We start from the raw sequence: 144,179 nt of genomic DNA on the forward strand, positions 1-144,179 counted from the left end.
TAATTTAAATTGCATATCCCAATGCACAGACTTCTAAAATTTGGATATAGGTGTACTTGGAGATGGTCAGCATAAAGATGATATTTAGAATGATAATCACTGAAGGGCAATCATCAATGTAGAGGGAAAATAGCAGAGGTCCTAGTATAGAGCCTTGAGGTGCACCTCTTGCTGTATCGATCCATCAATCGATTGAGCGTAAATCATTTGTAACTACTCGCTGATGCTGGCCTGATAAGTATGATGTTATCCAATGGACTGCTGTCGAGGGAAAACCCATCAGAGGATTAATTATCCATTAAAGGAGGAAATATGAGTTGCTGATCTGAAGCTCTGAGGCATAGTTAGGACTGCTGCCAGCTTTGGGTTGGGGTAGGCGCCGTGCTTTTCCTTCTTGATACTCTGCTGATCAACTTAAGTACATGCAGTCATCCCCAATGATTCACAGAACTACTGCGGATATTAAAATTCATTTTCTGCCGTACTTATTCATTTCTATTCGGATTCAAATTTGATATTGGTCAATTATTTATTATCTGGAGTGAACAAAATATTCTATAAATATAATTTTTGAAATGGTCGGATATATTGTGAACGTAGCCTGGGAGCCGGGAATTTCATCTTGACTGTGACAGCTAACTAGGGCTGCAGTCATTCACGAACAATTACGTCAGGCGTAATTATTACCGCAGTTATGCTGTTAAATTTCAGTGGGATGTACAATTATATTATTTTGTTTTAATGTTCGTATTTTTAAACTTTTATAAGATGGTACCTTTCTTGTATTTAAACCAACCGGGCGAAATCACAGCAGCCGCAGAAATAAACAATTGAAAGTGTCGAGGCGAATACGAAGAGCGCGAATGTCAGTAAGTACGTGCTACAACTAAGTAAAAATCGTCCCAAATTTGCCCCACGTATTTAGTGGGTATCATCACCTGCTGTATCTTCGTCGTGAAACGGTCCAGCGACACTATAATCCGATCCTGCAAGATTGTCAACGAAGTGGGCACAATTATATTGTCCCTTAGTTGGACTCATTTAAGGCTTGACCATTTGGTGGTAAGAGTGAATGTTGAAAATGTTTATACTTGTATATGTTTTCCCTTATGAATCAACTAATTCGTTGTCATTATACCGTATTATTTTTTTATTATTTTCAATGCATGTTAAGCCGTTGTTGTCACAGTACGTAAGGGCTGCTGGAAGTAACTTAGGGTGGCCGGTCTGGATTGAAAAAATAAGCATTCACGTTGTTGTAACTGTGTTTAGTTAACTGTTGTATGTGGCAGACGTTTGCATAACTCATGTATTATCAAAGTGGCTGTTCCGAGCGAATACACACCTGAGGGTGTTTTTAATGCCATATCCGTAGGTCATTGTTTGAAAACGACCCGAAGTTGATGCACGGTGTGAAGCGCAGTATAAAGGAACTAGGAGAACTACAGTTAGTATTTTTCAGTTGTCTACCTTTTAGTTTTTCCCTCTGTTCCCTCATGGAACGGAATTTTATGATGTCAGTTCGATGTTCGAGGAATTAAACCTTAAGTGTGAAATGTAGTCACCCGAATCAATATTTTCATCGATAATATATTCACTGTTCAAAAGCTACACATAAAAAATGCAACAATCTAGTCTTGAGAAGTATGCATATATTTACGGTTTCTTACATTAAAAAACACTTATTTGGTGGTACGAGTACTGGCTTATTCCACTATTTTAATCCTTGTTTAAAGTCAGGCATGCCAAGTGTGCACGAATTTTTAAAAGCTGTTTTGTTACCCGATTGGTTTAATGATTTATTGGTTTGATAATTTAATTTCGAAATATTGTCACTAGGAGGAATGAATGTGTTTTTTATGTACGTGCATTTTTTAAAGAGAGCAAAAGATGATAACCTGTTCTGTATTTGTGCGTGAAAACTTCAGTGAAATTTGAGACTTGTTTCTGAGGTATGAATTTTCATTTATTGAAGGTTCTTTATGTCTTATGTCGGTGATGTGTGGAATTAAAATGAGCTAATGATGATGTGTTTTTGTTAACCAAATAGAAATGTGCATGGATAATTATGATGAGTGTAATTTGAGCTCATTGTTTGTTGTTCACATCCAAACTTGAGGGGGCATAGTTAATGTGCCAGGAGTTGGATTCTGGAAGTATTGAACTTGTGATGGCAAAAACGTAGCTTAATATTTTTTAGGCATCCAGTGATTAACCGCTGGTAAGAGTTCTCTAGAATTTTCTTTCTAATGATAACTGTCATGCAAATATTTTCGGCAAGCATGAAGATGTTGAATGTAGGAGCTACTTTGCTTCATTCAAAGGCTAGGAACGTTTACCAACAGTGTTACGTATTATTGAGAATACATTAGCAGTAGAAGAGTTTCTAAGTTAGTAAACCATATAATGTTATTAGCAAGAGAGACAAGCCAGTTTGATAGTAATTACATGTTTCAAAATTATACAAATGCCACATTAGAGCCAACAAGTGGCCCTTGTAAGAATCTTTTCCTGAAATATTTCAGGGAAGTATCTGAGGCGTGTTTATTGGAAAAGTGAAAGGTGCTTTAGAAGAGTATTGGAAATGCAAATGGTGTTTAATTTAGCCAGTTCATATATGATTTGCAGGATGTGGCAGGGGAGGGGAAGGTGATGATGGGAAATATGGAAGGAGGAGAGGACAGGAATTGGGTAAATGACCATTTTTTGTGGAGGTGAGGGGAAGGATAGGTGATGCGAGGGAAAATAAATGCAAAGGGAGTGAGATAGAGAGGTGAAATGGTGAACAGGGAAATAGTAGGTTTCTTCAGTCTTAAGAAACTTCAGTAAAATACAAACAGTCCTCTTCCTTGCTTTTATCTGTGACAAAATATTCAAAAGTGTACCTTCCAAAGGCCATCGGTGAATGGTAGTGGAATTTGTCTTGAACAGGCTGCTGCCTCATGAATTAATGTGCATGGGTCATTCAAAGATGGGTTCTCCTGAATAATAGCAGTTTGGGAGAGGTCCCCCAGAGCTCAGACAATTTTTTAAGTTTAATCTATTTTATGTATTTGGATTAATATTACTTATAGAATAGTGTAAGGATTAATAATATATCTCTCCGAAGGCCATAAAACTCACCATTTTTAACCATTTATCTTAATTTTTTTCTGGCGGAGGGCCCTCGCACCTCCCGCTTAACCTGGCAGGTATGCCATACGCCCAGACACCCCAGTATTAGTTGCACCTGAAGCCCCCCTAGCCTTAATTCCTAGCTGTGCCCCTGAATGAAGCAACAACAATTGAGGATCCCAGGGGACCCTTACAAGAATACAACACACCGGGGCCGGGAATCGGTACCAAAAACTGATTAGCCATGTGATGCTTAAGTTTCCATCTGAACTGATCCCAGACACCCCAGTATTAGTTGCACCTGAAACCCCCCCCTAGCCTTAATTCCTGGCTGCGCCCCTGGTAGACACATCATGTAACCCCCAACCAGTGTGTGTTCAGTAAGTGGCATGCAATGTGGTTTACATTGTTCTTGTTGGACTTTTGAAGACAATCAATCTGGTAACATACATGAAGATGAGGAGATATATTCTTCTGAACTCCAGTAAATTTACTCCCTTATTGAACCCTTTTCTCAGCTTGGGATCATAACCAAAGCCACTTTTTTGTGTGTGTCAAAATTCTCAAGAACAGTTTGGTTTCACGTTTGTTATGAACCATTATTGATCCAAGAAGTTTTCTTCCTTGAGGGTTTGATTTTTTTAGGCATTTCCTTGGACTGAACACATGCGGAAGCAGCTCCTGCAAGAAATTCACTATGATTCACATGCCTGGGATTGGTGTATTTTAGATTCCACTCAGTATTATTGTTTGATTTACTGGTTTTAGCTTTTGATGATAGGCTGTTACAATATCAATAATTTGTCTGTTTGGTCATGTATTTAATTATCAGTATATAAAAATAGTAAAACTCTTGCCTTTAATGAAAGAGTGGAAAATTAGGAAATAGGAGATGGATATATATATTGTGACGGAACACGATGTCACATACGTGTTATGAAGGGAAGCAATCAACCGTCCCGAGCAAAGGAATGATCGAGTCAAACACCACATTAATCACTCTTTAAATTGCATGATATATTTAAACCTTTCTGCATATTACATTTTTCACAACAAAAAAATATACCATGATGAGGATGAAAAGAATGAATTGATTACACTTAACAAAAAAAATCGATGATTTGAATGTGATGTTTTTGCCTCCCTCCTAAATAGTACAAGTTTCAAGAAAATGTAACATTAAATCTTTGGGTCACTGTTAATAAGTGCCTTCCGATAAAGTTTCTGAAGCTCGCTAGCAAGTTCATTGACCTTTACTTTCTTAGCACTTCTTAAAATAAGTTACGAGGACAATTTGCTCTGTGGACTGGGAGAATAGAGCTTTTAGCTTCTAACTGAGGGAAGTGATTGGTCGTCTGACCTCAACAGATGATGGAAGGGTCGCTAACTGCGATGTTCTTACAGTTTATGGTTGAAGCTGGAACAGTAGAAAACCATCTGTTGCAAAACGGTTAGGACCAGATGATCCAAGGTGCTGGGGGTGAACTCCTCCCGCACGTGGCGTGGGACACTGTCATTACTCGTCCGGTCTCCTTTCAGCGTATGCCACCAGCAACACTCTGATTCCACTTATGATGGCAATCATGCACATCAGCACTTCCCCTAATCTCGCTCCCTTGGTCATCGTGTCAATCATGCCTCGCGAAGCACACCACACTTATGTTTGATTCATTCTTTTGATTGGCACATAACAACTTGAATGGAAAAGCTGTCAACCTCAGCAGGAAATTGTCTTTGTTCGCATTTGTCGTTGTGTTTGAATTCTTTTGTGGTTCCATGATCATTCTTCCTGTTGATGTATGGTGTGCGAGCAGTGGCAGATCCAGGATCGGGACAAGGGGGAGCTAATTGGGCAGGAACCTCCCAGCAGTAGTGGTGGGCCAAACAAAATTACCATTCTATCCAGTGTAAATTGGATACCCAAGAGATGGGCTATCGCCCCCCTAGCCCATCTCTGGATTGTAACATTCCAAAAGTGTGTAAAATAGGCCTTAAGTCTAGAGCTAATTTGTACTTCAAATCATTAAAGTAGGTTAATATATCGGAAATATAACTACTTACATAAATAATTTGTACTAAATAGCAACTCCAAAAAATTCCTATTTTATCAAGTGTGTTTTTCTACCCTATATATAGCTATAGCCCCCTTTGTGAAAGATCCACCACTGTGTACGAACATAAGGGAAGAAAAGTAATTGTGAGGGCCACTGACAATGAGAGCCAGGCTGGATCCTGGAGATAAGCAATGACTGTACTTGAATGGTAGCCATTGTATTGTCAATGCCTCCTTGCAATGGTGGGCCTGATGAAAGTTTTTTTTGGTGGCATCAACAGATTGGGAATAAAATGGATGAACTAAAGATGCTAGCAGGCAGGCCTCTGCCTGGGAGGTGTTAGGGTATGCCGTACATGTGAATTGGTGATGAGGCTATTGCCTTAGAGGTGGATAGTGCGGGGAGTAATTTATCATTTTGGAAGAGACACATGGTTGGAAATGCCTTAATTGCTCATGCTACCAAAACACTGAGGGATTTCTCAGAAGCCATAAGAAGTTCAAAGTTAACCATAGAGGGTAATCATGAAAGCATCCTATGTATGCCTTAGGGTCATTCCATGTCAGTTCATCCAGGCATGACACCCTCCGACTCGGATTTTGTTGAAACTTGGCAATTTTCATCCTTCCATGTAGGGATGAAACAGTGTAAAATATTTCTTGGCTATCTCTAATAGCTTTTTTTAACGACCATTTGAAGCTGGGGTGAAACTGTAGCTTTTCAATGAATGCAGTCTCCAGAGGCACTTGTACCTCCAGAGGGAAATAATTTGTCTCAGCCATAGTTTTCGTCCGATTCTTTGCAATTTGAAAATTTGCAGGTTTACTATAGAAGTCACGAGGTAAACAAAAAGTGATTGAAAAATATCCTAAGGGATATTGGAAATTCTCTAAACTCGTATGTTTCATAAGATTTTAGAAAATTTTGCGTCAAAAACATGGTTCTATAAAACATCAAATTTTAACCTGAGGCAATATCTGAATCAAGCTAAATTATTTTTTCTAATATTCCTTAAGGTATGACCCACCACCTGTAAAAATAAAATTCATGGCTTTTTGCTTGTTTTGTTGTTAAAAAAAAATTTATTTAAAAAAATCCCTTTTCACGACTCTGGTAGTCAGTGTTGGGTCCTTCAAGTGTGATGAAATGCTTGTGTTAACTGTTTTCTGTATCTAAGCAAATATTTACAACATGCATCTAGTACATAATACATTCAAAAATTAAAACATTTTGTATGTGCAGGTTGTTTTTCTCGCGATTAGAAAAATATATTTTTGAAATAGAATGTTTTAAGGAATTCACAGCACTTACCCATCATTGCTTGGGATAACTTGATTTTTGCTTTATAAAACACATCAAAATACAGGATGCATGTCAATGCAAGTTAACTTAATTGTAACTCCATTTTGTATTGACAATAAACTTCACGAATGTGTTTGAACAAAAAGGTTTGCTAAGTACTGGATAAAGATTTCCTTCCAGAGCCTGATTCAGAAGTTCTTGATTAAGCGAGTTATATGGATGTGCTAGTTGGGTTACTAAAAGAAAAACTGGTGACAGCAGGCAGTCAGGGAGAGATAATTCAGCTACTAACACTAGCTCCGACTTCATGGATTAGGAAAAAAGGTAGCCACCGAATTTAATGTTAGTGAATATACAATTGGGCAAGCTAGGGAACTTCTATGAATGAAAGGCATCATAGCCATACCAGATCCAAGGAGGGGCAAAAACATACAACAAACTGCAGTGGACTTAGTTCAGTCATTTTACCAAAATGACGAGTATTCACGCCTTATGCCAGGAATGAAAGATAAGGTGAGTGTGTCCAAAAATGTCCACAAGCAAAAGAGGTTACTTCTAAGTAACCTTATTGAGCTGTATGCAGCTTTTAAATTTGAATTCCCACGTGTAAAAATAGGGTTTTCAAAATTCTGTATGTTGCCACCTAAATGGTGCATGTTAGCAGGCTCCTCTGGAACCCATTCTGTATGTGCCTGTGCTATCCATCAGAATGCATCACTTCTTCTCCACGCATGCTCTATAGAGGAGACCTACAACGACCTATTTGATTACTTTGTATGTTCCAAAGATAACAGGGATTGCATGTTGCGGCACTGTTCAGAATGTATGCCTGACAAACGACTGAAGAAACATCTAAAAAATTCAATTTGAGGAATGGGACCCTGCAGATGAAGATACATACAGTGCATGGGTGATCACAGATCGAACCCAACAAATTAGGTTAACAGTGACTCTGGATGAATACATCAATAGTCTGGTGAACAATCTGGAAAAACTTCTCCCACATTCCTTCATAGCCAAAGGCGAGATACCTAAAAGAACTAAAAAATAACCTACAGCCTGATGAAGCCATTGTTTTGCTGGATTTCAGTGAAAACTACCATTATGTGACAAGATGAGGTTCAGGGTCATCACTGGAATCAGGATGGTTGTTCCCTACATCCAGCGGTAATTTATACTCGTGGACAGCTGCAGAAAGATCTCTGTGTGTCAAGTTTGTCTGTATTTTATGACGATCTAGAACATGATGTAGCTTTTGCATTTGAAGCGCAAAACATAGTCACCCAGTTTTTAAAGGAAAAGTTCCCTGAAGTAAAGAAAGTGCAAAATTTCAGTGATGGTTGTGCTGGCCAATATAAGAACTAAAAACTCCATAAACCTGTGCCATCATCACCTGGACTTTGACTTGCATGCTTCTTGGTCATTTTTTGCAACTACTCATGAGAAATCTCAATGTGATGGGATAGGCGGAACAGTTAAGCGCATTCTTACAAGAGAAAGCCTTCAGCGGGATCTGAGTAACACAATGACTTTCCTTGAAAAGGTGTTTGAGTTGTGCAAGTACAAAGTGGATAAAATTTCATTTTATGTTTTGAAAAAAGAACAGTTATCAACAATTAGAAACTTGCTGGTGCCATGCAAAAACAATCCCCGGTACTCATAGATACCATTCTTTTATACCAATTTCTAGTAAGATTATTGCGACAAAAAAAATTAGCTTTGATACCACGTACAGTTCTGTCCACAATTTCTTGATAAAGTCAAGTTTGGAAGGAATTATGACAAAAATTTGTACTAATTCTTTTTTGGCCTGCTTGTATGACAAGCACTGGTTTTTTAAGCTAGTTATGTCAAAGGATGTTATCAATGTGATATAAAAGTGAAATTCTTGCATCCTTATGGGCCATTCACGATCATTTTACTGGCCAAAAGAGAAAGAAGATATTTGCCATGTTCCTGTAAATAATATCATTTTTAATGTGGAAACTCCTACCACAATTGGCTCAAGACGAATGTATTACTTCTCGGAGTAAGACATTGAACGTGTGAACCAGCGGCTGTTGGATTTAAAAGGAAAACTTGGAATTACCATGACTGGAAAGAAAATGTAACTAGTGTCAACTGAAATATTAAGTTTCTCGTAGATAGGCCTCAGTGAAGACCTTGGATACTATGCTATTTAACCACAAACTGATGCACAGACAAAAGTGACTATATATTGTGATTGTTGATTTATAAGTTGTGCAACATTAATGAAGTAAAACACATTTGTGAAGTTTTTTGTCAATACAAAATAGAGAAATTTAACTTATATTGACATGTATCCTGTATTTTGATGTGTTTTATAAAGTAACAATAAAGTTTTTCCCAGCAATGATGGGTAAGTGCTATGAATTCCTTAAAATATTCTATTTCAAAAATATATTTTTCTAATTGGGAGAAAAACAACCTGCACATAAAAAATGTTTTAATTTTTGAATGTATTATGTACTAGATGCATGTTGTAAATATTTGCTTAGATACAGAAAACAGTTAACACAAGCATTTCATCACACTTGAAGGACCCAACACTGACTACCAGAGTCGTGAAAAGGGATTTTTTTAAATAAATTTTTTTTTAACAACAAAGCAAGCAAAAAGCCATGAATTTTATTTTTACAGGTGGTGGGTCATACCTTAAGGAATATTAGAAAAAATAATTTAGCTTGATTCAGATATTGCCTCAGGTTAAAATTTGATGTTTTATAGAACCATGTTTTTGACGCAAAATTTTCTAAAATCTTATGAAACATACGAGTTTAGAGAATTTCCAATATCCCTTAGGATATTTTTCAATCACTTTTTGTTTACCTCGTGACTTCTATAGTAAACCTGCAAATTTTCAAATTGCAAAGAATCGGACGAAAACTATGGCTGAGACAAATTATTTCCCTCTGGAGGTACAAGTGCCTCTGGAGACTGCATTCATTGAAAAGCTACAGTTTCACCCCAGCTTCAAATGGTCGTGAAAAAAAGCTATTAGAGATAGCCAAGAAATATTTTACACTGTTTCATCCCTACATGGAAGGATGAAAATTGCCAAGTTTCAACAAAATCCGAGTCGGAGGGTGTCACGCCTGGATGAACTGACATGGAATGACCCCTTACTTAAATGTTAGTGGTGAAATACTTTGAAAGTTATTTTCTTTGCTCAATATTTAAGGTTTTGCAGGTCTCTGCGTTGCTCAAAATGACCCCATAGGAGGACTCAGTTTTTTTCTTTAATTTAGGGTCAAGTTTTGAAAGATAGTTTCTTAATGCTAAAAACCTGAAAATTTATACCCTTTTTCTGAACTGAGCTGAGCGGCTGACCTTGAGCATTCTCGAGACCCACCCACTCTTCTAGCCAATCACAGAAGTGCGACAGGAGAAAGTCCACCACCTAGCCACCATCAGTTCGGAAAACGGGTATAGTTAAACTGGATTTTGAATGTGAATAGAAGTTGATTTATCAAGAATCCTTGCCTCCCCTCACCTTTTTGTTTGTTGAAAGATACCTCTTGATGGTGAATTTATCCACTTACCAGTTAATGTATTCTAGATGTTTAAGTGGTTTATGAAATCTCCCTGTTTGTTACTGTATAGTATAAGATTAAGGCATCTCCTAGCAAGAATGCTTGTATCCTGACAATATGATTTCTATGTGATTGATCCAAGAAAAGACACTTGAAATCTCTTATGAGTACAGTAGTGTGGTAATGGGTGTATTAATGTAAAGCCATCTGATAAATCTTAGCAGGTAGAAAAGGATTTTTATTTTTTTCCAACTGCCCCGTAAACAGCACATAAAGGCCATTACAATGGAGGACGACAACAAAGCACAAGACAAACATCCATGCGCTGGATAGGGACCACCTACCCAGGCGGGATACGAACCCACAACCTACAGTTTGGCAGGCAAGGACTTTACGCCACCACCATCGAGGCTGCTGAATTGAAATTAATGATTTTCATTTTGAATTTTTTTAACAATTTACATATATGATCAAGAAGTAATTTTCATAGCACAAGCCTGTTCAACAGTTATTTTGTGGTGTTTGCCAGTTATGGAACTGTCCCATCGAATAGTTGAGCAAATTGGCTGCAGAGCTAATTTTTCCGTAATGTGTCCTAGTTTTGATCATGGAGTTTGCCACACCCTTTTACTTACAGTCGTTTCATTAGAAAAATACTTCACATCAAGAGCTTCAATAGGTGGTTGTGGTAATCACATGTTAATTTTACATTTTAATATCTCAAATTCTTAATTGTGGATATGTACATAGTTGCTAGCTGACAATGGAGATTTTTAAAATTTATAGTGGCATATTTAGTGTGGAAAGTGTCATGTGGATTTGATTGTCAACAAAAGTATCAACTTTACATGTGATGTATGTACATAACACCAGTTACAGTAAAAGTGACTGAGCATGTCAAATTGATGGACCCTGCCCCTGGCAAAAGGTTGAGACTGCACTAATAGACATGCATGTTAAAATATGGTCAAGCGGTAACTGACATGTTCTTTACTGTGACTTCTGTTTTGCAGGTTTAAGAAGTTGATACAAGTTATTTACTATGGCAGGTCTTATGAGGCTCCCCGCCGAAGATATTTTGTACGCTGAGATCTTTACTTACTTATCAGTTATGGACCTACAGAACATGAAATTAGCTATGCCAGAAAGCGATTATTTAATTAATGTGTACTTGGGGCAATTAAAGGATGTGGAATGGGAAGATGTACCTGAAGAACAAAGAATGGTATGTTTTATATATTTACCATATAAACTTGTGTAAGAAGTTCATTTTTTCCCCGAGAGGCAGGCGAAAATGAGAGTACTCATCAAAAACAAATTCCTTGTCTCCCTGCCCTATTCAAAGAGTCCCCAGAATATAAATTGGGGCTAAATGTAAGTGATCGGGGTAAAGGATCATTTTCTTGCTTATATGTAGTTGGGGGGCAGTGGGGTAAAAAGCAAGGGGAGTGACATTCATTACAAGTACATAGATTTTATGATAAAATGTGTTCCTGGGCCTGCAAAAATCCTCTGCTCTTCTCAATAGGTTTAAGAAATAAGCCCCGAACTTTTTCTCATATCTGAACTCTTAAAAGAAAGGTGCATCACATACGGTGTTGTGTTGACAGGAATTTCTTTATTGGTACACTCATTATAGATACAGCAATACATATGTGCTTTCAATTACCACCTTGAATTGAAAGTGGAAAAATATTGCTCCTGCAGCTCTTGGCAGTTGTCTGTGGGAGTGTGAAGTTTGGCCTTCCCAAGATGACTAGAACATTTTTTACTCTATCTGGAGTGGATTGATGATTATCCATACTTGGTGCTGATGTAGAGGTCCTTGTATCAAATCCATCCTTGGTGGGTTTTTTAATCACCAAGGCATGTACGTGTATGATAGTCAAGCTGAGTTATTGCTAGCAAAGACTAATTAGCTCTAATTTCATTAGTGAAATGAAGTTATAAAAAGAATACTGTCTTGTCCCTTTCAGATTATCTTTCTACAAACATAAGGCATGTCAAAATATTATCATCACTTGTACTTAGTGAAAATTAAATACCCAATGGCTTATATAGAAAGTTCACTTGGTGTATCTGAAACAATAATTATATTTATTTAATCCATTGGGATGAGCATTTTCCTCCAAGTTGAATGAGTGCTTAAAAGAGTTTCCGGTTGAGAGACTAGGGTTGGTCACTGCTGTGAGTTCTCTCATTCCACCAAACCAATCCAGTACAGCATACTCCGGGCTAATAATGGGGAGAGGCGACACGAATAATTGGAAAACACAAATTGCTTTCCGGAATCATTAACAGCTTTCTTTTCCCGACTGCAATTTTTTTTGTCGTGATAATGGATTGCACTCGTATTATTACTGCTCTGTGAATTACCTAGTTTCCGAAAACTGTGCATTCGTGGCTGTGAGATCACCTGTTCAGAAATGTGGTCTGCACAAATGCTTCAAAAGCACTGTACGACGTCGGAAACTACACTGTCAGGCACCACACCACTTATTCGCTTCTGGCACAAGTTGCCCGGGATGCAAATCCATGATCACCAAGCGTAATTGACCACCGTGATACTTGGAAAATAGGAACACGGCACTCCTGTGATGACAACTGGCACTCAATCACCCTATCGCCCTGCAGTGGTTATAGGAAACCAGGGCTTAAGGCAAACAGTCTATGCAAGCAAGTGCTTGGCTATAACTCATAACCTTGGAACATTCCTTGCTAGCGAATAAGTAAGTAAAGCAATTCCATGGGAGTTCTAATGCAAATAATAGGCCCGCTGTCTCCTTGCATTAAAATGAAAATACCCTGCTGTAAATCTCTCGGGTCTGCTGGAGAACGCAGAGGGAATACGAGGAAAGGAATGAAGGAATTACCGTGTAAGCACGTGTAAGAGGCGCACCTTTTTTCCCAGAAATTGCGGCCGAAAATGGGGGTGCGCCTCTTACACAAACCTCGTATCTTCCCCTCCCCCCATTGTTGGTCACAAGTCCAAGGGGAACTGAGTGGCCTTGGTTTTCAGTGTGAGTCAGTCATCTGAAACCCTGGGTCAAAATCAAGCGGCAGGCAGGGGAGTTTCTCCCTTAGTGACATATTTTTAAAATGCGCCTGTTTGCATTTATTGTAAGTAGAGATGGGCCATTCGAATCCTTCGAATCTTAGAAAATATTCGAGATTCGAAAACTCGAATCTTTCATGCTTTGTTCGTGATTCGAATCTTTCGAATCTTCGTCAAACTAGCAGCCAATAATTGCAACTCAAAAACGAAACGCGAAGGAGAAGAACTGTGAATGTTGAATTTATTTGCCGGAATATGTTGTAATTGCACTGTAGTTCAGTCACGTCACATCAATTAATCATATTTATATGTCATATAAATTAATAATGAAACACTCTTTAATCTAAAATTTTGAATACGAGAATCAGCTGAGTCACTGCTGCAGAAGCTTCTCCGAATGTAGCAGTTCTATTTGTGACTGAGGTTCTATAATGAAAAATTACTATTATTTCAGAATGGTTTTTGTCTCTCGAATTTTCAAATTACGATCATCTGCGTTTTTATGAATATATTTGTCTTAATTAATGATTCACAAAGAACTATTTACGAGTTTACGAGAGAAACAATTGACTGCACCAACCAGCGCCAACCGCTTCTCTGCTACAGTTCGTAGAAGTTGTATCGTGAATATTAGAACTTCTCTTGGGAGTAAACTCCGCCAAAGTATTTTAGTTCGCTAAAAACCTCTAATAAAACTTTTAAAACACTGAAGCAACAGCTGGACCCTAGAATCAAAACGACTGCTCGCTCATCGGGCCAATTACCTACGCACCAGTGTCAAAACCTGTGGTGATCGTTCATTCCTCAAGCAGAAGGTAAGTCGTTTTCACAAGAAATTTGCAAACAAAGGAACTGATTTTTTATTTATTCAAACTAGTGATGGATGAAATAATCGAGTACTAACGCATATTATTGATCTAGTATTTATACCCATTACCCATGGAAGAGATAGTAGGAATAGTCCTGATAACACGAAATTAGCAGTATGTGGGGAGTACATTGACATGACTGCTTATGTGTTTCCTTCTGTAAGAGCCAGTAGCATACACTATAGTGAGATAATGCATGCTCCAATATTTTTTAATCATGAGTATAAGCTTATCTCTCCTCTAAATTGTGTAATTTCCATGTGCCTTGAAAAAAATGCCATTTTTTCCCGTGACCATGAATGAGAATTTTTTTTTACTAAAAGGAACGCCGGACTCATGATTTTTTTTCATCAGGATCTTGGTCATACATTAATGATTATTTTAAACTGAACCATGAGTCTGTATTCGCATGGCCTTTCCCTGTGGATGCTCACAATCAAAAATGGTACAAGCGAGATTTTTTTGTAAACTTTATTTTTTTGCAGCTGACTTACTTCATGCAGTGAATATTTAATGACAATCGTGGGATCATTATGGACTCCTTAGCTTTAGGAAAAAAAATCATGTCTTTTCATCTCACAGGAATGGAGTTATGGATGAAAATAAAAATCACCATGTGTTGCACGTTGCAATTTAGGGGTCATGCTCAAATTTCAATTACTCATATTTCATTAACAATTGACAATTGGAGGCTAAAATTGCACACAATCTCTAACCATACCATGATGTTTGACCATGGCAAGTTTCATGAAAATCCGAGTCGGTGGGTGTCATTTGGTCAAAATATTGGTTGATTTGACATGGAATGACCCATAATAGACTTACGGTCATATGGATGCTTAGTCATGAAAAATAAGGAAGACATCGATTCTTTAATTTCAGCCCAAGGTTGGAGTTCACCGAATGCGCACAGCATTCTCATCTTTGACCAGCACCTCTTCATATAATCCCATTACATGGCATCGCCTCGAGCATCGAATATTTGGAACTATTACCAAATTTCAACCAGTGAAAATTATGCTATATGTAATCTGTGATCAGTAAAAATATCTAGAGGAAAAGAATCGCACACTACTTCTGCCATGTGGAAACATCTGAAAGCTAAACATTCATCCAGGTTTCAAGAACTGAAAGGGTCAAGTGCATTAACACCAGTGCTGACTCCAGCTTCTCCTACATTTGGTCCTTTAGTTGTCAGAATTGATTCCCCAACCAAAGGTATTGGTGAACCCACTGCTGATGGTAGTCCTACATCGATTAGCTCAATTCCTAGTCCAGATTCTGCTGCTTCCTCCTGTGGAGAACTCAGACCTTTCAGACAACCTCCAGGGAAACGCAAGTTATTGTCTACCAACCAACCAACTCTGAGATCATTTGTTGATAAAATGCAAAGTTTTAAGCCTGGAGACAAAAGAACTAAAACAATTACCAAATTAGTAGCTGAAATGATCTGCAAAGATAACCAACCACTGTCCATAGTGGAACATGAAGGTTTTAAAAAGCTGATTAACCACCTTGAGCCGAGATATATAATGCCAAGCAGGAAATTTATTTCCCAGGAGGTAATTCCAGATATGTATGTGGAAGAAAAAGTAAAAGTTGAAGAGAGTTTAAAAAAAATTGACTCTCTTGCAGTCACAACAGATATGTGGACTTCAACGTCTTCTGATGATTACCTTAGTTTGACTTCATTTTTTAGATGAAAACTTTGAGTACCATCATTTGTGCTTGGAATGTATTCCTTTTGCAGAAGTTTCACTCACAGCCATAGCAATAGAAACTTTCATCACAAGTACTATGAAGGAATGGAATATTATGAGGAAAGTTGTGTGCTTCATAAGAGACAATGCTCCTAATATGGTTGCAGGTTTAGAGCGCAGTACCTTTGATCACTTACCGTGCTTGGCTCATACGTTTCAACTAGTCGTTAAGGATGGTTTACTGAAATTGAGTGAAATTAAGACAATTTTTACATCCTGCCGAAGTGTAGTGGGACATTTTAAGCATTCTTCTAAAGCCATGAAAGTGTTACGAGTTTCTCAAGCCACACTAAATCTCAAACCTCATCGTTTGCTACAAGATGAACCTACAAGGTGGAACTCACAGCTTCACATGCTCCGTCGTCTTGTGGAACAAAAGCAAGCTGTTTTATTATCTGGTTCAGATTTAAACATTCAAATTGATCTTTGTGCTCGACAGTGGACGACAATAGAGGAAGTGATACAAATACTGGATGTATTTGAAAGAGCTACTTTAGTTGCCAGTTCAAGCCAAGTGACAATTTCAGAAGTAATTCCTTTAGTGAATAGCACCATTCATGCACTGCAAAACTTCAAATCAACTTTAGGTTCTGTTCAAGGCTTTAGAAATGATTTACTTTCATCTCTAAAAAGGCGTTATCAATATGTTGAGACAGAAAAATTGTATACTCTTGGTACAGTACTTGATCCTAGATTCAAGGGCAGTGTATTTTTGAGAAAAGAAAACCTTGAGCAAGCTCAATCAGCACTGATTGCTGAAATTTCAGATATTAACAGCCAATTAAATTGTAATGACATGCCATCATTGGACCATAGTGAAGGAAACACCACTGAACTAGCACATGAACAGAAAGGAGGCCATAGTATGTGGAGTTACTATTCTCAATTAATGTTACCGTCTAATAGCAGAGAGATGAATCACGCTATGTCCCCTGAAGAAGAAATAAATGCCTACATGGCAGAAGCATTACTTTCGCCATCTGCAAACATCTTTAAATATTGGAAGGTCAATGATAAGTACAAAAATTTGAGGAAACTCGCAAGGAAGTTTTTAATTTCACCAATGTCAACAGCATTCTCCGAAAGACTATTCAGCACATCAGGAATCATAGTCAATAAAAAACGGAGTAGGCTGGACCCAGAGAGAGTCCGCATGCTAGTTTTCCTGAATAAAAATCTCCATTGAAGTTTTTAAATTTTTTGTGGCCCAAAACGATTGTTTTAATTATTCTTAACCTTTGATTGTATCTTCTAAAAAAATACCGTATAAGCGCGTGTAAGAGGCGCACCTTTTTTCCCAGAAATTGAAGCCAAAAAGGGTGGTGCGCCTCTTACACAAACTTATTATCTTCCCCTCCCCCTTCGCCGGCCGCAAGTCCAAGGGGAACTGAGTCGCCTTGGTTTTCAAGGTGAGTCAGTCATTTGAAACCCTGGGCCAAAATCAAGCAGCAGGTAGGGGAGTTTCTCCCTTAGTGAAGTTTTTGTAAAATGCTCCTGTTTGCATTTATTGTAAGCATCGCGCCGTCACGTCGGTACCCCAGAGGTGAACTTGGAAAAGATCGCGCTGGGTGATTCGCTCCGGAGCGCGCAATAAATTTACTGCCACGAGTGGGCATCCCGCGGTATTTATACTGCGTATAGTAATCGCTTATCAAACGTAGAGAAACGCATAGTTTTGAAGGACATGCCTGGTTAATAGTCAACATCTGTCTTGCCGAGCAATTTCCATTACGCTGAGCACATGATTTTTTCAAAAATTACCTTCAGACGCTTATATGAGGATTTTTGCAACTGAAAATTATATTGGTGTCAAAAGCTGCAGTTTAAAAAATTTGAACGAGTGTGTTCATTGTTGGACTAAATGGTGGATAGAAGCAATCGGAAATACTTATAAGTGAAGAGCGCTGAAGGAGAGGTCGAGGGGAAGGAGTGTATCCGTATTTCAAGCTACGAGGAGCGTATCACCTCCGTATTTCAAGCTACGAGGCTATGAGCGAAGGAGCAAGGGAAACCACATCCGATCTTGCATTTGACGTCGTTGCCTTGAAAGCAAAGCGGCGAGGGCGCAGCAATGTGATATACGTAGTTTGCGCGTCCTGAAGTTTCCAGTCCGTCTCGTCTTGTTTAAGTGCGCTTATGCTACGCTTGTTTCTTCCGAAATTGTGCTGTTAGGACTAATCTGAATATTAGTAGCCTTGTTTTAACTTTAAATCTTTGTGTCAATCAATTAGAGTTCAAAAAGCTTAAATGCCGTCAGATATACGTCGCGTTAGGTCTCATTCGTTTTAGAACCTCGTGCGCGTCATACAATTGCTGAAAGATATTGAGATATCTTCGAGCTCAGTAGGTGACTCACCTAGTATTTGGCCTCCAAAAACTAGGAGAATTGAACCTGGTAGGCCGAAATAGGTCAGTTGGTGAGATGGGGTAGGGATGAAACACATTTCCATTGTTCCCTGAAATTTTTTTGATACTTTATATTTTCCTATTTTCCTGTGGGGTCTCGGAAAGGAAAACAAACGGCAGAGGCATCAGCTGATGGAGGGCCGAGTGGAGCTCCGTTAAATCTACGACGTGGTTATTATCCCATGGCGCTGAGATTGCCCTGATTGTTGTCCAATCTCTTGGGAAGGTTCATGCTATGTGATTGTCGTGTTTTGACTTAAAAATTTCCACGGCTGCAATTCTTTTGCAATACTCGTGCGAGAGCTTCTAAACAAAATTGTTCGTGAGTAGGACGAGCATGGTAGAGCAACGGCGTATGCGAAGAGAGGATCGGAACTCTTTCTACTCCCTCTTATGCCGCTATTACCGCCGCAGTTATCAAAATTTTCTCTTTCAATTAGCGTTGAAAGAGGAAATTTCGAAAACTGTCGAAATTCCAGGCATACGTCTGCAACACCGCACGATAGGATAAAAAAATGCCGCAAATTTAATTTCTTTATAGCTTCGATGCTGAAAATAGGGGTGCGCCTCTTACACGTGTGCGCCTGTTACACACGCTTATACGGTACATATTTCATGTAAAAGTGTGTGTTCACAAATTCATTTCTTGCCACATGAAGGTATGAAATTCAGCAACAGTTTAAAGCTCCCTCTTTTTAAGCATTGCTTCTCTTTTCTTTGAATTAATAATCAATTTATTTGGTGGATTCGAAATATTCGAGAACCTTCTGAGATTCGGATTCGAGAAAATATAGGATTCGTCCCATCTCTAATTGTAAGCATCGCACCGTCATGGCGGTACCCCAGAGGTGAACATGGAAAAGATCGCACAGGGTGATTCGCTCCGGAGCGCGAGATAAATTTACTGCCACGAGAGGGCATCCCGCGGCATTTATACTGCATATAGTAATCGCTTATCAAACATAGAGAAACGCGTAGTTTTGAAGGACATACCTGGTTAATAGTCAACATCTGTCTTGCCATTACGCTGAGCACATGATTTTGTGTGTCATACAATTGCTGAAAGATATCGAGATATCTTCGAGCTCAGTAGGTGACTCACCTAGTATTTGGCCTCCAGAAACTAGGAGAATTGAACCTGGTAGACCGAAAAAGGTCAGTTGGTGAGATGGGGTAGGGATGAAACATGTTTCCATTGTTCCCCTGTAACTTGGTATTTTCCTGTGGGGTCTCGGAAAGGAAAAAAAACGGCAGAGGCATTAGCTGATGGAGGGCCGAGTGTAGCTCTGTTAAATCTACGATGTGGTTATTATCCTATGGCGCTGAGATTGCCCCGATGGTTGTCCAATCTCTTGGGAAGGTTCATGCTATGTGCCTGTCGTGTTTTGCCTTAAAATTTTCCACGGCTGCAATTCTATTGCAATACTCGTGCGAGAGCTTTTAAACAAAATTGTTCGTGAGTAGGACTAGCATCGTAGAGCAACGGCGTATGCGAAGAGAGGATCGGAACTCTTTCTACTCCCTCTTATGCCGCTATTACCGCCACAGTTATCAAAATTTTCTCTTTAAATTAGCGTTGAAAGAGGAAATTTCGATAACTGTCGAAATTCCAGGCATATGTCTGCAACACCGCACGATAGGATAAAAAAATGCCGCAAAATTTTTTTTTTAAAGCTTCGATGCTCAAAATAGGGGTGCGCCTCTTACACATGCTTATACAGTAGTAACAAATTCCTGGTCTTTTCATAACTCCACTTAATAAGCGTTTAGGTGCAACCACCCCACTCATCATCTCCAAGCCAACTCCACACGACGTGCGTTCTTTCCCACCTATGCAACCGCTAGGTTGCAGTTCCCAGCTTGTCCTCACTGGATGCTGGAGGTGAGAGGAAGGCGTTAGGTATCTGCTTGCTCTACAGCTACCAAGTGTGGGAATGCAAGTCAGCGTGACACATACGCTGCTGCTATTGTGTCCGATTTTATATTTTTTACAAAGATCATGGAAAACATCGAAGGAGTATGAACTCATGCACGGATAATCTGCAACATAGATAAGCCACACCCAGATAATTGGAAGTCCGCTGCATATGTTTTGTACCTGTGATGTGATCCCTACGTTACGGCCGTTGGAGACTATTTTGTTTATCATGATCGAGGCCCTATAGCTCACCTTACTTGTTCTACTTGTCAAACTAGATTATTGTTGGACCTCCAAAATTTTACTTTCCTGAGCTTGCAGAACCTAAACATGGGCCATCCTCAACGTATGTGATGACCTCTTTAGACTTTGAACATCACAGTCCCTAACTGAAGGTGGCACCAGCACTGGCAAAACTGTCATCCAAGGAATCGTGAACTATCAAGGAGTAAAACCTAGAAAAACTGCTTCCTCAAACAAGCAGCTGTTTTTGTTCTTAGCTTGCTATTCCCGCCTCATTGTCAGGGGTATCATTGCCATTACACGGTAGCATACCTAATTATGTAGTTTGTCAGTCTTTTAATCTTTGTTTTAAATTATTGTACTAGCTGTTTTTCAATGAAGTCCAATATTAGTGTTTTGTTTTTTGCTGTCTGATATATTATGCCAGTATCATGCTAATTCAGCATTCTCAACAGTCAAATAATAGATGTATACATGAATGTTGATAATGACTGAGTTTTTCCTTAAGAAATAATGATTTTTATCTGCTTCCTTTTCAGAATATAGCATATTATACAAGGTCTCTTAAAACTGTGGATCTGTCAAGAGCGCCCCTTGTGCGTGGTGCATTTGTGACCTTGGTTTTACAGATGAATGAAACTATAACGCATCTGAACCTCAGGGAGTGCCCAGCGTTGACAATCGAGGCTGTGAAACCAATTACTCAGCTCAAGGTTGGTTTTGACCTACGGTTTGATGTTCAACTGCTGGATTGTTGTGGTTGACCAGAAAAAACTAACTATTGGTAACTGAAGGTCTGATCCACCATCATCTTTGATGGCTGCCCAAAGGTACTGTGATAGGGAGGGAAGTACAAACCTTTTAGCATTTTGGGCTAAATTTTGCTCACCATGAAAAAGAATAACTTCAAAATAACATTTGCAATTAATGGTCGAATAGACTGGTGGTTAATTGAAACAGGAAGCTTTGACAAGGGCAGGGATCACAAACCCTGGTCCCCTAGAAAATTTCCTTCAACTCTCGTAACTGTTCCCTATCAGTTATTTTAATACTTCAAAAAATGATAAGTGGCGCTCATGTGCATTGCTTAAAATTAGTATATTAATACCAATTAATAATAATAATATTTATTAGCATATATGAACGTAACTGAGATAAACATCCATGTGTTTCGCCATGATACAATATAAAATAATGTTCGAACTGTTACTAAATACACACATGCTATGAAAAGATACATACAAGCCATTCAGTGGAATTAAAGTGCAGGGTTATTCTAGACGATAGACCCATTTTCATTACCTATTTATTCATGTACAAATCCATAATGAACAACATATACATATAGCAAGTAAAAGGGGAATTTCAAAGAATTTTCATATTAGTCAAAAGTGAATATAGCCCATCTGAAAGTGAATCTGACCTAGAGTGTTGCAGAAGCGATGATTATGAATCATGTGAGGAACTATCTGACTCGGAGAGTCAAGACATTTTGCCACAAAATGTTTCCCCAGATACACAAGAACATCATTTCCAGTGGACTCAATATGACATTGACCAAGTAGAGGATGGTATGGGAAACCAATATTTACTGGTGTTTGTGTTCCACTTAGTTCAGATGTTTCTCCTGTGCAATGCTTTGAACTTTTTTCACTGATGATTTTGTGCACCATGTTGTAGTCGAGACAAATAGATATGCCAATAAGTGCCGCGAGGATGCTTTTAATTCAGGCGTTGGTTCCAATGCTATTCAAAGGAAGGTTACTAATGAAACAATATACAGTAAACTCTCGATTATACAAAGCAGGATTTTACGAAGCTTTCGATTATACGAAGTGATAGTGCGGTCCCGGTGAAAAGCCTATGGTAAGTACATATGGTGCTATTCGATTATACGAAGTTTCGATTTTACGAAATGTTTTGAATTTACGAACCCCGGATCGGTCCCCAGCATTGAAAGGCATTCGTTTATACGAACTATGGCAAAATATTTGTCAACAAAACTAGTTACGCCTGCGTATGTAGCTAAAAAAAATCAGCACTTCCAACTGTGGTTCATCAAAAGTGTGAAATCGTAAATGATAGTGCAACTTTGGAGAGAAAGGGTTCGCCTAAAACCTCACAGTGGGAAATTAGGGGAAGTAGGAGTTAAGTAAAATATCGCGACTGACATAATGCCCCTATTTATGTTCCTATTCATAAACATCACATCGACAATACTTCGTAGTTTAACATGTCAGGAAGGTCGCGCGGGGTATTTCGTACACTCCTACTTAACCCTTTGGACTGCTGTGAACGTACCTGGTAGGCAGGCTGCTGTGAACGTACTTCGAAGACTACTTTTCACCGAAGCACTTCGAAGGGTCCCTAATCCGGGGTCCTTTCCTCGAAGAGCTCACCCTCGCTGGCCCCTCTCTTCAACCCTCCGAGCGGGGGGCCTCCCCCCCAAAAGTGACCGCTCTTACTGCATTTTGAAAATCTATCAATCAATGCCATCATCAAAAAATGATTGTTTGCATCGCACTCCTGCCAATCAGGCATTCAAGTACGTCTCTGAACCGTGTTTCTGCGATGAGAAATAACGATTTTGCTAACTTAGCTAAAATGGCCAAGTTAATAAAATTGTCATTTTTCATTGCAGGAACACGGTTCAATGAGGTACTTTATTTCCTCCACTACAATCGCAAATTGCCGGAAATCGGCCGGATTCCCTTTGATAGCGCATCATGAGGTTGTTCTCGAGGTTGGTAATTGATGCAACTAGCCTACTAGTAATTCTACTGCTGTAATATCACGGCTATAGTTGATTCGTTACGTTATACCTTCAGAAAGCTGCAGCGGATAAAATCGCGGAGGAGATTAGAGGCTTAAAAGATGATTCTGAAAAATTCTTGGAAAAAAGCAGGAAGAGCACAGCACGCAACATCGATTATATTGCCCTTGACGATGATCTCCGGGCTTGCGACAATGCGACGCCGGTACATACGTTGGAAGAAGCAGCGGCCGGAACTTGTCAGAATAGCAGTGACAACGAGGATGAAAGTGAGGAAGTAATTTCACCATATAAAAAAGAAGTACAGGCTGCCCTCCAAAAATTAAGATATTTTGATCTGGCTATCGAGTTAGGTCCCCAATTTCATTCCCATTTATGCAAGTGAGAAACCATGGTGGAAGCGGCGATGGAGAACGGCATAAAAAAAAAAATAGCAGATTTTTTTAGTTGTATCTTTTCGTGTATATAACAGCCTTCCTGAGTAAACAACTTAAATATCTTAATTATTGGGCTCTATCAACCACAAACTTATTTTTCAGGCTACTCGTAATGAAGACGCACTTCTAACTCTAACCATGAACTTTCTTCACGCGTGTCTCCCCGTTTTCCCATGCCGAGAGATCTTTCTTTCCAAAGTCTTTGTTTACTTCCTCCCGCGGCCTTCTGCTGATCTTGCTGACACCCACCTTACGCATCCCAAACCCCTCCTTCCCCAGCATTTCCCATTCACTCCCCCCCTAAGGTTACGGAGCTTGAGTGCGTCGTAGAAAAATACGCCCCCCAAACGTAAACTGAGGCAGAGCTGAAGGCCCTTTCCCCACCCTTCTTTCTCCTGCCCCCTTCACCCCACCATATGCTGACTGCTTCTTTCCTCAGGCAATCCCCATCCCACTCTTATTCACCCCACCCACTGGGAACGTTCCCCGATTGTGGAGAAGGGCATGGTTCATCTTTACCTGCAACGGGGGTAAGTTATTAACCGGAGAGAGGCTGAAGAAGTATCTTCCACTGTTGGGGAAATGGTGCCATGCTTATAATTGTCTCTCTTCTTCTCTGCTGGCGTTTCAATTGAAATTATTTTCTTTGCTCTTTCCTCACTATATTTATTTACGATTATGGCGCGACTATTTTTTAGTGCTAAAGCTAAGAAAATCTTTTCTCTACGTCAATGATTCTTTGCATAACTTTCAATACGGCGGAGAAAGGGACACGAAAACTAAATGAGGTGAATGTACAGGTTTTTGCGTGTCATTTTTGGGAATTCACGTAAGTGAACCAATACTTCACACACGTTGAGAAATGATGAAACATCTCTTGTAGGAAAACAATCAATGCGGATAATAACGTTTCTCTCTTTATTTCTCCGATAATGGAAGATGTTTCTCCTGTTGTTTTCCGGTTGGAACCTTGCTTCAGTCGGCATAAAAGAAGAGAGAAATACTATATGAACATAGCACTTCACACCCGGTATGAAGAATATGGTCCTGATGAAGAATAAAGTCTTTCGTAGCAATGTCTGCTAAGATGACGGAGCACAGTATCCGGACGGAGAACTCAAACAGAATTTACTTCAAATATTTGCCAGAAGATAATCATATCCTACGTAATTTATAATCGTAACTGAATCTCAATGAAAATAACTAATCGAAAAGATAGCACATTCAACTGAAAATTCGGAGTAACTCGAAATATTAACTTACGAAGGTTATTTTGGAAACGGGTGGAGGCCCTCGTTTTTCTCTTTTTTCTCGTCACTGAGCGATAGAGGGCGACATAAATGGCGGTTAGGCCGGCTGCCGCTAAAATTCCGTGGGTGCTGGAAACAAATATATATTTTACGCGAACTTAATAGTTGTTATTCGCTCCTAACCACAAATTAATAACATTAAATTCTTATAATAAACTTTGCAATTCATTATTTAATTACGTTTACTAAACTGGTCGGGAATTTCTTAAGCGATCGTTGATGTTGAAGTATGAACGAGAAATGGGAATTTTATGGTGGTATAATTATTTAACGATCTTTCACAGCATAAATCGATAACAAAAAGCCTTTTCTATTAATCATACCGAGAATAACCACCAAAAACATTTAAATAAGACCACTAAAGACAAAAAAAGGCGAAAGAAACAAAAGCGAATATTTTTTTCGTGACTTATGAAAAAGGTTTGAAATTACGAAACTCGATTTTACGAAGTGCCAATTTTCCGGTCCCACTGACTTCGTAAAATCAAGAGTTTATTGTAATCCTCTAAAGAGATTAAGGTTCGGTATAAAAATATTTTTTACTTGTGAATCTCAATCAGGTTATCCCTAGGACTTTTTCAATTATGCTGGTCAAGGGAAAGAAAGGTGGGGTGATGAAAGTGCTTCGCAGAAACTAATAAGCCATGTTTCCGGGCAGCAATATTGAAGAAAGATGACATACTTTGCTACACATCAGGAGTTTATTCTGCAATAAAATGGCATGACATAAAAGTTGTGACAATGTTATCCATGTATCACAGGGGAAAAATATGCGAGACAGGAAAACCACCAAAGCAGTGAAGAAACCAGAGGCCGTGATAAGAGTATAATGCTGGGAGGAGTGGATCGATAGGACCAAAAAATAAAACCGTAATAGTGCCTCAGAAAAAGTGTCCGATGGTATAGGAAGCTGTTCTTCCATTTGATGGACATTAGTATTCTGAATGCTCATATTGTGTATGGAAAAAGTGGTAGAGAAAAATGCCTTCTTCTACAGTTTAGACATTAAGTCATTCATGGACTTTTAGAGAAGTATACCATAAAAAGAAAAGTGGTCAAAGGAGGAAGATCCCCAAAAACTGACCCACCTGTTTGTCTTACTGAAAGATATTTCCCAACGCATATCCCAGCCACAGAAAAGAAGAAATTTCCCCGTAGAGTGTGCCGAGTTTGTCCTGGAAGGAAAGAAACTAGGTGGGAATGCAAACAGTGTGGAAATATTCCATTACATCCTGTAAACTGCTTTGAAATTTATCACACAAAGAGAAAGTTGTAGATTTAGTTTATAATAGCAATAATATTCTTTGTTTAAATTAGGTACGCTTATATTAATTTATATCATGGGTAAGGACATGCAAAAGGTGGGGTTATTTATAGCCAAAAGTGGTGATATATTTTTACAAAAGCGATGTTATTTTGCCCTGAAATCAGTGTTATTTTAACATCAAAATATGTATTTGATGTTGATTGAGAGCTATGCTTTCAGTGGCCCACCCATTGCCTTAAATTTAGGATATTGTTGACGAGGGATAATTTAAGCAACAATATACATGGAGTATTGACTGAATTCACCTATTTTATATATTTTATCCTTCGCGTATCCATATATCCAGCTTACATAGAGAGAAAAATTACTTTTAAATGTCTGTAATTTCAAATGAAATATTGCTATTGCGACCAAAATGTCTTCTTTTAGATTTGTTCTCTTATCAGTAGAGGTCCGTGAAATTCCCGAGACGGGATATTGTGAAATAACACAACATGACGCAAAATCGGTAAATAAAATCAAAATTTCACGTTTTTGCGATTTTTGGTAAATTAGCAAAAAAATCACATCTAATGAGTCTGAATCTATTAAAGCCTAAGCCTTCATTGTTGAACGCTGCTGACGTTCATTATTTGCTCTATCTCATTACGATTCCAAGGTCAATTGGCTAGTATAGTCATCTGCGTAATGCATCCGCGTAATATCATGCACTGTAGTGCTTTCTCCGCCAGAATTTGCCATTAAAGTTATCAAAACCTCTCTCTGCGATTCCCATGTATTATTCCTGAAATATTTAGAAAGAGGCGCTTTCTCACATGAATAATTTGATGTTATAATTTAAAAATGTGCTGAAAGATATTTAGCGCAGCTGCGGAAGAGCGGAAATACTAGCTGACATGCCCGGACGTGTCAATGCCGAGCAGTAATTCTGGTGACTCACCGCGACGCATTAGACAACGTTATCGGATAACTTGTTGCAGGAAAACCTTGAGTGTGGGTCCAATGTAACAATTTTGTTGACTTAAACTCAGCTGTTGGCTGGGAACGGGCCACCGTTCACAGCGTGGCAGAAAGTCCTCTTGTCTGAAAGCGGCCTGTATTTCACAGTGTCGTGACGTGAATGGCGGCCGGCAAAAAGTCGTTTCGTCAGAAAGCGGCCCCAATGTAGCATTGCCTGTATTTCACCCCGTAGACGGCGCAACGCCGGGCCGGATTGAAATGGGCGCCGTGGTGACCACGGCGGCTGTCAACCTTGCCTTGCCGTCAAATGCGTGATTTGATTCGTTTAAAGACATCCATGGACATGTTTTGTTATTTGAAAGAACAAAGCGCAAGCAGTTGGGGGACGGGAAGGAAGGAACAGAAAGGATAGGAGGAGAGGGGGTTCTCCTTATTAGTGGACCGATCGTCGAATATTCAGCTCTCCACTGAGCTTCAATGCAAAAAAAATCATTTCGACTTTGGCCAAATCTAATACAGTGAGTCCTCGTTCTACATCACCCCGTTTAACGTCATTTCGCGATAACGTCACGAAAATTTTGAGATCGTCATTCGTTTATCGCACCTTCGCTTTGTGATAACGTCAAGCCTTTTCAATTTTACGCGAGAAGAAAGGCGAAGTGGCAGGCATAGCAGGTTGTTCGTTTCGTGGTTGGTAATACAGTCAGTCTATACAAAGTGTAAAACGGTGTGTATATTGTTAATTGCGATTACGGTTTTAGCAAATTTTAGCATCAGAGACATTTCCACGAAAATGTCCAAGAGAACAATGTTCACAATAATTTTGGTTCCCGTTACTGCGACGATGTTTCAGCGATGATATTGCCCAGGCGACGCCTGCCCGCCTCAATTCGCAAATAAAACCATCTCTTCGATTTCATAATCCCAGTTTGCCCACCCTCATTCATTTTGATTTCGCTCCTGACCGGTCCGAAAAGAAATTCTCGTAGCATAGCAGATGGTGCTCTGGAGCACCGTCTGTAGCGTCTGGTATCGGAAATAGCATTCATTGGACCGCACCCCATAGTGAAGCTGAAAAGCAAATGCGAGAAGATACAAAAATGGAGAAGGATTTACGTCACTGCTGCTATTGTCGTCAATGAAGACAGGAACTCCCATTCCCATTGTAAAAAATGCCCCAGATATGATACGCTAAAATTTTTTTGCAGAGGAATTGTGAAGTCTAGGAGCCATTATTCACTTTTTACATTGTTTTTTATGGGATATTATGCTTCGATTAATGTCATTTCATTTATCGTCACATTTTTCAGGAAAGGTAAGTTTGGTTGATGCCTTTTAAGTAGAGATGTGCGAATAGTATCCGCAAATACTCGAATACTAGAAAGTATTCGATATTCGAGGTCTCGAATAGTTATGCGAAAAGTACCGCCTCAAATACTTTGAATTTCGCGTCGTACACTGTCGCACGCATGTCGTTGGTAGTTGACTCGGAAAAATGTACAGAACTCTAGCCTTTTAGTGCATGCAGCGCCGTTATAGGCAAGTTGACGAACTACATCAAATTCGCGGGTCAGAGCGGTGAAAAGAGTTCGACGTGGGGAACCTAAATTGATCCGGGTGAAAAAATCCGAAAATCCCCGGTTTCCCCCACCAGGAAACTCCAGTGCCGTGGGATAGTAACATCGGCGCATTTCCCACGATCTGCTATCCCCCTCCATTCAGCATTCGCCTCACCCACTCTGACGCTTTCATCTTCTCCGAAATCCAACAAAAGGTCCTCGCTCGGGCAGGGGTCGTATTACGAAGACCTTAGCTTCGAAAAAAATATCAAGTTACACGAGAACAATAAAGACGTGTCTCACTCCCCCCTTTTCTAACCCACTGACCTTTTTCTGCCTACCTGCTTCGAAGTTCCCCATTTCTGGAGGTCAACTGCTGCATGAGTACCGTGGGATAGTGACATTAGCGCATTTCCCAAGATCAGCTATCCCCCTCTGAGGCTTTCCTCTTCTCCGAAATAAAAAAAGGCCCCAGCTCGCGCAGGGATCATATTACGAAGACCTTAGCTTCGAAAAAAATATCAAGTTACACGAGAACAAAAGAAATGTGTTTCGTGCCCCCCCCCCCCCCTTTTCTCACCCACTGACCTTTTTCAGCCAACCTGCTTCTAAGTTTCCAGTTTCTGGAGGTCAACTGCTGCATGAATCACCTATTAGCCCAAAAGGTGTCTAACTATGACTTTCGGCAATTGATATTATACCTTTGTTGGATTGAAATATTAGTAATGCACGCGTAATTTAAAAAAGAACAAGACCAACTGCGACACATTTCTGACTTTATTTAAGCATTTTACGCGAGGAAATAAATGTCAAAATAGGACAGAGGCTTGGCATTCTGGCGAGACTCGATATGAGCAGCAGAGCTTCTCGGAAGTTGATGTGGTATTTTTTTCCGAAAACATATATGTATCAAGATACAATTTATGAGTGGTGCTATAAATCTTTATTGTTACAGTCCCAGACGAAGGGATATTTTCTCAGGATATTTGGTTTCTCCCTGATAGCAATTCCAATTCATCTTCATTTCTCGTGAGAACTCCCAAAGATGGACTGAAAATAATTGAAGAAAATCCGGTGGAGAAGAGCTTGTATTTTACAAAATGCCTCAAGATTGTCAGCTAGCACTTGGCAGCAGGAGTGGGGGTAAAGCGATGTTAGTTGAATTAATTATATGCCCAATTGTTTCCATAAAATTAAAATATTCCATTAATCAGCTAAACCTGTTCAAATCCTTTAAAGGAAATCAAAATTACTCCCCAAAATCTTGTGTTTCCTGCTGCATAGGCAACCGAGTCAAACATTCCAGCATTCATCATTTAGTATACGAGGTATTCGAAATTCGAGGCATTCGAATATTCGAGCAATGATTTAATATTCGAATTCGATACTCGAGTTCGAGAAATCTGCTATTCGACCCATCTCTACTTTTAAGCCATCTGCATTAGTATTGACTTCATAGCAGTTGCTTAAGAGGTTGTCATGTTTTGCAAATGTAATAAGTGGTTTTATCGAAAAAGTACTCTTATGATTAATCTCAAGGCTCATTTTTAACTTTCTTAACTCTTTCAAGAAGGTGGAGTTCTCTTCTTAGCATGAATGCAGGACTCCAAGAGACTCTTCGGTCCCCTCTGTATGGAGCATTTATGTTGGACATTTGTTAAGAAGGGTCTCGCAGATAATCACACACTCTCAACACCAACCTTTTTCGATCCTTCCTAGTGCCGACTCCGCATTATCTCGGACTACTAGGGTAGTTGTGCTCCCTCCTTTCATGGTTTATAACCCTACCAGTGGCATTGGTTTGCTGTCAACTCATGCTTTGTTTATATGAATTAGCTATATGGATTATTGTTGCTTGAATGTAAATTGCAGGTTTCTAATTGACTTTAACTTTGGGGCCCAGGCGGCGGTGATTTAGATTTTGAGATAATTCGATATAGAGAAGGCATTTGATAACATGAATTTGAAATCAATGCTTAGGATTCTGAAAGAAATCACATGGTCTACAGTGACCATTGGATTTTCCACAGTTTGTATTAAAACCAACTAGTTGTGATAAAATGTGGACCCAACTGTGCAGAAGCAAGAATAGGAAAAGGGACGAGACAAGGGTGTGCACTTGCACATAAATCTTAATGTTTACAACGAGAAAGCCATCAGTGAAATCGAGGGGAAGGCTTTAGGGGTCAATATCCATGGTGAAAAAATTAGTATGCTGCGATTTGCTGACGACATAGCACTCATAGCCGAGACAGAGAAGGATTTGAAGAAGACTTTGACAAATATGGAAAGGACAATGGCCAGATATGACCAGAAAAATCAACAAAAAGAAGACTAAGATATTAGTATGAAGCAAGCAAGGGGAGGCTAAGACAAACATTAACCTAGGGAAGCATAAGCTTGAAGAGATGAAAGAGTTTTCTCACCTAGGAAGCCGAATTACCAACAATGGACAAAGGAAGAAAGAAATAGTAGAATAATGTAGGCGAAGGGGGCTCTATACAGAAAGGAGAATCTTCTTACAGCGGAGGCCATAAGCATAGAAGTAAGGAAACAATTCATCAGATGCTAAATATGGAGCATGATTTTCTCTGGAAGCAGGCTTGGACGTTGAAAACAACAGAGAAGTCAAGAGTGGAAATGTGGTGCTACCGAAGAATGATGAAGATAAAATGGATCGACCGTGTAAGTGATAAGGAAGTGCTAAGAAGAGTGGCAGAAAAGAGAAGTCTTCTATTCTAAAAACTAGGGATGGGTCGAATAGTAGATTTCTCGAATTCCAATATCGAATTCGAATATCAAATCATTGCTCAAATATTCAAATACCTCGAATTTCGAATACCTTGAATACTAAACGATGAATGTGAAAATGTTTGACTAGGTCGCCTATGCAGCAGGAAACCCAAGATTTTGGCGAGTAATTGTGATTGCCTTTAAAGGATTCAAACAGGAATTTAGCTGATTAATGGAATATTTTAATTTTATGTATGATAGGGTAGTTTCCTTCATTAAAGAAAACGAAAGGCATTGATTGTGATTCGTTACCCACCATTGGTGTATTCATATTATACAAATTATATGGTTCTAGAAATACCGGTTTAGACCTATGGCAATGGTCAATTTTATCCTCATTTGAAAAAGGCCAGATTGGCGCCCATGCGATGCCACTCCACGTGACATCACAGGGACCTAGTTTCTACACGAGAGGATAGGAGTTTTACATCGCCTGAGGTTACCAATGCATGCATGAGGCACAGAGCTCAGGGAAACATGTCTTAATAATCACTTATTAAAACTGGCTAAGGTCGGAAAGTTTTCTTCGTTTGATAAGGTATTAATAATCCATATTTAAGCCAAGCGCTACCAGCTAGCATGGTACTCGGCTACCTGCTAGCATCATGCGTTGTATTAGCGCTCAAAGCCTCGCCCCAAGGTCACCTCACTCGCGGCAGCGGGAAGCAGAACGACGTCACGCGGAGTTTTTCCCAGCATTCATACTTACCCATCACGTTTTCGCGCGCTTGAAAATTTTCACTTTTAATTTAAACGCGAAAAATAGATATGGTCTTATAAAAATCTAAAAGTGTTAAATACGTACTCCAGGAGTATTAATATTTCGATTTTGGCAATAAAAAAATAATAGGAAAGCACCCTATTTGAGCATTACGCCAAAATGCTAAGCCTCCGTCGTATTTCTTCGTCTTTCCGGCATTTATTTTCCTGCGTAAAATGCTTAAATAAAGTCAGAAATATGTCGTGTTTGGTCTTATTCTTTTTTAAATTACGCGCTTATTACTAATATTTCAATCCAATAAAAGCGTAATATCAATAGTCGAAAGTCATTGTTAGTCAACTTTTGGGCTAGTAGATGACTCATGCAGCAGTTGACCTCCAGAAATGGGGAACTTCGAAGCAGGCAAGCAGAAAAAGGCCCGTGAGTGAGTAGAGGGGGGGCGTGAGACACGTTTTTATTTTTCTCGTGTAACTTGATATTTTTGTCGAAGCTAAGGTCTTCGTAATATGATCACTGCGCAAGCTGGGATCTTTTGTATGATTTCGGAGAAGAGGAAATCGTTAGAGTGGGTGAGGCGAATGCTGAATGGAGAGGGATAGCAGATCGTGGGAAATGCGCCAATGTCACTATCCCACTGCACTGAGTTTCTCCCTTTGGTGGTGTCATCTCCTGGGGAAGATTCAAAGGTGCTTGTAGTTATTAGCCACAAAGTGCACATGGTAAACACCACATCTTATTTTTATCAAAAGATGGATTCGGGAAAATGGTCAGTGGGGGGAGAAAGAGTGAAGGGTGCAACGCGATTCTATTGTTTTCCAGTAACTTGATATTTTTTCGAAGCTAAGGTCTTCATAATACGATCCCTGCAGGAGCTGGGACCTTTGTTTGATTTCGGAGAAGAGGAAATCGTCAGATTGGGTGGGGTGAATGCTGAATGGAGGGGATAGCGGATCGTGGGAAATGGGCCAATGTTGCTATCCCACGGCACTGAGGTTCTCCTGATGTGGGACACGTAGGATTTTCAGCTTTTTTTTCACTCGATCAATTTCGGTTCCCCACGTCGAACTCTTTTCACCGCTCTAACCCGCGAATTTGATGTAGTCCGTCAGCTTGCCTAAAACGGCGCTGCATGCACTAAACGACTACAGTTCTCCTCATTTTTCCGAGTCAACTACCAACGACGTGCGAGCGACAGTGTATGACGCGAAATTAAAAGTATTCGAGGTATTCGAGACGGTACCTTAGGCATAAGTATTCGAGATCTCGAATATCGAATACTTTCTAGTATTCGAGGTATTCGAGTATTCGTGGATACTATTTGCAGATCTCTACTAAAAACCTTAACGGAGGAGACTTAGTTGGCCACATTCTGAGACATGACGGCTGGATGAAAAAAATGGTAGGACAGGCGGAAGAGAAGGGCAAGGGATGGCCCCGAATGAGTTACATAGGAGAGGTCTTAAATGATACAAAAGAGAATAAATACCTCACTATGAAAAGGCTAGCGGATAGAAGAGAGGAATGGAAAGCAGCATCATACCATCTTAGGATCTTGACTAATGATGATGATGATGAGAAATTTTGGATCTGAACCTCTGATGTAAGTTGGCAACTTTCCCACAAAATCCAGATGTAATCCTTAAAACAGACATTTTTCGGCCCACCCCAGGCTATAAGGGTCTGCGAAGGGCAGATACTATTTTTCCCACGGATGGACTGCTTGGCGGTCACGCGGCTGGCCACATTAGTTGGTGGGCATTTGGTCAATGAAGCCAGTGGTGCAGCAAGGGGGGGATTTTGTGGGATGAAACCCCCCCCAGAGCTCATAGAAATTTTTAAGTTAAATCTATTTTACTTTATTGGATTAATATTAGAATAGTGTGAGGATGAATAAAATATCCCTCAGAAGGCGGTAAAAATCACCATTTTGAACCATTCATCTTAAATTTTTTTCCGGCGGAGGGCCTCTGCACCTCCCGCTTACCCTGGTGGGTATGCAATACCCCAAGCCCGCCAGTATTAGTTGCACCTGAAGCCCCCCCTAGCCTTAATTCCTAGCTGCACCCCTGAATGAAGCAACAGCAATTGAGGATCCAAGGGGACCCTTACAAGGATACAACACACCGGGGCCAGGAATCGGTACCAAAAACTGATTAGCCATGTGATGCTGAAGTTTCCATCTGAACTGATTCTCTTTGCTCCTATGGAATTACTGGAGAGAGGCGTGAAATGGTGAAATCCACGCGTGCTAGGAGTGGATTTTACTTTGTGGAACCTGGATTCTTGCTGTTGTTGGGTTCTTGAAATAGTTTCCTTTTTAATGAAACAGAACTTGATATTTTCAACTCTAGACTTGCAGAAGTTACCGTATAATCGCATGTAAATTCTGCACACGTGTAAGAGATGCACCCTTACTTTTAGCATTGAAGCAAAAGAAAAAAAATTGCGGCATTTTTTATCCTAATGTGCGGTGTTGCAGACGTATGCCTGGACTTTCGACAGTTATCAAAATTTCCTCTTTCAATAATAAGAATGTTCGAGGCATTTTTTTCTACTGAATTTACACGATATGTATGGCGCTTGGAGAATTATATTCACTTGTAGCCTTAACCTTCTGATGCTTGCTAGGGATGGTCGGATTGGATACCTTGGATCTAAATATCCACAAATGCCCTTCACCTCGTACTCCGAATCCAAATTCGTCGAAAAAATTGAATTGGAATCCGAAATTTTAAATCAATGTTTTCGTGAATGCAACGTCCCATAAGAGTAAGTAGAAAGAGTGCTGATCCTCTCTTCGCATATCTCTCCATGCCGTTGCCCTATGATGATTGTCCTTCTCACGAACAATTTTGTTTAAAAGCTCTCGTAGGAGTATTGCGATAGAAATCCAGCCGTGGAAAATTTTAAGGCAAAACAAGATAGGCACCTTCATGACATGAACCTTCCCAAGAGATTGAACAACAATCTGGGGAATCCAGCGCCGTAGAATAATTACCACGTGGTAGATTTCTCAGAACCACACTAGGCCCTCTATCAGCCAATGCCTCTGCCATTTTTTTTTTCTTTCCAAGACCCCACAGACCATTAAACGCTTGACTCAAAGGAAATTATCAAGTATATGGGAACAATGAAAATGTGTTTCATCCCTACCCCATCTCACCAGCTGACCTTTTTGGTCTACGAGGTTCAATTCTCCCAGCTTCTGGAGGCCAAATGCCGGGTGAGTCACCTACTAAGCTTGAAGATATCTCGATAGCTTTCAGCAATTGTATGACACGCACAAAGCTCACAAAAGAATTAGACATAACGCAACGCATACCTGACACCACTTAGTTTTTTAAGCTCTAATTTATTGACCCAAAGATTTATAGTCACAGTAAGGCTACTGATATTAAAATAGTCCAAAAGAAACAAGTGTAGGATGAGCGCATTCATACAAGAAGAGATGGACTGGAAACTTCAGGCAATGTAAACTGAAGAACGACTCGAATTTTTCCAACCGCAGGTTTTGACTCCAATATAATTTTCAGTTGCAATAATCCTCAAAATAGCATCTGAAGATGATTTTTGAAAACTCAGGTCCTTAGCGTAATGGAAATTACTCGGCCAGACAGATGCCGACTATTAACCAGGCATTGTCCTTCACAACTATGCGTTTCTCTACGTTTGATATGCGATTACCATTTGCAGTATACATGCCGCGAAATGCCCACTCCTGGCAGTAAATTTAGCGTGCCCTCTGGAGCGAAAAACCCCGTGCAATCTTTTCAATGTTCACCACTGAGGTACCGACGTGACGGCCTGATGCTTGCAAGTAAGTGAAGCAAACAGGAGCATTTTAAAAATACCTCAACAAGGGAGAAACTCCCGTGCCTGCTGCTTGTTTTTGACCTAGGGTTTCAGATGACTGCGTCATGCTGAAAGCCAAGGCCACTCAGTTCCCCTTGGACTTGCGATCGGTGAAGGGGAGAGGGGAAGATAAGTTTGTGCAAGAGACGCACCCCCATTATCAGCTGCAATTTCTGGGAATAAGGTGCACCTCTTACACGCACTTGTACGGTAGTTATTTTTACCATAGAGGTTAAGGCATCTCCTTAACATCTGTGGAGGCTCTCTCGGGCAACCAAATGCATTACTTTACCACCAATGCCATCTATCCAATATATGAATAGAGACATCAAATTATGCCTCTACTCTATAATTCAGGGAATTTTGCTCACCCAGAGAATATTCTGCTTGCAATGTTAGCCGATGAAAGCTGACAAATTTGTGCAATGATCATCACAAAGACATTGAAATCGAGGGAAACTCAGCGGGAGGAATTGAGGAAATTCGAAATTCCAAAACTAAACTTCGATGCTCAAAATTATATCGACTTGGTTGACTGGGAAGAGTTGAGGTAAATCAACCACCATTAGTAGCTGGGATGACAAACAAAGACTTGGAAGACCTTGTTACGGAAAGATCTGCATTAGAAGTACATTTTCTCTTCCACAGAAGCAGTTGAAAGGATGGTACAAATGATAATCTTAGCATCAAAATCCGTGTGCAGTAAGCCGATGTCCCACGGTCAAATTTACGTCAAAATATTTGCATCAAAATTTGATGCAACTGACGCGCACCCTGTCCCACGGTCAAAATTTTGTCCAACTGGCTTTTGGTCCTATCGTTTGTACAAATCACCGATTTGTACAAATGGATAGGACAGGTTCTAAATTTTCATCCAATTGGATGAAACCAACCAATCACAGGGCCTTTGACAAAAAAGCATCGCCAAGCGCTGACACACAGGCCAAATAGGTTAAACTTATTTATCGTCTGCATGAGTATTTTAATTAATAATTATGTATATTATGGACACAAAAATAAACTTTGTTGTATTCCACACAGTATACATTAAAAACCCAACCGGTTTCCACCTTTTCAGGTCGTTATCTTAATCGTAAACCTCTAGATAAGGACCTGAAAATATCGAAACCGATTGAGTTTTTTCATTAGTATTGTATGGAATACTAAAAGGTTTAGTTTTCAATTTATAATATCACCATACCACGAAGTGAATTCACAAAACATTATTTCAAATATATATATACGTTCGTGATCGTCTATTTCATCGCCTGGTGTGGCCCTAAAGGTAAATATGGGCAAAAATTTGTCTTAGTGATAGGCGATGGAAGCTCTCAACTAGGAAATCCGTAATAATTAGTTGATCTTAAATAGAAAGGAAGCGATCTTTAGAATCGCAATACCAGGAGGGATGTTTTGGAAATAATAAAAGATTTACTTAAGGTATCGAGGCCGAATTTTACGCTTTGTGGAAGGCATACAATGCGAGCGAGCAGCTGGAGAAATGACTAATATGAACTGACGATTGTACCTGTGAAACACTACAGCTGCCCGTTTCTATTATGTACTATGATTATAGGATAAGGACCTTATTTTAGAAACTGCTAGATTAGGAGAGAAAAATGTGATTTAAATACACGCTTACAGCACTATTCATAACATCTCCTCAACCACAATGTCCATCATTTATCAATAACATTTTCCTAGCGGGAATAAACTGCCTCACGTTTGTATCCTGGCGTTTTATTCTGCCTTCAACCTTGCTGATAAGGGACATGAAAATATCCTGACTTGTCGTCAATTATTATCGATAATAAACGGGAACATCGGCGACCAACTCCTTCTCCAACGTGTTTAGCATGCTTATTCCAATGCTTTCATACCCCCTTTCCAGCCAAGGCCAAGTTCAGCATTCCTTCTGTTTTCTTTTTTTCGCATCTTTAATGTTCAAGAGGCCTGTTCAGACAATTTCGTCTGCTTAAAAAGAAAGAATCCTCCACCTCCACAAGTTTCCTAGTTGTTTACATAAATATCGTCTTTCGTTTGTTTTTGATCAAGAGATGCATCGTGGGACACCCCCAGTCCAGTTGTATCAAAGTATTTGCATCAAAATATTTGGACAAACATTTTGATGCAAATTTGACCGTGGGACATCGGCTGTAAAGAACGCAGGCATGGATGGACATTATCGTGCATAAGAGACAGAGAAATTCAGCCCGAAATTTGAAAAAAAAAAATCACAATATGATTTTGTCAGAGTAATTGATGTGATTACACAATCGTGTCCTTTTGAAAGGTTGGTCGGGGGGACACAGGTGAAACACGATGGTAGCCACTTCCTCATGGTGAGTTCTGGTTAGTTTCTTCACGAAACTAGCAGAGAGCTAGAGTGAAATGCTTGGTGTTCAGGTTCTGTTCTTTCTCAGCTTTGGCTGAATATCTTGTTGAAAATAGCTCCACAGGTACGTTATTCGTCATTAAGATTGATGCTAATTTAAAATAATTTTCCTTATTATTACTTTTTGTGGGATCATTTATTACCATATGATGACTTATTTGCTAAAAAATTAAATTCAATCAAAGTAAATAGTATTTTATCTGTGACCTAGCCCCCAAAATGGAATTTTAGAAACGTAGGCAAAAATGAGTTGTGTTGTGCGGGTGGTCTATACTATAATTTTGTTGTTAATTCATAGTCATTGTTTGAACCATTGATTTTGTCAAAAAAAATTCAAATTTCATTTTTATAAACTATAAACATGTATCCACTCAATATTATCCATTATCCCATATTTTCATAAAATTCGTCTTCATAACCGTTTGATTCTGAAATCAGCCTGATTTTTTGCAAAATTTTAAACGTTAGAACTTTGGCGGCGGTGGTTAATATCATCTGGTTAGAAAAAAATTTGTGTGCAAGATCCTTATATCATTTCACAACTTTCCCGCTTAGGGCAAATTTTATCAGGAAAAAAAATCTTTTTTCGGCCCACCTTAGTGTACAGTACAATTATAACTTGTCCAGCGATACCCTTGTGCACACTCTAGAAACAAAAAATTTAACTAAGTGTTGTAGTAACTGATGTAAAATACAGATGTACTTGTGTGTGCTGAGCAGCTGTTATTCTCTCATTTTAAGAAGATTTCAACAGATACACTTACTATATTATGTACAGTATGTGTCCAAAATCCCCCTCATGGAGACAGAAAGGAGTAAAACCTGAAATGCTCATAGTGGTAGTCAAAACACCACCATTTTTATTTCACAGTATATTAGAGTGGATGTTTACTTCCAATAAAAAAAATTGCTTGAGTTGACTACTCTGCCTTCTGGTGATGCCCTCAATTCTGAAAATATGAAGTAATGTTTTTGAGCTCAAAAATTGGTTAATTAACAATTGTTGTCATTATGTCGGCAAACATAGCAATGCAGGGGGAATTAAAGACATTACTATGGAAGTTATGTACTTGGATAGTCAGGTGGTCAAAATTTCATTCAAATATTTTATGCTGTTTCTGGGCTAAGAATTTTTCTCTTGTGATTCCCACTTTGAATCCCACTACCCAAGCAAACATCTCAAACTTCGACCCCTCATAACTTGTAAACCATGATAGAGAGAGAGGAAATATTTTAAATGGGTAATTAAATAGGTGGTGGTAGTTAGTGATAACAAATTCATCAAAATCCGAGTCAGTGGGTGTCATTGCGTAAATTTTCTGGGTGATTTGATATGGAATGACCCTCCATCCTGATGGAAAATGAACTTGCCAACAACTTTGAAACTTCCTCTGTTTATTGGTAGAAAGCTTGTTCATTTTGCAGTTGTACTTTAATACTCACAGATTCTTGAAAGTGGGTCCATTACTTAGAATGACATAGTGAATATTCATAGGTTTATGAAAACTTCAGTTAGAAACTCATAATTGCTATGGTAACCCTTTTTGGGTTACTATGTTCATTAATTTATCCTTCATTTGAATCAAGGAGGAAATGGAGTAGATGGTGATAAGAGTCTTACAGTAAACAGTGCAATGGAATAGTATGGACATATTAAGCACACTCTAGGAGTATTGGAGGGTATGTTTTTTGTTTATGGAGGGATGTACAAAGATACATCATCCCATGCTTCAAGAGGTAGTTAGTGGGTCAGCTGGTTGATATCATCAATGGGAATGCATTTGTTAAAAATTTGAATGGTTAATCATCATAATGATTGAGGAATATATTTGTCATACTTTTTAGTCAAAGTTTCTTAGCATGTACCGTATATCTCCGAATATAGTCCCCCTCTGAATATAGTCCCCCCCCCCCCAATTTTGAGACCTCAGTTTTGGGAAAAATTTTAAAATGCAAAGGAAGGCAATTTTTCTGTGGTTAGCAAGTTAAGATTCTAGAGTCGATAAAAACTATTATTTTCTGTGAAGATGAAGAACAAATCTGTTCACATATTTTCCATCAAAACAAAATAACTATACCTAAAACATGTTGTGATACATTGCATGTATCAGTAATTTATAGTTCCTTAACCAGATGTAATGAAGAAATGAGAAAACTTTTTTAGCATCCAAGGCTATTGTATTTTTTAAACATTCGCAAATTATTAATATTTTTGATTTCCAAATGACTACAGACAATGTCAATATATAAGCTTTAACTTAAAGCCCATAAACAGTATTGCATTTGGCCCTGAAACTTCCTTAGATCCAGTGTAACACACCCATCAAGTCATCACAAATCCAAGTGACCTGAACAATTTAGGAAATCTAAATAAAATTGTGTTAAATAAATTATAAATATTATAAAATATTGCCATCAAATGCCTGCTAAGCAAAATAATTAAACTACAGGACTTACAAATGTCAAAGTAATAAAATTAAGAAATAAACTTTTTCTAACAAACATTAAAACTGAAAAAAATATGATATCAATTTTCAATGCCTCGTCGCGAATCATTGCATAAGTTACACAAAGAGCTTCTGCTCTGCATTTGCGCACAAATTCGACGATATTTTCCTCTAATTCTTTGAATCTGCCGCATCGAGACCCCCGAAATGACTTCCGCGATGTATTAGCGCTTTGCAAGAAAATTATTTTTAATAAAGAAAATATCGCGGAAATAATTGCGAAACGTTATGTGACGTAATTAATCGATCCTACTTACCCTGGCGAATTGAATAGATTCCTCAATAAATTGATAACACTTTAGATGCTGAGTCGCTGGATTTCGATCAAATGCAGTAATGCCGGCGCTTCTGGTTTAAAGTCGTCGATTATTGCGCCTTTTCAGAAACAAATGAACATCACCTATTGCGCATTCTTGTTCTGTGAAGGCGGTAAAGGCAGTGGTTGTAAACACGAACCGCACGGGCACATAGCTACGGACGCAATGAAATGCTAAATCGTCACGAAAGGTTCACTTTATCTGTTTATTTTTCGCAATTATTTAAATCGTGTAACTATTAAATGAGCGACGGGTACATATATTATTGATTTAATTCTAGTGCTCGATTAATGTAATGATAGTGTGTGTTTAGTTTTCATTTTAATTATTTACTGTTTTGCGTCGTTAAGTGATCAGTGTCGATTGAATTATTCTAACAATACTTTTCCAAGAAAAATTAACGGCTACGCGATGGATTCCGTGAAAACGCATATTCGATATGCTATTTGAATCGTATCTTTACAACATTTGTGGTAAAAATTGTCTCAATTTCCGGTAAAACGTGGCAGTATTTACTAATATTTCCGATTATAATCCTCATAAATATACTCAAATAGAAAGACTACGAGAACATTAGCCATTATGCCGTTATTTATAACTTTATGGTCACCTTTAGTATGCTAAACTGGATTACACTCGATTATAGTCCACCCCCTTACTTTTCCGCGGCCATTTTTGGAAAAAAAGGGGGGACTATATTCGGAGATATACGGTAATATGACTCATTTAATTGCCTAAAGCCCAAAGAAACCAATGTATTCAGGCTTTTTCTTGATGCAAAAGGAACTCATTGTATAAGGCATTTGTGTTGTTCCGGTCCTCAGGACAGGGGTGGAGAGAGAAAAATTTATATTTTTCTCTGTCCACCCCTGGCTGATGGGAGGTTCTAGGTCCTGCCTGGTGGTGCATAGGTCCCAAGTAACAGCACTGGGATGCAATGGTATTGGGATTTGTCAATTTGGCTCTTCGATTGTCCATTCTATTAGTTCTTGAGCTAAGAACCAGAATCTGAGCTGAAGGCTAAAGGAATTGGTTCTGAAATAATTCATGCAGAAAACAGTTTTTAAAATGTTAACAATAATAATAATATAATGCCCTCTTGGTTATGCAAGTATAACGTAGGATTTTGTCATAAAGAAAAAAAAAATAAATATAAAAATTACATAAAAATAAGAGATAAGCTTCTTTTTTTCGCGATGTTCCACTACCCAAAATGAATTTTCCGATACACTAGCTGAAGGGTATTCAAAAATGCCCCTGGAAAACATTTTTTCTTCGTGGTCCTATTTTATGAAAACATGTGTTAGAAATTTTCAAATTGACACCATTTCTCCTTTTCCCACTGAAAATTCTGAAAAAATTGGACATTTGCTCCATTGATTAAGCTTTCAAATGCCTCAAGCAGCATTAAAAGATATGCTTTCTTGACCGATAGAGTGAAAATCATATTTTTGAGCTAAGCGGGCTGCAGGCGTGGGGAGGTTAGTCACATTTAATCCAAAAACAGATACCCTAAGTGTGGAAAAAATTCCGGAGGGGGGACTTTTCACTCTCTTATTCCCTTTAAATGACAACACACAATTTTCCTGAGGTAAATCCAATAAATAGGAAAAAATTTATATTTTTCTAGCCAGTATTCAAAACAAAAAAAAACTTTATTTTCTCCAATTTGATAAATCACTTTCTTATCAGTTGTTTTGAAAACCAGTTTTGTGAAATTAAGAATTATAAATTGTTTAAGAGCACAGCACAGCCCTTCAATGTATATCAGCATCAACATCTGTACACATAGGGCTCCCTACTCTTATCTGATTTTCTAATGCCTCAGCAACTTGTGGCAATCCTCCCAGTAGTACCTACATGGTACTTCTATTCATCTTTCGATATTTCCGCTGCTGTTAAGCATGCCTCAATCTAGCCGAATATGTTTCTTCTCTCTCCTGGTGACAACGGCATGTCAAATTAAGGTAGGAGGATATCCTTCTCGATCCAAAGAAGAATGTGTTCTGGCAATGTGCTGGTCAGTACATCTACCAAAGCTGAAACTTCTTCAAAATTGACTGCATTAAAATATGTATGTGTTCTATCAAATCTACTCGTTGGCCGTCTTGTTTACCTTAAGAGAAAGCTTGCCATGGCCCATAGTGATTTATTTCATTTCGTTGAGACATGTGAGGGAAAATTCAGAGGAACGTTTCAAATGTGCGCACATGAATGCGAGTCATGCTCTGGGTTGTGGGGGACTCAGTGATAGGTTACGTATTTGGACGACAAAGACAGGAGATGGTTAGCTTTGTTTGAATTTCCCTTGCCGACCAATGAATAGCTACCCACTGGAAAGGAAACACATTTTGCCGTGGAGTGATGGTGAAGGCACAGCCTTTGTTGGGATACTTTTTTCCCCCCATAGTAGTACGTATTACAAAAGTTTATCATTCAGAAACTCTTCAATACTGTAGTAACATTTATGAAACAGTATTTCTTTTAACTTATTTTTAAAGATAATAGCTGACTAAGCTTTTAATTGAAATGGTGACCTTATTTTATATCAATGAGGTTGAACGGTGAGGACCTATTTTGCTTATATTTAGTGGCGGATTAGCCAGATGAACATTGTATCTACCACGTGTCTCATGTAAAGGCTACGTATACATAGCAGAATTGGGCATGAACAGGTGTTGATTACTTCTGACAAACATGCAACAATTCAGGATATAAATACATACATGGCAGAGTAAGTATTATGAGTTTCCTGAACTGTGGTCTTTCTGGCATCCTTATTGAAACTCTTAGCATTGATTTAATAGTCTCTTTTGCATAGAAAATGCCTTTGTAGCTACATGACCATTTCCCCTGAAGACAATTCCAATGACTAAATATGTAGCTTTAATTTTTTAATAGATCTGCTCCTCTTCGATTTACATCTTTTGGATTACTAAGCAAAAAATTTTGAAGTACATATTTTTGCTAGAACAAACTGTAATTTTTCAGAGCTTACTAAATGAGGTGTGATGATGTGTTTTGATCTCTCCCTATGCCTGACTCTAATATTAAGATAGGTAGGCTGTGGAAAACAATACAATTGATGGTCCAGATGATAGCGATTTCCAATATGGAAGTAATGAAGATGATCTCAGCTGTGAATTGGAGTAGTAAGGAAGTATTGCATGAAATGAAGCTTATAATTACAAATGTATGGAGATGTATGAATTGAAATTTTTTATCAGAGGTAAGGTAATCATAGTTGAACCAGCAATCCATACCATCTCCACCATAAACTTCTAGAACTTACAGAACGTAATAAAAATTCCCTTTGAATCCAAGAGTACTGTTGGAACTGCAAAGTTAATCTAAAACATTCTCTAACATTTAATTCATGTGAAAATAGGGTGAAACTGTTAGATTTGGTAATATTTTAACAGAGAAGACATATGTTGAGGCTATTAGAGATATGAAACACTTTACTATAATAATAAGATACTCAAACATTACACATCACTTCAAAATTGGAAATGATAGATCCATATATAGACACACTGATATCTAACAAATAAATGAATGTGCTTCCTTCTTCAATATTTTGTTTAAACTGTGTGGTACAATGTTATTTCTTTTAAAGGGAAAATTCTGGTACACATTAGCTCCTATTGTAGAGAAACTAATTTTAGGCAGGTAGTAAGCATGATGAATTACAAAGTAAAGCAAATTCTTTGGCTCGAAATCACTTTCAATTAATTATTTGCAGTGTCAACGGTTTGAGTGAGCCCCTTGAAAGTCTTTACAATAGATTCTTCTAATAATTGTTTCTGTGCTTGGGTCTCTAGCCAGGGTCCAGCTATAAGAGACTGAATAGTTGAGTGTCCCTAAGGCCACTTATTTTCTCTTGTGGCACATTTATTTTTATTCAGTTCAAATTAGCTTTGCTATCCTTAGTTTTTTTTGCATTTTCATGCCTTCTTGTGCTGTGTTTTTTTACTTTTGGTTTTTTATAAATTGTTTTTTGTCCAATAATCCTCTGTTATTTCCAGCAAATGTGCTAGTTTTCTTTGTAATGTACTTTTCATGTTCGAATTCTGTGTTAGATCTTATTTTTTATGCATATTTCATTTGATTTATTTGCTAAATTATTTATGCAAGTTATATTTTTTTGCGCCACCTTTGAATTCTATTTCTGAAAGAATGTTTTATGTATGTATGCATGTACAAGTTATTCTATGCCCCTTCAGACTGAAGTGGCCCTTTACCTTACTGATTTTGATAAAAATTGGTTGAAATATTTTATTCGTCAAGAAAGAATTACTATTTGAAGTATTTTGCATATATGTATGTATCATAAATGAGCTTAGGGAAAGGTATTTTCAAAATGGTGGATTTTCCTTACATGAAACATTTGCTGCCCCATTTCCAAAGAAGGAACCAATGGGCAAATACGTTTGAAGGCTTACTTTTATTCTATGCACATCAAAAAGTATGACAATTTGATCATTGTATTGGCATAATTCCTAATTATTCAGCAGTAAAATTTTTTTTTTCCTTCGCTGAAAGCATAAGCTATGATGATTTTGTGCTGAAGCCCTCTTCTCTTTCTGTTTCATAGTTCACTGCACAAAAATCATGCATTGTCATAATTTCACATGGTATCATTTTATTTTTTACCAAAATCTGTAGCCTTTTTTCACTTGCTAACAAGCCCTTGTTAAATTCAAAAGTAAAAAATTAACCTCAACAATTCCTATTGTCATCCTTGATTTCCATTTTAGTTTCACTCCATGCTATTTGAAAGAGGCGATGAGCTATTTTTCTTATAATGGTAATCTATGACTTTGCAATTTTATCTAATGAAATGGAACTCATAAAATTTACTTGGAACTGAATGGAAAAATGAATATCATTTTTTACATGTACAATTTCTAAGAACCCGATTTTATGGAGTCATATTCTAATTAGGAATTTAGGGATTCTGTATGAAATATTTGCAGCAAGCCCTCACCCCACCAAAAAATAAACTTGGGCATCGTGGCCTCTGACAAATACTATGGCAGATAAACAAGCATTTGTCACAGAAATAACATTTCTTCTTAGCATAGTAGGTATAGACAGGTGTAAACCTCTTTGAACATGGATAGAACATGTTCATTGTGAACTATTTTTTATATTGTTACAGTTTTGTTTTTGTAATTTACAAGGTAATAAGATTAATTAGTTCAGCATTGATGAATTATGATGCACTTGTTAAAACTTAAATTTCAATCCACTGCATCTTTGAAAATTTGGTGTAAAATTTTATCCTTGCAATCATGAATTTCTTGATAATGAATTTGGTCCTTTTTGGCCTACCTGAATTTTGTTATATCAAGGTACTGCTGTATTTTTCTGCTGGTTTACTGGTCTAAAAATATAAAATTTCCTGGACCCAATATTACCACAGTTCCATTAATACTTGAATGCGGGAGTGGTCATATTAACTGCAGTTGATATTTCAAATGGCTACCTCTACTATATTTTTAGTAGAAAAGAATTACCTTTCTTGACTTTTCCTAACTTCATACCTCATTTTAGTGCAGTGCTTTTGGATTATTTTCTTTAACAAAATTAATTCTGCCTAGAAAGCCCGGGCAGTCATTTTTACCGTAGCACAGTGGTCCGAAATCGGAAAAAGCCGGACAAAATTCCGAAATAGCGTTTTTTGAGGTAGAGACGTGAAACTTGAAGTATATGCTCAAAAATAATTGCTTATCATGAAACAATGACTCATTTTTCATAGATCTCATCCGTTGCTAAGATACAGAAGACCAAACACGCCCGATCTCATTTTTCTTCGAAAAACTTAGAAGTCAAGCTGCTCGTAGAGTTTTGGAAGGATTTTAATGAAGTAAAAAACATTATATTCCAGTAATATGGTACTTTATCTATATTTTCCATCATTTTTAAATATTTTGGTTTATATCGATGTGGTATAATGTCACAAAATGGCGCCTCCATTTTTATGGCAAAACCTGATATAAAGTAGACATTATCTTTAGTTTAAGAAATAATAGTCCTCCAATTTTTACTGAGAGTATTAATTGAAGTTAGCTTAAGAGTATAAAGCAAAAGTCTTGGAAAAAAGTTTGCAGCTGCAAAAATGAACGCAATTTTTTGATCACACTTCACGTCCCGACTCAGCGACGATTAAGGCTTAAGAGACTCGGTGATACCGATGGATATTTCATGTTTTTTGGAACTTAATTATTTAAAACCTTTATTTTATGCATACTATACAGTATCTATTGACCTGAAATACTAAATTGAAGATATTACTAGGATATTGGATCGTGCAAAAATAGACATTTTATGACACCGCACAGCCTTTTTTGTTATATAATGGATATTTCCGAAGACGTTTTTCCATTTCTTATTCTTTTTACTATACCATATGATCTACCGCGAGTAAATTATACTAATTAAGGGATATTGAAATGATTTAATAGCTTTTGTATAAGTAATATTTTTCGTATTTAATAATAAAATGTGAATTAATGCACTTAATACAATTGTTCAATTGAAAGTTTTAGCATTAAAAATCGTGTAAGATTACAAATTATTTAGAGTATATGTCTTATTCAATGCTAAAAAATACAGAATGATAAAAAAAGTGACAACAATATGAAGGAAATGTTGGATTGAGTCTCCACAAAGGAATAATTTGAAATCATAATTCTAATGAAAAAATTAGCAAATTAACCAAAATATATCCCCAACGAATGAAATACAATGAAATAGAAGGCCAGACGACTTAACAAAATGTACTAAATACATTGACCTGAAATACTACCTATGTACTTTTCTTCTTTTTTATCTATCTGAGGAAGTGCTAAAATCTTTTTCTGGTTGCCCCAATGAACCTAATGAAAATATAATATAAAGATAGTAAAACTTTTGTCCGTATTATAGCATAAAAAATAAAATCAGAAAATACATACAGGTCGTTGTAGAAGTACATGGTAGATACTGACGGATAGCATCCGGGAAATAAGTTGCTCTGTGTGCCATGTTTTATTTCGAGCTAAAAATCGCAAAGAATACTGCAATTTACTTTAATTACAATATAATCTTTAATGAATCTTTACCGTAATTTAAGTTACTGTAATTTTGGGCAGCAATACACACCGCTGACCAAAAACGGAAGTACGAGGGGATTTGAAAAGGAAGCACTGCAATCCCAACGGGTCGCCATATCCAGTTAGCAAAATTTGACTACTTAGTCATGTTTGCTGTTCCTTTCTCCTTCCCATCGCTTAAATAATACCAATTAGCAAGCTAATTATTGGCACAGCACCCATTCTGGATGGACGTCCCTATTCTTGCTCCGACTTAGTGCGAACTGCGGTATGTCATGAAGTTTTGCTTCTGGTCTGTAAATTAGGCGAAGAATGTTCCTCCGATTGATATTCATCGTTAATTGGAAGAAGTGTATGGTTCGAAGTGCGTAGGCAGTGCAATAATAAAAAAAACTGGAAGATCTGTGTAGCAGAGACTGTAATTAGGCGTGAAACCAAAGCGTGTTTACTAGATTTAAGAGTTCAGTAACCTAGTATAACGATCCAATATCCTAGTAATATCTCCAATTTAGTATTTCAGGTCAATGTATTTAGTACATTTTGTTAAGTCGTCTGGCCTTCTATTTCATTGTATTTCATTCGTTGGGGATATATTTTGGTTAATTTGCTAATTTTTTCATTAGAATTATGATTTCAAATTATTCCTTTGTGGAGACTCAATCCAACATTTCCTTCATATTGTTGTCACTTTTTTTATCATTCTGTATTTTTTAGCATTGAATAAGACATATACTCTAAATAATTTGTAATCTTACACGATTTTTAATGCTAAAACTTTCAATTGAACAATTGTATTAAGTGCATTAATTCACATTTTATTATTAAATACGAAAAATATTACTTATACAAAAGCTATTAAATCATTTCAATATCCCTTAATTAGTATAATTTACTCGCGGTAGATCATATGGTATAGTAAAAAGAATAAGAAATGGAAAAACGTCTTCGGAAATATCCATTATATAACAAAAAAGGCTGTGCGGTGTCATAAAATGTCTATTTTTGCACGATCCAATATCCTAGTAATATCTTCAATTTAGTATTTCAGGTCAATAGATACTGTATAGTATGCATAAAATAAAGGTTTTAAATAATTAAGTTCCAAAAAACATGAAATATCCATCGGTATCACCGAGTCTCTTAAGCCTTAATCGTCGCTGAGTCGGGACGTGAAGTGTGATCAAAAAATTGCGTTCATTTTTGCAGCTGCAAACTTTTTTCCAAGACTTTTGCTTTATACTCTTAAGCTAACTTCAATTAATACTCTCAGTAAAAATTGGAGGACTATTATTTCTTAAACTAAAGATAATGTCTACTTTATATCAGGTTTTGCCATAAAAATGGAGGCGCCATTTTGTGACATTATACCACATCGATATAAACCAAAATATTTAAAAATGATGGAAAATATAGATAAAGTACCATATTACTGGAATATAATGTTTTTTACTTCATTAAAATCCTTCCAAAACTCTACGAGCAGCTTGACTTCTAAGTTTTTCGAAGAAAAATGAGATCGGGCGTGTTTGGTCTTCTGTATCTTAGCAACGGATGAGATCTATGAAAAATGAGTCATTGTTTCATGATAAGCAATTATTTTTGAGCATATACTTCAAGTTTCACGTCTCTACCTCAAAAAACGCTATTTCGGAATTTTGTCCGGCTTTTTCCGATTTCGGACCACTGTGCACAGGTGCAATATGTGAAGGTTTATTACTTAATATTTTGTTATAATTTATCTTTTTTGTGTTTAAAAATAATAGTTGATTGGCAGTTATGTTATTTTATTGTTTTTTTTCATAATAGCTTAATATTCTAATGGCATGATTTATACTCAGGGGTGGGATTGGTGGATTCCTCCAATTTTTTAATTTGAGCAAAGTATGACTTTCTTTGTATGTTTCATTATGATTTTGGTAAAATTTTACTATGTTGCATATAAAAAAGAGTCGAGGGCTCTAACTTATTTCTAAAACATAATCCACTGTGCAGTACAGAATTTTGGTGTCATAAGTGCAAACCTTAAGGGACAACAAGGACATCATGATACTCCAGGCAGATAAAGGCAATGCTACGGTCCTCGTGAAGAAAGAAGGTTACCACCAAAAGATTCTGGACATACTTGCAGACAATGCATACAGAGCTATGTCTCGTGATCCTACAGATGCCATCTCCAGGTAGACCACTGAACTGATCAAAAGGTCTGGCATTCACGAGGAAGAGCTACGGAATCTGCGACTGAAGGCACCAGCCCCGCCCAGGATATATGGGTTGCCCAAGATCCACAAAACTGGAGCACTGCTAAGGCCAATTGTTTCAGCTTTGGGGGCCCCAACCTGCAACCTGGCAAAATACTTAAATGGAGAACTCACAGCATTTGTGGGACGGTGTGAACACCACGTGAAGAACTCCATGCAATTTGTCAAAACCCTACAAGACATTCACGTACAGTCGACGGATATCATGGTGAGCCTTGACGTGGTGTCATTATTCACAAGAGTGCCACTTTTTGACACCCTGGCTTTGCTGGGAAGAATATTGGACCCGAGAACAGTGGAACTCTTCCACCACGTGCTAACCTCCACCTTAGGGAGTTGCTTATTTTTTATTTTTTCTCGGATTTTTGATTTCTACCTCTTAAAATATGCTATAGGGTGCAGAATGGATATCCTAAAAATTTCAGCGCAACTGTTTAACAATTAGAGGTCGCTCCAAGAGCATAAATGCAATAACATTAAATTTTTCCGATTTTTTGAAGTAGCATCATTTTCAGGGGTAACGCACGATTTTGCGGGCCTTAAGGACCAAAATTCACTCCATATTCACGTCCGCTCTACAGTTTTCCAGGAATACATTACTTTTCCCCGAGCTACAGCAGCGCGTCACACCCCTGACGGCGAGCTGGTCGCTCGCAGGCCGCATCACGGTCAACTGATAAGTCCTGCACCCCTCACTGCCTTACGCCCCCATCGTGCCTTCCCTAGTGACAGTCGGTGGAAGAAGGGAGGAGTTACCTGTATTGTTTTACATTGTTATAAATTCATGAGACTTTCGTTGAGATAAAGTGGAATAGATGGAACCATGGAGAATGATGTTTAAGAGACAACTATGTGTGTGTTTTCTTACCCGAGTTTGCGTGTTTCACACCCCCATTAACCTCATCGCAGTTGGATTTTGAATGGCGTAGAGTAAATTTTCGGAGTCGAGACGCTATTGATAAAAACAATGTCGTTTATCGCGCGCAAGTCTATTGAAGTATTCCTAATCGGCGTCCCAGCAGCTATAGCTGCTTGTTTCACGAAAAAAAAGTTCCCTTTGATTCGCGAAGTGCTGCAGGTGTTCTACCACCACCACTTAACCCTGTAACAGGGAGTGTGTGCAAATATGAGACTAACGATGAGGTTCGTGGCTCCATTGCAGACTATTATGTCGATAATTCAAACTATTCAAGAAATACGTGGAATATATAAAATAGAGGCACTGTGCAGTGAGCTGTAATTATTCAAGATTTATTTTTGACGGCGACCTATGCAACAGCTAAAGAACGACATGGAATTGAATGAAAAATTGGATTGATTGTTTGATATTGCCGCGGTAAATGCTCTGGAAGTTATTCAAAATGATGTGGATAAAGAGCTATTGAAAATACAGAGGCGACCAGTATACCTGCTTCAAAATATAAGTTAGCACGAGAGTTTTCAAAATATTTTTCTTTCTGAAAGACTTCCTTACAATTATTAGTTTCAAGTTTCTGCTAGCACCAAAAAATCAATCTCCCACATCATAGACAAATGCACATTATATGAAATGCATTGTAAATTGGCTGATTGGGGTGGACTTGATTTACCGGGACAGCTATAACGCGCCTTTGGCTTGCCAAATAATGAGATCCTTATCTAGCACTTAATAGAGAGTGAGGAGTCAGAGAAGTCGGCGCGTCGAGTGGAGAGGAAGAGAAGATATGACGAGTAGATAGAAGAGAAGATAGATGGGTAGGAAAATCCTAATTACACCCCAAATTGCACTGATCTTTGATGCCTTGGGCATTGGCGCGAGAGGAGCAGCAATGGTTCTTGTTGCTACTATGTTACAGACAGGGGTTACTGTCTACTAAAGGAAATATTTACTAATTCGTTGAATCAAGTAAGTAGATATTATTTTGCATATTACGTCATTAAATGGCTCTTTAAATCTCATGGCCGATTGATGAAATAAAAACAACATTAAAGATTCCATAACTCAGCAGAACTGCCAGTGGCCACTGCTGAGATTGTTCACGACTGCGTACAAGGGTGGAGATTAGCGAGCATAATAAAGCATTTTCAATTGATTTTACAAGCTTAAATAGAGTTAACTACCTACTTTCATATCTGAGGTTCTCAATCTATCATATTTTTTTTGGATTCTTAACATGAAAATTTCTTTTTTTATCATTAATTAGGTTCGAATAACTGTGATGTAGTTATTTTAAAGGATAAACCACAGAAAACACTCGGTATGAAAAACGCCAACAGAGTATTCGACTCCTCCTTTCTTAAGCCGACTTTCGCTTGTAAAGGCGTGAGGGGCGTAAGGCAATGACGGTCGCTGACCGTGGATGCGGCCTCCGAGCGACCAGCTCGCCGTCAGGGGTGTGACGCGCTGCTGTAGCTCGGGGAAAAGTAATGTATTCCTGGAAAACTGTTGAGCGGACGTTAAAGTGGAGCGAATTTTGGTCCTTAAGGCCCGCAAAATCGTGCCTTACCCCTGAAAATGATGCTACTTCAAAAAATCAGGAAAATTTAATGTTATTGCATTTATGCTCTTTGAGCGACCTCTAAATGTTAAACAGTTGAGCTGAAATTTTTAGGATATCCCTTCTGCACCCTATAGCATATTTTAAGAGGTAGAAATCAAAAATCTGAGAAAAAATAAAAAATAAGCAACACCCTACTCCACCTACTTCCTATACAGCGGGGACTTCTATGAGCAAACAGATGGAGTGGCTATGGGTTCACCTCTATCGCCATTCATTGCTAACTTCTTTATGGAAGACTTTGAAGAACACGCCCTCAACTCGGCTCCACTGCACCCCAAGTGCTTCTTCAGGTATGTTGATGATACATTCATCATTTGGCCCCACGGAATGGATTCTCAGCCCTCATTCGTCGACCACATGAATAGCCGTCACCCCAACATACGTTTCACCATGGAGACTGAAACGAACGGAGAGCTGCCCTTCCTGGACATCCTCATCTGGTGCAGGGGAGATGGAACCCTGGGGCACAAAGTATATTGGAAGCCTACTCATACCGATCTATACCTAAATGGGAAAAGTCATCATCATCCATCGCAGAAGAACACGGTCCTCTCCTCATTAATTCCCAGGGTCAAAAAGATCTCTGACAAGGATAATTTACAAGAACGTAATACTCACCCGCCCAACCCATTAACACGAAGGCTGCTTGTAATTTCTTGGTTGATTGTGAAGTAGCCCTTCGTAGTGAACCTCCCGGCAAAAAGCACCAAATCGCTATATTTCTAAAAACCTCACTAGAATCCCAAACTCCTCACCTGTCTCTTCCTCCCACTTGTTAAAATCTATTAAGTCGGCCGCCACAAACCACAATCTCATCTTCACCAAAGCTGACAAAGGTTCTAGTATCGTCATCCTCAACAAAAGTGATCACCTAACGAAGTGCTATGACTTTATCTCGGCAAACGACTTCGAACTGCTGAACAAAGACCCCACCCCTATTTTTCAAGATAAACTTAAATCCAATGTGAACACTTACTCTCACCTCAGGAAAGGAGACATCTTATTTAAATGAATCCATTTCCACCAAAAATGTACGGCTTACCAAAAACCCACAAGTCTAACGTGCCCATATGCCCAGTGGTTTCCCATTTTTCTGCTCCCTCCCTCCTCCTTTCCTCAAAGTTAAATACACTCTTACGGAACCTCTCGGGGTTCAAGCCTACGCACAGCATTGAAAATTCCTCTGAGCTAGCAAAAAGTCTTTCAACAATAACCCCCCCCACCAAATGGAAAACTGGTATCATTTGATGTTTCCAACCTTTTTACCTCTGTACCTGCCAAAGAGGCTATAGGTCTAACTCTAGATTGGCTCAGAAAATCATCCGTGAATGATGACCTAGTGAGTGACTTCAAAAAACTATTATCAGTGTGCATGGACCAAAATTATTTTCAATTCAATCACCAGTTTTACAGACAAAACCACGGCCTTTCTATGGGCTCTCCTCTCTCGCCTATCCTGGCTGATATCTTTATGGATAACCTGGAAAGTGAACTGTTCAACTTTCATAAAGCGTGTGCTACTACTTTAGATATGTGGATGACATTATTTGCCTGCGGACTGGTAGCAAGAGACAACTGGCCTCCTTTCTTGGGCTACTCAATTCCCTCCACCCATCCATCAATTTTACTTCTGAACGTGGAGGTGACACATTCCACTTCCTAGATCTCACCATTTCCCTCAAAGAAGGCAAACATGACTTCGCAATCTACCAGAAGAGTACCTTTACGGATGTACTTATCCCCGCAGACTCAAACCATCCTTACTCCCACAAGATTGCAGGCATTAACTCTATGTTAAACAGACTACTCTGTATCCCAATGTCTGCTTCAAGTTTCAACCAGGAACTTGATATAATTAAATCAATATGTTCAAATAACGGCTATAATGATGACCTCATCCACAAATTACTGGCCAAGAAAAAACCCGAATAAGAGTATCGCCCACCCTAATCAGTGTTCTGCCGGTCCCCAAAACAGAACCCAAACGGTGGTGCAAATTACCTTTCCTTGGCCCCCTGTCTTACAGTGTTCACAGCCTCATACCCAATGACAAATACCGAGCGTGCTTTTACTCCCCGACTTCCCTAGGTATAGTGATTTTTAATGCTAAGGACAAAGTGCATCCTGAAGAAAAAAGTGGTGTCTATGCCCTGACATCTGGTGAGTGCAATGGTGTGTACATCGGTCAAATGGGCCGCAAATTTAAAACTCGTGTTGATGAACACAAAAGAAGTGCTCGTTTGAAAGACTCCAAATCCCATTTTTCTAAGCACCTGTCCGAATCCAGCCACAACAGTGATTTCAATATTTAAATTTTACATGTACATGACAAAAGTGTAAAACTGGATATTTTAGAAATCACCAAATGCACTCTTGCACGTAACACTAAAATTTTAAATGATATGACTGTATTCAAATGTTCTAATTTTTTATCTACTCTTTTAAAATCTGACTTCTTCCTTGACAATCCTCTTCCTCCCATTCCAATTAACCTCGTTACCACCTGACCTTCTATCTGTCCCCCCCCCCCCCAGCTTTTATACTTTGTGTTTTGACCATCAAATTCAACCAACAATGCCCAATCACCCCCTCCTCCTCTTTTAGTTCCCCCCCCTCCTTCCCTCACACTATTGTTGGGTAAATAAGGATGGACGTTGTACGCTATTGCTGTTAGTGTTGATAATGACAGTATAAACGTAGAAACTAGTAGACTGTTAAAATAAAAGTTTGTGGAATAGTACTGAGTTTTGTTTCGCCATGAAGATAAAGAAGACGGACTAGATGAAGAACGGCCTCCAGCATCAAAAGCCATCCTGCCATACGTTTCCACTGTCTCGGGAAAGATGGCAAGGATTCTTTCCAAACACCATATTTGTACCACTCACCTTCCTCCTGGTAAACTCCGAGATCAGTTAGTCCGAGCCAAGGACCCTCTTGGTCTCAAAACAGCCGACATTTACGGCATTCCATGCGAATGTTGTAAAGTGTGTATTGGAGAGAGGGAGAGGACGATTGAGAGGAGGGCAAAGGAGCATCGATGCCATCTCCGACACGGTCAATTGGAACAATCGGTCATTGCAGAACACTGTGCCCAGGAAAAGCACAACATCCACTGGGAAGAAACTACCCAACTCGGAAAGACTAAAGGTTATTGGGACCATATCACTAAAGAAGCCGTAGAGATCAGTCTTCACCCAAACAGCATCAATAGAGATCGAGGACTGCAGCTAAGTAGTGCCTGGAACCTGGTAATAAATAGGATGAGAAAGGAGGAAAAGTTACCGACCAATCAGAGAGCACCTAGGTGAAGGAGGAGGGGATGAATATTGAAACGCAGCTACGTGGGCATCATCACCCCTGAGGGAAATTCTCCGAACGTAACGTCGGCCTACAACGGGCAGACCCAGTTGGAAATCCGAGAAGCTTTCATCCTTCATCCATGCTATTCTCCGGGAAAAGCTCAGATTCATCATTGAAGGAATTGTTTTCTTCCAAAACTCTGGAAAGTGAAAATGTGCATGAATAGGAAAAAATATTTTTTTCATTAATTGGCTTTGTGAAGATTTTATTGAGAATCTGATACATTCAATAAGAAGTTTGAACAAAATACATATTTGACCCCAATGTTCATCTTTTGTAGCATTGTCATAGAATAGCCTATTACGTAATTTATAAAAAAAATTTCTAACTATAGAAAATATTCTGAATTTGTATAAGTCGACCCCTGAGAAAATCAAGCCTTCCTGAGATCGTTTATCATCTAGTAAGTCCCTTTTTCAACTGATTTATCAACTTCGGTAAAAATGACTGCATTAGGTGTTCTAGGTAGCCAGACAAGTTGAGGCATTGTAGTGTCAATGACAAACTGAGTTCACATGGGAGCAGAATTGGAGGGAGATGGACCATGCAGATGCTTGGCAGAGAGTGGACTAATTCTGGCTGAATGCTTCTGCATTTGTCTGTCTTCCACCCACTCTGCTCTCTGTGACCCAAGCATGGAACCCTATTAACACTGCTGACTAACTCATGAAGCATACACCATGGAGATATTAAAGCAACTGAATTTCCCTGAGGTTATTCTACCCTGTTGAATTTTGGTTGGTTTTCAGGGAGTCGTTCGCAGTCGCAAAGATGTTTGAAATGAACTATGGTAGATTTGGCCCAATAAGGCCTCAAACATCATCGTTTTATTTATGTACTCATATTTCGCTCTTCTTTGACTGTTGGTGAAATCTTGAGGCTTCTAACGAGTGAAATCATAGCAAGAATTGTGAGACCACTAATATACCAGTGGACTAATGTATACTGCATGTTTGTGTGTGCTGTAAGGTATGGATCCTCAATTAGCCCTCTCGTCGTCAACTATGATCCTTATCAAATATCTATGCAACTGGCCCAGTCATGCAAGCTGAGAATGTTTCGAGCGGCATTGCACCAGAAGGTGGGACTTGTCACACTAGGGATGTGGATTGAAAGAGGCGGGCATCGCCTTGTTTTCTCAAAAGATTTTGTCAGTGAATAGTGATGAAAGAGTGTCTCAAAAAGCAACAGCCACCATTACGTAGGCGCTCTTAAGGGGGGAAGCGCTCTTGGCTGCTTGGTAGAAGGGATTAATCCCATCCCTTTCACTTCCACCTCCGAGTCTATATATCCAGGGGCCATTTTGAAGGGCTATTCAAGTAAGAGCAATCACTATGGCACAATCAAGGGCTAATTACATTTAAGTTGTCAAATTTGGGCCGCATATCTGTTCAGCTAAGTTGTTTTCAGAGAAAACCATTATTTTGAAAATGCCAATTACTATTCAGATTTTTCATTATTCAGAGTAGCCACCTTAAGGGCAACCAGGAAATTCATAGATTACCTTGGAAAATTATAAATTAAGTCTGGAAAATTCATATTTACTGTGAAAGTCATGGAGTGATTTTTCTTCATTCTCTTAAGCAGAGGATCTTGGTAATCCAACCATAGTAATCTTAAGATATCATTGAGGCGGTACTTCATGTCTGTTAAAATTCATTTTTATAACATGAGTTTAATTAATGTGCTTTAAAGTATCATTTTTCTACCGTTTATCAAATTTTTATCTGCTATAAAGGTAATTATAGATTCAAATACTTCTCATCGAATACATGGTTTACAAAATTCTGAAATGCCAGAAAAAATCAGGGGATTTTGGGTTGGCTTTTCAGTGGCCTCATTTTCATTGTAAAATGCTTCAAATGGTATTACTTATTTGCATAGGGAAGCTTTTTCACGAAATTTCTTCAAAATCTGAGACGTCATGGGTTAATTCCAGTACAAAGTGACGTGTAAATATGGACTTGAATTGGGTTAGGTGGCTTGGGTGCAATGTTTTTTCAGTCTTATTAGCCCTATTAAGTACAAGTTATTTTCATTATTTTCTCCTGTTGCTTATGTTTAATCTTTCAGAGTTTGAGTGCCTTATCAGTTCGCGGAAATAAGTGGGTGACCAATCGCTTTATATTTTTACTAACTGGATCTCTGGATAGTAAGCAATTAAAAAAAGTAGATTTCTCGCTTTGCTTAGTAACGGATATAGCCATGGAGGAGTTCCTGCTGAAGTTTGTTGGGTGAGTAAAGTGAGCACTTGTTTATTTCATTCATATTAGCTTGAAGATGGGAATCAATAACGTAGAGAGATATGCGAGTAGTTCCTTTTGTTCTTGAGTCAAGTTCTAACTACTCGCAAATATTGAGTCAAGTTGATTTGAATGAAGTATGGTAATTTTAAATGAGGCAATATGATAATGCATGCACCAACATCTTCTCATCCTTCCAATCGTCTACTCTCAAGCCAGTGACGTAGCCAGGAATTTTGTTGGTGAGGGGTCCAAAAGCAGGGGGGAAAATTTTGAAAAACAGGATATTATTTGATATTTTAATATTTTGGGGGGTCCGAACCCCACCTCGCTACGCCACTGTCCCAAGCAGCAATCAATATCCCTACAACATTGTCGGACATAAGACATCTGTGCAATATCCATGTTTATCCAGTTAACGTTGAATGGATATGTGTCAAATATACATAGGACCCACCAAACAACCCCACAGCGATGTCCATATTACAGCATATCTTAGATATCTTCACAAATTCTAATTAGTACATAATGGATGAAATTATTATGGTTTTTGATAATCCCGAGACACAAGCAAAACATTTGTGCTCCTCAATTCTATGCAGAACATCAACTACCAATGGATTCTGTTTGGAATTCAATTTTTCACCTTTTATAATTAAAATCACAAATATTATGACTTGAACATCGATGCAATGTTATGTTTACCACTCATCATGGATGTTACAAATAGGATATCTGTGTCACGTTGTCAGAATAATCCATCATGTAATGGCAACCTGTTTTGGATATATCAACCTCATTTACATATCCAATGAATATTATCTGCTGCTTGGGGTGCATTCTCTCTTCAGAATGCTCGGCCTAATGCAAAAGGGATAATGAAGAACATTGATGGTATGTGTGTCAGAATTGGGAGATGAATAATAATATTTTTATTGGTTCCTGACGACAAGTTTTGTACTAGTGTGGAAAATGTCATTATGCCTATTTACAGGCAGAAATATAGGGGATGCTATGTTCATCATATACTTCACACAATATATTTTATTTTATATTTATTTTTTCGCACCTCCGAAAAAAGCACTTTTCGGCCTTTACATCAGGGTGTCTGTTAACAATTAACAATCAAATGTGCACGAACATCCATGCCCTGGAGAATGATAACTTACCCAGGTGGGACTCGAACCCACGACCTTGGGTTTGGCAGGCGAACCCCACCGCCACCGAGGCTGGCAAATATAAAATAATAATAACATAATATTTTATGTAACACAGATCAGATAATATAAACATGCACAAGTAAACACACACAGTATAAAATATGTCACAATATTTGAAGGGGCATAAAATTGGACGAAAGAAATTTTTTTTAACTTGGCAGTGAGATGAATTCATCTACGGTGTAACATTGCTGGTTACGTAGATAAAATTTTACTCCAGCATAACCAGGCCTGTTTGAAAAATGAGTAGGTTATGTGAGGTTAGTCTTAAATTGTTATACTCTCCAGTGCTATGTTGATGGGGTAGTGGTTATGAAACCAAAGGTAGTTGTCAACTACAATGAGACAATGGGGTGTGCTGACGGGGTGGATCAGCATTTGGCTGACTATCCTATCCCACGAAAAAGAGGGAAAAAATATTATAAGAAATTATTTTTTCATTTTATGGAAATTCAAAAAGGTTGAACTATACATGAAATTAGGCATTAAAGACTTTCCCTGCACTTTTTAGGATGCTGTTAAGAACTGTTGCTCGATAGTTGAATGATAAGCTACAGATAACTGCCACAAATTAGCAAGCGGCTGAAATTATGACGAGGTAAAAATATTTGAGAAAATCAAAATTTCGTAACTCCTTTCGTATTCAAGATATGGTTACAATTTTTTCGCCAAAAATATATTTATACCTAGTTTTCTCTAAATTTCATACGCAGCATATAAGGACCTATATCGTAAGATACAAAAGTTAGCAGGCGATTGCTTTGTACCGTAAAATGGGCTAACTTCGGCCAACCGGGGTAATTCCGGCCATCAGGTTGCCTAACCTGAATTTTAATGCTACCACCTAGTCAGGTGACGTTTCAACCTTTTGAATTAATGCTGTGTGTATCGATAGATGTCTCTGACGTTATTACTGCCCCCACGTGTCTATTCGCGCGAAACCTTTAGTACAGTGACAGCTCATTCCTAGGCAGTAGTGAATAACGCAGCGTGAAGGTGTAAAGACAAACATCTGTCCAGCTATATCTATATTTTGAAAGTTAGTCTCGCTTTAACCGTGACATTGGGTAAGTATCTCTCAACATATTTTACAATAAAATACATTTAAATTCCAATTAGTGTTTGGTAGAGTAGGATTCATGTTCATGGGCATGAATTTTCAGGGTAACTTCGGCCATGCCGAGAGCACCCAAGAAGAAAGTCGGCGGTCGCGCCTATTGCAATTATAACCCCATTTACCTAAAAAATGCTCTGGAAGAGATTCGGAAAGGCAAAATTTCAATCCGTCAGGCCTCCGAAAAGTATGCTGTTCCTAGAACAACACTTCAGGACAGAATGAAGGAGATTCACGTGGGGAAAATCGGGCGCCCTTGCGTTCTTTGTTTAGAGGTTGGTTAATTTTTGTATCATTATTGTCATATCAACATTAATTTCCTGATATATGTAGATGTTGTGACACTCCTAAGCGATGGCACCATAATTTTTCTGATTTAATTTTACGTCGAGCGGAGCAGTGTTGCCGCGTTCGCCCACTCCGGGCCGCCAGCGGCCCGTCACCTATTCCTCTATGCAAAGTATAAACTCATGCAATTTATTGCTGCGAATGAAATGACAAATGGCAAGAATCGGCTACTCACTGGTAAACCAGATACTGCTGGTCACCAATTTTCTCTTCTTCTAACTTTAATAAAGCATTGGCACTTAAATGCATTTTAATTTCACACTCCGAAAACGGAGTGTGAAAAATTATGGTGTTATCACTTTTTCTGTGCGTCCTAATGCCATTTCGCTATTCGTATCCAAACTCGAGTGCACATAATGTCTGGGCCGAGAGTAACTTCAAATTTTATTCAATTAGGAAGAAAATGCTCTTGCACATGGACTAACACAATGTGCTTTATGGGGATTTCCTTTGACACCAAAGGACACGAGAATGGTTGTCAAAAACTACTTAGATAGAAAAGGCACAACCGTGGCTGTCTTCAATGAAAATTTGCCTGGAGAAGACTGGGTAAGAGGATTTTTGAAGAGGCATGAAAATCTTGCATTCCGCTTTTCAGAGAATATTAAACGTGCCAGAGCTTCAGTTGGAAAAATTGAAATAAATTCATACTTTGACAGTTTGGAGAAGTCCCTTGAAGGTGTTTCCCCGCATAACATCGTCAACTATGACGAAACTAATTTTGTGGATGACCCTGGGAGAGTCAAAGTTATTGTGAAGAGAGGAACGAAACATCCGGAGAGAATAACCGACACTTCCAAAAGTGGGGTTTCAGTCATGATGGCAGGGACAGCATCTGGAGATCTTCTCCCGCCGTATGTGCTGTACAAGGCAAAACATTTATATCCAGGCTGGACTGAGGGCGGCATTGATGGGTCCCGTTACAACAGGAACGATAGTGGTTGGTTCGACCTTGAAATTTTTGAAGATTGGTTTTTAACATTATGCCTTCCTTACATTAGAAGATTGCCTGGAAGAAAGGTCATAATCGGGGATAATCTTTCCAGTCACCTTTCACTGGAGGTAATTAGGCTGTGTGAGAGCAATAACATTGGTTTTGTCCTTCTGCCACCAAACTCGACACACCTCACCCAACCTCTCGACATTGCTCTCTTCCGACCAATAAAAGTTGCATGGAGAAAGGCTCTTGATGAGTGGAAAAAGAAGAACCGAGGTACGCTGCCTAAAACGGAATTTCCTTTAATGTTAAAGACAGCAGTTGAAAGCATTGGTCGAGAAAAAATAGAAAAAAACTTGAAATCTGGATTCCTATCAGCAGGGATCTCTCCTGTAAACAGAGAGGCTGTGCTGAAAAAACTTCCCGATTCTCAAAGGAACGAAAGTGTTGAGAAATGTTGGACTGACTCCTTCACCGAAATTCTCAAAACTGCCCGCATGGGGGAGGATAAAAAAAGGAAATCAAAGGGGAAGCGAATCAGCGGAAAACCTGGAAAGAGTGTGACTGTTGAAGACGTCATCCAAACTGACGTGGAGACCCAAGAAACAGCTTCTGCTGGCACCTCAAATACAGTAGATGAGTCGATTGAAGTTCAGGATTCTAGTTTGGCTGAAAAAGACGCTGAAATCTCCACTGAGATTGCGGAATCATATGGCGTAGGGGACTTTGTTCTAGTCCAATATTTAAATGACGCTTATAAAAACCAAAGATTCTATGCAGCTGAGATTATAGAAGCCTCGGACTCTTATGTGGTAAAGTTCTTCCGAAAAAAGGCGGGGAAAAATCTTTTCTTCGTTTTCCCAGATGTCGAGGATATGTGCTCCATTAAGAAAAACCAAATAGTGAGAAAACTCCAAATGCAGATTCCGATAAGGCGTGGAAGATATATTTTCAAAAACATAAAGGACAGTTTGGACATTTTTTGATTATTTGCGGTATAACTGCATTCCTATTTGTAATTTTTATACTTTAATTTCTAATTTTGGCTATGAAAATAAGTAATTTCACAGCTAATATTACGACAAAAATATTATTTCCGATTTATAACAATTTTTTTTTTAATCTTACTGTTTCAATAAAATTAGCCATGGCGGCATTTGTTTCTTTCAGTTCCCAATGAAAAATATTGTTAAATCAATTTACAGGTATTCCTGCACGTTTTTAGCGGCTGAAGTAAAGCCTGGTATGGGTAACTTCGTCCAATAGTGAAATTTCATTCCCCATTTCCCCATGGCCGAAGTTGCCCCATTTCTGGGGCAACTTCGGCCATGATTAATAATTTAATATAGTAAACAATAAGTAATATGACAGTTATCCATTCATGGGATTCTCTATATAAAGCTAGGGAGAATAATGTCTAATTTTATCGTGGTGATTTTTTATAATTATCACCTTCATATTCATAGAAAACCTTAAAAAGCGGCCGAAGTTAGCCCATTTTACGGTACCTCGCAAAATTACAGATTTTTTGTCCAAAAGATGTATAAGCAAACATAACAATATTGAAACTGACTTGAGAACAAATTTAAGTTGACCAGTGTGGAAAAAAATGAGCAATATATGTTTCCTGCAAGTTTCAATTCAATACTAAGAACAGTCTGCTGGCAACTGGATTAGGAATGTAAACTCGGACAAGCCAAGTCAATGGCCGCAATTCAAGGAAATATTTTTTATAACAATTGTTATGAACAAAATCAACTAACTATTGTCATCAATAAATGTAGCGACCCTTTCTGCTTCAGAATATATTTCAGGCTTGTGGAACGAGCAAATTAAAAATATTGCTACAATTCTTCCAGAACTACATAAAAAATATATACAATTTTTGACCGTATGGTGAGCCCTCTATAAATAATTACTCTATGGTATCACCCACCTCTAAAATGACCAGGTTACACTTTCCACTAGAATGGTGTAATGAAAATTCTCTTCCACTCAACCTGGAGAAATCTACCTTAATTTATTATGCTGATAAAAATAAGCCTCATATAAATATCACTGTAACCATTGATAACAGACCCATTTATCAAAATACTAATGCTTGCCTTCTGGGTCTAGCTCTGGATGGTCAACTATCAAGGGAGAGTCATATTCAAAATTTGCATAGCAAACTCAGTTCAGTATGTTTTTTATTAGATTTATAAGAACTGTAAATAGTCACGTAATCTTATCAATTTATTGCATAAGGCGAGTTCTGCTCTCATGTAATCTACAGTATTCTTTTTCAGGGCCCTAAACCCAATACTCATATAATATTAAAAATTCAAAAGAGGGCTTTACAGCTGATGTGCTATACATCTCTATGCACTCCATGTCAACCACTCTTTAAAAAACTTGGCATCCTTCATCTTCCTTACACTTATATGTTTGCTGCTATCATTTATGCCATGAAAAATAAATATAATTATGCCTCAAATGACAGTTATGTATCATAATTATGATACTCAACTACAAAGGAGTTCCAAAAATCTTCATTAGACATAGTACAAGACAAAAAATTCTGGACATGCCCCACAACATATGGGTCTCTTCCTCTATAAAAAAATTCCAATAGAGGCTAAAGGTATATTAGAATTGCCTGTATTTAAATGCAAACTATGCACGTGTATTTTTACTTGATAATTTATTCTATCATTTGAATGATTTTCTTTGTAAATAATTGATTCACAATAAAAACAGATGATAATGTTAGAAAAATATTGGTATAAACTCCAAATTTGAAACACAGTCACATATTATATAAGCTAAAAGTCTATTTCTGTATGATACGCTTTGAAGCAAAGGGCAATGCAAAGACCCACATAGCAGTCAGGACGAAAATATCGGCTCTCCCTCCTCACTATTTTTCCATGTGCATCTCGCTTTCAGGAGCACAGTGCACGCTTCCCAGTTGGGTTTGCCTTATTTTCTGTGGGTGGGATTAGTTCCGGGAAATGCCTCTCCGTATTCGATGGAGATGTGCTTTTGTGGGTGGCCTACCTGCCTTAGTGTAGGGAACACTTGGGAAGTAAAGTTCAATCATCCTATCTATTAGGTCCAGCCTGTAGAGTAAATTTATTTTATTACCACCTCTTTTGTGATATAAAACATATGAGTTCATTAGAGAAATTTCCATAAAATGAAAAAATAATTTCTTATAATATTTTTCCCTCTTTTTCGTGGGATTGGATAGTCAGCCAAATGCTGTTCCACCCTGTCAGCACCCCCCTTTTGTCTCATTAAAGTTGACGAATACCTTCGGATTCACAACCATTACCCCCCTTTTCTGCACCCACCCCCCTTTTGTCTCATTATAGTTGACGAATACCTTCAGATTCACAACCATTACCCCCCTTTTCTGCACCTCTCATTTCTCTGTTGTGAACCGTGGAGAGTAACGGCACTTCCTTCTTGTCCTTCTAGCGAAGAACCATCATTTTTCCTTTACGAAAAGCTGCCACATCATCTTTCTTCATTTATTTCTTCTTCAGCCCCTCTGGAATCCCCTTTTTGTGTTCCGCACACAGTGCCGTGTATCACAGGAAAGAGAAATTAGTTTCTTGGTCAGTTTTGGAGAGGTATAAAAATTGCCTATTGTAACACAATATCCTTTTTCAAATAGTGGTTTCATCTGTGACAATACTACTTGGGAGGACATTGGCTTACTTTCAAAGTCTGTGTCAAGAGCCTTTCCCAGTATAAATAATTGTTGACAAGACATTCACAATACTGGACTCTAAGAGGACAAAAGTTTTTATTAAAAGGTAAATATATTGATGCCAACCCAATCGTCCTTTATACAGCAAGAGGCTTTCGTCTAGTGTTACATCCCCTTCTAGAGCGTAAAATATAAGATATCACATATATATATATATAGTTCAAGTTAATATCGATAAACACAGAGACACAAAAAAGAAACACTCACATTGAATAAATAAACTCGAAGCTATCGAAGCACTTCAGGCTTCTTCGTCAGCTGAAGTATGAATGGTGAGGAAAGGAGAGGGTTGGAAGAGGGAGAAGAGGGGTAAGGGGAGAGGTGTATGGGGAGGGGGAGTTAGGAATAGGGGTTAGGATGCGACGTTCAGACCTGGAAAGCTATTGGCTTGAAAGTGCCAAATGCAAGCCAATTCGAGGGTGTGGAGGTTGAGGGCGGAGTCGGTGGGAGGGAGGGAGGCAATAATGGATACTTTGTAGCATTGATTGAAAATGGAATCATGTGAAAGACAATGTGTAGGAACTGGTAGAGAGGAGTGGGGGGAAGATGGACAACAGGAGGCGCGATGATTGTTAATTCTGAGATTGAGAGGGGTAGTGCATTGGCCAATATAGAAAGCAGGGCAGAAATTACAGTGAAGAAGGTAAATGATGTTGGTGGAAGTACAAGTAGTGGAGGGGAAAATCGGTAGGAATTTAAGCATGGGGAGAAAAGAGGCAGGGGGTGGAGAGAATATCTTGCAGGTTTTACACCTGGGACGATTGCAAGGTGAGGGTGTGGAGATAGTGACTGACTGCGACTTTTGGAGAGGGCGGGTGGCTTTAAATATGGTGTTTAAATTCGGCGGTCTCTTAAATGTTATCCGAGGAGTTTATCTATTTATTTTATTTATTTATATTACGTGCCACGTGCATATCATATTTTCCAAAACATTGTATATATACAGTAAAACCTCTTTACATCGTAATGGAGGGGACCAAAATTTGGGCAATTTGATGTATGGAGGTTCACTATAGAGAGGTTTAAGTGGTAGGCACCATTTTTTCATATCCTTGGGGAATGAAAGGTGCTACTGTCTTTTAAGCCATTATATTAATATATTTAAATATATAGGTATACATAAGTGAACATATATTTACAATTTAATGGTTACACAAAGGTAAAAGTAAATTGTTCAAGAGGCCTTTTTAGAAAATAAATTAGTTAATGGGTTTGCTTAAAATTTTTTTCAAACTCTTCGAAATAATGTTTTCAATTCCACGAGCACTTTTTAATGCCATTTTCACTGTAAATAAATCACTGGCTGTTTTCGTTAATGCCTTTTGACCTAAGAAATAATTCCCTGGTCTAAGGGTTGTAATTTACTAATAGTGTTCGGAGGAAAGAACAATAGTTTTATATTTCTAAACATAATTTCTTCATCCTCGTATTTAACTGCCTGAGTTTTTTTATTTGTGCAGCCTAGCCAGTTTCTTCTGTTTTTCCTCAGTTGTTTAAAATAGATGTGAGGGTGAATGATGGTATTCCAAAGGTCACTGCCTTCTGCCTGTCCTCGTTGATGGCTAGGAAAATTGCTAATTATGAGGTAATGTCAAGTAGTCGCCTTCTTTTATTTCTCGAATCAGCCTATGCTTAATTAAGTAATTTTCATATTTACGGCAAATAATTGAAAATACTCCTTATTATATCTTTTAGAATTGATTTATCATTCTTATAACATGTGACTTGTTAAAGATTATAAAAAAAATAAACACGTGACTGCCGCAAAAAAATAGACAAAAAATTGAGCGTAATTTTGAAAATTTTGTTGAATTCCCTCTCTCCAAAATACAATGCACGTAGCGTTCCGAAGAAAAACTCTGTCGAGGGCACACAGAAACGCTAGGTCTGCGAAAGGACGTGATTTCCCGGTGAGAATGCTGGGCGAACTACTTCAGAATGCGGCGGCGACGGTAAAAAATTTCATTGCCCTACCGCGTATCAGCTAATTAGCTGCCTCCTTCACCTAAAACTGCCGCGCATGGATTGATGTTCGTTCAGTATTGCTAGAAATTGACGTCCCTGACTCCCGATGGAATAGTCAGATTTCGCGGCATAAATACGCAGGCAAGACATATGACTGTCGCTAAGCGCAATAAATTTTAAACTACGATCGTTCACGAAAGCATCGAAAAAATTACCAAGGCGGTAGTAAGAAAGTGCTACACCGGGAAATATGGGAATAAAATAATTGCGAAACTGTATTTGATTTATTTTAAGTCGCGGAAAATTCTCGAAATATTCTAATTTTAGAAGCGGAAGTAGCAATGCGGTCGAGTAATTCAGTCTCCATGGATGGGAGTGAAGTTAGTTGAAATATTTTCGTCAGCTAGTGATTATAGGCTGCGCTGGTTGCCTCTTTTATTAACTGAACATAGTATGTAGGCACTTACAAGAAAATAAAGCCATCAGTAAAAGAAAGCGAGTGTTATCGCGCGATTTTGACCGTGATTCGAGAGAAAACGATGTGTTCCCAGCCGGCACAAACCATCAAATTTCTTTTTGGCAGCTGGATGTCATCCAGATGCAAAGAGTATGAGTGCATCCTTTTATACAGATGCCATCCATATGCCGGTCCACCGCCGAGGGGATAGCACTGATAGCACGCCAATAGATGGCACTGGGGCAGCTCACCACTCACCGAGGGAAGGAATGGACGAGGACACAAGGATGAAAGGAAAGGTACACACTCACACGATAGTAGGAAAGAGACAGGAACATGCGTTTCGGGGCACGCTGAGCCCAAGTGAAATAAGCCAATATGGCCGATACACTACTTCATTCATTCACACGGTGCCTTAAGCTACTCCTCCTATCTACTTCTACTATCGTGTGAGTGTGTACCTTTCCTTTCATCCTTGTGTCCTCGTCCATTCCTTCCCTTGGTGAGTGGTGAGCTGCCCCAGTGCCATCTATTGGTTACTCTTGTGGGCCACAGCAAAGGGAGTTTTCTGTGTATAAACCCCGCCGAAATCATGGTAAATCTAAGCGTCCTGGTAGCGCAACTGGTAGAGCACCTGGCCGGCAACCAGGAGGTTCTGGGTTCGAGTCCCAGTCAGGCCGCATTTTTACCCTCTGATTTCTGGCTTTTTTCCACCTACCACAGCACCGTTGTCCTCGTCCTTTTTCTATTCCGTGTTCCTATCCCTTTCTTTCCTTACCTCTGAATTTCGAATTGGCATGCATCTGGCGTTTGCAAGCCAACAAGCACCCTGGTGTGAATGTATCTTGTTGAGTTAGCCCCGCCCCAATACACCCCTCCCCTCTTCCCCCCACCTTTCCCCTTTTTCCAACACTCCTTTTTCCAACACACTCCTTTCCCACTCATTCTCTCCTTGACTGATGAAGGGGCTACAACCGCGAAAGTCTTTCAGTTTTATTTTTCGTGTGAGTGTTTTCTTCTTTTTTTTTTCGTGTCTATGTTTAGTGACTGTGTTTTTGAACATTCATATTATGTGCTACGTTGCATCGCATTTCTGCAAAACATTGAATATATATAACATAGACACAAAAAAAGGAAACACACGAAAAATAAAACTGGAAGACTTTCGTAGTTGTAGCTACTTCATCAGTCAAGGAGAGAATGAGTGGGGAAGGAGTGTGTTGGAAAAAGGGAAAAGGTGGGGGGAAGAGGGGAGGGGTGTATTGGGGCGGGGCTAACTCAACAAGATACATTCAAACCCGGGTGCTTATTGGCTTGCAAATGCCAGATGCACGCCAATTCGAGGGTGTGGAGATTGAGGGGCGAGTCAGTGGGTAACAGGGAGGCAATGATTGAAACTTTGAAACATTGATTAAAGATGGAATCATGCGATAAACAATGTGTGGGGACCGGGAGAGATGCGTGTGGGGATGACGGACAACAGGATGCGCGGTGATTATTTATTCTAAGGTTGAGGGGGGTGGTGCATTGGCCTATATAAAAAGCGGGGCAGAAGTATCATTGAAGGAGGTATATGATGGTTGTAGAGGTACAGGTGGTGGAAGGAGATATCGGGAGGAATTTAAGTTTGGAGAGGAAAGAGGCTGGGGGTGGAGATAAAATTTTACAGGTTTTACATCTAGGACGGTTGCATGGCGAGGGTGGGGTAGTGGGGACTGAATTCAATTTTTGAAGGGGGCGGGTGGCTTTGAAGATGGTGGTGAGGTTAGGTGGTCTCTTATACGTGATCCGTGGAAGAGAGGGGAAAATTTGTGAGGTGGATTTGTGGTTGGACAGGACATCCTGAAGGACTTGTACCCCATTCTCTCCAAAACGAATTCCCCATTCTCCGAAAACACATACATACATATATATATACATATAAATTCAGAGGTAAGGAAAGAAAGGGATAGGAACATGGAACAGAAAAAGGACGAGGACAACGGTGCTGTGGTAGGTGGAAAAAAGCCAGAAATCAGAGGGTAAAAATGCGGCCTGACTGGGACTCGAACCCAGAACCTCCTGGTTGCCGGCCAGTTGCGCTACCAGGACACTTAGATTTACCATGATTTCGGCGGGGGTTTATATGCAGTAAACTCCCTTTGCTTTGGCCCACAAGAGTAACCAATAGATGGCACTGGGGCAGCTCACCACTCACCAGCAGAAGGAATGGACGAGGACACAAGGATGAAAGGAAAGATACACACTCACACGATAGCAGGAAAGAGACAGGAACATGCGTTTCGGGGCACGCTGAGCCCAAGTGAAATAAGCCAATATGGCCGATACACTACTTCATTCATTCACACGACGCCTTAAGCGCAAATATGCATATAAATTCACAGGTAAGGAAAGAAAGGGATAGGAACATGGAACAGAAAAAGGACGAGGACAACAGTGCTGTGGTAGGTGGAAAAAAGCCAGAAATCAGAGGGTAAAAATGCGGCCCAGATATATCAGCGTTCCCCGAAACGCATGTGCTATGTCTTTCCTACTTTGTGTGTGATTGTGAGCATCTTTAATTCCATTTCTTCTTCTGTCTGCGTTCAGTTCTTCGTTCATGGCGGTACCTACGCCCAGAGCCATCTCTTGGCCAAAATCATAGGGCTAGACCTTGGGGGATTTGGTTGTTTAAACCCCTGCCGAAAACACTGGAGAATAGATTAGCCTGGATAGCTCGGTGGTCTGAGCATCTGCCCGGAAAGCAGAAGGTCCGTGGTTCGATTCCCGGTTCAGGTGAACTTTTTTCCATGAGTTTTCAGCCTTCATTCCATCTCCACACCACAGTGTGTCATCGTCCTGCATTAATGTTTCTGTCTCTTTGTTTTAACTTCTATTATATGTTATTATATGTTATTATATATGGTTATATTACACATTTCAAGATGGCGTCAAGTGGAACGTACGCCAATGTACTAGGCACCGGTAAAATATTGGTTAATAGTATAAAATGCGCTATATGCCACAAAAAAGTAGTAAACGGCGTTAATTGCAAGTCCTGCAAGTCATCATTCCACAATAATTGTGCCAATGTTCTGAATATTAACGTCTCAAGTTTTGAAAAAACGTGGTCGTGTTTAGCGTGCTCGTCGCGCTCCGTTCAAGACGAAAACGTCTCCCTTCTACGTAACCTCGCCTCTAAGGAAGCCCTGATCTCGCAACTCCTGCATGATATGAGTGTTCTACGGGAAAAAAACAAAAATCTAGAGATTCAGCTACATATCTTGAACAAGAATCAACATGCGAGCAGGCCCGTCGTCGCAGCCAAAAGTTCCGTGGAGATGAGCGACGAATGGATTCAACACGGCAACTGGCGTGTGAACTCAACGAGGAAAACAGCTCCTTCTCCACCCTTGTTGCCGCTGCGTAACAAATTTGAATTGTTAAATCAACTCCCTGAAAACAGTGATGTGCGACATTGTGAAGACCATCCTGTTCCTGTACCTCCCAAAAACGAAAACAAGTGTCTTCATCGCGTAAAACGGAAGCTGAAATCTATTCTGCTGTGTTCTGACAGCCATGGCCGTGGTATTTCGGCTAAAATTGCTGCAACCGAGGTTAGTAAAGTGTACAATACATGTGGTGTAGTGATGCCGAACGCCGGGATCAACGAGGTCACGAACTCCTGCGAAAAGATCTCACATAACCTCACCAAAAATGACCACATAATCATCATGGCCGGCACGAACGATGTGTACCTCAATAAGGGTAAAGTTGTTGTTCACTCCATGAGTAATCTGATGTCAAAGCTTTCAAATACCAATGTAATAATTGCTAACATTCCTCATCGCCATGACCTTCCTGCTACCTCATGTATCAATGTTGAGACTAAAAAGGTAAATGAGGATCTGCTAAAACTTAGTACCAACTTCGATCATGTAACAATGATTGATACAAATAGCCTAGACCGTTCATTCTACACTCGTCATGGTCTTCATTTGAATAGTAAAGGGAAAAATCACCTGTGCTCAGAAATAATTAAGTGTGTTAAAAGTGATACAAGCAATGTAACTGCAAGGAATTTAGATTCTTCTACTATTGCAGAGCAAGATTCAAGTGATGTGTCCTTATGACACAACATATCCCATCATGTACCCTGTACCAGTCTCAAAGTAGCCCATATTAATATTCAATGCTTAAGAAATAAGATTCCTCAGCTGGAGATTTCCCTCAGTGGCAAAGAGCCTACCCTCCTGTGTATAAGTGAACACTGGATGAAATCTGATGAACTCAAATTGGTGTCCATTAGCAATTACAACTTGATGTGCTTTTTTGGAAGGAATACCTATAAAAACGGTGGGGTTGCTATCTTTGCACATAACAGTTTAAAAAGTGATATAAATTCTGTCAATATTATGGATCTTGTTGAAGAGAAACACTTTGAGTGTGCAGTGTGTACAGTTAAAACTACTTCAGGAAGTGTTGCTATAATCTCACTTTATAGATCTCCAACAGGGATCTTCAATGAGTTCCTAATCAAACTGGATAAACTGCTTGAGTCCCTTGTTAAGAAGCATAAAATTATTATAACTGGTGATCTTAATTGTGATTCCTTAGTGGATTCTCCCCAATGTACAGACCTGTTTAATTTGTTCCTGTCCTATGGGCTACACTGTCTTGTTGACGTTCCTACCAGAGTGACGCCCACTTCCAAAACTTCAATTGACTATATGGTGACAAGTATTGATTCTGAAAATGCCTCAACTTTAGTTGTAGATCTTGGTCTATCCGACCACTGTATGGTAATGACTGACTTTAACCTGGAAATACAATCTAAGGATGTTAGGAAATCCACCTTCAAATTATTCTCACCTGAATATCTTTCATGTCTTAAACACTCCTTAGCCATCGAAACTTGGGAAGGAGTATACTCACTTAACAACTTCAATGACATATACACCCAATTTCATGACAAACTACTCTATCATATTGATTATTGCATTCCCACAGTCACTGTAAAAACCCACGCCAATAATCAAAGTAAACCTTAGCTCACTGATACAATAATTACCCTCTCACGAATCCTGAAGGTAAAATCATCTAGATGTAAAAAGGGCTGCAGTCAAAAAGATTATACTGAATTTCTCAAACTGAAAAGTGAATACCGAAAACTACTAAAGCATGCAAAAAGAACATACAACGATGGACGAATTGCCAATGCTCACAATAAAATGAAAGAAACCTGGAAAATAATTAAGGAAGAGCTTGGTAAGAAGGCTAATCCATCTACCCCTAAATTCTATAATAACGATGGATCCTTGGTCACTGATTCTAAAACAATATGCAATCTGGTGAATGATGCCTTCTGTAATCTCCCAATAATCAACTCCTGCAGTCATAGTACTAATTCCACTGTAAAGAACGCATCCATAGTATCATCCCTCTACCTTCACCCCTGTGAAGAAAAGGAAGTCCTATCGTGTTTAGGTACCTTATCTAAATCCTCAACTCCAGGTATTGATGGGATTCCAGGCAGAATACTTGCTGAATGCAAACACTTATTGGTTAAACCTTTAACTCACTTAATTAACACCTCGATGTCCACTGGTATCTTCCCAGACCAACTGAAGCCTAGCCGAATAGTACCTGTGTATAAAAACAAGGGTGACAAAAATGATGTAGGCAACTACCGACCTATCTCTCTATTGCCTCAGCTATCAAAAGTATTTGAGCGTATTTTTTATAACCGGCAGTTCTCTTTTCTAGAAAAGAATGCAATTCTCTCTGACTCTCAGTGGGGTTTTCGCAAAGGTAGGTCGACAGGCAATGCTCTTCTGGATGCCTGGACTTTCATCTCAGAGTCATTTGATAATGGAGACAAAGTTTCTGCTCTCTTCATAGACTTCTCTAGGGCATTTGATATGGTTGACCATCAAACCCTCTTAAAAAAATGTTGTAACTATGGAGTGAGAGGTAATGCATTGGCATGGTTAGATTCATACTTGAGAAACAGAACTCAGCAAGTTGAACTAGTATTACACGACTCAGTGGGAAAATCCAACCCTAAGGTGATAAACGTAGGTACCTCAAGGCAGTGTTCTTGGCCCCCTGTTGTTTCTCATATATATCAATGACCTACCTTCATTTATACACGGAAACAGCAACATTAGACCCATCATGTATGCAGATGATGCAAACTTCCTCATATCAGCGAGTAATATGACTGATCTACATTGCCAATGTCAGGAGGTATTGAACTCAGTGTGGACATGGAGTGCTGCAAACAAACTAAATTTGATTACCTCAAAAACTCAACTCTTGCTATTCAATAATGATGCTACTTTTAATCAGTTGATGTTAAACAATGCCCAACTCTATCCTACTGCTAACACAAAATTCCTAGGTCTAATAATTGAAAACTCTGGTTCTTGGTCAATATACGTCGATGAACTTTGTACAAAATTATCTACAGTCCTATATAGTCTGAGATTACTTACCAACTCACTATCACATAAAGGACTAATGTCCCTGTATCACTGTAACTTCTTAAGTATAGTTAATTATGCCATTGAATTCTGGGGGTCAACAATTACTCTCCTTAACAAAACGATTCTCCTGCAGAAGAGGGCACTCAGAACCATGTTGGGTATACCTAGAAGAGAATCATGTAGACCACTGTTTGTTAAGCTGGGAATTCTCACGCTTCCTTGTCTCTATGTATTTAAACTATGTGTACTAGTTAAACTCAACCTTCATAGACTAAAGCTAAATCAGGATATACATAATCACCAAACTAGATCACATACATCCATCCACATAACCCTCCACAGACGAAAACTTTCCTACACAAGCCCCATAGCCATAGGCTCAAAAATATATAATTCACTCCCCCCAAACTTAGGAGCATCTCCTCAATGAACAGATTTAAAGCTGACCTAAAAAGATATCTTGTAAACAAATCTTACTACAGCATCCAAGAGTTCTATATTGATCCCTAAAAATATGTATAAATGTATGTGAATGTCACTTATTGTTATATTGTGTTCAATTGTTTAGTGTTACATCTACTGTTCAGTATGTTACATTTTTATGATTCATTAAACTTCCATGACGTGTCCAATATCTATGTTCTGTGGCTCACTGTAATATATGATCTTCTGGACAAATAAAATTATTATTATTATTATATATATTATATATACACTTTGAAATGTTCCTCAACGAGGTAAATAACTTAAAAAAACCCTAGGCTGGGCAGAATCATAGAACACACTAAAAAAAGATAAAAAACACTCACAGTAAGTACTAAATTTTCGGTGGCGTATTATCACCTTCCTCAGAGTTAGGTAGGAGTTATGTCTCCTACCTAACTGAGGAAGGTGGTAATACGCCACCGAAAATTTAGTACTTACTGTGAGTGTTTTTTATCTTTTTTTAGTGTGTTCTGTGATTCCGCCCAACCTAGGGTTTTTTAAAGTTTTATATATATATATATATATAAAATCTTGATGAAAGCGCACTAAGCGATAATATAAGTATGTGGCCGATCGAGGCGAACGAGCAAAAATTGTACTACTAAAAACATAGACATACATAAAAAAAGGGGACACTCACAAACCCCTTTTTTACGTGTGTCTATGTTTTTAGTAGTACAATTTTTGCTCGTTCGCCTCGATCGGCCACATACTTATATATATATATATATATATTCAATGTTTTGCAGAAATGCGATGCAACGTAGCACATAATATGAATGTTCAAAAACACAGTCACTAAACATAGACACGAAAAAAAAAAGAAGAAAACACTCACACGAAAAATAAAACTGAAAGACTTTCGCGGTTGTAGCCGCTTCATCAGTCAAGGAGAGATTGAGTGGGGAAGGAGTGTGTTGGAAAAAGGCGAAAGGTGGGGGGAAGAGGGGAGGGGTGTATTGGGGCGGGGCTAACTCAACAAGATACATTCAGACCAGGGTGCTTGTTGGCTTGCAAACGCCAGATGCATGCCAATTCGAGGGTGTGGAGATTGAGGGGCGAGTCAGTGGGTGACAGGGAGGCAATGATAGAAACTTTGAAACATAGATTAAAGATGGAATCATGCGAAAAACAATGTGTGGGGACCGGGAGAGATGTGTGTGGAGACGACGGACAACAGGAGGCGCGGTGATTATTTATTCTGAGGTTGAGGGGGGTGGAGCATTGGCCTTTCAATCTCTCCTTGACTGATGAAGCGGCTACAACCGCGAAAGTCTTTCAGTTTTATTTTTCGTGTGAGTGTTTTCTTCTTTTTTTTTTCGTGTCTATGTTTAGTGACTGTGTTTTTGAACATTCATATATATATATTAGAGATGTGCGAATAGTATCCGCGAATACTCGAATACTAGAAAGTATTCGATATTCGAGGTTTCGAATAGTTATGCGAAAAGTACCGCCTCGAATATCTCGAATACTTTGAATTTCACGTCATACACTGTCGCACGCACGTCGATGGTAGTTGACTCGGAAAAATGTAGAGAACTGTAGTCATTTAGTGCTCGCAGTGCCATTTTATGCAAGTTGACGAATTACATCAAATTCGTGGATTTTAGCGGTGAAAAGAGTTCGACGAGGGGAACCGAAAATGGTGGTGTGAAAAAATCCGAAAATCCGCGATTCCCCCCACCAGGAGAACCTCAGTGCCGTGGGATAGCAACCTTAGGGCATATCCCACGATCCGCTATCCCCCTCCATTCACTCGCCTCACCCACTCTGACTCTTTCCTCTTCTCCGAAATCAAACAAAAGGTCCCAGCTCGCGCAGGGATCGCATTACGAAGACCCCTGCTTCGAAAAAAATATCGAGTTATGAGAACAATAAAAACGTGTTTCACGCCCTCCCCCCTTTTCTCACCCACTGACCTTTTCCGGCTACCTGCTTCGAAGTTCCACATTTCTGGAGGTCAACTGCTGTGTGAGTACCGTGGGATACTTACATTAACGCATTTCCCAAGATCCGGTATCCCTCTCCATTCAGCACAAGCCCCCCCTCTGAGGCTTTCCTCTTCTTCGAAATAAAAAAAAGGTCACACTTCGCGCAGGGATAATATTACGAAGACCTTAGCTTCGAAAAAATACCAAGTTACACGAGAACAATAGAAACGTGTTTCGGGCCCTCCCTTTTCTCCCCCACTGACCTTTTTTTTCCTACCAGCTTCGAAGTTCCCCGTTTCTGTGTAGGTCAACCGTTGCATGAGTCATCTATTAGCACAAAAGGTGTCTAAGAATGACTTTCGTCAATTGATGTTACACCCTTATTGAATTGAAATATTAGTAATGTGCGCGTAATTTCAAAATGAATAAGACCAAACACGATGTATTTCTGAGTTTATTTAAGCATTTTACGCAAAGAAATAAATGTCAAAATACGACTTAGCATTCTGGCGAAACTCGATATGAGCAGCAGAGCTTAAGTCTGCGTATGTCGATATTCGAATTCGAGAAATCTGCTATTCAACCCATCTTTAATGTATATATCCCCCGAGTTACGTAAGAGATGCGTTCCGGCAGACTCTGCGTAAGTCGAAATTTACATAAGTCGAACCTTTGCGTTAGTGCTTCAGAGATTGCAATCGGCGCGGTGAAATTCTCAGCGGAGAAATGCGCGGTAAATTCTCGGTGAAGTTTCATTCAATTCACTGCGATATTCATGAACTGTACCGCGTATTCTTACGTTATTAGATACAAAATCGATAGATATTAATATAGTCTGGGAGTTGCATCTCGAGCATTGCCAATCAAAATGCGTAATATTATTCCCAGAGATGACCGATCGCGTGGATTTGGGAAAGTACGGTATCTCAACGCTACATTACTAAACTGAATACTTAAATTGATTCATAATGTTATACTGCGATCTAAGGGCCCAAAGAATGCATCGTCTACCTACCTATAATCACTATATCTTCTGCCTTTTATATATTACGTTGATCGATGAATCTGGTGGTTTCACTGTCACAGTTAATACACGTAGAAGGAGTGTCGAGGATTACGAGCAAATAACACACAAAAAATACCAGTAACTTACTTTATTCTTAGATACATTCACACGCACATACACTCAATCTTTCACGCACGGAAACATACTTTCATTCTCTCATATCTCAATAAAATACCATGAAAATATCATCATTTGAATATTTACTTCGCTGGAAACATCGAAGAGTATTTCCAAAGCATGAAGCTAATTAAAAGTGAGCTTTTATTCAGCCAACTCCGTCATTAATGTGAAACAAAGTTAGTGGGGAAAAGCTTTCAATGACGCAATATTCATTTACAGTTGCACACCATAAGAGAGAACGAGAAAATGCAGCTTAATAAAATTTTCCGCCAGAAACATGTAAACAATTACGCAATTAATATCGTGTGTCAACTTTTTCTTAACTTTTTCCCGGCGTTCATTGCCAACACTCAAAATTTCAATGCCGTTACGTGGGTAATAAACAATTATTTTCCGCAATAAAGATTTCTGCTTGAACTTCATTTTATTTTAATTCCACAGATGGAAATGTCCAAACTTAAGGATACAATTTTTAAATAGTTGAAAGTCGGAGTTCGGGTGTGCATGCTGTATAACAAGTTGTATCGTACAGGAATGAGCGCAACCACTTCCATCACTAGAACTGCAAATTTTTACGTTGATTGCTGACTTGGGATTTATAAGCGATTTTTCTACAGAAATTAATGAAAATTCCTTCGAGGAATGACAAAAATGGGTCACTTAGTTATTTCTAACACGTAAAAAACTCGATAACTATTCGATATTTTTTCTACCATAGGTTGTACGAGCGAATATCTGCTTCTTCGCGGTCGCATTCGAAAATTAACGTTATCATTTGAAATACGGTCATCGCTTACGTAAGTGCGGATTTACGTAAGTCGAGACATACATAACTCGGGGGATGCCTGTACAAATAAATTCACAGGTAAGGAAAGAAAGGGATAGGAACATGTAATAGAAAAAGGATGAGGACAACGGTGCTGTGGTATATGGAAAAAGCCAGAAATCAGAGGGTAAAAATGCGGCCTGACTGGGACTCGAACCCAGAACCTCCTGGTTGCAGGCCAGGTGCTCTACGAGTTGAGCTACCGGGACGCTTAGATTTACCATGATTTCGGCGGGGGTTTATACACAGTAAACTCCCTTTGCTTTGGCCCACAAGAGTAACCAATAGATGGCACTGGGGCACCTCACCACTCACCAACAGTGTATATATATATATATATATATATGGAGTGAATATAATACTAGAAGAAAGTGAGTGGTAAAAGGATGGAGGCAAAGAAAGCAAAACATGAGGGTGGTCAGAGTCATTGGGAAGGGAAAAATGGTGAGAAAGAGTGGGTAGGGTCATGGGCGGCTGTAAAAAGGGAAAGTGGAGGATGTAAAAAGGGAGAAGACGATGCAGTGGAAACGGAGATTGGAGGAGGGGAGGAGGAAAACAACTATATTTGTCAAAAAAGCACCCCTAGTGATCTATACTCCAAAACGGAACTTATTTTCTGGATGTCCCCCATATTTTTGTAATGTGTATTATTAAGGATCAGATACATTTAATGTGTATTGTATATTTTTGTCCCAAGGTGCGAGACAATCTTTCGAGCATTTTTCTGTCGTCTCGTTACCACATTCGCCCAAGGCAAGGTTTCCCACCCATGACTTTGGGTCATCAGTTGTCGAGGCACATGCACTCCTAAAATGTGCCATATGAAGACTGAATTGCTTATAAAAACATGTTTTCACTACACTAGAACTTACCCATACAGCACAAACGGTTGCTAGCTGGCATATAGGTCGTGTATTTCACATGTTTTATCTCGTCTAAAAACCGTTATTACCCGAAAAAAATGGAATAAATCAGCTGTATATATGGTCTTATGTCCGCCACAAAAGGGATAATACACGTGTATGCACAAGGAACTCAATAACGGACCGTTGTAGTTATTCCTTTCTCCACCAGGGTTAGGGTTTCTTGTTGATGACCGGAAAATGACAGTGACCATGCAAACGGTGGCACTTCACTAATACTAAACAGGTAATAAGACATAGTCAACATATTCGTTCAAAAATTTTCATTTACTGTGTCAATAAAAGGTTCGTCTGTATAAATAATTCATCAGGAAATACGTACAGGACAAAACACGAGTGGTGATGATGTGACAAAAAAAGTGGTGATGATGTGAAAAATAATGTGAATGACATAATGGATAGGATAATAGCGAATACGAGGTGATGGATGGATCTTAAAAGTACTGCCGAATAGTTAAAAAAACCACAAAACCTTGGTAAAACCGCAAGCAGTTTCACTGAGCACAAGCACACCAGGATAAAGAGAATTAGCGAATGGTTGATATCGCTTCCAGTTCGAGTCACACAAGTTATATTGTTACGTGATTGTTTTCCCAGCGTTCAATTCGCATGGTGCGAGGCATTGACGGAGGTAATTCGAAATTACTGAGAATTTTGAATTAATAAGCAGCATCATTCTAGTTGCAATTAATGGTTAACTCGTTTGTATCTCGACAGGAGCATATATGTAATCCTAATAAAATAAACACCTATAAAATATATGCCGCAAGATGATTCGTAAAATGATTTAACTAGATTTCGTTGAGAAAATTTTGCTGGTACTAAGGTGGACGATTTCATTGAATCATCTATCTTGAAACTTTAATCATGTTCAGATTACTGCTCATCTTAGCATCTGCATTACCTCATTTTGCTTCATATTTTTTTATATAAGGGTCAAGGGAGTTGGACCAAATTTACACAGCAATTACACGTGTAAAAATGGGCGAATTCTCGACTTATTCCTTACACCAAATTTCGACTCAATATACATGAGTAAATTTCTCCCTGTGCTGTATGGGTTAACAGGAGCGTGCGAAGCCGATTTGAGTTTGCTTAATGCGAAGCCCTACTCAAGGAAGGAATGCTGAAATGTAGATATATCTTTAGTGCACCCTGAATAATGTCTCCTAAGCTACCCTCCTCAAAAATACTGAAAGAGTAAAGGGGAGCAATAACAGTGGCTTTTTATTGTAAAGAAATGACATTTGTAAGTGGTAAGATTTTGTAATCAACTCTAATTCATCTTATTTTTTAATGGAAATAATATTTCGGAATGGTTCTTTTATTAAATAGGTACTTACAATTAGTAAGTAAACTTCCTGTGGAATAATGTGAATTACAAGTGTTCGAGAGATATGGTAATTTATATTCGTTTTGTGTTCTTCTTTATTAAATGTGCATGCATAATGCTGCTCACTGCCTTAATGTCTTAATGTGCTCTTGCAACAAGTCGTTCTCATTTTTAATATGAAAGTTGGTCATCGCAAATAATACCAAATATTAACATTTTAGTGCACACCAACCCTTTCTAGTGTATTCTTCATGTGTCCGAGTTTGAAATGACACTGCAAAAACCTAAACGCTGTTATGATGAAAAAAATTTTACTCCTGACTATGCCTGCTGCAATATAAATTAATACGTATTATCTTGTCGGCGTATGATGAAAATGAAGACAATAAAATGTTATACAAACATTGAGCCACGAACCATAGCCTTTGTGGTGGGAGTTAGCGACATTAAACACTGCATCAACTAACCAATCTGATTTGAAAATTCAGGGATAATATAATGGATGTTAAAAATATTGCGTGAAAATTAATTTATTACAGCCAAACTAAGGCCCTTTGATTTCAAGACCATTCAATGGAATCACTAGCAGTTCCGAGATGCGCTCACCATTCCGAATGTCATAAAAATATAGCATTGAAAAAGGGCGGTGCAAGGTATGTGGTCTCCCCTTGTTATTTACGTTCCACAAGTTGTTATTGTTCTGACCCTGGGTTTCAACTACTACAAGTATAGTTCAACTACTGTAAGTATATAAGTTTTTCTCAAGTATAGTAAAACATAGACTACCTCACATGCATAATATGCCCACTAACACCATTCTAACTTCTCTCTCCATTCACAATCTTCCTTCTGTATGCCTTAACCCTTTCACTGCTGTGGACGTACCTAGTACGTCCGCACGGCAGACTGCTGTGGACGTACTTTTTCGTCGTCCCTGCCATGCGGTCAGCACTTTTGCCGAAGCACTCCGAAAGGTTGCTAATCCGGGACCCGGAATCCTCGACCAACTCACCCACGCAGGACCGTCTCCTCGACCCTACCAGCGGGGGGCCTACCTCCCAAAAAGTAACCGCTCTGAATGCAATTTGAAAATCAATCAATCAATCCGATCATCAAAAAATGATTACTTGCATTGCACTCCAGCCAAATAGGGAATCAAGTATGTCTTTGAACCGTGTTTCTGTGATGAAAAATAACGATTTTGTTAACTTTGCTAAATTGGCCATTTTGCGGTTGTCCGTAGCCATTTCTTTTAGCAAACTTAACTAAATCGTTATTTTTCATCGCAGAAACACGGTTCAAAGACATACTTGATTATATGATTGGCAGGATTGCGATGAAAACAATCATTTTTCGATGATCGGATTGATTGATAGGTTTTCAAAATGAAGTCAGAGCGCCCACTTTTCGGGAGGTAGGCCCCCCGCTGGTAGGGTCGAGGAGACGGTCCTGCGTGGGTGAGCTCGTTGAGGATAGGGTCGCGGATTAGCGACCCCTCGGAGGGTGTACCACACCAATCCTAAAAGTACCTGCTCCATGGGCCCATGAAACGCATTTTAACCTTTTTGCCGCATGTGAGGAGTAGGCTTTCGGAGATTGAACCGCAGTGAAAGGGTTAAAAGTGACCTTAAATTTATCTAAAATGTCCTCAACTCAATCACACTGTCCTGAACTCCTTTCCTTCCTTAATTTCCGAGTACCCTTCTGCCCTACGCGCACCCACTCGCTCTCGTGTCTACCCACAGACTGCCCCAAATTCCTGTGCTCGTGTTGTCAGGGCACAAATCAACTCCTCCAAGACAAGGCTTGACTCGACCCTATCCTCGGAATTGAGAAATTTATCTTCGTCTGCGAGACAATGACCATCTGTCCGGAAAATTTATATACTTCCAGCTGGTTGAGGAGACTCTTATTACATGTGCCTCGACAACAAATGACCCAAAGTCATGGGTGGGAAACCTTGCCTTGGGCGAATGTGGTGACGAGACGACAGAAAAATGCTCGAAAGATTGTCTCGCACCTTTGGACAAAAATATACAATACACATTAAATATATCTGATCCTTAATCATGCACATTACAAAAATATGGGGGACATCCAGAAAATAAGTTCCGTTTTGGAGTATAGATCACTAGGGGTGCTTTTTGACAAATATAGCAACATTGTACAAAAGAGGGGAACCTTCTGAATAGAATGAGAGGGAGATAGGCTCAGTAGCCTTGAAAACATGGTCACTGAGTGTGTGCAAGTACGAGGCTAACGATGAGGTCTGTGGTCCCATTCCTGACTATTATGTTGAGAATTCAAATTATTTTACAAATACGTGGAATGTATAAAATAGAGGCTTTGTGCAGTGCGCTGTTAAAATTCAAGATAAATTTTTGATGGCGACCTATGTGACAGCTTAAGAATGATATGGAATTGAAGGAAAAATTGGATCAGTTGTTTGATATTGCCATGGTAAATGTTATTCAAAATCATGTGTATTAAGTGTTCATGAAAATACAGAGGCAACCGGGAAGTCCCAACCAAGTATAAGTACCAACTTCAAAAGTTCCTTAGAGAGAGAGAGTTTTCAAAATATTTTCCTTTCTGTGTTGTTGCCGTAAAATAACTAAATGCTCCATTCCGGGTTTGGCCTCTTTATTCTATAGCCCACAAGCGACTGGGTGGTTTTACAGCAACAACTCTCGATATGCCACAAGACACGGCCTTTTATACATGTCGCTCTCGCAGCTCCACGTCCTCGGCGCCCACTGCCTTTCCGGGGTTGTGGTTAATGGGGCCGCCGCGTGAACCCGCCACACTTTCTAAAAATCTTCTATGCAATTATTAGTTTTAAGTTTCTGCTAGCCCCAACAAAACTAATCACCTGTGTCATAGACAAATGCGCATAATATGAAATGTTCTATAAACTGGCTGGTTGGGAGGACTTGGTTTACTGGGACAGCTATAATACGCCTTTGGCTTGCCAAATGATGTGATCCTTAATCAAGCACTTATAGAGAGGGAGGAGGCAGGGAATTTGGTGCGTCGAGTGGAGAGGGCTGAATAGTCAGCACTAGGGAAGAAAGACATATAAGACACATTCTGCCATATGAATTTTGAAATTAGTATATTTTTTCTTAATAATACAGGTAGATACATCTCCAACCATTATCTCTCTCTGTTATTTTAAATCCTGAGCTCGGTTATTTTTCAAATTCTGCAAAGTTCTGGCAACAGGCTCAAACCATGGAGGAAGGACTACCAAGGAACCACCACAGGTTGACAGCCTCAAGCCTGTGATAAAGTCTTGCATGGTATTAAATGTGATGTTTTCAGGATGAGCGGTAGTGGGAATTAGAGAACCTATATAGTGTTGTGGTCTGCTCATTCATCCAGAAAGCCATTGGGCCTTGGTTCGATTCTCTGTCCCGAGTAATATTTTACTCTGTAATGAATGTGTTTTGGTTTTATAGCACTAGATGGGAAAAAATTTTTTTTTTCTCCAGCCCCGATACCATTCCTACTGATTCTTATGCAAAATGACCTCCTGAGTCCGAATATGACATCAGTTCTTCCCCATCACCCACCATTTTCGGGGATACCCCTTCCAATTTTTTAATCACTTTTCGATAATTTGCTGGGACGACAAGGATTATTTTCGTATTAACATTTCTTCTAAAGGTCCAGAGAGGTGAAAAGTTCTACAATATGAACATTTATGCTAAGGAGGTGGATTTGGGATTTGGGATTAGTCAACGCAAATTGTAAACAAAGGGTTTAAAAATTAACAATTTTTCCTTTTTTTTGCAATTTTTTTCAATTATTTTCCTCATGTTTCAGCTTCTATTCCATCTGTCCTTCCCCCAAATATCCCAGAATGATGGAAATATGTATCAAAAACATAACAGCAATAATAAAAATATTTAGGAACGGTACATAGTAACAATAGGGTGGTTTCCTATTATTTTTTTACTGCCTAAATCGAAAGATTATTACTCCTGGAGTACGCAAGTCACGCTTTTAGATTTTTAAATGACGATTATCTATTTTTCGCGATTAAATGAAAAGTGAAAATTTTCAAGCGCGCGAAAATGCGACAGCCAAGTATGAATGCCAGGAAATTGCTGATCTAAAAAAATTAGCTACAATATCTCGAACTTTGAAAACTCGCAATATAGACAGTCAAAGTACATTGTAGGAATACACGAGACCATTCTAGCCCAGAATGTACGTACAATGTTGAAATCCTTGGTTTTCGAAGATTGACGTATTTTATACGCTAGCACGCCCAGTCCAGGGTCATCAACTTCTATTTCATCCTATTTATTAATGGAAATTATATTTCAGAATGGTCATTTTAGCACATAGGTACTGTGTAAGTAAACTCCCTTCGGAGTAAAGTGAATTACAAGTGTTCGAGAAATATGGCATTTTATAATCGTTTTGTGTTCTTATTAATTATGTTGTATGCGTGTTGTTGATTGCCGCGAGCCTTTAATGGCATGTGCTCTCGCAAGAGTGGTTTTCATTTTTAATGTGGAAGTTGATCAGTATAAGCAATGAAAAAATTAACATTTTGGGCACACTAACCCTTGCTAGTGTAGTCATCGTATCTCCGTGTTTGAAATAACACTGCTTAAATACCTAAACGCCATTGTGATGATAAAAAAATAGTCTCATGTCTATGCTTGTCGCAATTAAAATTAATGAACAAGTTGACGCCGTATGATCACAAAGAAGACAACAAAATATACAGCCATCACAAAGCCCCGAACCCTGGTGCCGCGGGTGGTAGTCTTAAACGGTACCACTATCCCACCTGAGTCTGGTGAGTAGTGCGATATCATGAAACTATAAGCAGCTTGTGAAAAGTACCGCATGAAAATTAATTAGGTAATTACAGCCAAACTAAGGCCCATTCAACGGAACCACTACTAATTCAGGGATATGTTCACCATTCCGAAGGCCATAAAAAATACGGCATTGAAAAAGGCGGAGCAAGTTTCGTGGTCTCCCCTTGTAATTATGAATGATGGGAAAACTCCGTGTGACGTCATTCTGGTTCCCGCTGCCTCAAGTGAGGTGACCTTGGGGCAAGGCTTTGAGCGCTGATACGACGCAGGATGCTAGCAGGTAGCAGGGTACCCTGCTAGATCGTAGCGCTTGGCTTAAATAAGGATTATTAATACCTTATCAAACGAAGAAAACTTTCCGACCATAGGCAGTTTTAATAGGTGATTACTAAGACATGTTTCCCTGATCTCTGTGCCTCATGCATGCATTGGTAATCTCAGACGATGTAAAACTCCTATTTGCTCGTATAGAAACTAAGTCCCTGTGACATCACGTGAAGTGGCATCGCATGGGCACCAATCTGGCCTTTTTCAAATGAGGTTAAAATTGACCATTGTCATTCGTCTAAACTAGGATTTCTATAACCAAATAATTTGTATATTATGAATATGTACACTAATGGTGGGTAACGAATCGCAGCCTTTCGTTTTCTTTGATGAAGGAAACTACCCTATTATTAAAATATGTAGCAGCAGTTCAGAAGATACGCTACCACGCTGGTGCTCTCAATTTCTTGCGCGCATCAATAAAGGGTAAAATCATATGCAAATAACGATGGATGAGATAAGTACTTTCTGTTGGCATTTGGTTTCCATTTACACCCTGAGAGAGAAGTTTATCGAGCTGAAAACCAGCAGTACTCAGCCAACATGCCTATGCAACACCAAACAGGCCAATTTCGTATAATGTAATGTTTTTCTTGGGCCCGGCTGCCCCATTCCCAAAAGAGGCAGCAGTATTTTGTGAATCCTGATTGCAGTCGCGTTAGTAGAGCGACAACTTTCAGGTCAGATTAAACTTTCCAAATATAATCATAATTGGTCCGATATTTCCGTATCCTGATTAATCAAGGTTTCGCCTGATATTTCCATACGTCTCCCTCATAATAATAATAATAATGTATTTATTTGCCCAAAGACCAAGTACATTTGAAATATACAAGATATAAGGCACATCAAAATCATTAGTATGTACATATACTACCGTATAAGTGTGTGTAAGAGGCGCACCCCTATTTTGAGCATCGGAGCTATGAAGAAAAAAATTTTGCGGCATTTTTTTAATACTATCACGCGGTGTTGCAGACGTACGCCTGGAATTTCGACAGTTATCCAACTTTTCTCTTTCAATATTAATTGAAAGAGGAAATTTTGATAACTGCGGCGGTAATAGCGGTATAAGAGGGAGTAGAAAGAGTTCCGATCCTATCTTCGCATACGCCGTTGCTCTACGATGCTTGTCCTACTCACGAACAATTTTGTTTAAATTAAGATATTTAAATGAAGATATCTATTTTTCGCGATAAAATGAAAAGTGAAAATTTTCAAGCACGCAAAAACGCAACAGCTAAGTATGAATGCTGGGAAAACCCTGCATTACGTCATTCTGGTTCCCGCTGTCGCCCTGTGAGGTGACCTTGGGGTGAGGGTATGTGCTTCGCTGGGATGCAGGCTGCTAGCAGGTAGCTGAGTACCCTGCTAGCGGGTAGCGCTTGGCTTAAATAAGGATTATAAATACCTTATCAAACGAAGGAAACTTTCCGACCATAGGCAGTTTTAATACGTGATTATTAAGAGATGTTTCCCTGAAGTCTGTGCCTCATGCATGCATTTGTAATCTCAGACGATGTAAAACTCCTATCCACTCGTATAGAAACTAGGTCCTTGTGACATCACGTGAAGTGGCATCGCTTGGGCGCCAATCTGGCCTTTTTCAAATGCAGTTAAAATTGACCATTGCCATTCGTCTAAACTGGGATTTGTAAAACCAAATAACTTGTATATTATGACTACACTAATGGTGGGTAACGAATCGCAATCAATGCCTTTCGATTTCTTTGATGAAGGAAACTACCCTATTGCGAGTGCCAGCATAATTAAGCGAATCCTCCGAACTTATGCTACATATTTTAATTATTTTTGCCATATTATGAAGCAAAATATCTTATTATTACTGCTATTTCTTGTTAATAAATATTTTCATCATTCAAGGAAGGATGAGGTAAAATGGAAGCTGTAAAATGTAGCAAATATGTGAAAAATTACTAAAAAAAAGGTCAAAATTTATCATTTTTAATGCTTTTAAAAACAATTTTCGGGGGATAATGCACCCTAAATCTACCTCCTTGCCATAAATGTTCATGCTTCAGAATTTTTCAACCCTGAAAACCCTTAGAAGCAATGTAGATGCGAAAAGAAACATTTTCATCCCGCAAATTTATCAAAAAGTGATAAAAATATGAGGGGGGAGGGGCTCCCAGAAAATGGTGGGTGATGGGGAAAAACTGAGGGTATAATTCGGATTCTGGAGGTCATTTTACATAAGAATCAACACGAATGGATTCAGGGCCGATTTTCATGCCGTCCAGTGTAATCAGCTATGTCCTGAAAATCCTCTTCTTACTAGCATCATTGGATGAAGCATTGTGTGATTCAGGCTTAAACTATGATTTAGGCTTTGGAGAGTTACTGGAGCTGTGCCAAATGGTCTGATACACAAATTGATTTCCTTTAGATTCTCTGCACTCGCTTTAGTTGGGATGGAAAGTTGCAGAGGGCAAATATGGGACATCTTTTATTGAAGTTGTGGGCATTATGTGGTGTTTGGTTTTTTCTCAAAAATGGTCAATTTTTACATGTCAGTGAAGTTTGCTGAGGTTGTCTGAATCATTAGATAAATTGCCGCCTCAGAAACTGGCATAGAGGAAGTGCGTAATATGCTCTACTAAGCCTTAGAATACATAGTACATATCAGTTAGAAGAAGGCAGAAAAGTAATGGCAAAATCATAAGAGGAGCCATTGGTACAGCCAACCAAAATGCAAATAAATTGTGCTATTTTGCATTGAGAGGAGTTATGAGCAATAATACATGGTGACTGAGTGCTTTTATTTCATTTCAGACTTGAAGAAATCGATTTAGAAAGCTGCACGCTTATTTCTGATCGGACCCCAAATAATATAGCTGTTGCATGTACAGAATTGGTCCATCTTAATGTGGCCTGGTGCCCATACATCGGAGACTCGTCACTACGGTGAGTCTTCCATGGTAGTAAATGATGAAATTTTTGAGCCACAGTTCACTCATTCAAATGAGGAAGGCCTCTGTAAAGACCAGTTTATGTGAGGCACTTAAATGTATACCCTATTAATGTGTGTTAAGAAACAAAATCAGAAGGATTTTTAAAGTTTCTTGACTTGGGTATATCCACTTCGAATAACAAACATAAATTTGCAATATTCAGCAAGCCCACTTTTACTGATCATTTCACATTGTCTAACTCTAGCCTCTTGTGGTTTTTTTCCTAGTCTTCTGGCCTATAACACTCACATTTCAATTAAATGTACATTCCTTGTGGCTTTGAAGGCTTCAGCTCTCCCTTGAAATTTTTTACTTTGGGGTGACTACCCTCAATTCACATCTACTGAGTATGCCATTAGCCCATGACCTTCTCTTCTCTGATGCTTCATTTTTCAGTATTGTAAAATTTGATTTCAACTGCCAACTACCAATGATGAATAAAACTTTCAGCACTATGCAGACGGAACGTATAGCTGATGTAATGAAATGCATGGTTTTCTGATGTATGTGAATTTGCAACAAAATTTCAATATAGGCAACCTGTATACCACCCAAGCTCCCACTCAAAGCTAAGTTCTGGCTACGAGCCTGCTTGGGACCGTTCCTAATTCATATGCTGGAGTAGCTAGCAGCAGGCCCAATCGTGATTCATCATGACTATAATTCATATGCTGGAGTAGCTAGCAGCAGGCCCAATCGTGATTCATCATGACTATAATTCATATGCTGGAGTAGCTAGCAGCAGGCCCAATCGTGATTCATCATGACTATAATTCATATGCTGGAGTAGCTAGCAGCAGGCCCAATCGTGATTCATCATGACTATAATTCATATGCTGGAGTAGCTAGCGGCAGGCCCAATCGTGATTCATCATGACTATAATTCATATGCTGGAGTAGCTAGCGGCAGGCCCAATCGTGATTCATCATGACCAATCTTGGCTTGTTTTTCGCTCAACTTTGTGTTTGGTTTTGCATGGGTGGGAAGACCCAATCTTAGGGATGGACAGATCCAGGATTTTTTTCAGATCCAGATCCGAATCGGATCCTTGATTTCAGGAGTCAGATCTTCGGATATTTTCAGATCGAAGTACTTTTTTAAATGCCTGCTATAAAATTAATTATCAAATATCAATTCAATTATTTAATTATTCATAGCCGCATACTAACTCCGCGACATAATTATTTTCGAATTTGTTATCATCCTAAGGTGTTGAGCCTTCCCCTATGGTTGTTCAATATCTGGGAAGATTCACTCTGTGCGCCTGTCGTATTTTGCCATAAAATTTTCCTCAACTGAATTTCTGTACATAGAGAGCTGCAAGAGCTTTTAAACAGAATGGTTTAATAGTAGGATAAGCATCGCAGTGCATACGAAGAGAGAATTGGAGCTCTTTTCCACTCTAATGGGGCACTGCATTCATTGCAGCTTTAATTTAAAATTTAGGATCCAGATTTGATGTCTTCCTTCACATTGAATCCGATGAAGGGCAATATCTGTGGATATTTGGATCCGATGTGTCCGATCTGACCATCCCTACCCAATCATAGTATAATTTTGCGTATGGACATTTTAGAGGAATTGTAGCAAAATTAAGGGGTTAGAGCTCATAAGTTTTCAAGTCCGGAAATAAGGGGCACACAAATGCACATGATGTCTACACTTAAAATATGAACTGTAGATAAAGAAAATATCTTCTGGCGTCATTTGGTGGAATTTTGACGTATGACAAAAAAGACTTGCGACTGAGCTTTAAGCCACCAAGAGCCTCCACCAAGTTGCTGACCGTGTGTCAACCTCTAGTTATAGAGGTTAGCTGCGATATAAGCGAGTTTACTTGTCGAATAAGCAGTCGTGGACAAAAAGCGGTGGCATTCCGAGGTGGTAGGGGTCTATCCCTGGGTAAGATAGGCTATCTAAATGATACATTAAACCTGTGAAGATGCCGTGACTTGGTGATGGGAGGCCGCCAAGAGTTATGCCTCACATCATCCGGGAGGGAGGGCAGCAGCTTTTCTTCATTTGAGTGAAGGTGGAGACCACAGTGGTCAGTACAGCAACACTCATTTCACTGCAGGCGTGGTAACATTTACTTAAACGGCTCTAGTACTGCGATGTGGAAGGCAAGGGGAAACCACCACATTATTATCCCAAGGAGTCGAAGCAACTCCACCTTAAAATAATCTGACATGATGGAATTCTCTCAGGTAAAAAATTCTGGAGGTAAACTACTCCCCCATTTGGATCCCCAGGCAAGGACTACCTGAGAGATACATCGCTCAATTGGGATGAAGTTACGAGGATAGGTGCCATCATTTGCAAAAGTTGTGTAACAAATCGAGCGGCACCACTTTCGCTCCATTGTCAATTTCTGGCCACCATTAAATTTGAATAATCACTATCTGGATATGAATCTTCATGGTAGCTCAGGAATGACTCACGAATGGGTTATGACACAGGAGGGAGACCATCATTGCGATACTCAGACACCACCAGCAAAAGGCAAAACAAGGGCGGCATTTCAATATTATACCACGCTGACACTTTTGTTAGAAGTAGAAATACTGAAAAAGGTTGTTTTTTGTCCTATTGGCAATAAAGCTTGAGAAAATTAACAGCAGATATACGGCCCGAGGGATATATAGACCCTTGATTTTGGGCTTGGTGTACTTTTTCAATCGGTGAGCATGAACATGGAAATATTCAGCCACGGGATCACCCTATCTCCGGTCGTCACTTAAATCATTTTAATTCTCACAAAATAATTAAAACTGTACAAAAGCCGAAGTTATTTTACAAAACTATAGCTTCATAATTTTTTCTGGGATCAAAAATTTCATTGAAGTATTCTCATTTTTACTTGGAAGTATACTAGGGAGAGTTGCAGACGTACTTAGAGGTTTTTTATGATGGCATGATTATCCTGGATGCAAGTTTAGCTCTGAAAATTGAAATTATGCTGTAATGTTGAAAATTCAATAAAATAGTTAGCCATATGCCCAACCAATTAGAAAAGTTATTCTATGTCGTTAGACGCACTTAGCACAATGGTGAAGATGGCAAAACCAACATTGCGCAACATATTTCTTACAATTTACGGTACGGTACTTAAATCAACATAAACTTGGAGCACTCACTTTCATTCTATGTTTTATGGGTGCAGGAGATCTAGCTATTTGTATCTATTTTCAATGTTAGTTTGAGTTTCGACGGCATTAATGCAGGGTGAGGTTAAATGGTGAAGTATAATTTTTGACGTGCATTTTTTTTACCATTTACTATCGTATATGTTTTTAGAGATGAATTTGCATTAATTCCAACTTTTTTCAAAGATTTACAATTCTTTAAACAGAAAAATAAGAAAATAGGTTTGTGAGACAACATGATGTCAAATTTCTAAATTGTGATTATTTTCAATTAAAATTATATCAATATCAATGCAAGGGAGGCTACTTCCTTTATTGACAGCGAACAGATTTATTTCTCTTGGTAGAACCCAGCGAAGATTACACTTCCTAGCCCACTGGTGCTTGACTGACGAGCTGTTTTACCCTACCTGCATGATAGGAGCAGGAATAGTATGAGAAAAAGAATTAATGGCGACCCCTCGCGTGAAAGCGAGGTGAAATCTACGCGTGGATATGGGCATCCACCGTCAGCACTCAGCAATGCCTGCAGGGAGTCAAGAAATATTTTTGTGAGCACCACGATGAATGGGCAAAAGTAATTAGCAACCATATACTGACTATGCAGTTAGCTTTGAAAATATTGAAATTTCTCAACTGATTGGCATTTACTGAATGCCACCCAAGGACCTGCCTGCCTGCCTGCACCTAAAATTACAAATGTTTGCGTCTGGATTACATTAAGGACAGCGAACTTAAAGAGTGACTTAATAGTATGGCTTTTCCCTATCCAGGTATGCCTCCAATGGTAAGGTTTCCTAAAACAACTACGGACAGAGATTAAATTGAAAGTTAATTTCCACCGATATTCCCCCATTTTTAATTCCAGACTATTGATTAAGGAGGTAAAATATATTGTGCAGAATTTAGCTGCTCCCTCAGCTCTAAACATTGAATTGGGTGCTCCCGGGCCGTAGTTTTGGCCAGGTGATAGGTCCTGCACCTCGTCTTGCCCTACATCTTTATCGCGACTTCACCAGCCAGAGACAAGGAAGCAATTTACCTGGGGTAAGACTTGCAGGCCATAAGTGATTCTCACGCACTTCCAAAAAAGTGTAAATAGGGTCAATTTGTAGCTCTATCATATACATGTTGATGCCATAATTTGCTTGAATAAAGTTCGCACAAGAATAATAGTCGATAAATACGTCAAGATAAGCTTTTCCTACATTTAAAAATAAGCGCCGGGGTGAGCGCACGATTAAGGATTACCATTACATAGGTTATTACAAGGATTCTACTTAATAGATCAGTTGAACTCACATTTTGTCCCTTTCCATCAAAATTCCTGTATTTAAAAAAATACTGAATATAGTGCATATATTGAGGCCTAAAGTTCAAAAGTAAAATTCTACACTTAATTTATATCTTTTTCTATCGAGGTAATTTATCTTGAAAATTTTAAAAATCTCAAAAATAGAAAAGTTCCCTCACTGCTCATTTACAAAATGGAAAAGGGGAAAATTAATCTGAAAAACTTTACTGGAAAAATTAACTTGGAAATGGCGACAAGTTGATGACAATTCGACGGCATACTACATAGACGGGCAGCATAATCGCTGCAAAATTTACAAAATATCACTCATAATTTTCTTTTTAACCAGCTTAAATTGATCTATTATCCTTTAATAAATTACGCATATGGAACCATAGGTTACTAGGATAGTTCTCATCTCAAATATTAATAATGATGAGCAGTTACAAACCTGTAAAGGAAACCTTATTACAATGGGAATCACATTCACCAGTGACTCTTATTGGAGTTCCCTCTAGGGAAACACAATGATTCGTCCTACCACGCTAACAATACAGGATTCACATTGCACGATCATTTAAATTAGAAATTGTCGTAAAAATGCTTAAATTCAACATTTGGTACCCTCTTAACCTACATTTAAAAAAAACTTTAAAATAAAATACAGCTGTGAGGAGGATAGAAAAAATTTGGATATGGGAGGGATTTGAATGCTGCTCCTCCGATTTCCAGCCAAGTATTCTTCCACTGCACTATTCAGACCTCAATTGTTGAAGTAGATAATTTTAATTATTTATCGTAATTGTAACACTGAGCTGCTGTCATGTGCTTCTCAATTGAACAAATTTTGATCAGAATAATCACTTTCTCAATATTTTAGTCTTTTATTTGTTTATGTAATTATAACTTGAGCACAGAGGCTTTCGCATACTTTATGTTTCGACTGGTTAATATAGGAATATTATGATGTTGTTGCTCGAGTCACCTGCGACTTCGGTATGGTATCGTCCTTATAAGTTGTTATTATGTTTCTAGCTCAGTATTTGTATTTATAATGAAGCAAGGGTATACATTCATTTCAAATGGAAATTCTATTAGGATTTGCTTTCGTCCTTCTTACTTGACTTGAAAGGTTTTATGAAATGAGCTGCAGTTCCACTGATATCAATCTAAACATAAAACGTATTGCCAATACAAGCACATTTCCTGATACCATGTAACCTACTTAATACAAGTAGAGAATAATATTAATGATGCTAAGTAAGTATCCTACATTATCCTCAATTCATGAGAGTATTATTTAAAAGATTGCAGCTAAATATGATGACTTAATCATCAACGATATAGCAGCGTAGATTTATTGCATGCATTCACACTTTTTTAGCAGTGGAACATATTATCAAACAATACCTGCTGAAATGCGAAAATCATTGAAAAAGGGACTTTTGGCAGGAATTAAGTTTTCCTTGTCATACTTTGAATACGTAGAAAGGAATACATCTTTACTGATTGACAGACGTCGGAGAACTCTGTTGTTATTACCCTACTCACCTTCAGCTCAAGGATAGCTTTGGCAATTTCATCACTGATTCTCTTCAACTAGCATCTGCCTTCAATGATCACTTCTCTTGCCCCTCTGGCTTATCCCCCCCTCCTGATTTCCTCCCCCTCCAACCTCATCCCTCACCTACCTCCTTCTTCCTTCATCCTTGCTCTGAACGTGAATTGACCTCTATCATCTTCAAGTCTAGCCCTAAGTATTGTGCTGGTCCTGATGATGTCCCCCATTTTCTAATATGTTTATCATATGAATACATTAAATCTCCTCTTCTACTACTCATTAACAACTCTCTCCAGCTAGGAATTTTCCCAGATTCTCTAAAGAGTTCTAAAGTTATCCTACTTTACAAGAAAAAGGGTTCTGCTCATGATTTTAACTCCTTTAGACCAATTTCAATTATCAATCAGCTTGGCAAGGTTTTTGAGCAAATTTTCTACAACAGATTGACCTCTTACCTGGAATCAAATAACTATCTTTCTCCCCATCAATATGGTTTTCGAAAGAAAAGATCAACTTCCCAAGCTATTTCTCAGGCAGTCAATATAATTCTGAATGCTCTAGACAACAAAGCTGAAGTACTTGGCTTGTTCTATGACTTATCTAAGGCCTTTGATAGTGTCAACCATAAAATTCTTATGAATAAGATATCCTATTTTGGTATTAGAGGTATTCCATTTCTCTGGTTGGAATCATACCTCGCCAACAGATCACAGACTGTTGCTGTAGTGTCCAATGGTGTGAAATTTATTTCCCCACCAAAAGTTATTTCCCAAGGTGTCCCCCAAGGATCTGTTCTTGGCCCTATCTTGTTTTTAGTATATGTGAATGATCTCACTAACTTTGTCTCTCGATCCTCTGATATCACCCCAGTGTTATATGCTGATGATGCCAATTTTGTGGTTACTTCATCTCAAGTGAATAGCTTATGTACCTCTGCTAACTCTGTATCCCAGCAGTTGTATAAATGGTGTGTTAAAAATTGTTTGAAGCCTAATGTTTGTAAATCTCAACTTATCTACTTCACAAATATTGGAAAAAATAATAGGCAGATCACTGTGGACCTTAACGGTGCATGTATACCACAAGTTGAGAGTACAAAGTTTTTGGGTGTGACTATTGATTCTAATCTTTCCTGGGCAATGCATATCAGCGAATTGGCACGTAAGCTCAGTTCTGTGTGTTATCTAATCAGGTATATACGCTCCACTGTGTCCCTAGATGTTCTGCTACTCTTGTATTATGGTGAATTCCACTCTCATGTTCTGTACAGCATTCTGCATTGGGGTTCATCTCCACATGCCGTTACCATATTCAAAATTCAAAAAAGAGTGGTACGCTTATTGTCCAACAAACCCTATCGGACACCCTGTCGGCCATTGTTTAAAGATCTACGAATATTACCTGTGCCCTGTCTTTATATATTCACCATACTTCTCAAAGTAAAGACTAACTTCCAAGACTTTGTCCCAAACGCCAGCATTCACACTCATTATACGAGGCAGCACAAAGATTTGCATGTCCCCTATGTACGGACTAAAAGTGCTGCCTGTGGTGAACAATTTATGAGTCTACTTTTGTACAATAAGCTCCCTATGGAGCTAAAAGATCCCATGAGTCAAGGGGTATTTAAAAACAAGCTGAAAGACTTTTTACTTTCAGGCTGCTTTTACTCTATATCAGAGTACCTGTCACAGTAATATTATATATGCTCACCTCACTTTGCTGTTTGTGCCTTATATCTTTTATTTGTACCCAACCTGTGTTTTTGACGTGCCTTATACAATTTATGTATTGCATATAATTGTCTTTCCGGCAAATAAAGATTATTATTATTATTATTAACGCAATGATTAATGCCGATCAGCGTAACTAATTTCATATTTTACGCGTTTGCTCAGATATGATGAAACACTTGGAATATCAAGGCTGCCTCGTATCTTATGTCATAGATGTTGTATTAAAAACATCAACTTGAGTCAATAGATGTAAACAAAAGACTGCCATGTTCACAGTGAGCGACTCGTGATTTCCAGCTCTCTGAAAAGAGCTAAGATCACTCTAAAAGAGCCAAGCTACAAACTTTTTAAAATCTCTCCGAGTAATTACCCTCGACCTTTCCTTCTGCATAAAATGCTACAATGTGTTTGGGGGAATATTATGAACATTAATTTCACTTATATGGAAGTGATCAAATCCCGAGACTGGAAAGGATGAAAAAATGCCTCACCCACACAATGACCCGTTCTCCATGTATTGAACCATGAAGACTAGTGTTGGATTGCTGCATATACCCTCAAATCACACAGTTTCTGAGCACAATCTTCGTGGAGCGAAAGTGGCGCCACTCAATTGGTTGCACGACTTTTGCAAATGATGGTACATGGAGCATGAGATCACTTAGGATTAATGGGAAGCTAGAAAACCTTAAGGTGGAAATGCAAAGATTGGTTCTGGAAGTGCAAGGAATTGGCGAAATGAAGTGGCCTGAGGAGGGAGACTTTTGGAGTGGAAGCTGTAGGATTATACACACAGGATCTCTGAATGGTAATGCTGGGGTTGGGATAATACTCATAAAGAGTGCCGGAATGCATGTGAAAAGCTTCCTACAGTACAATGAAAGGATAGTTGTGGTAAAGTTAGAGACAAATCCTGCAGATACTGTAATGGTACAGGTTTACATGCCTACGACAGACTACGAGGATGAAGAAATTGAAGACGTCTCCGATGATATCAGGGAAGTAATCAAGGGGTGAAGAAAACCTTATTGCGTTAGGTGATTAGAATGCTGTCATCGGCAAAGGTCAGGATGGAAGAATAACAGGAAAATATGGATTAGGAAATTGAAGTGAAAGAGGAGGAAGGCTCCTGGAATTCTGCACAGAACACAAGTTAGTGGTTGCCAGCACGCTATTTAAGAATCACATACAAAGAAGATATACATGGAAATGCCTGGAGACAAAAGAAGATTTCAACTAGACTATATTTTAGTGTAGCAGAGGTTTAGGAACCAGATAAAGGACTGCTAAAACTACCCGGGGGCAGCTATCGACAGTGATCATAATCTAGTGATGATGAAATGCCATCTGAAATTCAAGAAATCAAAGAAATCAGCAAAGAACGCGTGGCAATTAGAGAAGCTAAAGGAACCAAAAAAATCAACAGGCCTTTCAAGAAGTAGTAGAGAACAAGGTAGGATTAGATCAGACTGACAAATCAGTGGAGAATAGCTGGACAAATATCAAAAGTGGACTTCAGAAGGCTGCTAGAGAAGTTCCAGGGAGAAGAAAATGTGTTAATAAAAAGCCATGGATCACAGATGAAGTCCTAGACCTCATTGAAGAACAGAGAAAGTAAATAAAAATACAAATACTGAAGGACAGGCTTGCTACAAGAGAATAAAGAACGAGATTTGTCGAAAAGACAAAGAAGACAAAGCCGAGAGATGGAAGGAATACCTGGAGGAATTATACAACGGAAGCAAACTTAGCTCATAAATTATCAAAGAGGAAAGTGAAGTTGAAAAGGATGACATTGGCGTGAGTATCTTAAGATTGGAATTTGATGGTGCAATAAGAGACCTACGAAGGGATAAGGCCACAGGGATAGACGACATTCCAGCAGAGCTAATAAAAAATGCAGGAGAAAAGGTCTTAACTCAACTGTATAAAACTATCTGCAATATGTACTTAACAGGAGATTTACCTAGTGACTTCGAGAAGAACATCATCATTCCCATACCCAAAAAGAAGAGAGCAGAAGAGTGCGAAGACTTTAGGACCATAACCCTGATGACACTAGCGTCGAAGATTCTTACAAGAATCATTTACAGGAGATTAGAACGAAGAGCAGAAGAATTCATGGATGAGGACCAATTCGGATTTAGGAAAAGCAAGGGCACAAGAGAAGCAATTTTGGCTCTTAGGCTCCTCCTAGAGAAAAGAATATAGAAAAACAAGCCGACTTTCATAGCATTTGTCGATTTAGAGAAGGTATTTCACAACGTGGAATGGTATTCAATGCTTAGAATTCTGAAAGAAATTGGAGTACTCTACAATTATCGTAGAATCGTTCATAGTTTGCATAAAAACCAAGTAGCTGTTATCAGATGTGGACCCAATGGTGAAGAAGCAAGAATAAGAAAAGGGGTGAGACAAGGTTGTGCACTTTCCCCCATAATTTTTAATGTTTACTACGAGAAAGGCATCAATGAAATCAAAGAGAAAGCTTTGGGTGTCGATATCCATTGAGAAAAAATTAGTATGCTGCGATTTGCTGGCAACATAGCATAGCACTCATAGTCAAGACAGTGAGGTATCTAAAGAAGATTTGGACAAATATGGAAAGAACAAAGGCCAAATATCAGCCTAAATCAACAAAAAGAACACTAAGATGTTACATAGTATGCAGCAAAAGAGAGGAGGCTAAGACAAAGATTAACCTAGGAAAGCATAAGCTTGAAGAGGTGAAAGAGTTTTCTTAGCTGGGAAGCTGAATTACCAACGATGGATGAAGCAAGAAAGAAATGGTCAGTAGTATAGTGCAGGCGAATAGGGCTTTCTGCAAAAAGGAGTATCTTCTTACAGCTGAGAATACAAGCATAGAACTAAGGAAACAATTCATCATGTGCTACATATGGAGCATGTTTCTCTATGGAAGCGAGGCTTGGATGTTGACAGCAGCAGAGAAGTCAAGAGTGGAAGCATTCGAAATGTGGTGCTACGGTAGAGTGATGAAGATAAAATGGATCGACCGTGTAAGCAATGAGGAAGTGCTAAGGAGAGGGGAAGGAGAGAGAAGCCTCCTAAAAACCTTAAGCAGAGGACGGGACATCTTAGTTGGCCACAGGCATGATGGCCTGATGAAGACAATCTTTGAAGGACAAGGGGAAGGGAAGAAGGGGAAGGGACAGCCCCGAATGAGTTGCATAGGACAAAGGGTTTGAAAGGATGTTAAAGAGAAGGAATGCGTCATTATGAAAAGGAGAGAGGAATGGAGAGCTGCGTCAAACCAATCTTTGGATTGTTGACTAATGATGATGAAGAAAAATACTGGTAATTTTAGAGTTTTAGCATTAAAAATGGAAAGTTTTTTCATCTAAAAATAATGTTTATAAATAGTTGGGAAAAAGAAGACAATTATTCAAACCAGTGATGACACAAAAATGCACTTGTTGGGGTGTTCAACCTTAGGGTGTTCAGGATTGCATTCTTGAAAATACCTCCTGAAAGGAAAGGTCGCATTGGATCCTCGAGGAAGTGGTTGCCTATGATTCGTCTGCTGCAGTCTACAGGTATTAAAACTGCCAGAGGGCAAACAAGCAAAAAGGGTGTCCCGAAATGAATTCTTGGAAATGCTAATCTGAAACAAGAAGCATCTCGTAGAGGCCCTGGCTCCAAGGGTAGTAGGACAAGGCTGCAAAGCAGGCCTTAATAGAAAATACATAGGGTGACCACTGCCCCCAAAGCGGCTGGCTGCTTATGATTCATACACTGCCAATTACCAGCTGTATTCTTCTGTTGGATATAGAACTCATAGAGGCTTTCAACAAATCACGCACTTTCAGCACCTTTCGAACCTGGCATTCCAGCTTCCAAAGCTGTTCATTTTAGTTGGTGATTTAAATACCAATGACCCCTGATGGGAAGGCCTAGGTTGTTTGAACAATAGGAGAGGCAATGTTTTTTTTTAAGTTTTAACACGTTCGCGGCTATCGTGAAATTTGCAGTTTCTTCCCCGTGGGCATCAATTTTCGTAAAAATTAAATCGATCCAATCATGTTAAAATTAATGCACACTTCTTTGGTATAGTTGAAAATGATGAATTGCAATAAATTTTGGAAAACCTATGCAACGATATTTAGTAATTAATTAATCCCCTTTTGCGTATGCAACCACGCATAACACGTTTTATTTTCTTCTGTATTTATTTATTGTCACCTAAAATACCTTCAAAATGTACAAAATGGAAACAATGAAGTAATTTATACACTTACTCTTATTATAAGCTCAGAATGCAATATTTAGCTATTACATAATTAATCCCCTTTTGCATATGCAACAACGTATTACAGGTTTTATTTTCTTCGATATTTATTTACTGTCACGTAAATACCTTCAAAATGAACAAATAAGACGTGCTTTTAGGTATGAAAACGATGAAATAATTTATTTACTCTTCTTATAAGCCCAGAATGAAAGCAATCAGTTATAAGTATTGGAAAAAATTCGGTATTTCATAGTTTTTTTTGCAACTGTTTCGAATTTATCTTCTGAGCCTTCATTACACTCTCTATTTCGCTGTGATGCCTTGCTTCGGTTTTATTGCTTTGGGAACAAAATGCAGCGGGAGGAAATCATACATCTCGTTCCTGCTGTCATTGTTAGAGGTTCTATGCTTTCAGAAAGTCGCGAAAATGATTATCCCCAAAAGAACCGGGAAAACCTCTACCTTTGTGACGCTGGCGACCGACCGCTTAGTCCGTAGCACCCGATACAAAACAATGGCTTTCCTCTTCTCTCGCCTTTCGGGGTGGACGTTCCATGGGATTTCGTAGACTCAAGACGGGCCTAACCGCACTTGTCCGGCGCTTAGAAAAGGCTAGGGCTAAAGATATTCCGCACCCAACCTCACGCCTCCTAGGAGAGGGGTGGTGGTTGGGGCGGAACCTTTGAATCTATTATTTCCATAGTCTGCGAATAAGAAACCAAATTATTATTGGATTAGGTGAAACTTTGCTTACAGTTTTATTGCAGGCAGACCCACTCGTGGGTGCAGTTATTATCGTAAGCTTACCCATAATTGGGTGTTGCAAGTAACCCTTAGGAGGCTAATCCCCCGACAGTTTCGTTTTTGACTAATCTTGTGCGGCATTGCTTCTCACATAGTGGCGTTGTCGCAACAACGCAATCCACACGTCGAGTTTCAAATAAGTCGAGCCGGGCCTTGCATGTACAATGGTGACAAAATTTTCCTTGCAGTGAGAGAAGAACTTTCAGTCTTGGCTAATAAACGAGTGCCACTAGATATACGAGTCTAATGTCCTTGTCCTTTTGTGGAGCAGTGATTTTTGTGTTATTAGTGGCAAAGAAAAATTAGAGGAGATGGCTGACTCAGATGCATCTCAATTTAGTTTTGACTCCGATGATTCATACATTCCATCCGATTTCGAAGAAGACAGTGAATCTTCATATTCAGAGACGAAATTGGAGAAGATTCACCTGAAGAGGAAGAGCATGTCGCGTTATCAAGCTCCGATGAATGGGGAGACTGCACCAATCGTACAGATGGTACCTTGGAGAGGTCGATTACATTTTAGGCAGTACCTTCCTGGAAAGTCTCATAAATATGGAATAAAATGCTACAAACTGTGTAGCCCTGACTCATTCACGCATAGTGTCTGCTTATTTTAGTTGCATCAGACGATCTCTCAAGTGGTATAAGAAACTGGCATTAGAACTGCTTCTTGGGACATGCATGGTGAATTCATGGGTTTTATGTAATAATAGGGAAATTGCATACTTTTTATAAACAGTATGCTGATATACTACAGAAAACACTTAGTACCGCAATATACTTTTTTCCGCTTAAAATTCAGTTTATACACTAGAAAATGACTCCCAAAAGTGTCCCGAGTTTCGCGCGCTAAAAAATACCGCCCCCACTAATCTTTGGCCGTGACGTCATAGTTCAGTAGGAGTCCAATATCCAAGCCCAGTAACTGCAGGTTTGGAAGAGCCACGTTGCGTTTAAAGGAGAACATGGGTGAAATAAGGAAAAATTACGAGTGGTGCATTGTTCCTCTGTGCAATAACACCCCAGAAAAATTTTCGTCTGCGTTCCCACGGAGGAAATTGGAAGAAAAGCCTCGATGCATGCCTGTCGGGATGAGCGTTACGGAAAAATATGAGTATAATAAACGGAATGATAAACCCGTGTGCAATGTGAGCGAAGATAACTTTAATATAAATAATATTTCCATATTTCATTGACTGCATAACTTGAAACTGAGATTTTTCGATCATTCGGCCGTCGTAGAATAAAAACTCAACTTCACAACAAAAATCGAGATAGGTGTTTCTCGATGGTTACGATGGACTCAAATTATTTACGGCACTTGTTCAATTTCAGTTACGGAAGGACATAGAAAATTCCATGATGTTTAAAATCAAGGGAGGAAATATGAAAATATAGAGCAACGTTTCTCTATATTTTAATATTTTGTACGTACGTTGATCCTCATGCATTCGAGTGCCAGCCAAGAAGACGGCGTTTTCTTCTACTGTCGGCGTCAAAATAATGTGCCGCTGTACTTTGCAAATTTATATCCTGGCTTCACTGTATGCTATAATGAACTATACGTCATTTTAAAGGAAATTTTATCCTAAATTCTGCTTTATTTTATTACAAAAAAATTGAAAACTGTAGACACGGCCAGTGCAATAAATGACTCCGCGCACCGAAAAATTAGCCGTTTTGTGAACTTCATGAACTTTGCAACTCAACCTAAGGAAAACTACTACGTCTACAGCATTCATCTTCCACATTAATTTACATAGTGCGGAATAATATAATGGCTTTTGGGTATATTTAGAACTTATATTTTGTTATAAATTAACGATATTATTTAAACTCTTGTCCCATAGTTTACCCCGAAAGATAAAGGAAGTTGTAGTTGGAAAAAGAATGGAATCCAGAGGTGGTCACAAAAAATGAATCGCAGCATTCTTTGATTTTATTTTACGCTGGCTTGCTTTTCAGAAAAAGTTGAGTCACAAGAGAAATGTTCCGCGGCCCTTGATTTGGAAACTGTGAAGACAGAGGAAGACGTGTGGATCAGCAATTTCCATTTAGTTGGTTGTCAGGATAAACCAAGGATCAATTTAAAGGTTGTCAGGCCATCGTAAAAAGATAGGACTGATGCACCACAGGGGAAATGGGGTGTTTGAGGGAAAGTCAAACCCAAAGTTGCCCAAAGAATGCGCAGTTCTATCATAGAGTAACTTACTTACCTATGTTGCTCTTTCCCTAGTTAAAACCAAATAAAAATTGGATTGGGATGATATTTTCACCACGGGTTCCAGTGATAGTGAGAGTGCAGGTGATCATGGTCATCGTCGAAGATCATCCCTCTAGGATTTCCGATTCGGAATTTTTAAGTGACAACCGATCGCAATGACGATGAGCTCGCCTTTAGAGTTTCAGATATATCGTGAGAAAAGCTCCCAAAATGTATTAGACTCTGTTTGGAAAACATTCACATTTTAATGCTAAATTAGGAAGGATTTACATTTTACAAAAGTAACTTATATAATATATTAACACCTAAAGACGTTGTGTTTATTATATTGATCGAAGAGCGATTGACCGATTCTTTCTGCAGAATAGGAAGTGGCTTCGGGGTTTTGAGTCACAAGATGGTAGATTGTGTTGGAAGTTCGTCTATATTATCGCTACTAAATTGAAACATTAATAGTCTGGCTTCTTCAGAGCTTCCTGTCGCCCTCCAGGCAAGGTATTTTTAAGTTGAAAGTATCATCGACTGCCAAAAGAATACACATTTCACATGAGTGTACGCTTTCGCCAATATTATACGCAAGTCTCACTTTGTTATGAACTATAAAACATTTCAGATGCACATCAGCTACCTTTCCATTTCTCGGCATCGACTTTCCGCGCAGACGAAGTCTACAGTTTCACTAAAAAATACCCTGTTATCATGGTGGAATCAGTAACAGGAAGCTTGCTAGGATCAGCCGAAGAATAACCATATTCCTTCATCTTTACGCAATCTATCGCTTTCAATGAAGAAAAAATAGATCACATAATATCCCTGAAGTCACAATGAACAATTGCGATACGTCTGCACTTCAATAAATGAATCATAACCACGCCGTCGCATGTATAAGTATGCAACCTCTACTATGGCCGTGCCGTAGTCTCTCCTCGTACTGAACTATGACGTCACTTTTCTACCAGCCAATCATCGGGCGTTTTCGCTTCTCACTTGCATTTGAAAATTCTCGTGAACTTTGATGCATTAAATATCGTAAACCACGTCATAAAATAATAAAAAAACTTTCACCGAGGTATGCAAACATATATTTTTATATAATTTTGGGGCTATTGATTATATCTGAAATATATGCAAGTTCCCTATTATGGCCGAAATAAAAAAATGGAAATGCTGAATTTTTGAGAGAAAGTTATTGATGGATTATTGAAAGAAGATGTCATCTTAAGCGATGTGGATGGGGGAGGTGTTCCAGCTTCGAAGAAGTGGAAGTCCTTGCACAACCTAAGTAAATATTAAGGTACTGCAGGATAAGCAGGAAGAGATGCCTCAATTGTTACGAGAGAATACGTAAAGAAAAGGGAACGAAAGAGGCAAGCAAGAGGGCAAAAAAAAGTGAACACATTTTGTGAGGAATGTGATGCACACCCGACAATGTGCTTGGATTGTTTCAACAAAATTCACCATTGACATCGTCAAAGAAAATAAGTGAATATATTGAAAATAATGTAAATAAGTGATTATATTGAAAATAGTTCGATATAATATTTGAGATTCGGCAAGTTTTCGTTGTGCTCATTTGTATTCCCCATTTAGAAAATTGTTTCCATTGACCAAATTCGGATATCCAAACTGAAAATGACATTTATTATAGTTTTGAAATGTTTTCTCCATTTTTTTTTTTTTCCATCTAAATAATTTTTCCGGTGAGTGCTACACTCTAAATATCTACGGAAGTGGAACATCTTCGATATGTGAAAGCCATGTAATTGAAACGGTGAGTGTAGTAGTATTTCAACGTGTAATCAAGGAAGGTAATCGTCCTTCTTGTAGGGCCATCTTACAGTCTTATTGAAAACGAAAAAAGCATTTCTAGCGATGCATAATGCCACGTAAATAGTAGGAATATTTTAGTTAACCTATCTTCGTCGTAAAATGTAAATAAAGCCAAACCAACTTGATTTATATTTCGATATACTTTTGATAGACGATGCAAAACATAAAATTTACGTCTAGAGATTGCCGTGTCATAGAAAATAATGGCTCAATAACGAATCAACTATATGTAGCTCTCGTCTACCTTCAATATGACTGCAATATTCTTTATTTTCTTTTATTACTGAATAAACTTCATGAAACTGCCTGTGGAACTGATATGAATGAGAACTTCGTATGCAACACAACTAGAATTTTTTTAAATCTCTATAATCGACGGATAGGCAACCCGTAATGCAAGAATTACGTATTTCATAAAATAGACCTCTGGACACCTATCAAGGTAAAGACCTTTCTGAAAAGTACGTGGAAATATTAACCTAAGTGGTGTAACACTTTGGCCGTATAATCTTGCATTTTTTTATTTCGAGCATTTAAAATAGCTGTCACTTGCCATGCAAGAAGAACGTAATTCGCACCACTGCCATCTTGAATGACGTCAGCTCATGCAATAGTGTTGTTCGCGTCCGTGCGCATTACTGTAAAGGAGGTAAAGAATTAGTGATATTGTGGATATTACGCCGTTTTTGTTGTCGTACGTATTTCGTCGATTTGTCGAAGCGCAGCTATAAGTACTGCATTGTGCCTATGTGCAGTAATACTAGTGGGAATGCCTCAAATAAGTATTTTCACACGGTCCCCCAAGACGGTGAACGACGAACTGTTCGGATGAAAAAGTGCCGACGAATTTCAGTTTCTTGATTCATTGGTACTTACTAAGAAAACTCTAATATCATTAACTGAAGTAATTCTCTCTTGAAACTAGGGAAAGACTGGAGTTTACAATGTTAGAGTAACTCGAATATATGCTTTCAAAACCAAATTAATAAGTACCGTAGAACCCTATAGCTCTTTGATAGGTAACAAATGTAATAATAATAAGCGGATACTTTTATCTCCTATATTTTTGCTGCAGGTAAAGAATGTAAGGAACAGCAACAGAAAAAGGGGAATTTGTTTATCCCATTAAGTTACTTAAAAGTGAAATTTTGAGCAAGTGGGCTACTTCGAAGAAGTTCCATATTATATTTTCCACACTTCAGGAAATACTAATTGTTAGGTCTATTAAATCGGAGATTTCACCACTTAAAAATGTCATCAGGTTGTTCTACACAAATAAATAACGGGAAAATTTGTTTACCTTAAAATGCCAAATAAAAAAGATACAATACCACTTAAGAGTAAAGTCTTCTGTACCCAAACTGGCTATGCAATCCTTACACGAAAGAGTCACAACTTCGCTTTCGCCGCTCTCCTCCAAAAGACGGGCTTCAACAACATAGGCCTTCAATCGAACCTACGAATACGAGCACGGACGATGCATTCATTTTTATCACGCTTAACTTGCACGTAACCTATAGCATCATCGCCGTATTCTTCTCGTCCGACTCTATGTGAAAAAAAGGATTTAGAAACGTTAACATCAACTAATACCCTAAGAAAATCAATTTCCAATCGTGGCGATATACTCACCTAGCCATCTTCACTCCCCGGGTCTCAGAATTATGTAGTTACTATTTCTACTTATGAATGTAAACATTGAGGCAATTGAAATTTTAGGCAAGTTTCTCGCGTCTCCCTTATCGAAACCAGGATCCATGATGCCCACAGAAGCAAAATATTATCCCTAGTAACTTTTTCACTCTTCGGAAAAGCACGTCACGGCGATATTATGTACACTTCGAAAAGAGAAACGCTAACGAAGTGCCGATCCGTGCTGAAGACCTTGCAAATACGCCGAACCCCCATGAATTTCATATGGGACCGCCGCATGGTTGCATGAGCTGACGTCATATTTCCGTCAGCCAATGGAAATACGTATTGAGGTGGGAGTGTCTGCTGATGAGAAAAGCTTCCTTTTCTTGCGATTAAAAAACATTCCATGGAAAATTATTACATATAATAAACGTTTTACGTATATATTTATCCTTATTGATTTTTTAGAACATATTTGAAGGCAAATTAAAATTTTGTCCAGAGGTCTATTATGGAAGTTGATTACCGATGATCGAATTCATTTGAATATCTTTCCGATTACTTAAACTAAAATTGAAAAAATTTCACGCACAGATGACAATACAACATCAAATACTGAATCTTTATATCATTGCCCGTCATTTTACTTGCTACCTTTCTCTAGGCAAAAAGTTCGGTTTGGCATCAGTAAAAACTTAACTAAAAACACCTTCTTGGGCGATGAAGAACGTAATAAGTCCATCCTCATGGGCGTACGTGGGCAGAAGCTCCTTTAATTCGCATGGGAAACGTGACCACCGGTGGGTCATGCCGCCCATAGAGCTTAGAAAAGCATGACCCACCGGTGGGTCATGCCGCCCTGAACGTGTTAAAAATGAACTTGACTTCATTTTACTGAACAATGGGGATAAAACATGTTATAATAGTTTCACTAAGTATTTCTTAAGCAGTCTTTACGAAACTTAACTTTAGGACACAATGACCTATGTGGGAGCAACCATTTTCCCCTTCTTATAGCCAAAGGTCACTATTTTGTAGGGATGGTCGGATCGGATATCACAGATCCAAATATCTGCAGGTATTGCCCTTCATCGGATACATCGGATCTGGATCCAAAATTTTAAATAATAGCTTCAGTAAATGCAACGCCCCATTAGGGTGGAAAGAGTTCCGATTCTCTCTTCAAATGCGCCATCGCATGCGATTCTTGTCCTACTCATGAATCGTTTGGTTTGAAAGCTCTCATGGAGGTTATGTAGCAGAATTTCAGCTGTGGAAAATAAAAAAGGCAAAATACGACTGGCACATAGTGCGACTCTTCCCAAGAGATTGAACAATCATCAGGGGAATCTCAGCGTCGTAGGATAATAACCATGTCAAAATTGACTACGTCGCAGTTTTCAGAAAACCACCCTCGGCCATCCATCAGCCTGTGCCTCTGTTGTTTTTTTTTGTTTCCGAAATCACCCATACCATAATAATTGTCTTCTAAGGAAAATATCAAATTGCATGAAAACAATTGAAGAGTGTTTCATCCATACCCCGTCTCACCAACTGACCTTCTTTTGGCCTACCTGCTTCAATTCTCCGTTTCTAGATGACAAATGCTAGGTGAGTGACTCTGGGCCCAAAGATGTCTGGATAGCTTCGACAATTAGATGACATGCACGAGATTTAAAAAAGAATTAGGCCAAATGCAATGCATTCCTGACGATATTTGTTTATTTTTCAGCTCTAACTGATTGCCATTAAGTTTTATATTTACAATTAGACTATACTAATATACAGCATTGTCCAAACAACTCAGTTTTCAAAGAAACAAGCGCAGCATTAACCCCTCAAACAAGTAGAGACGAATTGGAAACGCCAACTGCATATATCACGTAGTGCGCCCAGCTTGGCTTTGAAGGCAACAACGTCACTGAAGCAAGATTTGACTTGTTCCTCCTTGACTCACTCATTTGCAGCCTCATTGCTTGAAATACGGAGGGAGCACGCTCCTCCCCCTCCAGATCTCCTTTACGCGCTCCTTCCCCTCCGGCTCTCCTTTACGCGCTTCTGCTGCCCACTCCTTCCTCATGCTGAGCGGTTGAGCACCTCGTCGCACGTGACATTAATGCTGTTTTAAATACTATTAATTGTGTTGCTGATTGCGTAGTTGCAATTTAATTTAATGATATACTGATAAAAATGTCTTTCATTGTGTAGAAACATTTCTATCAAGATAGGGAGAACCAAAGTATGCCATGTGTGTGCACTGTGGCGTGAAATTATTGCGAGGAAGTGCTAAATCCACCTCACCATACTGAAGCATTTTTGGGTGAAACACAAGTCGGTATCCGGAGAAAGTGACAAAATTCGGGGGGAACGTGCCTGAGGAAAATTTGAAGCCAGTCGATGGCAGTGGGGTAGCCAGGAATTTCGTTAGGGAGGATCCAAAACCAGGAGGGAAAATTTTTAAACAACAGGGTACAAAGTAGAGGGTTTCAAACTACATAAGTTTAACACCCTTCATAATCGAAAAAACTTCATTTTTCAAAGAAATCTACTGTAAATTCATGATTTTTCAATATTTTGTTTCCTTTTATGAAGGAAAGTAGGTAATTGTGTTTTTATATTTTGGGGGTCACTGGTCAGTGAATCATCTGAATATTTTTCTTATTTTCAGCACCAAACCCAAGCGTAACAGTTTAGGACCTGAGCATGTAAAGATGTTTTTAAAAAACAACTTGAATGCCTATAAAAATGCTATTTAATTTATAAAAATATTAAAATGTGTTTGAAAATCTAAAAAGCATTCCTTTGATTGTATGTACCCTGAATAAACTTGAATAATTACTTCGTTTAATAGCAGGAATTTGAAAATGCATTTGGATCCGAAAATATCCGATCCGCAAGATCCAGTGCCAAAAATCAAGGATCCAACCCAAATCCAGGTCCGAAAAAAATCCTGGATCTGTCCATCCCCACTATGTATTTTGATTTCAAAGGCTGGGAAACTTGTGAGGACGTAAAGAAAGGACTGGAGATACTTTCAGTAAAATTTTGTCAGAAATTAAGGGACACCCTATTGTGCATGGCTTCTTCATTTAAAGTTTGAATAGAGAGTGAAGAAAATGTCTTCTGGTTCAATAAGGTGAAACTGTGACATAGGAAGGAAAAGACTGGCACTTGTCTGGTTTTATAATTTTACTGTTTACAGTTTTGATGTGCATTACTGGTAGGCAGTGAAATTATTACTTTATGAAATTGATTATTTGCTGAAATTAGTTTTCACTTTGATTAAATGAGTAAGGAAAAGGAGGAAATTACAAAATGCCTGCCTGTAGTCATGATGATTCCTGATTGTCGAAGCCACCAACCCTGAAGTTAACAATTTTATGCATAAAGAGCTTATCTCTATAGCTTATTCTGTTCATATGTTGAGGGTTAATGTATCCACTCAGAAATTACTTTCTTCATGTTTGAAAATATTGGTGCATGATTGCCGTAAGGTTCGCATCAGGTAAATTATGTTTAAGTTGGCACTTCAACTTATCAATAATTAGTACGAGACAAGAACGTAGATGGATTTTAAGTCCTTTTTCTGTCTCGCCATTAAGTTAGGGAACATAAGGAAAGCAATCAGGAAAAAATTAGGATAGCAACTTACTTGAATTGGCTCCACATCAATTGCTTGACCGTAAACGTACCATGTATTCACATAAATTGGCTTTGGAAGAAATACTGAACCAGCAATAAAACCTTTTTCTTTGGAAACTTTCTTTATTATTATTGATGTTTTATTTGAAATCCAATTATCTGTTCAAAAAGTAGTAAGGTGTGGCATTTATTTCTGTTTATCTACCCTAGCTTTGTCATCAGAGGATGTCAGAAGCTGAAACGGCTCCGTATTTATGGCTGCCCCAAAGTTACAAAGGAGTTTAAGGACAGCCTGCCAAAAGCCATCCTTTATCACTGACGTCCTCCTGTGCACCAATGCTGCCAACCCCTCTCCTGGATGAGTAGGTGATGTGATGTTTTCCGTGGTGTGCTCACCACATTTGTGTTTAACCTTATGTATTGGTTTTAGTTATGAGTGTTGCATTTTTAATATCTAGACAAGAAGAATTTTTGGCGTTTTATGTAGTTATCATTTTGCCTTCATTAATTATTTCAACCATTTGTCTCTCAAATTCTAGTCATTGAATTTACTGTGATTTAAATAGTATTATGTCAACAGGGTGCTGTGAGTGAAATATATAATAATTAATATGGACGATTGGTTCAAAGAAGAAGTCTCTCACTAAAATTTACTGAGTGTTTCTCAGATTTCTTTTGGTAGGTTATGGTGCTATCTCTAAGAGATTTGGTGTTTGAAGTTAGTGCCAAGAATGCAGTTCCTAGTGATTGTGCTATCCCATTGTGAGAATTCAATTTCTCATTTGTAATGGAATATTTTCATGTTAAAGTAATATGCGTGGCATTTTGTATCCTAAAGATCTTAACTTTATGTATTGGTGTTAGTTATGAGTGTTGCATTTTTAATATCTAGACAAGAAGAATTTTTGGCGTTTTATGTAGTCATCATTTTGCCTTCATTAATTATTTCAACCATTTGTCTCTCATATTCTAGTCTTTGAGTTTACTGTGCTTTAAACAGTATTATGTCAACAGGGTGCTGTGAGTGAAATATATAATAATTAATATGGACGATTGGTTCAAAGAGGATGTCTCTCACTAAAATTTACTGAGTGTTTCTCAGATTTCTTTTGGTAGGTTATGGTGCTATCTCTAAAAGATTTGATGTTTGAAGTTAGTGCCAAGAATACAGTTCCTAGTGATTGTGCTATCCCATTGTGAGAATTCAATTTCTCATTTGTAATGGAATATTTTCATGTTAAAGTAATATTCGTGGCATTTTGTATCCTAAAGATCTCGTTTTTATAAAAAATTTGAATATTTTTGAATAAAAAGTTTATGTTCATGTTACCATGAATTACCTTTTTAACTGATGTTCTTATTTTGTAAGTCCATTACCATCAGCATCCCATTTATGTTGTTCATGTTGTAAATCTGAATACATATTTACTCAGCTGGGACATCCCCTGTCGATTTCTGTAACAATAACGCCTGTTCATTGTCTGTTCAGTTGGCTTTTCGTTCCCTGTTCCTTGACCAAGAGAGAACAGGCAGGCGACTGTTCGTAGAATGTAAATTGGAACGCCTTGTCTGTTCCTTGTCTGTGAGAAAAGGGTTACTTGTCTGTTCACTCCCTGTTAAGGAAGCGCCATTCTCTGTTCCTTACTTGTTGGATCACAGCCAGTGAACAGGTGGGGGGCTGTTCGCTGTCTGTTTGTTGCCTCTTTTTTTAGGCTGTTAGTTCCCTGTTCCTTGTCTGAGTGACAACAGCCAGGCGACTGTTGGTAGAATGTAAATTGGAACGCCTAGTCTGTGAGAAGACGGTTTCTTGTCTGTTCTCTCCCTAGGCGCATACTTTGTTCCGTACGTACTGTTGAGTGCCTGTTCACTGTTGTCTGTTCGTTCCCAGTCCGCTGAAACCACAGGGTAAATATACCTACTCTTTGGCTGAAACATACAACCAACCGTCCCCTGCCTGTAATTGGCGAAGTTAAGTATTTAACATGCATAAGCCGTGCAGATAGCTGATATATTTTGCGTGCTCACTTCATTAGCCGTCATCCATTGTTGTTGGTAATCGTGATAATGAATTCAAACGTATATAATTACTGTTTAAGTAGATAATATTTTCTTTGGATTCAATTAAACTTCCTTGTACTCCATTAAATTTGGATTGTTCGTAGGTTGTTCATACTCTGTTCTCTAAATCTCCAACAGGCTCCAAACTGACAGCGAACAGGCATTATTTTTTATCGAAATCGATAGGGTGTTTAGTGTCTGTTCACTGTTGTCTGTTCGTTCCCTGTGCGGTGAAACATACTACCAACCGGCTCTGCCTGTTGAGTGCCTGTTCACTGTTGTCTGTTCGTTCCTTGTTTGGTGAAGCGCACAACCAACCTGCCCCTGCCTGTTGAGAGCCCGTTCACTGTCTGTTTGTTCCCAGTTAAGAGTAGGGGCGAATTCAGATTCAAGTTTGGGGGGGTTCATGATCTGGTAAAAGAGGGGCATCCTCATGTGTTAAATTTTTTTAAATATCCATTTTAAAGTGCATTTTGGAGCTTAAAATTTCACCTTTATTCTTAACAACTGATGAAATTGAACAATTTAAATAGTTTTAATTAATAATGGAGAAAAATTAATAGCAAAAAATACGATTAAACTAAAAAAAAATTTTAATTAATAAAGTTTGGGGGGTCACGACCCCTGTGATCTAAATCTGCCACTGGTTGGGAAAAGCGGATGGCCAACCAGTCCCTGCCTGTTGAGAACCTTTTCATTGTTGTCTGTTCGTTCCCTGTGCGGTGAAACATACAAACAACTGGAGCCTATCTGTTGAGCACCTGTTCAATGTTGTCTGTTCGTTCCCTGTATGCTGAAGCATACAATCAACCGGCCCCTGCCTGTTAAGAGCTTGTTCGCTATTGTTCCCAAAATGCTTGTTGCCTGCCTGTTAAGGAACAAGCTGCAAACAGAGTACAAACTGTTGGAAGGCTGTTCGTAAGTTGTTCCTATTTGTGTGTGGCCCGAGATTGTTCGTAGGCTGTTTATACTCTGTTCACTAAATCTCCAACAGGCTATCAACAGACTTCAAACGGACAGCGAATAGGCATTGTTGTTACGGAAATCGACAGGGTCCATGGGCACATATTGCCCCCTTTATAGTCCATCTTACTTGCTGATGTGGTGGTAGTGATGAGGGTGGGTAGGGATGACTCCAGAGGTGACAAGTATTTGGACAGTAGGTGTTACCATAGAGTAAGTATATATACTTACTCTATGGTGTTAGTGATGGCATAAACATCTCCTATTATGGAGCTGGCTCACTGCTCAAAACACACTCCAGAGAGCCGCTCGTATAGTGCGACTAAGCAAAAGAGTTTCTGGGATCCGTATCCGCCACTGGCCTCTCACAACATTGTGCAAGAAGGGAGTCCGACTTCTATTGCTCATGACTCCAACACACACAGTGTGTACTGAGGGAGTTATGGGTGCCGGGAGTCTGACTTAGCCTTGCACAATTTCAATGTGCAGTTTGCGTGGTGGGAGTCGTTTGCAGAGGGGAGGGAGTTGTGTGCAAAGGAGAGGGAGTCACTATTCACCAAGTAACACTCTCTTGCAGCCTCACAGCTCTATCTGCTGAGTGGCACATTTGAACTGACTCACTCGCACAGTGCCCATAAATAGTAGGTGTGTTCATCCCTGCTAGTAATGTGCCATGTGAGGACAATGCTACTCATGGTTGACTGCTCTGCTGAGGAGTTTGCTACCTCCAGCAAAAGCCATTTTTAAAAGCAAAAGTTTTCTATGCTCGCAGACCTTAGAGGTGATCACTGATTGTTACTATGGTGTGCTTTGGTGTGGAGGAGGTGATAGATCTTGAATTTATCATGTAGGAAAGATGTACCGGTGCTAGATATGTTTGGCATTGTTTCCATTTATGTAAGCTGATAATCATCAATTTTTATTATTTGCTCGAATGTTCTACTGTGAAGTTCTTGGATGGACTAGGTTATTATTATTATGATTATTGCCAATCATAAATTTTATTTATAAATGCAATATAATTTTACATTTTTAGATGTGGGCACTTCACATGAATCAGGTACTCATCTATTGCTCCCAACACTCCAGGAAAGCCAGTTTTTTTGTTGGAAGTTTTTGGCAATTAAATAAGCTTCATCTTCATTTGAGCCATTTTAAGTAATCATTTATCATGCCGTTGTTGCAAATATAAGGTGGCCTGTACTGTCGCTAAATTTAATCAGTCAAAGCATGCAAGGAAAGTTTCCAGTTTGGGCAACACTTAGATGGCAATAAGCACTTTTGTCTCATGTGGTATTACATATTGATTGATTTTTAACGTTATCCTTTTCCGTCAATCAGAATCTGAAAAATATGACTTATAGTGATGAAAAACCATTCATGCAAGACTACTATTTTCAAAATAAGATAATTAAAAATTCCAGTTCTGACCCTTAATGATGGAGGATAATTACCAACTATGTTCTGGCATCAAGTTAATCTCAGCTATGATAACTAAACATACATATTTCTTACCAAATTACCATGACTTTTACGATATTTTGAGAAAATTAAACACTTAGGTAAAAGTATATGGTCATTATATAATATTTCTTGGCATTTGAAAATGTTAGTGTAGCAGAGCTTTTAGTTTCATGTGCCACCACCTGAGGTCATTGCCATGAGGTCCCTGTTGATGCTACCAGGGTATGCAGAGCCTAGCGCCATGAGAGAGATGCACACAGAACAGTGTCTGAGAAGGACTTCCTCCTGCAAGAAACCAGAGTACATGAAGAGACTGATATCTGCATAGCTTGACATCCAAATAATCGTGGTCGTAGTTACTTCTGTTTACTTCATTGAAGCGAGGTTAAGGAACGTATACCCAAACTCCCTCAGAAAAAATATTTCTGTAGATATCTAGTGATCACAATGTCACAATTTGTAATTAACATTCCAGATAAGTATTTCTCTTCTTACTCAAGAATATTTACAGCACCTGCAGCTTTATTAAAGTGACGTATTAACAGTATTATGACATTGTCATTACATATCATCATCCAACTCATTAAATTAAATGTTTGCCGCAATGTCCATTTTTGTATTGTGTTCCACACTTCACCTGAAACTGTTTTCAAGCATGCGCTGTGTAATGTTTTTCCCTTGGCATGTGTTCACCTGAGCCTAGTACATATGAATACATCAGCTCTGCTTGCTTCACTAGCTCAGCTCAAACCTGGCTGAACGCATTCAGTGCAGTGTCTTAGATGCTTCAGGCTGATAATGTTTGGGGAGTCAGTGATTGCTCATTCTGTGTGGGGTATTGGAGGATACTGATGATGGATTGCATAATTTTTATTTCTTGTGGCCTTTGATGTATAATATTGGTAAGTATTCATTCTATGGTGTAACAGTGGCAGTCAAAAAATAGAACCTCCTTGATTGTATGTGAATGAACCACAGTTGCCTTTCCCCTGCTGTGTGTATAGCCCTTTCATCGCTCAGTGCTTATCTGTCAGACACCAGACCCAGACGCGTATCAGTTGGCATCTGCACTCAGACAGCATGAGCAAGAATCTGTATGGGGGACAACAGTTGTGAAAGGTACTATTTCCTGTACTCACAGTAATAGAGCCGGTTTGAATAATGCCTATTTTATGAAGCAATCCGTGCGTGCCCTGGTCAAATGTTTAATAATACTACCTAACTTCCTACATTGTTTGCATTATGTATACACAATTCTAGATGGGGCAGGCGGAGCACACCATGAGGATGAACATCAACTTATCTATTAAATATGAAAAGGAGGAATCCTTATGAACAATATTGCTAGGAACTTCAAAATCCCTCTAAAGCACATTTAATTTCCATACAGAAATCAAAACAACAAAAGCCAACAACTGAAAATTTTGGTATATCTCGCCAAACGTCTTCACGTACAGATCAATGGATTTGCTTGGAGGTTGGAAAGATCCCATTTATGTCCGCATCACATTTAAAGCAAAAGTTATCCCACATCTCCCAAGTAACATTGACCGTTGGGCCTCGGTTGGGGAACCGTAGTCACGGTTGGCTCATTGTGGGTGGATATGCCTACCAAATTCCGCTGTTGGCCCAACGCAGATATTGTTCGTCGGCCCAACGAAACGGTTTATGCTGTTGGCCCAACGGAAATCCCCAACGATGGCCCTACGAAATGGATTATCATTGGGCCACCGTTGGGACATCATACCATTTCCGCCATAAGAGCTGTAAACAAAATTCCGACAAGATCTTCAACGTAGAGATGGGCGAAATTCCATTGTAATCGATTTATCGTATCAAATGGTTATCGGATCGGTAGCATCTATTCATTAAAAAATAGGGATGGCATAATCGCTTGCTTTTACAGTCAGTGCTACCGACTATGTGCAGGCAGAATAATTATTTTAAGTTAATTTTTTAAGAATATATTATAAGATAATTTTTGGAAATTATGTATAACTCTTTTTTAAGTAATGTTCTGCTAATTTTCTGGTGTTTTCAGCATGGTATTTGACATAAATGGTTCCAAGAAGCGGAGGCTTCTTTAATGCGACTTGTTAGTATATATATCCCGGAGGGCACATGAAAAATTGTAGACTTATAAGATCTGTCTGTTTCGAGTCTAACTTTACCGATGGAAGTTCGATATGGGCCATGAATAAGCACGATGTATACCTTGATTGCATACGTTGCAGGATACGGTTCACATGTTTCCCTAGCAACCTAACAACCAAGACTTGTTTGGTTGTAAGGGCTTTGTCTTTGTGATAGCAGTTAAATAAAATAAGTCGAGTGCTTCTAACAAAAATAAGGCATTTGGTAAGTCTTACAAAACTGGCATTCCTAAAATCATGTTACCTTAAACAGATAGTTTCGTGGAATTTTAAACTTTTCATCATTAATTTAGAGAGATCGATATGTATATTTTTTCAGATTGTGGCATATCTAGTATAAGTGGAAGTTTTAATGAAAACAGTGTTTCAATGGACGAAGTGAGTGATTTAGTCCTCTCTGAAGAGAATGAGATTGAATTTGTATGAGTAAACCTAAATAACAACTGCACAATTATTATTTTATGGAAAATACATCAACTATTATACTCAATCAGTGTTTCTGTGATTCCTATTAATATCCCTAAATCTTGCACTTGTTAATCCAATTAAGTAAAATGGACTAAACTTAACAATTTCGTTACCGAAGACCAGAGAATAGGAATTGTGAAGGCAATTGAATCAAATAACTCAGGGGTGTACATCTTGCAGTGTGACATGTTTGAAATTAAGGAGGATTTCTTTGAATTACCTCTTAGAAGTGGTACCATTGGTATATTTGTAGTAAAAAAATTAGTACCTGGATGCAAATTGCAGTCCACCCAGATTTTATCTAAGTGTGTTTTGTTGCCCTACAAAGAAGATGGACAGTTTTTGTGTGTGCCATATTGTTATATGGAAAGGTGCTGTTGAAATTTTCCTAATTTTTTCCTAATAAAAATTGTCCTAATTTGTGAAAATAAAAGTTGGGGACCTTCTGAACTGATATTGATTTTTTGTTTTCCACTTTAAACCACTGTAACCTTACTTTGTCCTATAGCATTGATTGTTAATGTATTTAATTTCATTTTTATTTATAGGGAGTTAAAGGTAAAGATTCTATCTACCGGTATCATATCAAGTGAGAAGGTAAATTAATTTAACTCTCATTCTATAAAAATGAGAAATGCCAGTAAAATATAGCTTTTGTTGGGAAACGGATGGCAGAATTTAAAAGGGCCAACGGTGTATCGTTGGAGAGGGGTTGGCCTCTGGTTGGGAATACGAAGGCCCGACTGTAATGCTCTGTTGGCCCATCGTTGGGGAATCGTTGGTTGGGATTCGGTTGGCGAGGTGGCCAAATCATACCATGGGCCAACCGCTGTGTCCCACCATCTGCCAACAGAGGGCCAACCAAAAATGTTACTTGGGCTATGATGTAAATGTGTCTACATCAATGGTACAAAGAAGAAGGTATAAGGTCACATTTCAAGTGTACACCGTCAAAGATGCCCACAAACCTCGGCAATTTGGTTTAGGTGGTGATGTTGTTGCGCCCTTGTAAATGGTGCTAATGTACCAAAAGATGTAGGATATGAGTTTTCCATATTATCACTTCACCTTGGTGAAACTCATTAGGCGCCTTGCTTCTCTAAATATCTGTGCAAGTGGTACATACAGGAGAATAGGGTAGCAAATCATCCCCTCAGGACACGTCCGCCCCCCCCCCCCTCCGAACGAAATTCCTGGCTATGCCACTGCCAACGTCTCACGCCCTTTAATTACGCTAATCTTTCGCGAGATCTCCACACTCGAAGTGAGCACCGAACGATCACTGCGCCCAAAACCACTGGAGCCATTCCGTAACTACATCGTCACTAGTGATGGACACTGTGCGAGTGAGTCAGTTCAAATGTGCGACTCAACAGATTGAGCTGTGAGGCGAGAGAGTCATATTTGGTGAGTCGCGACTCCCTCCGCGCACACTGTGCGCTGGAATAGGGTGGTTTCCTATTATTTTTTTATTGCTTAAATCGAAAGATTATTACTCCTGGAGTACGTATTTCACGCTTTTAGATTTTTAAATGACAACATCTATTTTTCGCGATCAAATGAAAAGTGAAAATTTTCAAGCGCGGGAAAACGCGACGCTTAAGTATGAATGCCGGGAAATATCTCCGTACGTCGTATTTCTGGTTCCCCCTCCCGCCCGGTGAGGTGACCTTGAGGCGAGGCTTAGCGCTGATACGTCGCACGATGCTAGCGGATAGCTGAGTACCTTGCTGCATGGTAGCGCTTGGCTTTAAAAAAGGTTTATTAATACCTTATCAAACGAAGAAAACTTTCCGACATTAGCCAGTTTTATTAGGTGATTATTAAGACATGTTTCCCTGAGCTCTGTGCCTCATGCTTGCATTGGTAACCTCAGACGATGCATAACTCCTATCCTCTCGTGTAGAAACTAGGTCCCTGTGACGTCATGCGGAGTGGAATCGCATTGGCGCCCCCCTTGAGTTCTTTCTTCATCCGTTACTGGGTCATTCCCTATAGATTTAGCCAAATTATTGCCCTCTTCCCAGATAGCACAAAGTAAGAGAGTTAACCGTTTCTTATGGTTTTCTTACGGAAAAAATTGATAAGCAGCTTATCGTAAGCTAAGGCAAGGGTAAGATGTTAGGGACGTTTAGGTAAGGAATGCCGTCAAATATCCTCAGGCAACGTAAGTCACTTCTGTTGGAGCGCCAAAGGCGGCTGAACAGCGTATTATGCCCCGTTTACACAACGATCGTCGGGACGTTGATCCGTACGATCGTAACCTCAAAACGTCGTGTAGACGCGCAGAGTTACCATCGTAGGCCTTAGTACCTAACACTGCCGAACTTACGATGGTTAGCGCTAGTGTGCCAAGAAAAAAGAGATCGAAATGAAGATCGATGCATATACGATTCTTTCGCGCCGTTGCAATCTTGATACATTAATTGATATTTCATAAATAACTCTAATATATCAAAGATATATGGCAACGAATGAAGACATTATTGAGAAGGTAATGGAAGGACGTGATGGGAAAGTTTTTTCTGATGTTCTATTTACCAAATGATATCGGATATTCTATACTATACCAGTTTTATGCATTTCTTTATTTACAGCCCAGCCAGCACAGATTTGAACTTATCCTTGGAGAAATCAGATATTGTGGGGATAAGCTTATCCTCCATGTGTAATATCCCTTTTTTCCACGATTTCAAGCGTTTGGGGAGGGGATGTCATGGTACCATATTGCCAAAATTGGCCGCATAGCAGCGCTGAAGTCCTCCATTACCGTTAAAGCCATTATAGTGGCTTCGTGTTTACATTTTTGGTGCTGTGTATAGTGGTGTTTGTGAGTAAAAATCGTTGATTATTTTGTGTATACAATAATAGTTAAAGTGATAATGCGACCTAAGCATCGTTTTTGTGTGCCTGAGTTCGATGTGGGCTACGCCGGTACGTACAATTAATAATAATAATAATAATAAATTTATTTCACGGGCTTAAGCCCTTTTACATTAGCACAAATTTAAAAATTGCACAAAGTTAATCACAAATATCAAATACTACAAATACAGAAACATAGATATCAATAACATGAAATACATATTAGGAGATAAAAATACATACTTAGAAGTAGTTCACAAAAAAAACATACATAAATATAAACCTGTATAAACATATACGAAATATCATAACATCATATACCAAACATATAGATAAAGTTTAATAGATACATTGAAAACAATACAAAACTGAAGAGGGTACCTTAGGAAATGCACCTCAAACAGTCCATCAAGAATTTTTTAAAAGAAACCTTTGACATTTGGAAAATGTCGGCATCTACACATATGTTATTATAATCCCTCGCTATCCTGAACATAGGCAAAAAATAAATGTAATTGTAATTGCAGTGCGGGAGATAAAAAAGATTATGAGTTCTAGAGTGTAAGGCAGGAACTTTAATGTTGATTAGACTTAGTAGATCCGGACATATAATTTGGTTATTTAGCAGGCCATACAAAAATATGAGACCTAATTGTTTCCTTCTATTACATAAGGAACTGAGATTGAGTAGATTTAACAGTTCAACATATGATCCTCTTTCTCTTTCTAAGTTAAATCTAAAAGCAACAAGTCTTAAAAATTTTTTCTGAACCCTCTCAATAGCAGCGTCATATAACAAATAGTATGGATTCCATAATACTGAGCAGTATTCAAGCATAGATCTTACTAAGGTAATATATAGAATACGGTAACTGAAAATACTGTTAAAATCTTTACAGTGTCGGCAAATGAAACCAAGAGATTTATATGCTTTACTAACTATAGTATCAATATGTGTGTCAAACTTAAGTTGAGAGTCAAACAAAATGCCTAGGTCCTGTTTACGTTCGACTCTATCTAGTGTACTCCCTGATAAAATGTAGTTTCAACACACCAACAACAATTGTGGCGACACATCAAAACATCCCGGATTGCCGTGGATATTAATGAAGGAATCATCGACAGTGCTGTGATTTGTTAACAAATGCGAGGTATTAGTGATTGCAATTGCCAAATTCTAGGGTATAACGGTAATGGATTTTGAATTTGTGCTTTTAGAAACCATACGTAAGGTAATTCACCAGTCTCCTCTATAATGTGATGTAAGGAATTGAACAGTAAGATTTATGGTTTACCGATGAAGGTATAAGGACTGCTCCGTGTTCTAGTGTATTGTATATCGTTTCAAGATGAATCATTCATTAAATATATCGTTTTTAGAGCAATAATTTTGTTTATTTTCCACCTTCTTCTAACGGATTTTTTGGTATGTTCCTAAACTTGCGTGAATGTGTAACATACCCAGACGGCACAGAACCCTCCGTATCTAATTCGTATGTACATAGTACCCATTGACTAAGGGGATACTATGCCGCTTCGTCGCTTTTCGTCAATGGATAATTTCCGTTCGCGGCCTGTCGACGAAGCGCGTACGCAGCATGTGAATGTCCGCTACTAAGCACGTACGATTGGATACGAAGCGCGCAGGAACACGGCACTCAGGCTAATCTCAATCGATTAGGTCGACATTAGATATATCGTAACTCGCACGATCGAAAAATGTATCGAACGCAACACAATCGATAGCTACCGACCGTAGCGAGAACCTTGATACGAATCATTATGAATTGTAAGTTCTCAATAGGTAAATAACACCATATCATGAATTCTAATTACCATGAAAGACTCACGACCGACAAAGTTTTGTCGGTTGTGAGTTTTTCATGGTAATTAGAATTCATGATATAGTATTATTTACCCATTGAGAACTTACAAAACTTACTCGGCCACTTAAATAACCCAGCCGGCACAGCCCATACCGCATCTATATGTGAAGTGGATGCAATGCGTGACAAAATGCGCTAGGTACCAAATATCCTTCTGCCATCCTTTGCTAGTTGCGCCTATGAATGCCATATTTTTCATGATGTGGTTTAATACTTAAAAATATCTGCAAGTCCTCGCATTAATTATTATAAAATTTCAAGAACTATTATTATTATAATTATTCATTGTATTCAAGATTTTCACGGACATACGGAACTACCAATGACTACAGCAGTAGGTATGGACTTGTCGTCTTGTAGCCATCTATCCCTATCTCGACGTGTTGGAGCCTCGTAGATAGAGTGTTGTGTTGGGTATGTTTTATAGTGATATTTTTTTAATTCTGACCATTGCAGCAATTTTGACTAATCTCCCGGTGTCGACCCTCGCTCACTCATAGGCCTGTACTCTCCTGGATTTGAAATCTGCGTTTGTTTTGTGCTGCGATGGATAGCGATGTTGTACCTCGTAGATTGAGTGTTGTGTTGGGCGTGTTTTATAGTGATATTTTTTTATTCTGACCATTGCAGCAATTTTGTCTAATCTCCCGGTATCGACCCTCGCGCACTCATTGGCCTCTACTTTCCTGGATTTGAACTCTTGCGTTTGTTTTGGACTCCGATGGATAGCAATGTTGTACTGAAGTTCTCATATGTTGTCTTGTGTACGCCTGTATTCCTGTGTTCGCCTGCCTCTTGTTTTATGCTGAGTCATTAAAGTTATATTCATGAAATAAAACGTGCTCTGATTTATCCCGAGTAGTGTAAAACAATCACGAGATAAAGAGAACCAGACAAGCAATATAGGAATACTAGTATGACCGAGTTCAATTTTCCGCCGTTAGATGGCAGCACTTTCGTGCATCCTCATCCTCACGGCATCTCTCCAAGTGCGGCGGTTCATCCCCTCGGCGGTGGACCGGCATATGGATGGCATCTGTATAAAAGGATGCACTCATACTCTTTGCATCTGGATGACATCCAGCTGCCAAAAAGAAATTTGATGGTTTGTGCCGGCTGGGAACTCTGCGAAAAATGAGATTCTCATGGCTAATTCACGCACCCCCAGCATCCAGCATTGTTAAGTGGCTCGTACTTACTTGGAAACCTTGAGATGTTAATGAGAGTAAATTCTTATTAATTTTGACACTAAATAAGACATCACATAGCCCACGAGCATTAAAAAGCTTACCCTAAAGCCTGACGAAATAAAATTTTTAAATAAAAATTGCCGATGAAACAGGATTGCTGACACATCTGCTATTAGTATGATCGAATTCATCAAAATGCAAGCAAAAATTAACGTATAGTTCAGTCTCAGCTACTAAAACTTACCCATATCAGGCGCTAAAGTATTTGAAAAATTATTTGATATGAGTAAAAGTCCCTAGGTCACTGCAGTAAATGTATCAACCTATTAAAAATATGAAAGTCCTGCCAAATCACCAGCATAAACACTTGTAAAATAAAACATGTTATCTCTTAGATCACACCTCCGATTTTATACTTACTTTGCATGAAGTCACCACCGCAAGAAATTTTAAAGAGGCAGGAAAGAAAAAACCCACAGAAATACAATACATATATTATGTATTTTCTATTGTCAACCACAATAATATTTCCAATTTTCTCTTCTATCCCACATCTAATTTAGCGAAACAATTACTCTTATTCTCTTTCGAATAGAAAATTATTTAAAAGAGGACTGGTCGATGCATACAAACTATCGTCAATACTTTCTCCGATGAACGTCCACTATCACTGCACCAACTTGCACAAATCAAATCCACATCCACAAATATGTCACTTCTGCCACAATGTCTGTCTTCTTGGCGACAGGTAACAGTGAAGCAATGGTACCTTCCTCCAATCTGGGCACCTCCAATTCAGCAAGAATTTTCTCCTCGTCTTCTCGTCCAAGGCCACAGATTATTTTCTGATATCACAAGGTGCGATGTGAAGCTCAGACACCTAAAATTAATAAATAATAAAATACCATGTAACTTATTAGGTCAAATCATTTCCAATTTTTGGTATTGCTGCATGAGAAATCAAATTACTAGGCTCGTAAATATAGTAAATATTTTTATGCCTGATATTTTTATTGTTTTAAACTATAGCATAAGATAATTTGAAATGATGAAAGCCGACGTGTAATACACCATAGGGCAAGCTAAGAAGCAATATTCGAACCTATAAACTTGGCAGCTTATTCCTAGTTTCTCCTTTAACCACACGTTTACCGAATGAATTAATACAAAAAAGACAACTAAAATGCAAGAATTTTCAAAAGAATTGCTGCTACAATATTTTGAATCACCATTTTTAGTACTGAATAGTACTATAGTACTTCAGTACTGAATAGTTCGGGATGTTGATGCATCAACATCCCGAAGCCACTTCTAACTTAAAATTACATCCAAATAATTACAGCGAGAAAGAGTACATACCTCACAGCTTTTCGTAGGGGTGAAATGTTTTCTTCTTATCGCCCAAATGCACTTCTTCTTCAACTCAGGAAACTTTTGGAAAGCTAAAACCTTGAACCATGTCCCGGAGTTTCCATTACGTCATCCCGACAATAAACACACGAAAGGCATTTTTAACAAAAATATCTCACAAACACGTTTCTGAAGCCCAGTGAATGAAATTAAAGAATAAGGGAAACTTCACTATTACCAGACACTCTATTTTTCACAAACTTAACCACAAAAATCCCTGAAATGTGGTAAGACGTTACGTAAACGACGCGATCTCCAACGCCTTGTGCTAGCTTGTGAAGACGTGATCTTTCTAGGAGGATATGGCACGATGGCACCAGATGGCACCACCCGCGTAAGAAAATAGTCCCAGACCGAATACCGTTTTATCGATGAGAAACAATTTTATCGATGCATATGAATTTGCCAGTCCTCTTGCATCTTTATTCGTCATTAAAGGAAATAAAGAAACAAAACCTTCTAAGTAACTTCATAAGCGCGATTTTTGTATCTTGATTGTCCACCCTCGTATTTAGGTACGAAAACTTCCTGTGCCGTCTGGGTAGTGAAAAAAACCTCATTGTGGAGACTAATGCGGTATTGGCTTTCGATGGTGAATGATTCAGTGCATTATATTTCATCGTGTATGTTATTATACAGTATTGTATTGCAGTATCCCATGTAGCATCAAATATCTCAGAGGAATCTCACGAGATATGATCTCATAGGCATACAGACCTCATAGACAGAGTGGTCATATATGCCTCGTGAGATGTCTCTGGCATATTTGATGCTATATGGGATACCATAATATAATAAAATACAACGATGAAAAGTAATGCGTTGAATCTTTCCTCATCGAAAGCCAATTTATGTTATTACGGTTATTACATTATTTTCACGTAGTTCTCATGAATCTCGCGTGGCAGCGCAGCGATCGCACGCGAAACAGCTGCCGCCTAGCGGCAATTATACGGCGTAAGGATAGGCATATCTCCAAAAATGCGGAAGTGCATCTCCGATTTATCCCAAAAAACGGCGTGGATTATTCATACTTTATCTCTGCTTTCAGATAGGTTTCGTCACGGCATACATGTATAATATCCTCGTATTTAGGGATAAGGCAAAATCTGTGCTAGTTGGGAGGTTAACCCATACCCATGTATCCTTACATTATACTTCACAGATGATGGAAAATAACAAACATGCACAAAATGTTAACCAATTAAATCATTGTATAAAGGATTTCACAATAAAATTCGCCAGAAATAACCATAACATTTAGATGAGGACGTGGAGATATCAATACTTGTGCCGAATCAAGCCGAAATCTAAGCCTTTTCTAGTTAAATTATAACAGCAATATGTACTGTCTTTAATGCGTTAATATTCTTGAATGTTTTGACATATTCTCTCGAAGAATCTAGTTTCTTAAAGACTTCACGGACTGTTATGACTAGTTTTATTTTTATCTCATCATAGCTGGGAGTTGAAGGCATAATTTGCTCTATGGTAATTAAAAACAAGCTGGTGGGGATTTATATAGCTATGACGGGATCCATTAAAAGTTACTAATAAAGGAGATAGGAACAATTTAAATATTAATTGATAATTTTGTAGAGGAATATGCCTTTGTTGGAGGATCCTTGGTCGTGCAAGAATTTTCAAATTAACTAGGGAAAGAATATATGAAGTGTTGTAATTAGACAAAGAGATTAATAAATCGTAATTATTTAATTTGAAAAATTTATTTTGGACACGTTCAATCCGGATTGAGTCGATATTATAATAAAGTGACCAGTTAGCAAAATATTCCAATTTGGAACGTAGCAAGGAAACATATCTACTGTCTTTACCGCATGAATATTGCTAAACTTTGGACAGATTCCCATAAAGAAACCTACATTCTTCAACGTTTTACCGACAGTTCGGTCTAGCTTCAGTTTTAGGACATGAAAACATTAATATTCTTTTGCTTCTTAATTTCCAGGATTTCAATTTTCTCACGCAGTGTCGTCGTCAGTTGTTAAATGACACAATTCCACAACGAGGGCAGCACTGAGTTACGATGGTAACTTTTAGACGTGTAAACGTGCAGTAGTCGCGATCAACGTCGCGACGATCGTGGTGTAAACGGGGCATCACACATGCTACGCGGCTCATCTCGACATGAATTTAAAGGCTATTGGTGAAATTAAGCGAGTCTTTATAAGGAACTGATAACAGATTTTCCCGTAAATAGAAAAAAATTAATAACTGCAAGCGATCGGCTAGTGAAGATATAAAGCATAATACAAGTACTCTATCCATGCGGCGGAAAGAAAAAAAATACATGGGCGCGGAATCGAATGTGCAACCTACGTACTCGAAGACCTATACGCTAACCACTACACCGCGGCAGATTTAAAAATTGAGGCGTAGTTACCAATTAAATATCCAATTATGTAAAAAAACTTGTTTGGCATGTGCACCCTATTGAAAATGCCCCATTGATCCCCGCAGGGAATTGAAATTCCCTGTAGTTCCCCGTAGGGATTCTTAGTTCCCCATAGGGATCTATTTTTCCTTATAGGGATTTGAGGTTCCCTATGGGGAATTATAATTCCCTGCAGGGAATATCGATTCCCTGTATGATATAGTGGAATCCCTATAGGGAATTAGAATTCCCTACAGGGAATTAGAATTCCCTACAGGGAAATAGAATTCCCTACAGGGAATTAGAAATCCCTGCAGGGAATTATAATTCCTTACTGCCCAGACAACACTCGTTCATGGAATCCATGGTGGAAAAGTGATGGATGTATCCATGATGGATATAAGGAATGGAATCCACATGGATCATAGATGGATTTCATGTAGAAGTTTCCATCATAACTACCAAGGAAATGTACCATGGAATTCATTTGGATTCAATCCATATTCCATGATGTAATGTTACCTATGTCCAGTGGCGGCTCGTGAGTCAAATGCTAGGGGGGGCGCACTCCACCGGGGGGTCATAATTTTTTAATGTTTCGTGTATTTTATTAAGTTTTTACGGTAATCTAGGAATTAAATTCTGTGATGCCATACGTTCCGTTTTTTTCAACAAAAATACCTAGTTTTCCTAATAAAGCTTGATTAATAAATACTAAATGCAGTAGACTCTCGGTCGTACGGATCGGCTTAGTCCGGACTCTCGATGATACTGATCAATGATCTTGAAGAATAAAAATATATTTGCTGCGATATTTTGCAAATACAAACGAAAACACGTAACTTTAGGTTTTAGCGTCTACATTCTTTGTGCGGATATGCCCGCAATACACTTCTGTTGTTCGTTTTGCAATCATAATGCGTTATTTGTCAAATCTATTCAACATTTGCAATGATTTAGGTAGCAATGACACTTGTAACACCTGAGGAGGGAGGAGAGTGTCACTGACTTCCACTAGGCAACAAACACTACTAGAATGCGCGCGCTTTGCTATTGCAGATGTAAACTTTGATGGCGGTGTTCGCGTTACTTCTTGAATACAGTATGATTTAAAATCAACAATTAAACATTTCTCACACATTTTTAACAAAATATGAAATACTCACAGGCCTTTAGTTATATTGCAAAAGTCCATCCTTCTTTCATTTTGTCCAGCAAAGTGATCAATTACACGTTCGTTGAAATCAGCGCTGGACAACAATTTCTTTCTGATTGAACACATGGCAAGGGCACTAGTCTATAAATAAACAAGGGACGACACAAAATAGGCCGAAGAAAAATACGACCAAAAAGAACAAGGTGCCTGGACACAGAATTGGGACAATTTTTCCCTATATTTCCCTTAAAAAAAACGAGCACTGTTGATTAATTCAAAATTGTCTTCTTGAATGTACACACAGCACTAAGAAACTTCTTAATCGGCAATTACGCACAATTGACTCCTCGAAAATGATGCCTGAACTCATTTCACTCCGTTCTTTCCGAGAGTCTTGCCGTTACTATAAGGACTAGTGATGGGTCGGTCATGAACGATCGAATCATGTGACCAGGGTCATCTCCGAGATTGATCGGTGAACGGGATCATTCAGATGACCGAGAGGGTCATTTCCTCCCGTCGGTCGTTCGTGACCGTGGACGTTCTCCATCAGTCGCGATCGTCAGTCATTCATGATTGTTCTAGACGCAGGTCATTCATGATTGTTCTAGACGCAGGTCATTCGTGATCGTAGTCGTTCTCCGTCAATCGCCAGCCATTAGGTCATTCGTGATTGTTCATTGCATAGGTCATTGTCAAACACAGTCCAATCGCTATCATTCTTCGAAGATGTCGCGGTTGATGAACGTCACTCGCGACCTGGAATGACCGTTTTGGAGTGCTCTTTCACTCGTGGTGATGGATGGCATGGTATCGCAATCACTTTTAGGGGCAATGTTCGTAATAATTGTAAAGTTTTTATAATCGACATTTCAGGGTACCTTCCTATGGCCTTCATTTCTCAGGTGATATGCCGAAAATCTTGAGAGAGCCCAGTTTTCTCTCATGCCTCTCAATCAGTTCCATTATTTGTATTGACTTTCCATAATAAAATATTGATCACTAACCCTATGCCCCACGAATGATTGGAAATTATCGTTGATTCTGTATCTTGAAAAACAATAAAAGGAGTGTAATAAACAACATTTAAGGAACGTTCTGTATTTGTAAATATTTTGGAAGTAATTAAGATTAGAATTAACTAGTTTCTGGTTTTATCAAATGAAAAACTATATAGATTAATAATAGTAACTCATCTCTCGTTTAACAAGCTACATAGTTATTACCCTTAAGAAGAAAGCGATAAGCGGGTCATGATTGACAAAAGAGTAGTGATTGCCCCCTCGGTCGTGATTGTCTATGCGGTCGTGATTGTCTACGCGGTCGTGATTGCCTACTCGGTCGTGATTGCCGTCCACTTTCCACAATCATGACCTCCCGTTCATGACAGAGTCACTCAAATGAATGGTCACCGTGATTGGGATCACGAGAATGACCGACTAAGTCCATCACTAATAAGGACGACTCAAGGGAGATAGAAGTAGTGGTCCACTAATGCTGATTCAGCTGAGGGACGAATTTAAGGCCAGCAAAGGCATTCAAGTAAACAAAGGACGTCACGGACCATCTCCTTGAGTCTAAGATTCATATGTGGTAAACACACGAGACGCCAGCGGGTCGCATTTGGAATAATCGTCTCTTCGAAATCATTGCCATGATATAATAGAAAATAAGTTCTATATCGTAGAAGAAGACGACTCGACTGAGCCACAGATGGGAGCTGTAAGGATTTCCGCACTGATATGAACTCTTCGAGGCCACTTAAATCAGACCCAAATGGGCATTTTCTGTCAGACAGCTACCGCTCTGCCGCTGAGGAATTAGGTGAACCTACACACAAAAGGTGCATTGTACGCGGCACTTCATGACATTAATTGAATGACTCTATTTAAAGTCGCGCTTAACGATTTAAATCATATTTAATCCTTCACCCTATCACGCACGCAACTATTTCTTAAATTATAAATCAGTGGGGAATGTTAACTGATTTTTCCTAATACTGCAGGTCTTTTGATAATTTTATCTGAAAAATAGGTACCGCATTTCTAATCATCGGGAAGATATGAATACATTTTTAAGGCCTAAATATAATAATATTAGTTTCCCCAAGGTTCTTGAAATTCGTAATCATAACAGAACTGTGCCAAATACTCGAGAATAGTTTTCCTTCGTCAATACGGCCTTTAACTGGTTGGATTTTATGTGTTCCGGAATTCAAACACCAAAAAACGCAAGCATAATGTGATAATTTATTTACTGTAGCAATACCTACCAGTAATTAAAAATTAAAATCGTATAACTACACCCAGTACAGTGACCATTCTGATTCCGTAGGTCCCTTTTCTGTGGCAGCACCAAGTAGACGCCAGATTATACGCCCGCCGGCCTGCGCAGCGATGTCAACTCACTCGTCGCTCTGCGCATTTTCGGACGACGTCCCAAGACTTCCATAAGACACAACGTTAGGCGCGTCATAGCACCAGCGGCCCCCACCACTACCACTCTCCATATAACTGCATGGGGATGGATTGGGACGTTCTGGCCAGCGCCCCACGGATACAAATACGAACTTCTCGCGCTATTTCTTTTCGTGTTTTTCCAACACTTTCGATGTATGGGACTGAAAAAACGCTTTTATTAATCAGATGTATAATTATAAATTAATGGATATTTATTTTTTTACTTTTTCAAATATTTGGGAGGGGCGGCGTCCGGGAGTCCATATGGGCAAACCGCCACTGCCTATGTCAAAGGAGTTTTCCGTTTAAATTTTAACGATGGGTAATTTATGTATAATTTTTATATTATTGAATTAAATTACTCGAAAAATGGTATGTATCGTATGTATGTGGTCACCCATATATCATTCTAGGCTACAAAATCTGCAAACAGGGACAACCAAGTATTTGCACAACTTTTGATAAATACGGAAAATATATATTTGGCGTATAATACACCTAATTTACAAATTTTTGCCCATTATATCACGTACTTATTTAAATATGACGGATTAAAATTCGTATTTCGAAACTTCCGCCAGAACGGCCGGCGGCCATCTTACTAGCCATCGCTATCGAAACAAAATCGAAACTATCGAAACTGTGTTTACATTCGTTGTTACTGTATTTTGTGACTTTGTGAAACTATCTGTGCTGGAAAATCTTGTTTTTTACAAGCAAATTTACATCGAATTACGCTGTGGAAGAGGAAAATAATACGTGTTTCGCAGTGGAGACTAGGAAAAGGGATTGGAAGATTACTGTCTCATTCACCATGAAATCAACGCCGGAAAAAGTGGCTCTAAGAAGCACGATGAGATTTGAGGAAGGTGCCTTTTTCAGCATAGTAGTGCTGACCGTTTAAATGTAAGTAAATGGAACATTTTCTTTATTCGATAGAAATCACCAAATTTGTGTATGTACTCTTTCACGAATAATACGATTAATGAATCACTAATTTCAATCCAATAATTATTTAAGATTACGAATTGATTATTACGTTCTCACTGTAATTACAATTGAGCGTTATCATTGCTTTCGCTGGCATAGTAAAAGTACAATCAATTCAGGCCGATTGAGTTGAAATAGCAGGGTTCTCGCAGTAGAATCCTCTTTGTTAGCAGTTCTTTATGACAATAAAGAATTAGTCTCAACTCGTACACGAAGGGTTTTCTTGAAAATGAATAGCCATGGAGAATATGTCGAAGCCTTATAGTTAATAATAAGCAGTTCAAACCATAGCCATGTATTATTCTCACTGAACATTATCATTTAGGTATTGATTTGTGTCTTTAGTAAAATTTTCACTAATGCCTTACAGTTGGAAGAGAATGCAGAAAACTACATGCACTGGAAAATGATGTAAGGTCCTTTGATGATAAAGAAAACAGTGACGCCTCATGTATAAGATTGCCCGGATGAGAGCATCCCAGTCTCTCCAGACTGTCCCGTAATTAGGAAGAGAAAAATTCTCCTGCTGGAGCATGAAGAGCCCAAGGAGGTGCAAAAGGAACATGCTTTCCCCGGAAATGGTAACGAGAAGGCTGATGAAGAAAATTCGTATCCATTGATGCTAGAGGACCACATTATTCCTAACACAAGTGAGGCTCCCACTTTTACAGAAAAGAGGGTACAAACTTAGATGAAGTATAAGATCAAACACGAAAAAAGAAGTGGTTGTTCTCGATCAATTGCAACTTCTCCAATAAAAGTTGAAAATAAGTGTTTTGCTTTACCCATCCTTGCCAATAATTTTGAATGTGACGTTTGTGATAGTACCTCCAGTGAAAACTTGGATTTATCATTTTGAGAGAGTGCCTGTAGTTATTCCTCAGACTGTTCAGAGCATTAAGAAAATGAAGTGAAGGAAATCAGTGTAAAGCACACAATATTTTACATTATAATAAATCCTACTCTGTTTTTGAGGATTCCATGTTTAGGTTACAGTATAATTTCCTCATTATTTGATTGTATTTTTGTATTTACTAGGCATCTAATGATATGCCTAAAATTAATAAAATTCAATGATTCCCTGCAGGTTCTGGCCCATTAATTTTGGAGTAATTATTCAACTATTAGTCGTACTTTAAGGTATGTGTTGCCTCTAATGTAAAAAAGCTTGAGTGATTGAATGTTAAGGGAAATTAACTTCCAATGAAGTCAGTGAAATGTTATACTTGTATTGGGTATTTATCCATTGCTCTTGGTTATATCTGCAATGAAAATTTAGAATACAATTTGTACACAATGTACCCAGGATTTCCTATTCCCTATGGGGAATGATTCCCTGCGGGGATTGATTCCCTGCGGGGAATGATTCCCTGCGGGGAATGATTCCCTGCGGGGAAAATCCCCATTGCCAATTCCCCGTAGGGAATTTCCCTGTAGGGATTTACAATAGGGCATGAAAAGCTGAAATTATTCAAGGTCCATACATTTAAACATTTATGAATTTTAAATTATGGCTTGATAACCCGATGACTAAAATACGTATATTAGATGTTCCTTCCGGCATTTTAATATTATTCTACGTCGGTATTCTTGTGAAATTGTGTTTTTCTTAAGACCTTCGTTTCGCTATCAGTTCATAAATGTGAATGATTTTCAAATTATGGCGGTATGATGTTATTTCTCCTCATAATATAGAAGCGCCAATAATAAAAACATTGTTTTAATACATAAAGGCTTTAAATAACACTCTGAAACGATGGGATAATAACAGCTTCTACGGAAGTGCTGAAAGTTTGGCATCCATTTTTCCATTACTCTGGATGTTTGTCGCCCTGGCCGTAAGAAACCCATAACAACCCAGCAAGGAAAAACTGATTTCCATCAGATTTGACACTGATTTCCAACAGGTTTGACGCACTGATTTCCTTCTCCTTTGAATCTGTTTTGAAAATTGAAACAGCTGGAAATCAGTCGGAAGACAGTGGGAAATCAGTTGTGAAGGTCAAACATGGCGGCTGTTTTCCTACTCATTTCCATGAATGTGGTTTGACTCTGGTTTCCACTGTTCAACAGATTTGAATCCGGTTTCCCCGTTTAAGCTTTTTCGAATCTGTTTTCCACCTTTATACCTATCTGAATCTTGTTTGCGACTCGATTCTCACCTTCTATGACCTGCTGATGCATAAGTTAACTTCGGATACATGAGTTAACTGTTGATACCCGAGGCGGCAATAATTATTTCCGCCAGTTCCAAGTTTCGCAGAGCTGCACTCAACCAACGTTTCTAACTTCGCATACTACATCTCTATCATCAATCTGGATGTAGACTCAGCTGAAAAAAGTTTACAAAATACAGCCTAACAAAATGAACTTCATGTAAGTCTCCCACCACAACAAAATTACACAGGCTCTATTAACGTATTTATTAAGTATGCACAAATCCTATTGGAAGTACATATTCAATTGAAAATACATAGCCATCTAATTTGGTAAACTTCTGAGGCAGAATACACTTAAAATCTCAATTTCATGCGTTAGAAATAATTTAGGGAAAAACAGAATTTACAGATGAAATCTCATTTGAAGGAGAGTTAGACAAACTAGTTGTGCTTTTTGTAATTTTTTATCAGTTCTTGAAAAGTCATCGAAACAGTCTGCACCAGAACAACAACAACTTACATCAGATTCCACAATCTTGAATTATCGAAGAGCACAAATTTTTCCGTGATTAACAGAAAAATCACAACACTAGAAAATATTTCAGATGCCTTTATGAAAGAAAGACTTCTTTACGAGACTTAAGAAAATAATTTTGGTTCAGCATTAAGCCAACGATATCTGTATGCTACACTACAGAAACTTAATTGCCATTAATGTTTAAATACATGAACACGGTCGTTTCACTTAGCACAAACAAACCAGCAAGATACACAATACTCTGAAAATCCTGGTAGGTTCTATTCGGCGACGTAACGCAAGCACATATTATACATATTGCATACAAAAATATTAGTAATCGCTCAAAATCTGTTGACACAAGATAAATTATTCAATGAAAACACAAAAGATCGAAATCACATCAGACTTCCACTGTCGCTTGAAGACTGAAGAGATGCACGAATGGCTTAATTAAACGCTGCGGGAATTTAGCACTGGTTAAATAATACTGATACGATTATTTTTTCTCCACGCCCTATTACTTTAGCCATGCATGTTCATGACTTAACCCATTTACGGCCAAAGGTGCGAAAACGCACCATTTTTTAATAAGTTCGTGAAAAAATATCCACTCCGTTATTCAATAGTTTTTCCATAGTAAATTATTTATTAGATGATAAACTTATTTATAAAAGCATTTTCTTTAAGAAATTAGGCGTGATTATTTAGCAATAATTTTTCAAGTTTACTAAATTTATTGCTCATTGAGAGCTATCAACTTAATATTTTTTTACGAGTGCACTTAGAATATTTATGAATCCTAATACTAGTATTATAATTATACTAATAATGCTTAATTACTCAGATTATAAAAAATCAAATAATATATTCAGAGATGTACAATTTTGACACTTGAATATAATGGTGCGTTTTCGCACCTTTGGCGTTTGGGGGTATGGTGGATTAGGACTGAGGCACCGTACCGAGAGACAAATGTAGCAAACCTTGGTCACTAATATTGTACGCCGCCCTGTAATTATTCGGTGAATCAAGTTAATCACTGTTGGGTTTTAAATACCTTAAAATGTACTTTCTTATCTTATTGATCTCACAGCTGTCGTCTTCTAAAATGTGGCTTCATTTAGTCATTGCGTACTAATGAGCAACTCGATTCCCCGCCACGAGGCCTATCGGTTTTCAACTGTGTGTAATGTAGTTTCTCAAACAGCGCTGGCCATTCAGAAACGGATCACTGCTATGTATAATTCAATGGATCTTACCTTCGAACACTAGAAGAAAGCTTAGAGAAGTTAGTCTCATTGGTCTATACGCATTCGTTAGGTATGACGGGTGATCCTACAGCTTCAATATCAACGTTTCAGGCAACGTAGGAGTGAAAAAAATTATCTTTTACATTTCACCAAATTTTCCGAGACTACTGTAGATGGATAATAAAAGAAGGTGTATTTCCACCAAAGATATATTGACCACTTTAGATGAAACCCTGGATTCTGTGGATGACGCCACGGATGTTGTCTAAATACCACCAGACGTTAAAAACTTGACTGATGAAGAAGACATCGATGATAACATTTGAACTGCGAAGCCGATTAACAATGACATCGCGGTAACATTGGAAACACATCGAGGCGATGGTATGCTGGAGCGCCGGCTGAGTGCGCAAGAAGAAGAAGGAAAGCCATCAGTATGCCAAAAAAGATATCCAGTCGTCTGATAAAAGGGACTAATTTTCCAAAATGGAAAAAGGATATTGATGCTAAGTTTTTGTGTCGTCCAATATCAAAAGAGAAGGAATATGACGAATAAATAAGACGTGAATTTGGAGGTATGTCTGACATTTATCTCTTGTTTCTTGATGACGAGGTTAGGAGGAAATCGTATATTTTTCAAAAAAGTATGTTACTGATAGCAATAGGCATCAGTTAGAATTAGTATTCCAGACATGAAAAGTTTCTTGAGATTTTGATTCTCTCTTGGTATCATGTGCTCCCGCAGCAGGACTTGTACTTGTCTAGAGATATTATAAAGATAAATGGTTGAATTAGTTCGTCAAACTATGAGTAGAAAGAGATAAAGGAAAATTTTTTCACACCTTTTTTCTCGAAAAATCGGACAAATTTGCAAATCTGAGACCAATATTTACAATGTTGAAAGCTAATTTTTAGCAATTGGGAATTTTTTCTCAAAAACTTTCTATAGATGAGCAAATGGTTCCGTATTTTGGACGCCACTCAGCGAAAATGTTGATATAAAATAAACTGGTTTGATTGGGGCTCAAATTATGGTGCGTTTGCTCTTCAGATGGTTACCTCATCCAATTTGTTTCCGTATGGAGGGGCTAAATAAATCAAATCCTCATGGAGTGAAGTTAGGAGTTGTAGCTATCGTTGTTTCACATTTCTTGAAAATAATTCCCGTTGTTACTCAGCATCGGTTATTTTTTGACAACTTCTCTTATACATGTTCCTTGTTCCAAACACTGAAGGAAAGGCGATCCTTTGCAACTTGAACCACTCGGGAAAATGGAACTGGAAAGTGCCCGCTTGAAGACTCTACAGCTCTTGGAAAAAACCTCGAGGTTCAATTGTTTATGCTTTTGACGAGGAATCTAAATTGTTCGCGGTCAAATGGTATGAATCCTCAGTTGCATTGCGACAGAAATCATAACCAATTAACCATTCGAAAGAAAAGAAATAACTATTCCCCAGCTTCTCGTCATTGGGGATTGCAATAATCCCATAGGTGGAGTATATATATCACGATAATACAAACGCGATTCATAGAATCAAAATCAGAGAGAAAACGTGGTGGTGTCCATTGTTTACCAATTTACTGGAAAGTATGTTTACTTATTCATGGAAAATCTATATGAGGGCTAGTGGGCTCAAAATGTCTCCAATTGATTCCTCAAAGATCATATGGTGCGCTAACGTCAATCAAAGGTGACCGATTCAGTATTGGCAATCACTAAGAAATACATGCAGAAGGACCATCAAATCCGAAAAAAGACAAACCTTCTCGTAATTCTTTACTAGCAGACAATAAAGAAGATAATGCAGGTCATATTATCGAGAAAAAGGTATAACGGAAAAGGTGCAGGTAATGTAATACGCACAATTCATATTTTTGGGTAAAATGTAATGTGCCCTAATATCCAAATAATTTTCATAAATAAAAGGGTTATATTATAGTATGAACGGTTACTTAATGATTTTAAATACTAATTTATGCGCTTCTATGTGTTTTTAAAATTAAACAATGGAAAAGAAAAAAAATTTAGTTTTTCACGATATGTTAACCGAAGTACCCACATTCCGCCAAAGGTGCGAAAACGCACCATTATTTTTCTGGTATAAATAAATTTTTTAGGGCCTCAAATTTTTCAAAATTTCTTTTCTAGTATCTATTAAGACTAAATATGATGATAAATTCAAACATTTCTACTGAATATTAGCCTTGGCCGTTAATGGGTTAAGCACAAAACAGAACCACAAGCACGTAAACATTACAAAGGAATCGGCGTATCGGCGTTGCTACTTTGGCTTGCTATCTTTTGTAGTTAGGTGGCAGCACTATGCCCGCTATATTTTTTTTAAAAGCGAAGTCGCAAAGTGAGGTTTAAACGTGCTTAAGCCGTATTAGCCACTTAAATTGCATGCCGGGTGAGTTCCAGCAGGTGAAATGATGCACAATACAAAATGTGGATGATGTACAGTAAATTTTTTTCATCACCCGTGAATTTTTGCAAGACGGCAAAGTACATATTTCCTCTACGTCATTATTTCTGACCATGATTTTGAACTAAATATACTCATTGACACCTCAGAAGAAGTAATTTTCCAATCAACGCAGTCGTAAAGCCTGTGTGAGATAGGTTTCTATAAGACACTCATGTCAAGAGAATTTCAAATTCATTCTACTATTCAACTCTGTTGGAAAGCACTTGTGGAAAACACTTTCAAGCCAATAAATAAGGAAAAGAGTTTCAAATGACATTCAATTCAGTGTCAATACAGTCCATGTGGAAGACGGCTGGAAACCAGTTACAATGGAAATGAGATTCAGATCACTTCCTTCCATTTCCTGTCCGCTGGAAACCAGTGGAAATCAGTGTCAAGACAGAGTCAGATCAGATTTTAAGGATTCAGATCAGATTTAAATGAGGTTCAAAACTGTTGGAAATCAGTTTTTCTTTCCTGGGAAGCTTACTTGAGAAGCGACTTCCTTATTTCTTCCTTTCACCTTATCTCAATGACTTATAATGTGCTAGCTGGGTTAAAACAAACATTTCGACCATTTTGACGCATCTGCCTTACAGAACAGCGGCACGCTGCCGCTCCCGCCCCCGCCTCTCCCCCACCCGCGCCCCAAATACAGCAAAATTCATCTTGCGTTTGCTGCTGCGAGTGCGCTCATCTTCCGTATTATTAATCGGCAGATGGTCGAAGGTAAAAAAGAATGCTTAGCGAGACGACTTGCCCCTTTTTGGCGTCTCGTCAGCGCTAAACAAGTCGACGTTTCCAACTTTTAGAGAAGTGATGAAATATTTTTGTATTGTTCGCGATTTTTTAGATTTGAGAACGCAGGCAAGTGGTCTTCGTGGTTGAGGTATTCAGTTTACGTTGTTGGCGATAGCCTTAGTATTGTTTCGTTCGTTCCCTTTCCTTAATCTTTCGTTTTCCTTTCATCACCCTGTCCTGTTTCCCTACCCCTCCTGATTCTCAGTGATGAACAGGTGAACGACTCAGCGAGTGGTTCTCCGTCGCCACCTACTCTGAGAGAAGCTCTAAAGAGAAATTATTCCTGACCCCACCCCTTCCGAGCGTGGGCGGAAGCCCTCTATTTACCCACACTGGCGCCCATAATATCGCCGACAGCGCTTCGAGCACTCCCGGGCAGACTCTTCCTTGTGCTCGTCAACTATTACAGCAAGCAGTATATTGTCAGTGGGACCGAAAAATCCGTTCCTTTCAATAACCGTATTTATGAATGCTTTCAGCCTTTCCGACTGAGGTCTCTACCAGATGATGAGCCTCCACAAATTTACAGCACTACCGTGCATGAAATGACTTTGCTTTACTAAAAACCGTAAAACGGGCGCATAAAATTTTCGAATTAAAGTTATTATATGTATTTAGTTGGCGCTTGGATTTCCGGTGGTCACGCCAGTGGTGGTCAGGTGGTGGTGGTGGTGGTGGTGATATAATCGCCCACCCTCCCTCCGCCCATTGCGTTGCAAGCCAGCGGAAATGGGTCACTTTTACCGCAGTTTTTTTTTCGGTGTAAATTCCTATGAACACAGCATTGAAATTTTCCGTAAGATACTGCTGATCAGTGCTCAGCGTATTTAAGTCAATTTCGGGAGACAATTTTGATGCATAGGTTTTGAGGTATAGGTTCAAATCCCACAACATCATGGTCGAGTCATTCTTGAAGCTATGAGCATATAGATCCTCAAATTTGGGCCCCTAGATCGCCCTACGAATTTTTATGTCGCCAACCTATGTCAACTTAGTGAAATTAGCAAATAGACCACTGAAAGGGAGGTTAGAATTGTGCTTGTAGCAGACGGATGATGCCTACTTTCTGGGCGGTATTCACTTGGTACCATTGTGTCCAATTCCTTTTTAATTTTAGGTCACTTGCAAGGGAATCGAGAATCGCAGATTTTATATCTTTTGCTGATCCTCCTGCGGGGGAGACAAACCCAAAATAGTGGGACCCCGGTTCTTCAACTAACACCACATGCTCCTCTCTAACCTTTGATTGATAAGTCCTCTTGCCCGTTTTCATGAGTATAAGTGTATAGTCTTTCATTCCATCAAAATGGAGCCCTTTGATGACACCCTTTAAGTCCTCTCTTTTTGTTTACACAGTCATTAGCATCTTTTTCTGTCTACGTAAATAACTCCGGTCACCTTAAGTTGCGGGGACGATCATTGAGTGACACGCCGGTTCTTGCATACACAATACAAAAATATTTCATCACTTCTCTAAAAGTTGGTAACGTCGATTTGTTTAACGCCGACGAGACGCCAAAAAGGGGCAAGCCGTCTCACTAAGCATTCTTTTTTACCTTCTACCATCTGCCGATTGATAATACCGAGGAGAGGAGGACCAAGCCCATGTTATCAGAGCGTATGCGTTTTTGACGTAGTTCTGGAGCTGTGGCTCAGATGGCTCTAAGGCTCACAGCTCCAATCGCGCGGGCTATTTGACTCTTCTCGTCGTATAAAGCGCTCCACATTCAGTTGACAGTATGGTTTCTTAAGCCGATGTCCCACGGTCAAATTTGCGTCAAAATATTTGCATCAAAATGTTTGTCCAAATATTTTGATGCAAATATTTTGATACAACTGGACTGGGGGTGTCCCACGATGCATCTCATTTTGATCAAAAACAAACGAAAGACGATATTTATGTAAACTATTAGGAAACTTGTGGAGGTGGAGGATTCTTTCTTTTTTAGCAGGCGAAATTGTCTGAACCGGCCTCTTGAACATTAAAGATGCGAAAAAAAGAAAACAGAAGGAATGCTGAACTTGGCCTTGGCTGGAAAGGGGGTATGAAAGCGTTGGAATAAGCATGCTAAACATGTTGGAGAAGGAGTTGGTCGCCGATGTTCCCGTTTATTATCGATAATAATTGACAAGTGAGGATATTTTCATGTCCCTTATCAGCAAGGTTGAGGGCAGAATAAAACGCCAGGATACAAACGTGAGGCAGTTTATTCCCGCGAGGAAAATGTTATTAATAAATGATGGACATTGTGGTTGAGGAGATGTTATGAATAGTGCTGTAAGCGTGCATCTAAATCACATTTTTCTCTCCTAATGTAGCAGTTTCTAAAATAAGGTCCTTATCCGATAATCATAGTAATAGAAACGGCCAGCTGTAGTGTTCCATAGGTACAATCGTCAGTTCATATTTCTCCAGCTGCTCGCTCGCATTGTATGCCTTCCACAAAGCGTAAAATTCGGCCTCGATACCTTAAGTAAATCTTTTATTATTTCCAAAACATCCCTCCTGGTATTGCGATTCTAAATATCACTTCCTTTCTATTAAAGATCAACTAATTATTACGGATTTCCTAGTTGAGAGCTTCCATCGCCTATCACTAAGACAAATTTTTGCTCATATTTACCTTTAGGGCCACACCAGGCGATGAAATAGACGATCACGAACGTATATATATATTTGAAATAATGTTTTGTGAATTCACTTCGTGGTATGTTGATGTTATAAATTTAAAACTAAGCCTTTTAGTATTCCATACAATACTAATGAAAAAACTCAACCGGTTTCGATCTTTTCAGGTCCTTATCTAGAGGTTTACGATTAAGATAACGACCTGAAAAGGTGGAAACCGGTTGGGTTTTTAATGCATACTGAGTGGAATACAACAAATTTTATTTTTGTGTCCATAATATACATAATTATTAATTAAAATACTCATGCAGACGATAAATAAGTTTAACCTATTTGGCCTGTGTGTCAGCGCTTGGCGATACTTTTTTGTCAAAGGCTCTGTGATTGGTCGGTTTCATCCAATTGGATGAAAATTTAGAACCTGTCCTATCCATTTGTACAAATCGGTGATTTGTACAAACGATAGGACCAAAAGCTAGTTGGACAAAATTTTGACCGTGGGACAGGGTGCGCGTCAGTTGCATCAAATTTTGATGCAAATATTTTGACGCAAATTTGACCGTGGGACATCGGCTTTATGGAGATTCGTTTCCCATGTTATTCTCCATAAGGCTGGGAGCGCGGTTCCAAGTCGTCAATAGGGAACTTGCATACATTTCAGAAACAGTTGTGAGCTCCAAAATCATGTAGAAATACATGTTTGCGTTTCACAGTGAAAAGGTTTTATTACTTTTTGATGTCGTTAGCGATATTTTATTCATTAAAGTTCAAGAGAATTTTCAAATACGAGTGGGACTCGAAAACGCCCGATGATTGGCTAGCGGCAAATTGACGTCATAGTTCAGTACGAGGAAGCGAAGGAAGCAGCATAGGCATTTGGACACAAGCGACGGCTTGGTTGTGAGGCATTTCTTAGTTCCAGTACAGTGAGTCCTCGTTTAACGTTCCTGAAAAATGTGACGATAAACGAAATGACGTTAATCGAAACATATATCCCATAAGAAACAAT

The 144,179-nt window shown here is 38.7% G+C and overlaps 1 protein-coding gene and 1 long non-coding RNA gene across 5 annotated transcripts; both read left to right on the top strand.

The window, feature by feature from the left end:
• The first annotated feature begins 851 nt into the window (after positions 1–851).
• On the top strand, positions 852–113,221 carry LOC124170843 (F-box/LRR-repeat protein 15-like). Of its 4 annotated transcripts, none has more exons than XM_046549837.1 (6): positions 852–1,062; positions 11,038–11,249; positions 20,815–20,988; positions 58,498–58,658; positions 89,582–89,713; positions 112,096–113,221. In XM_046549837.1, exons 2-6 carry the CDS (start codon positions 11,067–11,069, stop codon positions 112,202–112,204), a joined length of 759 nt encoding a protein of 252 aa, XP_046405793.1. In that variant the 5' UTR covers positions 852–1,062; positions 11,038–11,066; the 3' UTR covers positions 112,205–113,221. The 4 variants fall into 4 exon arrangements, 3 of the variants coding, with proteins under 3 accessions (XP_046405793.1, XP_046405794.1, XP_046405796.1); XM_046549838.1 differs by having other exon boundaries at positions 11,074–11,249; XR_006867599.1 differs by lacking the exon at positions 58,498–58,658.
• Positions 113,222–132,644: 19,423 nt separating this feature from the next.
• Positions 132,645–134,316, top strand: LOC124170831. Its single transcript, XR_006867598.1, has 2 exons — positions 132,645–133,258; positions 133,713–134,316. It is a non-coding gene; the product is annotated as an uncharacterized LOC124170831 (long non-coding RNA).
• The last annotated feature ends 9,863 nt before the right edge of the window (positions 134,317–144,179 follow it).

The sequence above is a fragment of the Ischnura elegans genome, chromosome X (genome assembly GCF_921293095.1).
Source record: "Ischnura elegans chromosome X, ioIscEleg1.1, whole genome shotgun sequence".
NCBI classification, from domain to species: domain Eukaryota; kingdom Metazoa; phylum Arthropoda; class Insecta; order Odonata; family Coenagrionidae; genus Ischnura; species Ischnura elegans.

Excerpts from the sequence above, each read along its gene's own strand:
- LOC124170843 (XM_046549837.1), top strand. The coding sequence starts at position 11,067 with ATGGCAGGTCTTATGAGGCTCCCCGCCGAAGATATTTTGTACGCTGAG. Across the intron at positions 11,250-20,814 it reads TACCTGAAGAACAAAGAATG|AATATAGCATATTATACAAG; the intron begins GTATGTTTTATA and ends CTTCCTTTTCAG. Across the intron at positions 20,989-58,497 it reads AACCAATTACTCAGCTCAAG|AGTTTGAGTGCCTTATCAGT; the intron begins GTTGGTTTTGAC and ends TTAATCTTTCAG.